The sequence below is a fragment of the Cervus elaphus genome, chromosome 11 (assembly GCF_910594005.1).
Source record: "Cervus elaphus chromosome 11, mCerEla1.1, whole genome shotgun sequence".
In the NCBI taxonomy this organism is placed as follows: Eukaryota; Metazoa; Chordata; class Mammalia; order Artiodactyla; family Cervidae; genus Cervus; species Cervus elaphus.
Genome location: NC_057825.1, coordinates 17,724,315 through 17,868,493, shown reverse-complemented (window position 1 = coordinate 17,868,493; position 144,179 = coordinate 17,724,315). Strand labels below are relative to the sequence as shown.

The 144,179-nt window shown below is 44.5% G+C and overlaps 1 long non-coding RNA gene across 2 annotated transcripts; it reads right to left on the bottom strand.

Annotated features, from left to right (window-relative positions):
• Nucleotides 1-55,481: 55,481 nt before the first annotated feature.
• LOC122703652 lies at nucleotides 55,482-126,536 on the bottom strand. Of its 2 annotated transcripts, none has more exons than XR_006343552.1 (3): nucleotides 126,199-126,536; nucleotides 92,084-92,296; nucleotides 55,482-55,598 (listed from the first exon to the last, which is right to left on the bottom strand). It is a non-coding gene; the product is annotated as an uncharacterized LOC122703652 (long non-coding RNA). The 2 variants fall into 2 exon arrangements; XR_006343551.1 differs by lacking the exon at nucleotides 126,199-126,536 and adding an exon at nucleotides 97,355-97,536.
• Nucleotides 126,537-144,179: the final 17,643 nt, after the last annotated feature.

Genomic DNA, 144,179 nt, shown 5'->3' with positions numbered 1-144,179 from the left:
GCGTGGGGAGCAGCAGTCCCACTGGGAGAGCTGATGAAGCACTTCTGCCCTTTCACCTCCCCACACAGAGGATGGCAACTGTGTGTACAGTGGGGATGAGGAGTGGGGAGGGTGGGGATGGGGGTGGGGATGGAAGAATGGGGTGACTGGGGTGGCAGGGAAGGTGGAGCTATAGACTGAATGTTTGCATCCCCCTCAAATTCATATATCAAAGCTCTAACCCCCCAGTATGGCTATATTTGGGAAAGAGGCCTGTGAGTAAGTAGTTAAGGTTGAGTGAGGTCATGGGATGGGGCCCTGAACAAATAGGGTTAGTGTCCTTATTAGAAGAGGCAGAGACACCAGAGCTCTCTGTGTGTGCATGCACCCAGGCAGGGTCACATGAGGACCCAGTGAGGGGCTCGGAAGAGAGCACCCTCTGGAAATCTACCTGTCCAGACTGTGTTCTTGGACTTCTGACCTCCACACCTGAGAGAAAATAAGTGTCTGTTGTTTGGTGGCAGCTCAAGATGTGAGGCGGTGGAAGAGAAGTGATGCCTCAGAAAACAGACCCTGCCCCGTGGCCCTACCTAAGTCCTCCTGCGACTGTCCACCGGCCCCAGTGCTCTTGTCCCACCAGCTGCGCACACACCACACCCGGGGCCTCTGCACTGGTGTGTTCTCTGTAGGGAACATGGAGCCCTTTCTTCCTTTTCTGGTTCATTCTTTGGATTGTTCCTTTCTGCAGTCACTGAGTACCTGCTAAGTCCCAACTCAGTGCTATACTCTCAGCAGAAAGAGAAACCACCCAGTTCCCATGATGACCTGTCAAAGGGGTGACTACAGGTACCTGGGCCAGTCTGAGTTACCACTTGGGGGCACTTGCTGTGGGTTGGGGGCTGTTTGAAACACACAGTGGATGTATGCAAAATCACTTGAGGTTCATGATCACCTTCCAAGGTAGAGCCTGGAATTGCCCGAATTTATAGGAGAGAAAGAGGCTCTGGAGGTGCAGTGGCTGCTCAGTAGACACAGAGTTGGGGAGCAGCGGAGCCAGGAGTCACAGCCCAATAGTCTGCTCCAGACCTGCTGCCCTCAGCCCTGCTGTAAACCACATCCTACCACCCAGTGCACATGTGCTGCTGAAGTTCAAGCCCAAGACCTGTGGGAGCACAAGGAGGGGCGGCCCTTCTGGGTCTGGTGGGCCATGGAAAGTCTCCCGAAGGAAGTCATGTCCAAGTAGAGATCGAAAGACTGTAGGGGCACAGGCAGTGTTCCCGGCAGCAGGGATGGGGAACAGGGGAGTTGGGGAGGTGTGTACTGTGTTCATGGCAGGTGGGAGGTAGCAATGGTGGGGACCCCAGGGAAGAAGCAGGAGGTTCACATCACAGAGGGAACCAAAAACCGTAAAGAAGTAGCAGTTTTAATCAGGGGGTGACATGACCGCACTGCATTTTACAAAGATTACTGTGGCTACACGGAGGCAGGAGGTCTGGTTAGGAAGGCAGTATAACATCCCCCAGAGACAGGATGGCAGCTTGAACCCAGGTGCATGAAGGGATAAACTAGGGGTGTTCTGGAGAGCTGATTGTTATATTTTCAGCAATTTTGGCAGCCGGTTATTAAACACAGTCACTTGTAAAAATTAGATTATAAGCATTTATAATTAAATGAACTATAATAAAAACAAAGAATAAATACTTACATTCCTCACGTCCTAATTATGTTCCTATTCTCTAGCCTCTTGCAGGTATTTGTGTCCCTTGCACTTGCAAGTGGACAGAACAGGGTGCTACATACCAGGTGTGAATTCCCAACTCTGAGTTCAGTGATGCCACACCGGTGACTCGAAATTTGCTTTATTAATTGGGAGTATTCCCACCAAGGACTCTGGAAAATATTAGAAATCAAGTTTTTCATTTTTGACACACTCTGGCTGGGTCGCCATCTTTTAGAGTTGAAGAACCTCAAAGAGCCACATTTATCCCTGCAGGCTCCACCTGGACCCTTTCCAGTCACCTCTGGGGTCCCTGACCTATTCTGCTGACCTTCCTCATAGGGTTCATCTCTTGTAACTGTTACTTATGTTTTCCTCTCCCTTCATCCTGCAAGCGTCTTGATTCTTCTGTAGACCAGAACTTGGCCCAGACATGGGGCTGGTTCTGCATTCATGAAATAATGGACTTGTGAACCAGTGAGAGTGGCTCCCCATTTCCTTGTGTCTGTTCCACCTTTGGGATGAGCACCCGCCCCCTTCCCCACCCAATGAGCAAAACTCCAAGAGAGAGATAACCCTGCCTTCTTTCAGCCTCAGAAGCAGTCTGATGGATGAAGTGACATTTTATAAACATGTACACAGCTTGATGCCGAAATGTCTGCTGAGGAACTCCTCGAAAGGGTCACTTTTGAAAGCAAAAAATACTTCTGAAATGTCTGGACAGTCGACTGGGCTGAGAAGGACTTGGATAGACATACAAAAGGCCTCCTGCAGGATGATTTGAAAGGAGAGCCGAAAGCCCAGATCACCTTGGGAAAGTTTTCTTTGCAACTGATCTCCAGTGAAGGCTATAGGGCACAAGGACATCAGATCTGTTTGAAGGAAACAGCATTCTGTTTCTCTTGGGAAATGATTACCCCAAGCCACCAGAGCACCGCTTCCTCTTCTCCCCCCGGCCTCCTGCCAAGTAAGATTTCGTCGGCACATCAAAGAGTCTTTGAGCCCCACGTCTGCCTTGCATGTCACCTCAGTTTACCATTTGAGGTCAAATGCTCAGAATGTCAATACGGGGGTTTAGAAAGAGCCCCCGTCCCTCTGCTAAGTCATGGGACCTCAGCTCCACTGCATTCCCTTCTCTGGGATTTACCTATCCCTTGGCTAGCTTTGGTCATTTTTCTAGATCTTGAATCCAGAGAGCTGAGCTCCAGGGCTGATGCCACCAGCTTCCAGGAGGGTCTGAGCAGATCACACCGAGCCATTGCCTCACGTGCACAGTGAGGTCTTGCCCTCAACTCGCCCACCCCAGGAGCTGTTTGGAGGCACCCAGGCAGCATAGAGCTGTGAGCTGCTGGCTGTGGACTCCCTGCTGCCGGTACTGGTGTCTCAGTTCCTCTCAGAGGTGAGAAGGACCTGACCAGGGCTGCTAGGGTCTCACTGGTGGATCCAGGGAGGGACCCAGGTGCCCTGCTTAGAACACGCTCTGTCTCTGGCCTGCCTTTCTTACCAATGCTCACTTATCAGTCTTGTGGTGGTAAGTGATCTAACAGGAAATGACTGCCACCCATTTTTGCTATAAATTCTCATCCTGGGAATGCAGACAGACCTCCTCGTCCCCCACCCATAACCCCTGCTACTTAGATTTAGAACACTTAGAAGTGCACTCCGGGAATGCGGCCAGGAGAGCTGGAGCCCAGGGTCAGCAGCAGGTGGCTCCGAGGGTGCACAGCCAGAGATCTTTTGATGACAGATGATGCTAGTTTCTCCCCAAAACTTCTTGCTTTGGCTTTTGAGTGGCACTCAGACTCTGGGGAAGACCAGAGCTCCTGAATTCAACACCTGACCCTCTTCCCTTCATTCTCCTCTTCCTTCCTTCCTTTCCTTTGTCAGTAAGTAGGCTCAAGAAAGTAAGCCCATAAATCTCTGCCCCTGTGCCCTGGAATCCACTGTCCAAGAACTGTAATTTGCTAGAACATGCTCTGTGTAGAAGTAATTTCACTACCCCGTGGAGTTAAACAATCGCCTGTTCTTCCCAAGGCAAAATACCCTTTAAGTGCAGCTTTCAGACACAGTGCCTTCAGAGAGCAGTTTTCCAGGGGCTTTAGAAGGCAGTGGGTCTCCTGAAGTGGTCTTGGTTCTACATGAAACAGAAGCCATTGAGAAACAGCGATGCCCTCAGCTGATACACAGAGCCAGGGCCAAACACACCCTGAAGAACTGCCCGTTTCTTTACTTCCCTTTTGATGAAAAGAAATACTCAGGAAGGGTGGTCTCAGGCTGGTTCCTTCTGAGGCTGTATTCTTGGTAACAAGCTCACAGAGAAGCAAACAGCAAAATGAGTCTTGCATTTCACACTTGATTCAAACTCTTGATTTTATAGATAAGGAAATTGAGGTCAGGGAAAGTCAAGGAAGAGGCTAAGTTAAAGTAGCCAGTGAGTGGCAGGAGCTGAACCCAGTGTTTTGCGCCTTGGCCAGGATTCTTGCTGTCACAGTTCATTCTTGGCCAAAGAGCAGTAATTTAATTCAATTGATCAAACAGCTATGATCACCTGTGTGACTAATTTTGGACCGGTGTCCTGAGGAGACACCAATAAAGACTGCAGAACCTTGATCCTTACGTGTATTATAGTCTAGTGGAGGACAGACTCGTGTGTGTTAACCTCACCTTCAATGCTGATGATGGTGTTGCTAAATAGAGAGGAACAAAGATCTCTAAGCCCCAACATTTTCCTCTGAAAAATAATATTTGAACAGGACAAACACACCAAACTGAGAGATGGTTGAAGAGATGGCAGGAAATTTCCGGTAAGCTGTGGATTTCTGGAAATATACTTGGAAATAACTCAAAATCACTAGTTCAACTACAATTTTGACAATTATTCTTGCATTTATTTACAAATGAATTAGAAGCTTTGGGTCCCTTTCTCTTTTTCTGTTTTCTTGGAATGGGTGGTGTTTTAAACTGTGAACATGCACACACACACTCACATACACACATTCTTACACATATACTTTCGCATATACACATGCCCACTCACAATGTCACACAAATTAATACTCACACACATATACACACACAGTCACACACACAACAGTCACATTCTCTCACACAAATTCATACACACATACACACACTCACATATACTCACACACTCATACACATGCACATTCTCATGCACACTCACACTTACACAAGTTCACACACACACGTATACACACACACTCTCATACACTCACACAACACTCACACTCACAGAAATTCACACACACACATACACGTTCACACACTCTCATGCACATTCACACTTTCACACTTACACACACACACACACACACACACACACACACACACACAGAGCTGTCCTTGCAGAAGCAGCGGCAGCACCCAGCGTGGAGAATTCCACCCTATAAACTCTTCTGCAGCTAGATTACATGCAGGACAAGCGTTGATTTTCAATTTGCACCTCTGACATGAGTCACTGAGTGCTCTGATTCTCAGTTTATTTGTTCTGCCTGCAGTAAAATGGATTGAATGTAGGGCTATCCAACCATGATGTGGCGCTTTGACGCCTCCAATATGGGACTGATGAACTCAGAGTGCCTGGCACTATCTTACAGGAATATAAAAATTTGATTTGGTCCTTAGCCAACTTCCCTCCTGCTTTGGAACCTGGGCGGAACATCTGGGGAAAACACGCGACTCATTCACTGCAGCCGTGGATATTTGCATAATACCTGATCCGTCAGAGTCTGACTCCGCACTTTCTGTTGGCCTCAGATCCAGCTTTCATAGCGGATCACAGTGATGAATCTTGCTTTAATATCTTGCATCTTTTAAATTTTTATGTATAATACAGAAGTGTGGCTCACTGAAAGCTCAGAATGAGATAACTACATTTATTTCTAAACTAAAATTTCAGATTTCCATACTTGCCCAGCTGCTGTATTTTTTTGCTTCTTTTTCGTAGAGATAGTCTTTCGAGATCTCTTCTTAAAGCCAAAAGTTTTAAGCCTATTCCCCACTGCAGGTCCAGGGGTTCTCTGAATCTCCCTTCATAGTCTGTCCATGAACTGTATGTTTATGAAGCATGAACAAAGACAAGATCTATGTTTTCATCAGATCCTTGTAGCGACCCATGGTCCCAGGGGGTTAAAAACCCATTTTAGAGAGGTTCCCCATGATTTTGAAACTAGGAAGGATCTGAGATGTCATTTAATGGAAACTATGATTTCACAGATAGGGAAACTGAGGCCCAGACAGATCTCCTTATTTTTCCCAAGCCAATGCAAAAACATAGTAACAAAATAGCATGAGAGCCCAGGATCAAAACTTTGATTTTCTTTTAGCTCGTTAAGCCTGAGCACCCATCGAAGGTTCTTCACCTATTCTAAGACAAATTCAGGAGACTTGGCAATCTCTGTTCCTAGGGAGTCAGTATGGAAAATGGTCCATTTTCCACGGTTGCCTCTTTTTGTCATTTATTCTGGCATCGGGTAGGTATTTTATCCCACAGATCTGTCCAGAAAATCCTGTTCACAGTGTTAAACCACTGACCCATGCAAATAGCCAGTGCTATTCTTTTCAGCCATTAGGAACTGTCAAGCCTTAGGCACTACTCCACTTTAATATCTTGTGTATGTGTGTGTCCCCTTGCACACTTGTGTGTGAACAGCAAATGCCCATAATAAGGAATCAAGAGAAAAATCTCAAGCTTCACTTCTGTTAAATACTTGGCTTCTGAGAGGATTGTAAGGAAGGTGTATATTCAAGGGACATCTTCTTAAGTCTGGATGATGCCTTTACAGAGGAGTGTGTGAACTTGACCTCGCCTTTGCTGTGAGATATAAGTCTGGTGAAGTTCAAACACATTGGAAATAACTAATCAGCTGTAATCACAGCAAGGGATGCAAACACTCTGCAAGGGTGGCTTCTACAAGAGGAAGATGCCATGAGTCACTTGGGAGGGCTGGCTTGGGTCTCAGGGAGGCTAACTTCATGCATGTGGAAGCTTGCTCTATCATAGACTGTGTTTTATAACAACACAGTCTCAGAAATTGTTAGAGGGGAAGACAGTTTAAAGAACACAAAACGTGGAGCTTGCATTTTACCAGCTAAGGAAGATGACACCCCGATCCCCAAGATAAGTGATTGACTCAGTGGTGACTGTCCAGGAGGGAAAGTGCACGGGTTGAAAATACATTGAAATCACATTTTTAACCAAAGTGATTAGTTCTTTGAAATACTATAGTATCTCTCCTATTATCAGAGATAATTGTTGGGTTGTGGGTCAAAAGAGTCAAGGAACAGAGTGCATTGGGTGTCCGTGATTATTTCAAAGGGTGAGAGTTTATGCATTTCAAAGGGGAGGATATAAGGTTTAGAAGGGCTAATGGCAGTGCTTTTGACCAAGATATTTTGAGGGTCTGTACAGATTTTGCCAAAATTGAGTTTTAACAATGCTGGTAGTGTGTTTGACTAAACCAGAGGGCTGAGCATGGTAAGCACAGTGAAAATGCTGTCAAACGGGCCGGACAGTGCAGACTTGTTAAGTGCTTGGCCAGTAAAATGGGGTCCTTGTTCACTACAAAGTCTGAGAGGAGTTCCCCAGGTAGGGATAATTTTTTAAAAAAGAACTTTACAGACCAAAGGCAGTAGCTTGCCTGCAAGCGAAGGCTTCAGTCCAGTGCTAAAGCATACAGATCATGAAACATATTTATATCCATGAGACTCATACACTTGCCAGAACTTGGATGGTCCATTAGGCAGTTTAAAATATCCATCAATGTTAGGCAGTCATGAGGAATTTTTCTGGATAACAGAGGGGAGAAAAGTTTCAAGGTTAAGGTTATTATAATGCAAAATGTTATGGGAGGAGCAGTTAACAAAAGGACTTCATAGGAGGTGCGGTGACTGACTGAGAAATGTTGAATGTGATAAGAATTCAGGAGGGCCTCTATGGTGTGAGACACAAAAGTGGTTAAAGGGGATCCCACAACTATGTTCTCAGTGGCCTTAACCAAAAGGGCAGCAGCCATAATGGCTCCTAGGGGAGTGTCCCCATGCTACAGTGTCCCACGGTTGGCTATAATGATCAATGGCAGTACCTGTGTATTGGGGTGAGTACCCCAAGGGCATCCTCTTCCTTTTCATGTACAAAAGGGAAAGGGGGAATCTGACATTTGGGATGTCCAAGGGCAGGTGGGCTCATCAGACTCCCCTATAAAACCTTAAAGGCTTTAAAATTAAAATCAGCATTGTTGTTTAAACAGTCAAACACAGAGGTTTGACTGTAAGAGAGAAATTTGGAATCCAGTTTTGGCACTAACCAATTATCCAAGAAAACCTTGAAATTGGTGCTTTGTTTTGGAGTTTGTGACAATTAGGAAACCAGGAAGCCTGTCTGGATCTGGGGTAGCCCTTGCTCTTAGATCAGATGCCCTAAGTATTGAACATGGGTTTGGGAAAAGCATAATTTTTCTTCAGTGGACTTATATTCCTTTAAGACTAAAAATGTTAGGAAATGGATGCATCTTTCTGTGAGGAAACTTGAGAAGGAGAGCAAAGAAGCAGATCATCCACATACTGCAACAAAGCAGAGCCCCTGGGGACCTTCATATCATCCAGATAAGCCTTCAGGACTTGTGAGGAATAAGGACTTTTAGTAAAACCCTGAGGATTACTGTCCAGAGGAATTGTTTTCTCCCCAAGTGAAAACTAGAAGATATCGGTTAACTTCTCCATTGAAATAGCAAAGAATGTACTGCATAAATCAATTACAGTAAAGAATTTTCTTCCAGTCGGAATGGATGTTAGAAATATATGAGGGTTAGAAATAACGGGGCGTCCAGGGTTAGCAATGTTGTTTTTGCTCAGAAGTCCTGAAAAAGCCTCCACCCTTGGTCCTTAGGTATTACAGGGTCCAGAGCAAAGGATAATGAGGACTTGAGCTTGAGAATCTTCTATTATGGGCTTTATGCCTTGAATGGTTTCTTTATTTAAAGGAGATTGATTAATTCTGGGAAGAAGTTTTGAGGCTCTCCTTTAGTCTCTGATGGGAGGCGCATACTGAATTTTGCCAACATCAGTTGGAGATTTGCCCTTAAGGAGGCAAACCTGTTGTTAGCTGATTCAACAGGGACAAATGATCCATGTTTCCTAAATCAGTCTATTACCCTCAGAGATGAAGCAAATAAGAGATGTCAAAGGGTTGCTTAATTCACCTGGTTGGCTATCACTATCAGTTTCTAGAATGATTTCCCCATTTTAAGAGAAAGAAATTCTGGTGTGATACTTCTTTAAGAAGTCTCAGCCTAATGCATGAATGGTGGGGGAGGAAGTAAAGAGAAAAGGGTGTGTGTCTCTCAAAGGGCCTAAACAAGAGGGGATAGGTTCAGAGACAGAAACGTCTGGAGGTTTATTAGAGCTTCCCGCTAATCTGAACTATTTCAGTACTCCGAGGCAGGGGCTGTTTGGCAGTAGTGAGGTTGAACAAAGAGAGTGGCTCTGCTGTCCATGAGACTCATCCACAATCTGGAGCAATGTATCTCCAAGCAGATCCCCTGCAGTTCCTTGGAGCCCTGGCATTGAGGATTGGCGGAGGGCTGGTGGGAAGGATGGAGAAGCTGGTTAGGAGGCTGAAAGTGCCTGACATGTGTACATTTGTAACTATCTCATCTCTGTTTTTCTGACTCTTTGTAATCATAGCTGAAACTAGAAGAATCTTGATTTTTGTTTAGGGTCTTCATTTGTTAGAATCAATGATTGAGAATTTTAGTGGTTTTAGGTGACATGTCTAGATTACAAGAGAGCTGAATTGCCAGATAACCTTAATCTAGAGTGGACATAGTTTCTCATTCCATCGTGGTCTTTTTTACAAAGGGAAAGGTCCCAGTTCAGGCCATTAATTTTTACTTTTTTGGCCATGCTGCTCGGCATGCGTGGGATCTTCGTTTCCTGACCAGGGATTGAAACTGTACCCTCTTCAGTGGAAGCACAGCGTCTTAACCACTAGATCCTCAGCCCATTAATAAACATAGACTTAGAAGCAACCCAGGTGGAACCAGCATCTGAAGGAAAACCAGGATTTTCTTTAAAAATAATCTGAAGTTAATTGTAATATTCATGAACAGATTTATCAGATTTTTGTATGCAAGCCTGAATTTTGTTTCAATCAACAGCCTTCCAAAAAGCCCTAGAAATTGCCTGATGAAGCTGCCTAGTTCTTGCCTCAGCCTGACCATAGAATATGTTAGTGGGCTAGTCACCCCAAGAGAAAGACCTAATTCTTAAGATCTTCTAGGATTTCCTCAAAAGTTTTCATCCAATCCTGGGCCTAGCCCTCACTGACAAATACATTGAAGTAGTTGATATAAATCAGAGAAACCATGTTGATAAGTTTGAATGACTATGTTAAATTTCTCAGCAAATCTGTGAGAATCTTTGGTTACTTTGGGAATATCTTTGACTATAGCTTGCAACTCAGCTTTAGCCCAGGGCATATAAGAAATGAAGGATTTAGCTTCTGCACCCTTAGAATATAAGCCTCCCTGGTAGCTCAGGTGGTAAAAAATCTGCCTGCAATGAGGGAGACTCAGGTTTGATCCCTGGGTCTGGAACTGGAGATGCAAATGGTAACCCACTCAAGTATTCTTGCCAGGATAATCCCATGGACAGAGGCTACAGTCCAGGGGTCGCAAAGAGTTGGACACAACTGAAAGAATGACACTTTCACTTCACTTTCACTCCTCAGAACACTTGATTTTAAAGAAGCAGGTTCTGATAAGAGCATAGGATAAGGGAGTGGGGAGAATTTCATGGAGAAAGTGAAATTTGGTAAGAGAACTAATATGGGGGAACTGAGGGTATGCAGGAGGTATAGGCAGTATAGAAGGAAAAGAGAAAGAGGGAGAACTTGAAACAAAAAGTCCAAGGAGAAGGAGCATGAAGCTTTGGAAGCCATTTTATCTTTCTTTAATTGTCCGTTTGCCTCAGTTAATTTTAACATTTTGCAGACAGGCAATTTTAGTCTCCTGATCATGTCTGGATGCCTCAAAATACCAATTGGAATAGGTGTTCCATTCAGTTTTAGAAATTTTTGAGCTATAGTAGTCCAATTCATTTTTAAGAAAAGTAAGTTTGAGGATTTCAAAAGTTCCCCACATTGGCCATTGACATTCTAAATTGCCTTTGGTTAGATTGGTCCATTTAGTTAGAAATGACCATGGCTTTTAAATACAAAATTAGTGGGGGTCCCTTTAAGGTAAGCATCATCAGAATATTCAGACATCTGGGATCTCCTTTCTCAGAACTTTTTCTCTTCTAGAGTAAATAAATAGTTTTTGAACAACCTGAACAGTTAAAGTAGCTTACTTGTTGGACTTCTTTCAGCTCAGACAGCCTGCATACCAGCCAGTTCTAAGGGGACAGCTTGGTCTCAGAGAAGCCAGGCCAAAGGCTTCTCAGCTCTGTTCCCATAGGACAGCTTCTGTTCCAAAGGAATGGGCTGAAGAATGAACCAGCAAAGTTCCAATGAAATGGACCCTGTTCCTGAAGAGTATCTTATTCTGTTTGAAACCATCTGATTTCAAATCCAACCAAAGTGCCAAAAAAAAAAAGGCACTCACAAACACAAGGCCTTCATCAGAAAGGATGAGACCTTAAAATAGATCCTGAATAAAGCCCCGAGGGCAGCAAAACACAAAGAGAGCAGAAGCTTGAATCCAGGAGAAAGACCTTCCAAACTCCAGGGCTGGTTAGAAAAGCAGTGGGCAACAGTGCCTTTGAAGCGGGTAAGGCCCTTGTTTGCTCTCCAGCCCCAGAACTGTAGGGGGTCTTCTTTGGATTCCTTTATGGGCACCAAAATGTTGACCTTAAATGAAAAGAATGCCAGATAAATAAAATGCCAGATTTTCTATAGCAAAATGGGTTTATTCAGATCAGTAGAGACTTGCAATTCAGGGTCTGCAACCCTGGGGAGCCCCGTGCAATCCCGTACACAACGAGGGAAGGAGAACCCTTTTACAGAGAGGAGAGGAAATCAGGAGGGAGCTGGGGGAAACAGGGAGTCTCTGGCTTTTCACTGGTTGAGCCCTTGCCAGCGGAGACGAGGACTCCTTCTTCTTCTGTTATCTTTGCAGGGCATGTGAGCTCCCCCTCTGGTTTCCCAACTCTATTAATTGAGGTTTCTGTTTATTAATTTTTTTTTCAGACCAAACACTGGGAGGAACAGAAACCAGAAACTGGGGCTCAGCAGGACCCTCCCTGCTAACCTCAGAACTGCTGGGCATCTTCTTGCTTCCTGTCACTTGCCAAAAGGAGCAGTGTTTGAACTGTCTTCTTGATGGGTCAGATGCAGTGGCCCTTTGGGTGGGTCCGACCTCTGTTGGCTCAGCGGGGACTGTGCCCTGTGTTCGGGCTGCTCTTGTACAAGCCCTAGGGGGCACTCAGAGCAAGAAGGTCAGGGCCACCTGGGAGATCTTGTCCTCCTTGGTGACAGCAGTAACACAGGGCGGTGAGTGCTGGTGGCGGGTGCTCAGCCTTGCAGGGGCGTTGTGCTCCAGGGAGGACGCATCTCACAGTGTGGGCTTCATTGTCAGGGCTGCGAAGATGTCACCTTTCTCACCCCTCCGCCGTGCCTTTGAGGCCTCCAGGTCTAGAGCACAGGTGGGCATGCTGTGGGCAGCTGCTCAGGAAAAGCCTCATGCCTTAGCCCAGGGCCACGGTGGTCTGGGAGGTGCTCACAAAGTGGGAATGGAGGGTGGGGTGAGTAGGTGATTTCAGCCCAAAGTTACTGCCATCTACATTATTCAGTATTTACATTTTTCTCCCTTAAAGATCTCCCTTAAAAATCAAAATACCAGCAAAAGTCAAGCCTTCTTGGTAGGTAATAATAGAGACCATACCTTTTAGTTTAAATATGTCACAGAAAATGACATACTTAAGCTTTGGAGGGAAAAAAAAAAGAAAAAAAATGTGATAATAAAAAAGAGGGATTTCTTGATTCATGGCTAGCATTCTTTGGAAGGATCCCAGAACATTAAAATGACTTCATGATCTCTGTTACTCTGTAGTAATAGATGGTGTATCAATGCTCTATACACATTACACATTTTAGTCCTTATAACAGATTCATGAGCTCGACTGGTCTTAGCACGCTCAGCATCGAGGAGGCAGTTGTAAGGGGGTTTGGTAGAAGGTGCCCCAGTCGGGAATCAGCTGCTGCTCCCACTTTGGTGATGGGTCCTTGTGTACCTGCTCCCAGCTCTCCTCCCCCCGGGGGCCCTTCAGAGCAGCAGCCCCGCAGGGATCTCTCTGCCCTGGAAGGAGGATGGGTGTTAACCACTGTCTTGGGGGCAGCTGCGAGTTTACACCTTGCATATGCACATCATGCACACATCTCTCACGGCACCCACACGAGGTCTCTGGGAGACAGAGCATGTTCCTTTCATGATCCTGCTTTGTACACTTGGATCTGAGCCTCTGAGGGCACAGTAACTGCCTCCCCCTACCCCCAGGCTGGTTCCTGGCTCGTCATTCACTGTCTCCACAGTGGGGAGCCTGCTGGTACCCAGCCGAGGGTGCTGCCCACCCACCCACACTGCCCCGGCTCGGAGGTACCTGCTGACTTGCTGTATTGAGCACACGTGTGGCTGTTTTCATCTTCAATGTTCTGCCCTTGCAGCATGTTTGCCATATTTTCCCTTTTCTTGTTTGAGAAAATACTGGATTGGCCAAAAATTTCCTCTGGGTTTTTCTGTAAGATGTCACGGAGACACCAGAACGAGCTTCTTGGCCAACTCAGTAGTATGGATCTGTGGCTCTTCTCTCCAGCTAAGCACACTGCCTGGTCTCGGGCCCCTTCCCTTGGACATACACTGACTGTAAGACTGACCATAGGACTGACTGCCAGGAATCTGGAGGAATCTGAATGACCTGCTTGATGATTTCAGGTATTCTTTGCACACTTGGTGTGAGGCGTGGTGGGTCCGGGGATGTGCAAGGCAATGAGAGCCCCTGAGACACTGCAGTTCGGTGGGAAAGACAGTGTGTATAAGAAAGAACATTTCCTCGGTGTGCAGACAAGGGGGTGGGTGATCCTTAGCAAACTGTGCGCTTGGTGCGCTGGGCTAGTGTTTTGAAACTGAATTCCTCTTTCACCCTGGATTTCTGTGTTCCTGTTGTGGTCCCTCCTGTTCAAATAGGACCTTTCTCTGCTCCTTATATCAGGTCAGGGGCTGAAAGCAGAAAGAAGTGAACAGAAAGCAGCCCCGTTTAGCTGAAGTGGTGCTGGGGACTCTGGAGGGGGGTAGTCTCTCTTGCTGGGAATGATGGCTTTGGAAAGCTCATGACAGAGCCACTTGTTGGACATCACCCTGGGCTGTGGGAACTGCCCGCCCTTGCAGGGCTGCCCATACTGGTGACTGGCAGGAATACCAAAGCTCCGTCCATGCCCTGCTCTCCCTCTGAGCCGGCTCTGATGGGCCATTTCACCTCCCGCCTCCTGAGACTTGGCTGGAGGTGGCCTCCTCGCCAACCTCACTTTGAGTAAGCTTCTCCCACTGCAAAATCCTGGCTCTCTTCCTACTTCACAAGTGAGTCTCTCAATAGCACTCCTCAGTAAACCTTCTGCCTGCAGTTTTCCATCTCAGACCCTGTTTCCACGGAACCTCAAGGTGGTTGACATGGAACTGTTTTCAGAATTGTCCTCTTAGTGGAAAACTGAAGCTGCAGCCCATGGCTGCTGACAGCGTGGATCCTGTCGCTAGGGGTGAGTGGCCTGTGGCTGGTGCTTGAGAGACATTAAGGAGATGGTGACTAGAAGGTTGGTGGGATGGGGCAGCCATGGTCGATTTGTTGGGGAGTGACAGGCTCAGGCTGAGTCATCACCTGTTGGAGGCAAACTACCTCCTTGGCAGCATTGAAGCAAATCCCAAAGCTCCACCTCTGGAAGACAGGTCAGCTATCTTAATCCCAAGGATAGCAGAGTTTTGGAGAAGGTGAAGTTTTCGGGCCTCCAAGGTCAAGGTCCGATAGGGAAGAGGTGATTGGGGTGGGTCACCTGGACAGTTGAGACCCTTGTTCCCCTGGGTCCTCTAGGCTGCAGAACTGGTGCCCTCCACTTTCACAGAAGATTATCAACTCATTTCTTCACGATCCTACTGAGGCCTCAGACAAGGAAGGCATCTCACAAGACAGTGGTAGCCCACACAAGATCTAGCTCCATCATTCTCGCTGGCAACAAGATGTATGACAAGGGCCAGATCTCTGAACAGCCTAACTAGGCCTTATTTTTGTTCATTTCCTAAGTCATGTCTGACTCTTTATGACCGCATAGACTGTAGCACACAGGGCTTCCCTGTCCTTCACTTATCTCCTGGAGTTTGCTCAAACTCATGTCCATTGAATGGGTGATGTTATGCAACCATCTCATCCTATGTCACCCCCTTCTCCTCCTGCTCTCAATTCTTCCCAGCATCAGGGTCATGATATGGCAAAGGAGCTGTAAGATCAAAGTAGTGTGTTCCGAAAGGACCCAGGAGAATATTCATGGGATCAGGTCAAAAGTAGAGAATCTAAAGTTGAACAAGGCAGAGTTTAGTCATGGAGGGTGGGCACTCTACTTTGGTTCAAGATTATCCCTGGAGACAGTGTTAACACCCTGCTGAGATGGTGCTTGAATGCTAGAGGAAGCAATCACCCACACTCAGCAAAACGGTGGGGGGAGGGACCCAGCGGCTCAGAGAAATGGACATGCTGGAGTGGATGTAGTCCCAAGATGGCCTGCGGGCTTCCCATGTCCAGAGTGATGCACTGGGGAGAGTGGCCCCAGCATCTCCAAGAAGCTCAGGAACAGCCATGCTCCAAGGGTCAAGCTGATGGCAGGTGAGGAAGTTGCAGAGCCAGTTCTTGGGAGCAAAGGGGATGATGATAGGATGCTGAGACAACAGAGGCCAGGTGCTGTGCTCCCCATCCACGCGGAAGCAAGGTGGAGGCAAAGACTATGGTGAGAGGCAGGCTCAGCGGAGCACAGATGGTACCTGCCCTGAAGAGAGCTATTGCCCCTCGACATGAGGGGGATGGACAGTCATGGAGGGTAACGCTTGATTTAAACAATTAGAAGAAATCAAGTATGGATTATTAAGAGGAGGAACAAAACCACCCCAACAACGGTCTAGATACCTTTCCTTGCATCTTGACTTGAGTCAGTTCTAAGATTCAGAACCCATGGCCTGAAGGAGAAGCAGCATTCCTCCCAGGAAGCATCTTGAAACATGATGGCAAGCACATTCATCACTACTTCCTCTGGTTCTTTGGCAAAGGGATGCAGCCCATCTGTTCAGGCGCAGGTGCACTGGGGAGAGAGTGGTACCATGGCTTTCTGAGGATTACTGAATTTACTCTGAGACGTGGGGACCCAAAGTACCACCATGGCACTCCTGTTAAGAGGGGAGACCAGGGAGTCAGGTGATAAGTGGGATTCTAGCTTGGGTCCAGCACTCAGTGAGGCCCTGGGTCCAGGGAGGCACCTGTTGTCACTTCCCTGGACCACAAGTATGCCTGAGAACAGAGGTAATTTTTCTTTGACAGAATCTGCCCATTGGTTCCTTTGCCTGGAAGAAAGAAATGCGGTAGCAGGCAGACCTTCCCCACAAGCTGGTAAATCATGACCACGATCACATCTCATGTTGGGACAGGAATGTAAGGTGAGTGCTTCCTGGAAACACGGAGAATGCAGGGGTCACAGTCCTTGTCAAAGCCCCCACTTAATTCACCACTCAGCCCCACATAAACCAGGTGAACCACAGGGGAGGACAGAGAACTTCCACAAAGTGAGTCAGGTAGCCTCTCCCTTGCAGCTGCTCAGCCAGATATGGGCCAGAGGGGCCGCTCCGGTCCAGGGCTCCCTGCCGGAGACAGAGATCTCCCGTCCAGCCTTGTTAAGCATCATCTCCCTGAACTCAGTTCCACCTTCCTCCCTTCCCTGGAGATGTGTCTTCTGAGAACACTCCCCAGTCAACCTTCTCCATGCAGTTTTGCATCCAGGGCTCTGTTCCCAGTGAATATTTTGAGTTTCAAGGCCTTGAGGATATAGGAAGAGGTCATGGAATACATAAGTTTTTTGGGGAAAAAAGTCATGTGTAAGAGTAGCAATAACTCCCTTCCAGATGGAGACAAAACAAAATAAAAAACCAGGGAACAAAGCTCCCCAGAGAATTTTCTATTATGATGTTATAACCCTTACTATTCCTAATGATGTTTTTGCTTTAAAATCTACTTTTCCCCCTGATATAAATATAACTATACTGGTTTTGTTGGTTTTATTGGTAGCATCTGGAAAAACCAAAAAACTGTTAATGTATGAGTTTTGCTTTTGTTAATATGAGTGGAAAGCTTATTTTTCATTACAAATTCCCAGGTGTCCCCAGCTCCCAGCTTGGTCTTCTTGGCACCAACACCATCTCCTTTGGGCATGAGTGTGAGGTTTGCCCCCCTCTTATCTTTCACAGTGGGGTCTGAGTCAGATTCAAGGTCTGTGCAACGGGACATGGTTTTTTTCATAAAGGCCATGAAAATAAAAGTTCATTACATCTGTCCTCAAGGCAAAGCTGATTTCATTGCTACTCTCATGTCCCTTGCTTCTAACTTTCCCTTAGCTTTTGGCCTGACAATTCCTTGTAATGTCATAAAGATATTTTGAAGAATGAAATAAAATTATTCATAATCTTTAGCTATTTTTGGTGTTTGGTCTGAACATGTAGCCTGTCATGTGAGTGGAAGCGGACCTCCTAGAGATCACTTTTTAAAGAAATAAGTTATTGATGATGGTAAAATTTTACCATCCATTCACTCTGCACAGGCGCAGAACTTGTCTAACTGATGTGATGTAAATATCCACTCTGAATTTGGCAGGACAGACTACAGGATTTTGAAGCTCCATCATGTTCATTTTAATTAATTTTATGAGCGAGAGAGAAAAGGGGCGGGAGAGAGATAGAGAGAGATGGGGGGAGGGAGGGAGGAAGGGAGAGAGAAAGAAAGAGAGGGTAACCCAGACTCTTCACTTTGTTGGATGAATGCAGGCTACCAAACAATTTCAACAATTGATTTGCATTATACAGTTGAGACAATAAAATTGAAAATAAATTAAAGCCACTTAAACAACTGTTTTGTGGAACAAATATGTAAAATTTGAATATTTATGATGGTAAATTAGATTAAGTTGTTGAATGATTTTTTTTTTTTCTAATCTGTCATCAATGATGCAAAGCTCTCAGGAGTAAGTTATCAAGTTTTTGGAGTGTATTTTGATTAAATATGAATAAACTAATCACATTTTCACGGTTATAAAATAGTTCAGCAAATGGGGGAGGCGGTGAAGACAGCCTTCTCCTCCAGAAACATATGGTTAGCCATGTAGACATAGGAAAATTGTGTCTCAGTTCAACATTTCAATTAAATAAAATCTCCAAAGGCTAAGAAACAATAACAGATTTTATATAGCTGATGATAAAGCTGCATATTGGTTTTTTTAGAAAGCTAATAACCAAAACCATGTTTCAAAATTGTTCCAAAAGAACCTTGAGTTTATTGTGCCTCTTAATTTCTCGGTACAGTCCCATCTGCTGTTGGTTATAGAAACATCCTTTCCCTTTGGGGTTCTTTCTTTTTTACCAAAAGGTGAAAGGTAAAATGCTTAGGACAATTTCTAAGTTTTTCTTTTTCTTTTGTTTGCCAGGAAGCATGAAAGAAAATCCACCTTTCCTCTTATTCTCCTTGTGCTTTGGATTATTGATACTTCCATTCCGAAGCGGATTCCGCACTTAGGGCCACACTTAGTTGAAGACGGACAGGGGTGAAGTTGAAGAAACAGACACACGCTGAGTCCTCGACCTGACAGCTGGCTGGTGGCGGGTCACGTTTCTGCTCTGCCGAATGACACTTTCAACAATGTCTTTGTTCCTCAACCTCCATACCCTCCTTCACTAATTTTGGCCATCGTGTCTTTGAAAAATGCCCTATAATATTCCTCATAAATGTTTTATACATATTTTATTAGATTGTTTCCAGTGCCTCACATTTTGTTGTTATTAAAGAAGATAAGGTAGTGCTTTCTTTTAAAAGGTGAAGAAAATTGTTATTTATTGGCCATTGCTGGTATTGATTTTTAAAGTGATTTTGTATTCTAACAGCTTAATTTCTAATTGTTTTAGGTTGTCCAGGATTTTTCTAACATCTTATCTATGGTTTTTCACTTGTTACATTTATTTTCAAAGATATCTCTATAGTAATAGCAATCATTCACATTTATAGAGTTTTATTTATTAGATACTCTTCTGGCATTTTCTAGGTATTCACTCTTCAGCCCCATGGTAACTCTATGGGGTAAATAACATTTTATTCCTATTTTATTGCTGAAAGTTTGATCAAATACCATTCATGTAGTTAAGGAAATTCTTGTAGATTGCTTTGAAGTTTTTTTTTCTTAATTTGGAAGGAATTTTGAATTTTATTTAATAACATGTCTGTGTACACTGAGCTAATCTTATGACTTTTTCCCCTTAAATTTGTTAATGTAAGGAATGACACTGATAGTTTTTCTGATAGTGAACCATCTTTATATACTTAGGATAAACCCTAATGGGTCATAGTAGAAATAAATTTATTATAAATCCTAAATGTCTTAACTTAGATTTGATCTTTGAAACATGGTTCCAGGTTTTGTTTTATTTTGTTTCCCTTCCGTCCAGCACTCAAGCTATTGACCAAGTATTTTTGTCAATGCAAAGCACTAATGTATCCTTATCCCTTGCTTAGAAAGGTAAATCAAGTCATATTGATTACTTAATGTTAGCATAGTATTTAGATTAATCTGTTGATTTTGCATTCAACCTTGATGATTTCAACCATCAAGTTGAGTAAAAAGGCAAAGAACTTGCCTTTTAACCTTTAAAGATTCACTTGATTAAGTCCCGTGTCTGTTGATCCTAATGTGGGTGCTATAGGGTGCTTTTATCATTTTTTCATTTTATGGAAGTCATAGAAGCACTCTTGTGGTTTGTGGTTCTGACAATGTAACAAGGTCTGAAGGGAGCTGTAGCTTCATGTCATTTGTTGGGAAGGTCCCTGTAGCGTGGAAGTCCTGCAGTTTGGGGTTTAGAAGACCTGGATTAGAGGCTTCTCTGCCAAAACAACAAACTGGTGTAATTTTGGACACCCAGCACTGTTGGCTGAAAAGTGAGCATAATAGCAATCACCATCCAGCCCAACATGTGGCACGTGCTAGGATTAAATGAGATTGGCATGCGTGTTAAAATCCCTTGAAACTTGGATTATCCAGGCCACCCTCTCTTTCAGCACTGGGGATAACTGAAAGTTGTCCCTGCCATTGAATTAATACCAACTTTAAGCTTCCACTTTAATTAAACCCGTATTACTTTAGTGTTTCGTGCCAAGCAGTAAATTCCTTCAAGACTAATGAGTCAATACGTCCAAGCCAGGAGTTGCCTTTTGTACCAAGAAAACCAGCCCATAGAGGAGTCACACTAGCAGCCCTGTGCAAAAAGGAAGCGTCCTATATTTACTCTGAAAGCCCTGGACCCAGAATCTGAAAGCAAGATGTGAGATGCCGGCTTCACCTTGGACATGGCCACCAGGAGAAAAAGGTCTTGTCTTTTCCACCTGATGGCTGACAATCAGGAGGACAGACAGGAGCCCTCCCATTCACATTCCCGATGACTGCTCTCTGTAGCTCGCCTCCGGCTGCAGAGTCTCTGCTCTGGGCAGCCAGGGGGTTGAGACACATTTCATTCATTTTGCAAAAAGGGTCCTGAGATTGAAATTGTGGTCGGACTCTGGTTGCCCTTTTGGTTGGATTCAGATCATATGAGTTGAATTGATGACTTTCCATCCCTTGGGACTGTCTTTTCCCGTTCCCCATAGTCTTCCTTTTTTTCTCCTATGGAGCATTTGTGGGGCACACGTGGCCGTGTTCACAGGAAGTTTCACCTTTGAGTTGCCTTCCTCTGGGACCCTGATTTTCTCAGGTCTGATTCCTGTCATCCTGACAACGTTCCATTCTAATTTGGCAGCTTGAATCTTTTTAAAGGGGCTCAACTGCATTAATTCCCACATTCTGGTCTTGTTTGTTCAAAGGAATAAAAAAAATGAAAAGAAACTCACTTGCCAATTGAAAGTCAGGATGAGACGCGGGATCCAGTAACACTTGCAGAGCATACATTCCGTCTCCATTTAGATGTGTGTGGATCAGGCTTCTCTCCATCCACTGCTGTGCTGGTCACTTTCCCAAGGTTGGAATACTCTTCCCAGAAGCTGCAGTGGTGGAGGGCTCCTCGGGATCAGAAGAACGCCTGCCTTGTGAAGTGAAGAACCTCGTGAAGAACCTTGTGAAGTGAAGTGAAAGTCACTCAGTCGTGTCCGACTCTCTGCCACCCCACAGTCCATGGCATTCTCCAGGCCAGAATACTGGAGTGGGTAGCCTTTCCCTTCTCCAGGGGATCTTCCCAACCCAGGGACTGAACTCAGGTCTCCCACATTGCAAGAGGATTCTTTACCAGCTGAGCCACCAGGGAAGCCCAAGAATACTGGAATGGGTAGCCTATCCCTTGTACAGGGGATCCTCCTGACCCAGGAATCGAACCGGGATCTCCTGCATTGCAGGCGGATTCTTTACCAACTGAGCCATCAGGAAAGCCTGCCACCTTGTGAGCCTTCCCCTAACTCTTTTTGATGATTGATGTCCTTACAGCACCCATGTGTTTCCGAGGGGCTGTTTGCCTTCTAGCTGTTTGTCCATATCACCAATCTGAAGGGAAATGACAGAAACAGGAGGGTGAGTGTTTGGAGACAAACAAAGTGGCGCGTTTCTTTTCAGACACTTTCTGATTCTGGGTCCACGACTTTCAGAGTAAATATAGGATGCCTCCCTTTTGCAAATGGCCACTGATGTGACTCCTCCACGGGCTGGTTTTATTGGTACCAGAGGCAACTCCTGGCTTGAATGTATTGACTCATGAGTCTTGAAGGAATTTGCTCCTTGGCACTAAAGACTAAAGTAATGCAGGTTTAATTAAGGTGGAAGCTTAAAGTTGGTGTTAATTTAATGGCATCTTCGACTTTCAGTTATCCTTGGTGCTGAAAGGGGGGGGGGGGTGGCCTGGATAATCCAAAACAGTGAATAGCTTAGCATACATTCTACTTTCCCCTCCAAGTTTATCAGGATTACTGTTCTAGTTTTGCTAGAAAGGGCTAATGTGGAAATGACCATGCAAGTCAATTTTGGAGAAAGCAGGACCCTAGCTGCGGGAGGAGGGTTCCAGGCTGCCAGGGATGCAATAGGTACCCTATCTTGTCAGCTTTTTTTTTTCCCCCTTAATTGGGGTATAGTTGCTCTACAGTGTTGTTAGTTTCTGCTGTACAACAAAATGAATCCGTTATACGTATACAATCTCCCCTCTCTCCCGAGCCTCCCTCCCTCCCCCAGAGCTCCCTCTATGTCATCACCGAGCTGAACTCCCTGTGTTACACAGAAGCTTCCCACCAGCCACCTGTTCCATGCATGGTAGTGTATACATGTCAGTCTCAATGTCCTAGTTCACCCCCCGCCCCATGGCCACATATCTGTTCTCTATGTCTGCATCTCTATTCTTTAGCTTTTTGAAATGTCACGAACACCTATAAGGAAGATACCACTAACCGTAATATACATGAGGAAACTGATGCAGAGGTGAAAGACTGTTCAAGGGTATTTCCCAGAAATTAGCAGAATAAGTGGTTCTATGTTCCTAAGCCCAACCTGTGGGTTGAACAGAGGGGGAAAAATGTTTTAATGGAAACCTGAATTGCAATGTTTTTTACCCTTATGAAAATCATGTAAGTTCTCTGAGTATTACGCTGCTTTCTTTTTAAGCAAAATTCCATGGGATCATAGCACAACTTGGAAGGAAACAGCAAAAAAGAGAGAAAAGTACACTATTTTGAACAACAACCACATCATTGAGGCTTGAGGTGAGGAAGAGAGGTCTGTGCAGGTGAAGATGTACAATAGCTTTTATTACAGGGTCCATAAGACTGCTGAGAACAAGCACATATAAAAATCACATGTTTATGTTACTAGCAATGGAGTTCTCTGGTGTCACAAAGCATCCTTCACCCCAAATCTGCATCAAAGACCTGCTGTCAGTGGACACAATGGATTTGCTCTGTGGCAGAGGAAAGAAAAGCTCTGGGAGGTCAGATGAGGTGAGAGGTGGACCAGGGCTGTGAGTTAGTCAGGGTTCTCTGCAGAAACAGAACCAATAGGGGTTTGGTGTAGTTTCTCATCAAGGATTGACTCACGTGATTACAGAGGCTGAGACGTCCCACCAACTGCCATCTGCAAATGGGAGGCTGAAGAAAGTGGAGAATGTGGTTCAGTCTGAGCCCAAAGCCCGAGAACATGGGAGGAGGGATGGGTAAACCACAGTCTGAGGGCAGAGGAGAGAAGAGGAGACATCTTGGCCAAAGCAGGGAGAAAGGATGACACTAGCCACCCCCTCCCTGCCTCCTCCAACTCCGGTTCTTCTCAGGCCTTAGTGGATTGGAGGATGCCCACCCACTCTGGGCAGGGCTGTCTACATTAGGGAGCCCGACTATTCATGCTCACCTCAATCCTAAAGGAAACCAACCCTGAATATTCATTGGAAGTACTGATGCTGAAGCTCAGCTCCAATACTTTGGCCACCGGATGCAAAGAGTCAACTCATTTGAAAAGACCCTGATGCTGAGAAAGATTGAAGTCAGGAAGAGAAGGGGGCAACAGAGGATGAGATGGCTGGATGGCATCACTGACTCAAAGGACGTGAACTTGAGCAAACTCTGGAAGATGGTGCAGTATAGGGAAGCCCACTATGCTACAGTCCATGGGGTCACAAAAAGTTAAACAGGACTTAGCAGCCCATAGACAATAAACACCCATAGACACCTGAACAAAAGGTCTAACCTGGGTATCTGTGGCCAGGCGAGTTGACACACACAGTGAAGCATCCCGAGCTGCCTGTGAGAATGTGATCCTCGGGGAGTGAGGAGATGCCACAGAGCAGGCTCAGCTACTGTCGGGGCCAGGACGAGAGAGGTCAGGCTTCCTTCCTGTAATCTTCCCGGGAAACCTGCATTCAGTAGTTACGTGGCCTCCCTGGTATACACAGCCTGACAGTGTGAATGGTTACCTGCTAGTTACCAGCTTACTTTCAGCCAGTGGATTTAGAGCGATGTATTAATAGCTACCACCCCACCACACAGCTAAAACCTTGCTACTCAATGTGTGGTCCCTGGGCCAGAGCAGGGGCACCAGTAGCTCTCATTAGCAGTGTAGAAGAACTTGAGTCTTGCAAAGCAATCCCCAGAATATCCCCAGATAATTCATCTGTGCATGGGAGTCTGAGAAAATCTGGCTGGGAACACGCTGGTGTTGGGGTGAAACGTGGAGAGGGGTGAAGGTCATGGAGGGAGACATGAGGTGAATTGGGGCTTTGATATTTATCAGGAATCCCCTCTGATCCTTAGACACCACTCAGAGCTGAGGGTATAAGGTGCAGCCCCTAAGTCCAGTCAAGCACAGTCCTATGGGCTGCAGGTGGCCTGCAGGGAAGCTCACCCTTCCCTCGTCCTGAGTCTCCTGGGTCCAGACTGAAGCCCCCACTCTGGTCTGTCCCCATATGGATTCTATCTCTCCCCCCCTCCTCCAACAGCCCAGCCTGCAAAGGGAATATTTGTTCTCTTTCTTCTTTCTCTTTGGCACCTTTGCATCAAGGTGTGTCTCTGAGGTCACATGTCCTGTTTAGAGCATGGGTCATGTCGGGGTGAAATCGAGGAGCATGAGTGTTACTGGGGACCCTGGACTCTCTGATGTTGGAATAGTGGAGGCGGGTGCTGCCTCTGGACCAAAGTGACCTTTCTCCATCTGGGAGGGGAGTGTTTCCATCAGCATTTCATGTAAGGTGGAGGTACCACTGAAGGCATGGGAGAAGGTTGTGCGTTGTGTGTGTTAGGTGTGTGTATTATGTTGTGTTTCTCTTGTAGCTCAATGATGGGAAGCACTTGGCTAACTTTTGGGGTGCCTCCTTATTTTAGGGGTAGTTTCATGGGGCAGGATTCTTGCCTGGAGAATCCCATGGACAGAAGAGCCTGGCAGGCTACAGTCCACGGGTTTGCAAAGAGCTGGACACGGCTGAGCGACCACGACTTTCACTTTCACCTTTGTGGGACGCTGAGGATAGGCGGGTCCTAGACAGCCCTCTTCTTCTGACCAAGGCCGATCAGCCCTGACACTGTGGTCCTGAAACACACCCATCATGTGAAACAACTTCTGTCTGGTGGTCATCGGAGTGGGAGGACAGTTGAGAAAAATCACAGTTGTCTCTTCGCGTTCCAATGAGCCTGACCTGCATGTTCCATCCGTGACATGGCTCTGGATTGTACACCACAAGCCTGATTCTGTGTGAGAACCAGATCTGACCTTTGCTCTTCAGGAAACTTCCGTCTAGAGAGCAGGATGGATATTAAAAAGCAAAAACCCACTGAAATAAATGTAAAACAATAGGTGCACTAGGTGATATGAAAGGAGGGGTGCACAGAGCGGTGAAGGGTGTAAAAGGGGCATGATCCCCTCGGGGAGACAAGGAAGGATCCCTGGGGAGGTAGCAGCTGAATGGGGTCTGAGGGGTGCGTAGAGAGTCCTGGCCTGGACGTGGGGGCAGGGCATTGGCGGGGGCGCGTGTGTGTATATCCGAGGGCAGGACCAGCATGGCCGGAGTCCAGACTACCCTGGCAGTGAGCAGCATGGCAGGTGGGGCCATGTTCAGTTCAGTTTGGTTTAGTCGCTCAGTCATGTCTGACTTTGTGACCCCACGGACTGCAGCACACCAGGCCTCCCTGGCCATCACCAACTCCCGGAGTCTACCCAAACTCAAGTCCATTGAGTTGGTGATGCCATCCAATTATGTCATCCTCTGTCGTCCCCTTCTCCTCCTGCCCCCAGTCCCTTCCAGCATCAGGGTCTTTTCAAATGAGTCAGCTCTTTGCATGAGGTGGTCAAAGTATTGGAACTTCAGCTTCAACATCAGTCCTTCCAGTGAACACCCAGGACTGATCTCCTTTAGGATGGACTGGTTGGATCTCCTTGCAGTCCAAGGGACTCTCAAGAGTCTTCCCCATCACCACAGCTCAAAAGCATCAATTCTTTGGTGCTCAGCTTTCTTTATAGTCCAACTCTCACACCCATACATGACCACTGGAAAAACCATAGCCTTGACTAGATGAAATTTTTGGCAAAGTAATGTCTCTGCTTTTTAATATGCTGTCTAGGTTGGTCATAAGTTTCCTTCCAAGGAGTAAGAGTCTTTTAATTTCATGGCTGCAATCACCATCTGCAGTAATTTTGGAGCCCCCCAAAATAAAGTCAGCTATTGTTTCCACTGTTTCCCCATCTATTTGCCATGAAGTGATAAGACTGAATGCCATGATCTTAGTTTTCTGAATGTTGAGCTTTAAGGAAAAGGGGCCATGTAAAGGACTTTTTAAAAGCAGCAGGTGGTGGCTAGTGGTGACTGTTCAGATTGTATCAAACTAGGGAGGATTAGGAAGAAATAAGTAACTAAATACATAGCTTGCTTTTGCAATTTGAGGAAAAGAGTAACATAGAAGCAGAATCACAAGCCTTTCAAAGATCATGGCAAAAGTGTGTAGCAACTAAAACAACTGCTCACCTGGGGTGTTCATTCCTCTAAACACACTGTAGAGAGAGGTGGAAAGATGAAATAGTACAAGCTGCCAGGACAGGCTCTGAAAGGTGGGTGAATAGAGTTTTCAGTGAGAGACGGAGTGTTCAGGGTTAGCAAAAATCACAGCTGCGTGAGCCACATTATTTTTTTCAAGTGAAACGGGAAGAAATTTTCTTTTGCCAGGAGATCCACAGCTTCATTTTTCTAAGCAAAAGTCAAGGTTTGATAATCATTTCAAGATGATTATTTATGACTTCACAGACAAGCCTGCAGCGCCCTTGGCCCTGGCATTGCCTCTGCGCTGTCTCTGGCTGTCTCCTGAAGTTCCTGATTTCATTAGAAGATAAGAATGGCCTCGAATACTGGGGAGAAATGTAAAACTGTTAGCGGGTCCTTGTTGAAGTCAGGACATGCCCTGGTAAGCTTCTTAGGAAACCAGTGGCAGCCAGTGATATAGGCTGGCTCTGTGTGTGTGTGTGTCTCTCTGTGTGTGTGTGTGTGTGTCTGTGTGCGTGTGTGTGTCTGTGAGTGTCTGTGTATGTGTCTGTGGGCATGTGTGTGTCTGTGTGTGTCCAGATCACACACATGACCCTCCCTGAAGAACTCGTGTAGGATAAGTCCTGACACAGAAGAGTTGGATCCATGAGTTCCTGACACCAGGACTTTTTCTTTGCTCTTCCTTTCTCTTTCTTCCTGAGTTTGAGTTCCAGTTTTGATGCGTCTGCTGGATATGAGGGTGGTGTTTCTGCAGAGCAGGGAGGGGGCTCTGCCAGCCTGGTGTCTGCTCACCAGCACGGGTGGGAGGGCCTCCTGGGAGGGACCACTGGCTGCTCCTGCCTGGTCCCCCTGGGGGCCCCGGGGGGCAGAGTGGGCTGTGGTGTGGCCTCTGGGAGGTGGCTTCTCAGGCTGTCGCCTCACAGCAGCAACTGGGTCTTCATCTCATGGCTCAGCGGGTAAAGAATCCACCTGCAATGTGGGAGACCTGGGTTCGATCCCAGGGTTGGGAAGACCCCCTGGAGAGGGGAAAGGCTACCCACTCCAGTAGTCTGGCCTGGAGAATTCCATGGACTGTACAGTCCACGGGGTTGCAGAGAGTCGGACACGACTGAGCGACTTTCACTTTTTCTTTCTTTCTGGTGGTAAGGGCAAGAGAGCCCTCTGGGGCCTTTCTATAGGGGCACTGACCCCATCTCTGGGTCTCTCCTGACCTTTCCTCAGGGGACAAGGGTGGGAGGAGCTGGATAACAGGTGAGGAGGGACTGGTCACCATCAAGTGTTGGGAACTGAACACTGTAGAACTGTTAAGAACTGTCAAGCCTTTAAACAAAACAGGAGATTTTTAAAAAACATTGCAATCTTATTTATTTATCTATTTATTTTGGGTTGTGCTGGGTCTTCGTTGCTTTGTGTGGGCTTTTCTCTAGTTATGGGGAGTGGGGGCTTCTCTCTAGGTGCCATGTGAGTGAGGGCTTCTCATTGCGGCGGCCTCTCTCGCTGCAGAACACCGGCTCTAGGCTCGCGCACTTCAGTCATTGTGGCTCATGGGCTCAGGAGTTGTGGCGCTCAGGTTCAGTTGCCCTGCATCTTGTGGAATCTTCCTGGGACAGGCGTCAAACCTGCAACCCCTGCGTTGACAGGTAGATTCCTAACCACTGGGCCACCAAGGGCATCCAAGAACTTTCTTTTTTTTTTTAACCACGGAAGGTTACTAGTGCTTGTGGGCAGGTTGGAGAGCAGGAAGGGGCTTTGCTCAGGCGTCTCTCATTCCTGTTTACTCCTGGGGCTGGTAGTGTGACAGCAGTTAGTACCTCATGCGGACGTTTCAGATCCCAAAGTGGAGGGACTTCAGACAACAGTCTGATGCCAATGTGTGGAGGTGTGATGCTCAGAGGGGAGGGCAGCTGCTTGTATTTCTGAGGATGGGGCAGGAGGAGCAGATTCCAAGGATGATAATCAGAGACAGAGGCCTCCTGGCAGAAGATGGACGATGGGCGTCTGCCTCGGTCGACTCAGGGTGGCCGCGAAGCGATACCAAGTGGTTTAAATGACATTCGTTTCTCACAGTTCTGAGGCTGGGAGTCCAGGACCAAGGCTCCCACAGACTTGATGTCTAGTGAGAGCTTGCTTCCTGGATCACAGATGGCTTCTTCTTGCTGTGTCTTCACCTGGTGGGAAGAACAAGCGTGTTCTCTGGAGCCTCTTTTTGGGGCACTGATCCCATTCATGGGGGCTTCACCCTTCTGTCCTAACCATCCTCAAAAGCCCCACCTTCTCATACCATCCTCTAAAATGCACTGAAAAGTCTCCAGTGCAGTGCCAGGCTGGACAGATAGATAGATTGTTATGCAATCATGAACAACAATTTTCTGGAGGTCTGGAAGGTGCATCTGTCTTTATCTTTTGCACCACAAGTCCTGGTAAGGAAGTGACCCTCACAGGTAAGCTGAACACAAGAGTCAAATCTAATAATTCAAAGGCACTTTCTAGGAATTTGCTCTTAATCACACAAGACAGCTGTAGCCTTGTGAGAGTAATGAAGCCACATAAAATGCAGAAGGTCACTTAAATTTGAGCTTCAGTTAAACAGAGAATAGTGTTTCAGTATAAGTATGTCCCATGTAATACTTGGGATACACATATTAAAAAATAATTTTGCCTGAAATTTGAATGTCGCTGGCATCCTCCATTTGGTAAGTCTGGCCACCCTGTACTGGAGATAACAGATACGCAAGAGTGAAATCCCATTACCAAAGAAAAACTAATTTTTAGTCTTTTTAAAATTATTATTATAAATAGGAATTTCCATGTTAGATAATTTCTTTGACCTTCTCAAAACATGGAGAGAATGGGAGGATGGCGGCTGGGTGGGGTCAGTGGATTTAACGTCCCTGGAGTCTCACCATCTTCCCCATCTTGGTCAATGTCGTATCTTTGGAGCCAGGAACTGTGCAGGGAGCAAAGCAGAAATTCAATCAATGGTGCTGATTGAAAGATTACATGGAACAAACAAAGGGAAATCTCAAGAGTGGCCTGGGGGCAGCACTGAGGACTGTGCTGTCCAGCCCTGCACTGACCTTGGGAGCCGCTGGACAAATTGTGACGCCTTTGAGGCCTGTTTCTCTTTTCCTGAGTGTAGGGCATGGCCTCCCAGTGCTGAAGTCCATTAAAAATGAACTTCTGCTCCTGAGTGAGTCAATGACTTTTCTACTGATGCCGCATGTCCTTACTGGGAACTCCTTTGGAATTGGCTGGTGTTTCAGTGAGTTCTGGATGCTGGGCTGCAGATTGCAGTCATGGTCGCTCACCCAGCAACCAGAGGAGGCTCAGCTGTTCTGAGTCAGGACCCTGAGTCAGTGGCCTTGCAGGGGTGGTAGGTGGGCTAGATTCCCAAGAGTCATTTGTGGGGGTGTAGGTACAAGTGGGGGCTTCCCAGGTGGTGCTAGGGATAAAAAACCTGCCTGCCAATGCAGAAGATGTAAGAGATGTGGGTTCGATCCCTGGGTCGGGAAGATCCCCTGGAGGAGGGCATGGCAACCCACTCCAGTATTCTTGCCTGGAGAATCCCATGGATGGAGGAGCCTGGGAGGCTATCTTCCACGGGGTCACAAAGAGTCAGAAACGAGTGAAGCAACTTAGCGCATACGCATGAAGGTACAAGCAGGGTGGTGTGGGGAGCGATCTGGGGATGCCCCTGGGCAGCCCAGGGGCTCCCTCTGGGTTCTCATTTCAGCTGCTGGGACTCGGGGCTGTGGTCTCCAGCGAGCCCTTTCATCCACCTGCATCTTAGTCTCCTTGGTTGTAAAATGAGGAGTCTGTGTTAACCCTATGAACCGTTTTCAGCTTTCAGTGGCTGTGCTTACATCCTGTGGTCTTGGGTTTACCTTCTTCTCTGTCGTTTTGTTTCTGGGAGAACAGGCCCGATGACCTTGGCCCTGCCCTGTGCCTTCAGAGACGAGAGTGAGAAAGCAGACTGTTCCTCGCTGGGTCCTGAACCTTTTATCCAGAAAGAAGGGAAAGCTGGATGTTTTTTGCCCCCGCTTCTCTTCTTTAACAGATATTTTTAGCTTTTCTAAAAGCTTCTCACTCTGAGCCTTAAAAAGAAATAGGAACCTCTTCCAAAAATGCAAATGCCCTGGCAAGAAGCTGGAGGGGTGTTTTCAATCTTCACTGAACAATTGTTTTCTCTTCCATGGACATTCATGGTGTAATGGGCTGAAGGCTGGGGGTGCAGAGGGGAGGACGGAGGGAGGGTGTGTGACAACCCCAGGGATACTGGGGACAACAGGAGCCTTTCCGGGGTTGCCCCATGGTGTGTGTGCTATGGCTGGCTTTCCTCAATCAGGAGTTTGTTCAAATCGCTCCTGAAAGCTCTGGGCTCGATAGGAAGCTACTGTCTGTGTTCAGAAAGTTGTGAGTCCCGACAGCCCTGAAATGTGGAGGGGGCTTCCTCCCCAGGCAGCCCCCAGCCTGGTGCCGGCTTAGGAAATCAGCAGGAGCTGTTGATGGCACCCAGATAGGGGCAGAGGCCGAGATGAGATGAGATGAGAGCACAGTAGATTCCAGTTGGCTTAGTTAGCATCCTCAGCATTCACTGCTCCCTACTGGAACCCAGAGTGTTCCACTGGCTCTTTGAGGTCTCTCATCTCCCATGGTGCTGCTTCCTTCCCCGATTCCTCATAGCCCCAGGTTCACACCACAAAAGACCACCAGCCGAGGAAGGAGTGATGAGCTGTATTCCATCTATTTCCCTGGACGAGGATGGGAAACAGGGTGAGGCGCTGAACACTCTAACATGGAGAGCACTCTGCTGAGCAGCTTGCCGTCTATGACTTCACTTACTCTTTACGATCATCTCGCAGTTATGCCTAATTCTTATTGTACCATTCCCAGTTGTCACCTAGTTGAGGTGGGCCGGATGCATGTGACACTCTCAGTTGTAGTTCAGCCATGCCATCATTAAATGCCAAGCTTTTTGTCATAGACAGTGGGTTCAGAAATGTTCGCCAGAAGCCAGGTCAGGAGACATCTCCTCCATCTGCTGATGTGATTAGGGTCTGCATCTGGATGGGTGGGTGGTGGAAGTGCCCTTCCAAATGGGTGACCAGACCAACCTGAAGAGAGGAAGGGGTTGAAAACAGGGTTTTAATTTGACAAAAGCCCCTCTGATCTGTTCAGGGTCTGTAGGTGCTGGCTGTTTGGAAGGTGTAGGGGGAGAAATGCAGAAAAGCGTGTCTGCAGCCCTGGGCTCCTTACCTTTAGAAGAGAAAAGAAAACTCTTGGCCAGAGCTCGTCCTCATATTCCCTGAGTCACAGAAACACACTTAAGAACCGTGACCTTAAACTGCCGTGAAGGTGAGTTCTCTAATGGCTGCTCTCATGACAGAGTGGCCATCGTGACTGTCATGGCTATCATGGGATGATAGCAATCATGAAATGAAAGCCACATTTGTCTGCCACTTGGGATTATCTTTCAACCATGAGGAATTTAGAGGAGTCAGAGATCTCATTTTCTTTCTATGATTATCCAGATTCTGAACACTTATTAAAATTCATTTTTATTGGAGTAGAGCTGCTTTACAATGTTGTCCTGGTTTCTACTATATGGCAGAATAAATCAACCAAACGCATACCTGTGTCCCCTCCCTTTCTGGATTTCCCTTGCACTCAGCTCTCTGTAGACCATTAAGTAGAGTTTCCTGTGCCACCCAGTAGGTTCTCATTAGCTATCTGTTTTATACGTAGTAATGTACACATATTGGTCTCAGTCTCCTAATTCATCCCACCCCCTGCTGCCCTCCTTGGTATCCATATATGTGTTCTCTACATCTGTGTCTCTACTTTTATTTTGAAAATAAGATCATCTTTGCCATTTTTCTAGATTCCACATATATGCATTAATATATGGGGCTTCCCTGGTGGCTCAGCTGGTAAGAAAAAATCTGCCTGCAATGCGGGACATCTGGGTTCAATCCCTGGGTTGGGAAGATCCCCTGGAGAAGGGAATAGCTACCCACTCCAGTATTCTGTCCTGGGGAATTCCATCGACTGTGTAGTCACATATATGCATTAATATATGGTATTTGTTTTTCTCTTCCCAACTTGCTTCACTGTAAGACAGTCTCTATCACTTTTAACAGTTGCATATTTTTAAACTGTGTGTTACTATCAGAAAATTATTTTTGAGCAAAGGATCCTAGATATGTATAAATGTTTATTTATAAACTGGATGCTATATTGTGCTAATATATAAACTGGATGCCATATTGTGTTAATATATAATGTTTTTTAAAAGATATACCAGAATAGAAGTCTTAAACTAATGAAATACTTATAAGTCCTGGAACTTTCTTCCTCAACCTCTGGGATTCTCTCCATGCGTATCTTTGGAGAATGTGGGTCTAGACCCTGGGCCCAGGGAGAATGTCTTCTGAAATGGCAAACATGGGTATTCTAGGGCCTGCACAACAAAGGGCTGCCGAATGGGTGGTTTAAAGTACAGACATGTATTGTCTTACAGTCCTGGAGCCTGGAAGTCTGAGATCAGGGTGTTAGTGAGGTTGGCTGCTTCTGAAGGATGTGAGGGAGAATCTGGTCCATGCTGCTCCCCTGCCTTCTGTGATTTGCCAGTGAGTTTGGCAATCCTTGGTTTGCAGAAGCATCATCCCCATCTCGGCCTTCATCTTCCCCTGGGGTTCTCCCTGTGTCTTTTCACATTGTCTTCCCTCCTTGCAGCTCTGTGCCTGTCCAGATTTCCCCTTGTTGTAAAGGCATAGTCATATTGCAATGGAACCTAATGACTTCATTTTAACTTGATGACTTCTGTAAAGATCCTATTTCCAAATAAGTTCATACTCTGAGGCACTAGGGGTTAGGACTCCCACGTAACTTTTGGGGGAACATAAATCAAAGTCTATTACATCTGGGAAACATATACTTTGCTTTAAGCAGTTAACTTGTGCCTGAAAAAGCTATATGCCGATTATATATTCACAGTCACATGGTCATGTAAATTATGAATGTGTTCTTAGGGACATTATTTATAAACTGGTCTCTGTGAAGCCACTCCAATATTTTTTTTTCTAGTGAGAATGAATCCTTTCTTCCTCTACCTGTCTACAGAAAGTGTTTTAAACCTTTCTATAGCTCATATTTATTCTACTTTGTATAATGGTTGCCATGACAGATTCTCACATAAAACTGAAAGCTTATCAGGGAAGAAATGTTTTCATTGACATTTTTGTCCATTTCCCTTTATAACAACTTCCTACCTTCCCACTTGCCAGTCCCAAGCACTTTTTTTTTTTTTAGGAGTTCTCTCAGACACGTAGATGATCAATAAACACATCTTGAATTAAATTGACCTTTTTGTGAAATGTGCAGCCCTTCTATCAAGTTAACAGCAACTTCCTGGGCAGTTATCTTTGTGCAAGTCATTGAAATTCATCAACTGCCTTCCAGTCAAGCAGGGGTGTGAGGGTAGCGTCCAACCCCCATGCCCATCATTCCTTTTCCCACAGTTTTTAAAGGAGAACTGAAAGCACTTGTTGGTACGTGTTCAGGCTCACAGAACTTCACTTAATTAAGCAGAACTTGGCTAACATCTGGGGTGGAGAAACATCTTCCCCACAGAAAATTGCCTTGTTCGCCAGGGATGAGTCATGCCCCTAAGTCTTGGCCCGGGAGCAGGTGTTCATGGGGGTTATGTCCTGGCCTCCAGCGACCGTGAAATGCTCTTTCTGTAAGTGGCAGAGTGTCTGGGAGATGCAGAAGCACCTGCATTTCTTTACCAGCTTCGGAGGAAGTGTCACGGAGACTTTTCATTTAAACCTTCAGAGTTCCTGCTTATCTGCTGACTTGGCTGCAAGGCTAGTGAGAGGAGATTGTTGGTATTATTATTTGTTTTGGCTTTGTTAAATAATGCTGGTTGCCACTCTGGAAAAGTCAATGATTTTCCAGCCTCCTATGGATTAACCGTTTTGCTTGACAACAGCATTCAGTCAACTCTGGCAGATGTCTGTTGCTTGTATGTTACCAAAGGTGAAACCAGTGAAGGTAAGGTTCTTTCAACCTACTTGCTACTCTTATGTCACCCATCAACTGGATTCACCACGTAATTTTGTCACCCCCACATCGTATGGGTCTCTCTGAGAACACCACCAGTCAGTGAGTCCTTCTGATCCTTGGACTTGGGGCAGGGGAATCATCCCTGCCTTTTTTGATTCTGAAATAATTTGTCCTAGAGAATTGACTATTTTTTTATCAACCAAGATAGATTTTCCATGGCAGTGTAGCAGTGTGAGAAAGCTACTCAGACTTTCACTTCTTTTCCAATAAACTGTGCACATAGCATTGCTCTTCTTACCAAAAAGTGACTCTTTGATCATTGGCTGAAGTACTTTTTATCTATGAATATACTTGAGACAACCAAATAAGGATCTAGCAAAGTACCCAACTTTTGTGCCAGACACTACCATTATCTCATTTAATAGTTATCTGACAATGAGCTTTAAAATTTTTCATAAATAAGGAAATTGAGGCACAGAGAAGTTGAGTTATCTTGCTGTAGGTCACACAGTTCTGAGTGGCAGACCCCAGATCAGAAGACAGGGATGATGCAATCCAGAACTCTTTCTCTTTGCTATATTCTAATGCCCACATATTTCAGCAGATTTAGCTCCTCTCTCCCATTTCAAGAGTTTAAGAGTTTGCCTACCATATTGGATATTCAAAATGAACCACATCTGCTGTAATATAAAGATTTCCAGGCTGCCTCATAACACAAGGCTCAACTCTGTAACATACTACCACACACTGGAGGAGTTGCTTCACACGATGACATTATGGGAATATTCCATTTCTCTTCAACAATGACCTTTTATTAGTTTGAAGGAGCAGCTTACATATCAGTGATTCAGGATTGCAAAGCAGAACTATCTGTTTCTGAGAAGGCTCACCACCCACCTGCATGTTCCCTTCCGCTAACCCTCCTCCCTCAGACTTCAAGACAGCAAGTTGCAGGGGATAAAACATACGGCCCTTGTTAATTGCAAATTAATAGTGCCAGGGAACCATGCAGATGGCACCTGAAGTCAGTTGCTGACGGCATCATATTCTGGTTATTTTTTTCTTTCCTGTAAGACAATTGCACCCCCAGCAAAAGCAGAGTGGTCTCAGATTCTTGTTTTGCCCTGTGTTTCTAAAGAATGGAATTGTGTTCTTGGCTAGCCACCTTACAAATTCAGTGGTTTTCTCATTTAATTACTCATTAATTATAGCCAGTTCCAGGATCTGGTGGTCACAGGACACAGGTGTGACTTTGCACAAAGTTTTCTGTACATTTTAGACCACACATACTTAGCTGGTAAATACTGTGCTGTGTTCCTTTGCTGATTCTCGAGCAATCCAGAGGGAAACTCCAGGGTTGTAACAGGTCCACAGGGAACATTTGTGCTTTAGTTGGCAATTAGGTTGAACTCATCAAATAATCTCCCCCCCCGCCCCAAGGCTGTTGCATGCCAACAACCAAAGCCAACTAAGCAAAGGCCAAACTCAAAATTTGTAGGGGAGAATGATCGTTGTAGCAAACTGGATGATGTCATTCTCCTGACTTTCCTAAACTGGATGGGAAGAATAGTTTTAACAGCTGGCTTTGACTTATGTATTTGAACAGTTGCTTAGAAAATAAAGCCCTATCTGGGAGTTTGACATAACCTTGCACTTCACACTGTAGGACAGGAGCACATACCTGGGGTAGGTGGCTGTACCTTAGACCAGCCTGAACTTCTTAAACATCCAGCCATCTCCTCAACGTTTGTGATTAATCCTTCTAGAGAAGAAGAGTGTGTGTGTGTGTGTGTGTCAGGGGCAGGGAGGGGGTTAGACCCAGGTCTGTCTGGCTATAAAATCTTAGATCTGGAGGGACAATTAAAATATCCTGTTATGGGAACCCCCTCCTTTTTAGGGAAGCAGGTGTCCCTGCCTGGCACCCTGATACTTGAGCTTCATGAATATATTCCAGCCCATGAATGGGCACAGGTACTCATCAAGGCCAACCTGGTCCTCAGTTGTGGCTGGAAGCAACAAAACTGGCCAAAGTGATGGGCAGCAGGCTGGAAATCTGAAGACCAGGAAGGCTTGGGTCTCACTTAGTGGTACCTCCTGAACCATCCATGCTCACCTTTCTTGTTTTTCAGTCTCTCGTTTTTAAGTCTGACTCTTTGAAACCCTATGGACTACAACACTCCAGGCTCCTCTGTCCTTCGCTGTCTCCCAGATTTGGCTCAGATTCATGTCCATTGACTAGATGCTGCTAGCTGTCTCATCCTCTGTCACTTCCTTCTTTTGCCTTCTATCTTTCCCAGCATCAGGGTCTTTTCCAGTGAGTCATTTCTTTGCGTCAAGTGGCCAAAGTATTGGAGCTTCAGCTTCAGCATCAGTCCTTCCAATGAATATTCAGGACTAATTTCCTTTAGAATTGACTGGTTGGATCTTCTTGCAGTCCAAGGGACTCTGAAGAGTCTTCTCTGACACCACAGTTCAAAAGCATCAATTCTTCGGCACTCAGCCTTATGGTCCAGCTCACACATCCATACATGATTACTGGAAAAACAACATCTTTGACTGTATGGACCTTTGTCGGCAAAGTGATGTCTCCACTTTTTAACATGCTGTCTAGGTTTGTCATAGCTTTCCTTCTAAAGAGCAAGCATCTTTTAATTTCATGGCTGCAATCACTGTCCGCAGTGATTTTGGAGCCCAAGAAAATAAAGTCTATCACTGTTTCCACCGAAAGGGATGAAAGAGGAGCATGAAAATGCTGGCCTGAAACTCAATATGAAATAAGATCATGGCATCTGGTCACATCACTTCATGGCAAACAGAAGGGGAAAAAGTAGAAGCCCACCGCTCAGGATGTTAAAAATAAAACCAGTCATGCCGCCTCATGGGGGCTCATGGCTTGTTGTGCTGCTGTAATTAAAAGTTCGGCCCAAACTCTGAACAGCAGAAGGAGCATCAGTTCAAGTTCTGGGCTTCCCTCCAGCCAGGCGCTTCCCAAATGCCCTTTTGCGCAAACGTCTTCTCCTCCAGGGCCCCTTTCCAGTGTGGCTGCCATTTTGCTGAGTGGGTGTATCCTGTCCACCCCTCTATGCTCTGCAGGAGCTGATTACAGTGACAGGAACCAGCCCTGGGCTCAGGTCCACGAGAGGCACTTGTGGGCAGGAAGCCTTTGGCCCACTCTGCCTCCTTCTATCTACATAACCACCCACTTGAGCCATGAATAGACACAGAGCTCACCTCGCTGAGCAGCGCTGTGCCCAGAGGGAGAAAGGGAAGCCCAGGGAGATGGTGTGGTCCACGTGGGGCGAAGGTGGCTGCTTGATGAATCAACAGGCTCCCGCTTGTCTTCTTGTTTGAATGACTTGCTCTTGATGCCATGTTACTCTTGTAGGACACTGATCAGAAAGACCTCACGGGATTAAGACACGTGGAAAAGAGAGGATGATAAAGATGGGGCAGAGGGAGAAGTGGACCTGGGTGGGAGCCCAGGGAAGGTTCAATGGACCCCCTGGAGGGTGGTGGAGCTGGGCTGGCCCTTCAGAAAAGTCTGGAGTTGCAGCCACCAGCAGGATCTGATGTTGATTAGAGGTTGGATCCAGGCTGCCCTGAGAAGGAACCGTGGGTGAGGCATGTTTGGCCGGCACCACGCAGACTAAATGTGGAGCTCCGTCTGCAAGCCTCCTCATTCTGGGGCTGAATTGACTTCCATGTATCCTACCAATAAATGAAATTCAATTACCATCAAGTGGACATTTACTATATGTAAGAACTCTGTGCTGAAGGGCATTATTTAAAAATAAGTAGGAAATACAGTCCCCACACCCCACAATTTACAAACCTCTGTGTGTGTGTGTATGTGTGTGTGTGTGTGTGTGTGTGAGTGATTGGTGCTCAGGGAGGTGGAGGAATCTTTCACAGAAAGACATGGTTGAACACAAATGCCATGAGGAGATGGAAACAGTCCTATGGGGTTTTCATAAAGTTGGGATGGATCACTTCTAGCTGGGGGGAGCAGGCCTTATTGGCTCTGGAGTTGGTCTCGCAGGGTGGGTGGGACTTAGATGGGAAAGGGAAGCTCAAGGACATTCCAAACAGAAGGCAGCCAAGGTACACACAAAGGCACCAATACTAGAGAATACGGAACACACCTGAGAGTGTGTGCTTGCCCGCATGTTGGGAGAAAGGATGCCCAATGGCTTGTTCATGGATGCCATGTTGCTTCAGTTACGTCTGATTCTTTGTGACTCTATGGACTGTAGCCCGCCAGGCTTCTCTGTCCATGGGATTCTCCAGGCAAGAATACTTAAGATGGTTGCCATTTCCTCCTCCAGGGGAATCTTCCCAACTCAGGGATCTAACCCAATTCTCTTATGCCACCTGCATAAGAAAGCCCACCTATGGGTAGGTTCTTTACCACTAGTGCCACCTGGGAAGCCCAGCCAAAAGCTTAGTTTGGCCAAATAACAAGATAGGAAATTCATAGGATAGTGGTAGGCAGTTCATCTTCTTCCTCCCATTCATCTCCCTCCCTCACTGGCCCCCAATGCTAAACTGAAATGTCCTCAAAGACTGTCTTATTGGTCCTGCGCCAGACACGAAGGGACAACCACCTGCTGATTCCACTCAATCAATGGGCTTTAACTCCTTTCTCCAAGTCACAGGAAAAGTAGACGGACCTGAAATATCTGTCCCATTGCTTCCCTACTGCCCTTAGATGCTCTTCCTGACCCCACCCTCCTGCAATGGGGCATGTGACAATTTTTTAGAGCAGCCTCTGCTGAACCCTACAGCTATTTGTAAAATGAATCTGAAATAAAGCTCCAGCTTCACATTCTGGGAGAAGACCATATTCTCAGTTTCTTCCAGGCTCTTCAAGGAGAGATTGCCATGGGAGCCTGAGACCTTGGCATGGGGCTGTGTGATCTGGCCCCCCACCCTCTAGGGGCTGGTTTCCTGGGTTATCACAGGTTGCCATTTCCTCCTCCAGGGGATCTTCCTGGCCCAGGTGTGTCTCCTGCATTGGCAGGCAGATTCTTCACCACTAGCACCACCTGGGAAGCCTGGGATTAGTGTCAAATATCACACAAGAAACCTTTAGGAAGGCCCTACACACTCTTCCCATCACCATGCCTGTCAGAGGGATATCAATATTTAACCATTGAATGAGTGGGTTTAGAGTTGGTGGAGTGGAATTTGGACACAAATAATGAGGGAAGGCTCTTTGGAGGAGAAAGGGGTTACACAGAGACGCCAAGAGATGAAGAGAATTTGGGTGAGCGAGTGAGATACATAGCCTTGCTGGACTCCAGAGCTTGGCAGGAGATGGAGTAACAGAAGTTCCTACATTCATTTCAAGCCTTTGGATAATTCACCAGGCAGCCAAGAACTGGGCAGGTCTCTATGAAGATAAGGAAGGAATGGATGCTTAGAGAAGATTGTTCTGTAAATCATGCACTTTATAGACTAGAATCCAAAAAGGTCGAGGACTCTGATGTGAATTTCCAGTCTGTGGAGTTTTCTACCACATGTGAGGTTCTCAAAACATGGAATTGGAAGACCTCAAGAAGTGTGTCCATATGTTACTCATAGTTTTTTCTTATAGACTCTATGACCCATTTGACTCAAGAGTCCCCAAGAGCTCCCCTATCTCGGTATGCTAGAGCTTTTCAAACAGATATGATGTGTTGTTTTCACCTTTGGGGAGGGAGCTACTGCTCAGATCTCCTGGGTCCACTCTTCTCTTCCCTGGAGGGCTTTGTTTGTGCACAGATGACTTGGCTTGGTTATCTTGGTCCCAGCTTACCAAAGACCTTTTTTGAGTGCTGGCAGGTCATTTAACCTCTTCATCTTTAGCTTTTTCTCCATCAATAAAACGTACCTGCCTCCCAGGATTGCTGTAGGGTCAATACAATCATTGGTGTAAAAGTGCTGTTAACCCGCATCCAGAGCAACTTTGCAGGAAGCTAAAAGGATCCTTTCCTTTGAAGACACTTTTGTGATTTGTTTTTTTAAATGCTCTTTGCAATGACTTTGATTTATCCATTCAAGGGGATCTCAAGGTGGCCTGGGATGAACCTTTGAGGGGGGATTCCTTCAGATTCCTGCGTGCAGTTGAAAGTTTGAAGTCAGTCAAGGTAGGAAGAGAACCAGTGGGTTGATTCTGAGGCAGAGATGAGCAGACTATGGAGGAGGAATAGAAGGAGGAGGAGGAGGGAAATCTGTTAGAGTTTGTTGAGTCTCTGGGCACCTGGCTTTCTAGGGAAGGTGTCTTATTTAAAAGTGACTCATTGATCTGAGGGAGACTGGAGAGTTAGTGTCCCCATTTCAAACCATGAACAAATGTTTGCATGCCTGGCATGTCAGGTAAAAGACATTTGGGAACTGCTTTCAAATATATGAAACTATTTTTATTGTTATCACATTTGGATCCTTTCAACAGTCCTTTGGGCGTGTTGTGTGTGCGTGTGCATGCTCAGCCGTTCAGTTGTGTCCGACCCTTTGTGACCTCATGGACTTAGCCTGCCAGGATCCTCTGTCCATGGAATTTTCTAGGCAAGAATACTGGAGTGGGTTGCCGCTTTTCCCTCCAGGGAACTAAACCACTCATACCTCTGAATAAACCTGGACAGCAGACACTATAACAACTCCTATCTTCGATCTAAAACAGAGGATAAGAAATGATTGCATGGAGCCTAATGTCAGTCGCATAATTAGCATCGGCAGCCGGGTTGGATTTGTCTTCCAGGCAATTTGCCCTGGGTGGGGTGCCTCCTACCCCAGTTTTCTTGGAGAGGGCGTCCCATGGCAGGGAAGGGAGACATAACTCCTTCCTGTTTCTGATGCCTCATTAGATTCTGGAGGAAGAGACTGTGGCAGGACTGAAAAGTCTAGAAACGTCTGTCTCCCCCTGCTAGCTCTGCCTGGCTGCTTGAGGGCAGTTTAGTCTTCGCCTTCCTCTCTCAGGACTCCTTGCAGTAGCGCTCAGCATCTGGCTCTTTCCTGGCTGCACAGGGAGGCGCAGACCAGACCTGGGAAGCCCTGCATCCCTGGAGGGAAGCCTCAGAGCGGGCCGCTCGGAGCTGAGAGCAGCGTTTATACCTGGCCTTCAAACACTCGCCGAGAAGCATTCCTCTGCCCTCAATGCCCTGAAATCCTTTTAGAGAGGCAAGTCCTGAATATAATACAAGCGCCCTCCAGAATGTCCCGGAATTTCTCCCAATCCAGTAGAGAATAATTATACTGTTTACGGCTATAATTCAGCTACCGTTAAGGCTGACCCCTGTGCTGGTCAGGTAGTCTTTTTCTCCAGCAGCTATAGAAAATTCAAACAGTCCTGAGAGCACTGTCTGCATGGACTGCTTTAAGCCTGACAAATGGAATGATAAAATCCTTAGTCTGCATAAAGTTTCATTTTGTCCTTTACTGCCTTTCCACAATCAAATTAAACTTGAAAGGGCTTTTCCTCACTGTGGGGAGGAAAAGTGCCATTGGGAAAAAAAAAAAAAAAGAATCATCTCACTGGCAAATTAACAGATAAGAGTCAACCCTGTCGACGCAATGCCAAGCCGAGGTAAAAATTCAATCTCTTTATCACAGAAAGGTCATTTTTACTAAATCGGGTAAATAAGAGTAGGTCAGGATACAGGAACAGTTTCTCCCTCTCGACATTTGAGATATAAAACTAAAATGGAATTGGCACTTATGTATGAATCACAACCCTATTCTCCTTCAGATGACACCACATTTATTAAATTCTTCTATGAGAAATTATAAAGTTGCCCAAGGAATAAAAGTGATGCTCATGATAACAGAGCAGAACTGTGGGCTATTTCTAAACAGCATACTCAGCGTGATAATTGTTGCTTAGATAAAGCCCTATCTCTTCAGGGCCTCTGGGTTTAACAGTAGACTTGGCAAATTAATACAGTCATTATACAGCCAAAAGCTGCATCACTTACCCGTTCATTATTGTTCAAATCAAAATTCATACTTTTCCGGGTCTCCCCAGGGTTAAGAACTAGATAGGGAAGTTTATCATTCTGCAAAATAACCTCTCCTGGTTCTCTCTCCACCATGCTAAGAGAAACAGCCAATCACATTTTTATATTAATTTTAATATTAATGGATCCTGTGCTGATGGACTAGGAGAGGTGACTTATTTTCTGGTTCTATCCAACACCCATTTCTCCAACTCTACCAGCTGCGTGGGGAGGAAGAGTGGGATACCTGATTTCTTGTTGTTGTTGAGTCACTAAGTCATGTCCCACTTTTTGCAACCCCATGGACTGCAGCAAGCCAAGCTTCCCTGTACTTCACTATCTCTCCTAGTTTGCTCAGACTCATGACCATTGAGTTGGTGATGCCATCCAACCATCTCATCCTCTGTCACCTCCTTCTCCTTTTGCTTTCATTCTTTCTCAGCATCAAGGTCTTTTCCAATGAGTTGTCTCTTTGCATCAGGTGGCCAAAGTATTGGAGCTTCAGCTCCAGAATCAATCCTTCCAATGAATATTCAGGGTTGATTTCCTTTAGAATGGACTGGTTTGATCTCCTTGCTGTCCAAGGGACTCTCAAGAGTCTTCTCCAGCACCATAATTTGAAAGCGTCAATTCTTCAGCGATCAGCCTTCTTTGTGGTCCAACTCTCACATCCATACATGACTGCTGGGAAAACCATAGCTTTGACTATATGCAATTTTGTCAGCAAAGTGATGTTTCTGCTTTTTAATATGCTTCATCCAGTGGCTCAGCAGTAAAGAATCTGCCTGCAATGCAGGAGCTCAATTCCTGGGTGGAGATCTTCTCCCTAGGTGGCTATCTTCTCCATGGAGAAGGAAATGGCAACCTACTCCAGTATTTTTGCCTGGGTAATCCCAAGGACAGAGAAGCCTGGTGGGTTATATATAGTCCTAGGTGTCACAAAAGTCTTTTGTGACATGTAGACATGACTCAGATGCTAAACAATCAGATATACTAGATTTGTCATAGCAGGTACACGTCTAAATGGAGCTGACCACACCCTCCAGACAACCTGAGTTTGGAAGATCTGTAGAGAGATGGAGCTTGGGAAGGTATAAAAGATGCTCTAAAAAATTCCATTTTTTTTACAGATGAGGACATTTTCAATTAAGCATAACTTCCCAGATCGTAAAACCGGTTTACTCTTATTCTAACATTTAGCTCTTAATTATTTTGATTAAACATTTCATCTGAACAAATGACATTGCCAACTTGAAGTCAAAATCTGAAAGCTTTTTTATTTATTTAGAATTATGAACTAGGAGAAGGACTTGTTGGTTTCCAAATATTGATAGATTCTACTCTGTCTGAATCCCTCAGCATACCCCTTTCTCTCTCTCTCTCTCTCTTTTTTCATTATTTCTTGTTCTTGCTAGAATTTGCTGTCTCCATTTGGACCTGATGCCCACAGGAAGTTTAGAGAAACATGACTATGAAAGAATAGGGTTGGATCACAAGCAACACTTGATTTAGAAGGAGTATCTTCTCCCCCAGAATTTTTCAGCAACCCGAGAAACAATATGATCATTTCACTCCTACCACCCAGTGAGAGGCAGCCTCAGAAGGTTCCAGGGAAGGTGCTACTGGCTCAATATGTAGGGACCCTAGCTAGTGTGTGTTTTGGGGACAGAATCTTCACACCTTTCTGAAGCCAGCACATAGTTTTCTTAGCTGTGAACACATGATGCTCAGATGCTTCATTTGATCAGGACTTCTCGTTCTGGGACACCACCTACATTTCAGCATATGAGTTACAGAATTGAATCATCCATGTGCTCCCAGGCCTCTCAACATTGCCTTGGTTTCAGAATCCATGTTTCTTATTTCGTCATTCCATGATTTTCTCCATTGCTTTTATAACAAACCTTTTCAAATCAAGCACTTTTCACAAGTTCACTTTCTAGAAAAGCAATGAGTATGAAAACCCTTTCCATGAAATGTATTCCAGGGAACATTGTTGGGAACCATGGGCTTGCCATCCCATGGGGACAAGTTATAAAGACTTACATCAGTCTACTCTGAATCAACTTCAAATTTCTCTAAATGGCAACAAATTCTTTTCAAGATGAAACAGGATCAACTCAACAACCCAAGTTGGCGCCAACATGCTGAGGTTCCATGTGATAATTCTTTGTAAATGAAAGTATTTATAACTTTTCTGAGCTTACTGCCCCCAGTTATAAGAAATTAAATTCCACTTGGGTTTCTCAGCTCTGTGGTCTCTCCTTTTCAGTGTAGAATGGCTGTTGGGCTGAGTGGGGATAATCACTTTGCTGAGGAGTTTATACTGATGCATGCTTCTCCTGCCCACATCAACTCTGGGGCACTGGAGCAAAGCCAGACATATTTTTCCACTATGTGCTTTGTTATGAAGAAGTCTCCTTTTCAGAGATCTGCTCTGATGGGTGCTATTATTTTTATTTACATGTGGAATGAGAATCAACTCAAATGAAGGTCCAGCAAGATGCATATGGGATTGGTAAAAATGGAGATCTGGACTAAATTCGTTTTAAAATTGAATTGAATGTTTTCTTTATGGACTGGCCTGGAATGCACTTGATTGAATCACTTGTTTTCTAAAAATGTTTGTTCTTATTTTAGTGGAGATGGAGGCAGGGGCACCACACAGGATCAGAGGATGGTGCATTTTGTAGTGTTTTGTGCACTTGGAAGGGGCAAACAAAAATTGGCAAGAATGGACACAGAACTTTCTTCTTTGGTGTTGCCAGCGCTGCAGAATCAGATCAGACAAACTGGCATTGTCTTCGCTTCCTCTCTCTTGATAAAAGGGAAGAGGGGCAAGGCAGAAAGTTTTGTGCAAATAGATCCATTAGTGAAAACATTTCACTAGCTTCATTAGCCTGGACTCAGTTCAGGATTCAACAATTCAACCATTAAATGGGCATAAGATAATAATTAGAGTTCATAGGGTTGTTGTAAGGGCTTCCTAGGTGGCTCAGCAGTAAATAATCTGCCTGCCAATGCAGTAGATACAGGTTTGATCTCTGGGTGGGGAAGATGCCCTGGAGGAGGGCATGGATACTCATTCTAGTATTTTTACCTGGGAAATCCCATGGACAGGGAAGCCTGGCAGGCTACAGTCCTTGGGGTCACAAAGAGTCGGACATGACCGAGTAACAGAACAGCAACAAGGGTTGTTGTAAGGTTAGTCGATGAACTAAAAGTCTCGATAAAGACTTGAGAACAATCCCTGGCACGTGGTTAGCATAAGTGAGAGCTGCTGCTGCTAAGTCGCTTCAGTCGTGTCCGACCCTGTGTGACCCCATAGACGGCAGCCCACCAGGCTCCCCCATCCCTGGGATTCTCCAGGCAAGAACAATGGAGTGGGTTGACATTTCCTTCTCCAATGCATGAAAGTGAAAAGTGAAAGTGAAGTCGCTCAGTCGTGTCCGACTCTTCGAGAACCCATGGACTGCAGCCCACCAGGCTCCTCCATCCATGGGATTTTCCAGGGAAGAGTACTGGAGTGGGGTGCCATTGCCTTCTCTGAAGTGCGAGCTAACAGCATGCTATTAGGATGACTGCTTGTCATTATTATTGATCAGACTTAGACCCCTTTCTGGCAGCTAGAGGCAATTTCAACAGAAGCTGCAGAAATTCATGACTCCAAGTGTGCTTAGTCAGTTTCCACTCCTTATTGGCTCTGTGGTTTGGAGCGACTTAAACTCTGTCAAGCTCAGTTTCTTCAGCCATAGGTAGAGATAAGGACAAGAGCTCCCACTTCGTGGGACTGTTGGACTCTCACCTGATTGAACACATCAAATGTCATGTCCACGTGGATTAGCTATGATGGTTCTGGGTGCTCTTCTGTTCACATCAGGACCACTGTCATTCCCCGCCATTCTGTAGCTCCTACTGCGAGTCATTCCGGAGGGAACTCAGGGTCTCATCTTTGGCAGACTCTTTACCTGTCTTGTATCCTGCCAGTTTCTGATTTGGATCTACATCTTGACATTCAGAGTTAGAGTGTTAGTGGCTCAGTCATGTCCAACTCTTTGTGACCCCATGGACTATAGCCTGCCAGTCTCCTCTGTCCAAGGAATTCTCCAGACAAGAATACTAGAATGAGTGGCCATTCCCTTCTCCAGGGGATCTTCTTGATCCAGGAATGGAACCCAGGTCTCTTGCATTGTAGGCGGAGACCACTACCATTGTACCGTCTGAATCACTAGGAAGACACGTCTTAATGTTCACCTGAGATTTTATAAATCGGCATAAAGCTAAGGTAGGATGAAAAATTATCATATCTATGAGGCATTAATTAATGGATAATGAATTTTCTTATGATAGTCTTGTTTATTTTTCTGAATTTAAGAGCGACAACTGGCTTCTTTTGGTTTGTCGTCATGACTGATTATCTCCCCAAATTTAACATGGTGGTATGCTTCTTTTTCTGTGAACATGCCTGGAGTTAAGAGTTGGGATTATAGGAGAAAAGAAGAAGAGATAAGAAGGCTATTCCCAGGGCAGCCTTGGTTGAAATCGACCCATATAGGCCATCTTCTCCACTGAGTGGTAAGTGAGCAATGCCCCTTGGTGTCTATAGACGGCCTTGATTAAAAAGACAGAAAATTAAAATTCTTGGGCTCATTCATATGCCTCCTCCTAGCCCATCACGAATAGCCAACTCATTGGAAAAGATCCTGATGCTGGGAAAGATTGAAGGCAGGAGGAGAAGAGGGTGACAGAGGATGAGACGGTTGCATGGCATCACCGATTCAATGGACATGAGCTTAGGCAAGATAGTGGGGGACAGGGAGACCTGGTATGCCTCAGTCCATGGGGTTGCAAAGAGTCTACATGACTTAGTGACTGAACCGAACAGCAAAAGCCCATAGCTAAAGGAGAGAGACTTAGAAGAAACATAGCTTGGGGTACAGAGTGGTGCTCTTGAGTGTTTGCTGGACAGACATCTCTTAATCTAATCAGTTTTGTTTCTAGAGATTCATTTCAGAAGACATAGCATGACTTTCAGGATAAATTCAAATCCTTGTCATAATAAGCTTGGAAACTGTTGCTTCTTTCTCCTCATTGGCCTCCTTTATTTAAAAATAGGTGCCTTGAGGCTTTGGACTCTCCGACCAAGAAGGCAAATGAACCAGATTCTATTTCTGCCTCTGCTGCCCTTGAACTGCAGCAGGCAGTTCACTTGACCTTCTTCCCTTCCCTTCCCTTAAGGAAGATGCCTGCTGAGTACAGACCCCACGGGGGCGTTGGGAGGGTTTCAAGAGTGAATACAACCATTTTGGGTTATAATATGATGCTGCCAACTACTTTGGGGCCTGGGATGAAAGATACTGCATGAAAGAGCATTGTTATTACATTTTGTTAAAAATATGGATCAAAGGCTGGCTATACAGTAAGTGCTAAATGTTAATTATTGTTATAATATCATAACAAAGCAGATGCCAGAATGCTAGATCCCATGAGAAAACCTATTATAATAAGCCAGTGTGAAATGTACATATTACAAAGATATTTGGCAAGGAGGCAGATTTGGTTTTCAAATCTCAATGAACAGTTAAGCAGAATAAAAAAAATAACTTTTAATGCTATGAAAAATATAAGTGTCTTGACAACCCTTTAACATAAAAATAAGAAGCTGCCTTTTCCCCATAGAAAAGAGGGAGCATTATTGCTTTATTTCTCCCTGAGCAGAAGATATATTTGTAACATCTTTGAATATAGGGAAAAAAAGCAATATTCTTCTTTACAATGACCCCTAAAATAACTCTCTTTATGACAAAGATGAATTGGGAGAAAATTTTCTAAGTTTATAATAAATCAATGAGTAAATCTAATTTTTTTTAGCTGCAAATGAGTTTATGTTCACATATTGCCCATTTCTCTTTTCTCCTCCAAATGCATGTTCTCTTTGGTGACATTAGTGGATAGATTTCTGCAAGCATTCATAAGTGTCACTGGCTTCTCTTAGCTCAAGCTTTGTACATATTTTCAGATCTTAAAAGCAGAGTGAAAAGCATTAGTCACTTGGTTGTATCTGACCCTTTATGACCCCCTGGACTGTAGCCCACCAGGCTCCTCTGTCTATGGGATTTCCCAGGCAAGAATACTGGAGTGGGTTACCATTTCCTTCTCCAGGGGATCTTCCTGACCCAGGGATTGAACCCGGGCACATCATGTAATATCAGCTGGGAAAAGGAGGAGCAGGAAGGAGAAAAGACATAGAAAAATGGGTCTGGAAGGAGAGCCCTGTCTTAGAAATTACCAAGGTCAAGAAAAATTACTCTCTGCATGCTATGCATGGAGCATGTATAAAATCACATAGCATACTCAGCCTTCTTTTCTGAGAACACTGTGAAAGATGAATAACCAATTCTCAGGGGAAAGTGAAAACATATCTTTGTGTTGGGTATGTTTTATCTTTGGGGAAGAAAGGGAGGTTGGAGAAAACCTGTACACCTCAAAACAAACTTACAGTAGACAAGGCACCCTCAGCTGAAAGCATCATGGCCAGACAATGATTTAGTTATCTTGGCCCCACCTCCATGTTTTTCTGCCCTCACTACACCCAGCCACCTGTTGGCTGTTTACCCATTCAACACTAACTTCAGCTTTGCCTTTAAACTTTTCTTCCCCTGTTACTCTAACTTTTTTTTTTTGTTACTCTTACTTTTAGAAAATGCCCCCATTGTTAGAAATAAACAAGAGTCATATCTGTTGGTCCACTATGTGTGTTTGTCTGCAAGGGAGAAGCTGCAGGTAATCAAAGGAACTGATTTGGGTTTGAGGTTGAAATATGAACCAAACTAGGCTTCTTCACTGAAAAATTTCAGGGTGATTTGCCATAGAAAACCACTGTCCCTGTGCCCATGACTTACAAAGGGAACCAGCCTGTAAACCACTCCAGTCTTTGGGAGGAGGTGGCCATGTCCAGCAGATGTGTGCTCCAGCTGCACCTGCATGGGGCTTGGGGAGCAGGTGCCTCTTGCCTTTCTCAGGCCACAGTTGTTGTTTTCCCAGCTCCTGTGATGCCAACGAGTTTTCACGAGAGTGTACTGGCAGCTGCTTGTTAAAAAATAGTATGGAGGCTCCTCAAGAAATTAAAAATAAAATTACCATATCATCAAGCAATCTCACTTCTGGATGTACATTCAAAAGAAATGAAAATAGGACCTCAAAGAGATAACTACACTCCACATTCTTTGCAACATTATTCACAAAGCCAAGATATGGAAACAGCTCAAGTGTCCATCAACAGATGAATGGTTGGAGAAGATGTGGTGTATCTAACAATGGAATATTACTCAGCCATGAGGAAGAAGGAAGTTCTGCCATGTCTGCCAGCATGGATGAACCTGAATGGTGTCATGCTAAGTGAAGTAAGCCAGGCAGAGATAGACAAGTACTGCGTGTTATCACTTATATGTGGAATCTAAAAAAAAAAAAAAATGGAAATTCATAGAAACAGAGAGTAGAAATGTGGTTGCCAGGGTTGATGTGTAGGAAATAGAGAGAGATTGGTCAAAGAGTACCTACTTTCATCTCTACGGTGATTAAGATCTGAGGATCTAATTGAAGACATGGTAACTCTAGATAATAACATTATCGGTAATTGACATTTGCTAAGAGAGCAGAACTTAAGCGCTGAAAAAAAAGTTTATAGAATATGCCCCTCCACCATATTCTACCCCTGTCCCAACAGCATCCATCACAAGAATGGACTGAAGTGAAAGATTTGTACATAGACTCTCTCTGAGAGTCAGTGCAAAGAGAAGCCCCAGAGCCAACAGAGAAAACGCAAATGACAACACTGGAGGAATTTGAAGCCACTGGTACCTCCACCATCCGTACGCATTAGACATGGCCTGACTTCTGGCAGATTAACTAGACGCTGAGATTCTTCTGTTACATGCCAAGAGAGCATGTTCCTCCAGCTATACCAAATCATTTCAACAACTAGGCATCTTTAAGCGATCAAAATAAAGATAAACAAGAGATTTAACCAGCCTCAGGAATTCTATTAGCAGTGATATATTTGATGTTTGGTGAGTGCCACCTATAATCTGGACACACATGGTATCATATTTAATCCTCCTCTGTGTTCATCATTTTTAGTTTGCTGGCAAAAGTCCCAGTTCAGTTCAGGAGAAAGAGATTCAGTTCAGTTCAGGAGAACGAGATTCAGTTCAGTTCAGTCTCTCAGTCCTGGCTTACTCTTTGTGACCCCATGGATTGCAGCATACCAGGCCTTCCTGTCTATCACCAGCTCCTGGAGGTTGCTCAGACTCATGTCCATCGAGTCAGTGATGCCATCCAACCATCTCACTCTCTCTTGTCCCCTTCTCCTCCTGCTTTCAATCTTTCCCAGGATCAGGGTCTTTTCAAATGAGCCAATTCTTCGCATCAGGTGGCCAGGGTGTTGGAGTTTCAGCTTCAACATCAGTCCTCCCAATGAATATTCAAGACTGATTTCCCTTAGGATGGACTGGTTGGATCTCCTTGCAGTCCAAGGGACTCTCAAGAGTCTTCTCCAACACCACAGTTCAAAAGCATCAATTCTCTAGCCCTCAGCTTTCTTTATAGTCCAACTCTCACATCCATACATGACTACTGGAAAAACCATAGCCTTGACTAGATGGACCTTTGCTGGCAAAGTAATGTTTCTGCTTTTTAACATGCTGTCTAGGTTGGTCATAACTTTCCTTCCAAGGAGTAAGCATCTTTTTATTTCACGGCTGCAGTCACCACAGGCAGTGATTTTAGAGCCCCAAAAATAAAGTCTGCCACTCTTTCCACTGTTTCTCCATCTATTTGCCATGAAGTGATGGGACCAGATGCCATGATCTTAGTTTTCTAAATGTTGAATTTTAAGCCAACTTTTTCACTCTCTTCTTTGACTTTCATCAAGAGGCTCTTTAGTTCTTTGCTTTCTGCCATAAGGGTGGTGTCATCTGCATATCTGAGGTTATTGATATTTCTCCCGGCAATCTTAATTCCAGCTTGTGCTTCTTCCAGCCCAGCGTTTCTCATGATATATTCTGCATATAAGTTAAATAAGCAGGGTGACAATATACAGCCTTGATGTACTCCTTTTCCTATTTGGAACCAGTCTGTTATTCCATGTCCAGTTCTAACTGTTGCTTCCTGACCTACATACAGGTTTCTCAAGAGGCAGCTCAGGTGGTCTGGTATTCCCATCTCTTTCAGAATTTTCCACAATTTATTGTGATCCACACAGTCGAAGGCTTTGGCCTAGTCAATAGAGCAGAAATAGATGTTTTTCTGGAACTCTCTTGCTTTTTCGATGATCCAGTGGATGTTGGCAATTTTATCTCTGGTTCCTCTGCCTTTTCTAAAACCAGCTTGAGTATCTGGAAGTTCACGGTTCACATATTGCTGAAGCCTGGCTTGGAGAATTTTAAGCATTACTTTACTAGTGTGTGAGATGAGTGCAATTGTGTGGTAGTTTGAGCTTCCTGTACAATGTCACAAATCTCCATCCATAGTTCTTCAGGCACTCTATCAGATCTAATCCCTTCAGTCTATTTGTCATTTCCACTGTATAATCATAAGGGATTTGATTTAGGTCATACCTGAATTGTCTAATTGTTTCCCCCACTTTCTTCAATTGAAGTCTGAATTTGGCAGTAAGGAGTTCATGATCTGAGCCACAGTCAGCTCCTGGTCTTGTTTTTGCTGACTGTATATAGCTTCTCCATCTTTGGTTGCAAAGAATATAATCAATCTGATTTCTGTATTGACCATCTGGTATGTCCATGTGTAGAGTCTTCTCTTGTGTTGTTGGAAGAGGGTGTTTTCTATGACCAGTGCATTCTCTTAGTAAATCTCTCTTTTTGCCATGCCTCATTTTGTACTCTAAGGCCAATCTCGTTTGTTACTCCAGGTATCTGTTGACTTCCTACTTTGCTTACAGTCACCTATGATGAAAACAACATCTTTTTTCTGATGTTAGTTCAAGAAAGTCTTGTAGGTGTTCATGGCAAAACTCACAGGTAGGGAGCAAATGTTGGAGCTTAACTGGAGACCAGACTTACTGTGTCTGAATTTCCCATAACCCACAGTACCTGCTGCTTTTTGGAGGAGCTTCAGGCTGTAAGAGTCAGGCAGTCCTATTATTTGGTAAGAATTACAGAATTCAGTGATCCATGTTGTCTCTCGAGCACTGTTGTTTAGACAAGGCCACTGACACCTCAATTGCTAAGAGGGACCAAACATGGAACAAAGAAACTGAGGAAAGTGGGATTGTTTTCCCAATAGCTGTTGGCTCCTTGGAAGCCATGGACAGGCTTGTTTTCAAGAGAGAGGTGAGTTTCTCTAGCACTAGTGGCAAGTTGACTCTCTGAGATGCTTCATTAAGAAGAATCAAGTACTTGGTTTTTCCCAGGAGAAGGATCCTTTGCATAGAGTTATTGGGCCCCATGGTCACATAGATGGAAATGGTCCCAAGTCCATGGGCAAAAGTCATTCTCTGTGGCTTTCCTTAGCTTTTAGGATTTTTTTTTTTTTAATTTCCAATTAAAAATGCTCTGAGTGAAAACAACCCATATCATTTTCTGAGCAGTATGGAAGTACTCATCATCCAGGGTATGGGTGATGCTGGAGATTATAGGAAGGATCAAGGGCTTTAGTGTTTTTCTTGCGGAGACTCAGGTGGGAAAGAGAAGATGAAGGTTTCAAGGTTAGATTCTCTCTCCAGAATAACCAGAGGAGAATCTGATAGCTGTAACTTTTACATCGATATTTGAATATGTAAAAGCATATGATACTTTTTCGTTTATCTCTTTGCTTTCCTGGTTTGTCTCCCCCACTGAACGCTTGGCATCATGAGGCCCCTAGGGACCACTGTGGTAGGCTGCCAGCCCTGGGCTGGTAGAGGCCTTGTTGGAAAGGGAATGACGAGGGTGTAGGGAGGCTGAGCCTTAGGCAGGCAGCAGTGGGCCAAGGTCACAGACTCACGGGGAGGCTTATAATGTTGAATCAATGTTCTTGGTCCTGTCTGTTTCTAGCTTTTCTGGGTGTCAAAATTTATTTCACATAGGGATCCAAAATTTCAGACTGGATGAAAATTTTGTCTTTGGATGAATTTATTTTTGGACTCTGCATCCACTATTTCAGTAGCAAAGGAAGTTCAGCTATAAAATATAGTTTTCTACAAACAGGGGTCATATAGTTCTTTTCTTTACAATTCCGATAGGCAGAAATCTATCACAGGCTGGTATTCAGGGATATTTGTTTATAAAATAAGCCTTTGCACTGGTCATAGTAACGTCACAGAGGGTGAAGGCTGGGCGCGCTGTAGGGCAGACTTGGTAGTGTTGGTTTTTATTTAAGGACCAATTAGTGGGGTAAGACCTTTCTGTCTCTGGCAAAACCTAGTGAAGTGTTTTCTTAAGGATGTGAGTCCTTAATGGGATTCAGAGTCGAGCTTAGCAGGGAAGCTGCTCCATCATTACCCGAGAGTTCCGTTTAGTCAGAAGGCAGCTCAAGACAGGAACATGTGACATCACCGCTCAGCCTGGCTTGGCCGGTGACCCAGCACCCTTCTGGCCAGAGGGACGGGTGGCTGGCAGAGACGTGCCCTCCAGCACATCGCCCTCGACCTTTAGAAGAGTCATCTGCTGGATCTTCTATGACACAGCCCGCTGGATGCATGGACCTGAATTCTCAGGGGCGGCTCACCCCCCCAAGTCCGAATTCGACATATGGACACAGTCAAGGGCGTGTTAACTAGGACAGTTAGATTGTATTTGATTAATGGTCGTTGGCACTGCTCCACTCAGAACTGTGGTGCCTGGACAAGGACCTGAAAGGCCAGAGAGGCTCCAAGTTCACTGTTTCCCTCAAAACCATCCCAGGAAATCTAGCACTTTCCCAGCAAGGAGCTGACACTCACCGATGGCTTCAAGCAAGGAACAGGCGTCAACTTTCCGTTTCTAGACCAGACACACTGTTGGCTGACGAGTCCCTTTTCCTTAGAGAAAACGTCATTGATAAATCCTGAAGCTAAATGAAGAAACTCTGGAGAGAGAGAGAAATAATGATCAGATCAGATATGTATTTAAGGCTCGAGAAAATGTACCAGAAAATTCCGAGTCCCTGAAACAAACTTTTGTGAAGCTGGGAACTGCCAAACGAAACATACCTACAAATCCAGACCTCTGCTGAGTAATTCTTCATGAACGGATTTAAGTGTAGGGGTCCAATAAGATCTCACCTCTGCCATGCAAATAAGCTGTGCTTTTATGGGTGACAATAAAAGGAAGTTTATCTAAGAATCTGATATTCTCTGCATGGAAGAAATTTTTTTGTGTGTGTGTCTGGCAGGAAAGCCTCATGATCCAAATAAACGCTGAATAAGAGTGAAGCAACAGTGTCTGCCCTCATGCTTAGGTTCTTTGATAGGAATGTAGACTGGATTGAGAAAGAAAACGTGCAGTGTATTCAGCGAGCTTTGGCTGTCTCTGCTGTGTGATGTGGAGGGAAGGCAGCCGGCAGGGTGCGGGGATGCAAGGCAGACGGATGCAGGAGGCGTTTACAGGGAGGACTGCTGAGGATGAAGACCTGGCTTGCAAGTTGCTGATGTAGAGAACAGACACTTGGGTGAGGCTGGAAGAAAGGGGGGCAGGGAAGGGAAGACCTGACCCTCTGTCTTCCAGGAGCCCCCTGGTTTCCTTGGGCACATTCCTGTGGGTGGTGTGGCCTGGATTCCAGCGGCCACCTCCTCCCGCTGTGTCTGTGCCCGCAGAGCCCCCTTCCCCAGGCCCTGCCCTGCTCACCTGCATGACAACAGCGGATAAACGAGCTCTCAAGCTCTCCCCTCAGGCCAGTGCTCCCTCTCCCCGCCCCCCACCCCTCCTCCCCAGGGAAGACACAGCACACGCAAGCCCCCTTGGGCCACTGCTGTGACTTCTTTATATTTGAAGCACTTCCATCATCCCCTCCGTGTGTGATGCTGGCGATGCTCATCTCACTTGCTTCTCCCTCTTAACTGGCTGCAGCCAGGGTGGGCGATGCTGGAACAGCTGTCGGAGTCCAGGGAAGAACCTGCTGTCAGAAAAAGATGCCAGGCAGCTCCGAGATTCTGGGCCCACAGTCCTGGAGCACCCCAGGAGGCGTGCCCTGACTGTAGCCTCATCTCATATATTTGGGAACAGAGGACCACAGAGACCCTGCCCCAGCCTTCAGTCTTGTCATTTGCTTTTGCGTTGACTCTCCTAGTCAGGAAGAGTGACCGGACTAGGGGATCGGAAGTCACACGCTTATGTGGATCTTAAGACGCTATGGGTTTGCATGAGGGCAGGTGGGATTCTGATGGGCTCAGGCTGGCAGTCAGGGCCCCATCTGGATTCCTGGGTATCTCAGAGGTTGAGGGAGGGAACAACCTTCCTCAGTGTGGGTAGAAGTGCATTGAGGCTGGAAGTCTGATCCCAAACAAGGATGTCCTGGAACAAATTTAGGTAATTATGAGCTTAGAGAGCCTGTATTAAAAAGTTGAAACGTCACTTTGCCGACAAAGTCAAAGCTATGGTTTTTCTAGTAGTCATGTAAGGATATGAGAGTTGGACCATGAAGAAGTCTGAGCACTGAAGAATTGGTGCTTTTGAACTGTGGTGTTGGAGAAGACTCTTGAGAGTTCCTTGGACAGCCAGGAGATCCAACCAGCCCATCCTAAAGGAAATCAGTCCTGAATATTCATTGGAAGGACTGATGCTGAAGCTGAAACTCCAATACTTTGGCTGCCTGATTAGAAGAGCCAACTCATTGGAAAAGACCCGGATGCTGGGAAAGATTGAAGGCAGGAGGAGAAGGGGAGGACAGAGAATGAAAATGGTTGGATGGCATCATTGACTCAATGGCCATGAGTTTGAGCAAACTTTGGGAGAGAGTGATGGACGGGGAAGCCTGGCATGCTGCAGTCCATGGGGTCGCAAAGAGTCGGACATTACTGAGAGACTGAACGACAGAGAGCCTGGTAGGTGCAGGGTCAAGTGCTGGTGGTCTGGGGTGATACCCGAGACAACGCAGGATAACAGAGAAGGGGCGACAAGCCACATTTGGTGTCCTGTGGTCAGCTGTGTAGACAGGCCAGCCAGTTTCTCTTAAGGACTAATATAAAGGGAACATTCTTTCTGGCCCTGTTGGGCTGAGCACAGTGCCGCCCCTTTCCTTAGACGTGGATGATAACCTTTCCAACACACACCTCATCTGATCTCCTGTGTCAATGTTTACAAGGAAAAATCAGCTTGTCATTTCAGCTACAGTATTTATATCCACCCATAAAACCACACATGGAAACCACAAACAAATTTATTTGCCGTTTTTTGAAAACTTGGCCCTTAAAGGGCATTAGCGAGAACATTGTGCCATTAGCACAGATTGTTTTTAAAACACTTGAAAAGATCCAAATTCTGTTGAATTTGGGGGCCAAGTAGACTGAAAATTGTATCCTGTATCCCAGGAGCTAATGCAGTGTATATGTGAGCACAGGAGAGCAGAGAGCCATTTCGCAATGACCCGTGTCCTGCATGGAGGCTATCTGAGCCTGGACACATATCTATCAGTGTAGCTGGCCATCCCTGGGCCAGAGAAGGCCACTCCTGGAGGAAGCCCGAGTGTCTCTTGGCTTGAGCCCTCTGGCAGGGGTTGGGCCCTGGGGACAGTGAGGTGTTTCCAGCCTCAATGCCTCCTGGTGCCTTCAAGGAGCCACCCCACATCCGTGTCTCAGAAACAGGACTCTGTGTTCCCATCTTATCAACACTGCCTTTAGGAGAACATCCAACATCTTTTCCCCTGCCCCCTCCACACAAACCCCAAGCCCCAGTGCTACCACACATCCTAGGTGCTTCCAAAACCATGATCTGTCTGTGCCCTTGTCCGGGACGTCCTGGCAGAGTGTCTCAGCCGAGCCTTGGTCCCCCTGGAGCCTCATCCCTGTGATGACCCCCCATCCCAAGCTGGCCAATCAGAATCTCTCCTGGGAATTGCAAAACTTGACGGAGCCGAGCTTGCAGGTGTCTGGAGCTGAGCCGTCCAAGGGCCGGACCGGGTGGACAGCTGCCCTGGCTCTCTGACTCCTAGCACTGGATTATCAATCTTCCTTCTGCTCTTGGACCTGTCTTTGTAAAGTGCCCCTTTTCTTTAATAATAATGTGAAGTTTTTCAGAGCTTATTACACCCTGTGTGCTAAGGACTTCACATACAGCATTTTGTTTCAAAAGCTTATATTATACCCATATCCCACAGATGAGGAAACTGGGGCTCAGAAATTTTGCATGATTCCTTTAAGCAAATAGATTGTCAGGGTTTTAATGCTGATGCCACATAGTCCCTTGAGTAATTTCAATCATGTTGTCAGTTTCTGGAGCTCCTGATGTCAGACTAGGTTCATTCTACCCTGTGATGTCCTTCTTGACTGATTGGATGATTCCCTCCTCTTGATCCCAATAGGACCAGCTCATCTCTATCTCACATCATTGGCTGGTTTACTTCTCTCTCAAAGTCTATGACTTCATGAGCAGTAGAGTCTTAGGTTATGGATGTCCATCATGAGAGCAAAGTAGGAATTCGGTATTTGTTGGGTGGATGCCTGACTCCCTCTTACCTGGACAGATGGACAGGACAGAAAGAGAAAGGTAAGAGCAGGTGACGACAGCTCAGGCCACAATTTGTATGTTTCCACATACTCTGGGGGCAGGTACGTCAACTGAGGACCAAGAGCTGTTTTGAGAACGAAATTCTATTAAGATCAAATAACTTGATTTGAATCATTTCGTTAAATTAATTCAGGAAATACATGTTGGTGATTTTACCAAATCTCAATAGATACTGGAGCACAGGAAGACCAGAGTGAGGGGGATCTCTGGACTTGGGGGGCGGCAAGCAGGGAGGTCCATGATCTGCACACATGTGTGTGTAGGTCAGTGTCAAAGAGTGTCTGGCAGGGCCCCTGGAGTGGAGAAGAACAGAAGTAGGAGGGTTGGTCTTCCTCAAGAAGTGGCAGGGGTCAAGTTCAAGAGCAAAGGGGCTGAAGGCCCCACAAACAGAGGCCCTGGGAGGATGCATGGAGAGAGGTCATGTATGCTGGGGGAGCAGAGAAGGGGAGGGTAGGTGAGGATGGCTGTCATTGGAAAGGCTGACTTTGCTAAGGGCAGCAGAAGATTTTGTCAGTTTCTCTCCTTTTGCATGCTGATTCCATGTAGAAGGAAGGAAATGCTACTGCTGTCAAGGCTGGTTGCAGTTTGTGCTGGTGGCTTTCAAACTGTGACGCTAGGTCACCAGGATCCTTTTAAGTGTAGGTTCCTCAACTTGTCCTATAGAATTGTAATTCACCAGGTCACCAGGATCCTTTTAAAGTGTAGGTTCTTCAACTTGTCCTATATAATTGTAATTCACCAGGGCAGAACCCAGGAACCTGCACTTTTATCAAGCTCCACAGGTGATTCTTATGCAATGGGTCCTTTCCACCTGATTTGTAAACCATTTCCCAGAGTCTCTGTGATGAGGACACTCTCTGTTGATTTAGGAGACTGTGGGGAAGAAGCTTTTGGTTTACTAATAGGATGGTGGCTGTGGGGAGAGTTTAGGATCGGGAAGCAGAGACCATGGGGGTTCAATTCTTTTTTTTTTTTTTTTTGGATTTTTTTTTTTTTTAATTTTTATTAGTTGGAGGCTAATTACTTTACAATATTGTAGTGGTTAAGAATGCATGATGCCTCTCTGGGGTCTGTTATAAAATAATCAGAGGCTTCTAGGCAAATCCTAGAGATGGGAGTTTCAGCTGGGACTGGCAGTGGGCAGTGGGAGAAGCTTCCCGGGGACACACTGGCCCTGAAGCAAGGTGGCAGCCTGGGACCTGCACCAGGGTTTCCAAATGCTGTGCTGGTTGTAAGCTTTGGCATCAGGCACATGGATATTATTCCTGGTTCTGTGCAGTTATTTTCCTCTTTTATGCGCAGTTCAGTTCAGTCGCTCAGTTGTGCCCGACCCTTTGTGACCCCATGGACTGCAGCACGCCAGGCTTCCCTGTCCATCACCAACTCCCAGAGCTTACTCAAACTCACATCCATTGAGTCAGTGATGCCATCCAACCATCTCATCCTCTGTCCTCCCCTTCTCCTCCTGCCTTCAATCTTTCCCAGGATCAGGATCTTTTCCAATGAGTCAGTTCTTTGCATCAGGTGGCCAAAGTATTGGAGCTTCAGTGTCAGTCCTTCCAAAGAATAGTCCAGACTGATTGCCTTTAGGATTGAGTGGTTGGATCTCCTTTTATGCTCAAACCTTCAGTAAAAGTCTGTTCCACAAAGTAGCACTGGGTTAGGAGTGTTCTGGGGAATTAAAGACCTGCACTCACATTTAAATTTCAGAGCAGAGTATAAAGATATGGCTGAGATGGAAGGCTGTGGTTACATGAAATCTCAAACTGGGTGCCTTAAAACAACAGAAATTTTCCCCTCATGGTTCTGGAGAAGCAAGTTTAAAATGTGGTGGCAGAGCCTTGGTCCTCCTGAAACCCATCGGAAGATCCTGCCTTGTCTTTTCCAGCTTTTGGCGTGACATCCGTGGCTGACAGCCCCAGTCTTAGGATGACACCCAGTCATCCTGTGGTGTCAGCCCTGTGTGTGTCTAAATCCCCCTGTTGTTATAAGGACACCTGTCATACTGGATCAGGATGCACCCTGAGGACCTCATCTTATTATTTTTAAAGTTTTAAAAAAGTATTTTTTATTTATTTGACCTCATTGGATCTGCGTTGGGCTTCCCTGGTGGCTCAGATGGTAAAGAATCTGCCTGCAATGCGGGAGACCTGGGTTCGATCCTTGGGTTGGGAAGTTCTGTTGGAAGAGGGCTTGGCAACTGTCTCCAGTATCCTTGCCTGGAGAATCTTCATGGACAGAGGAGCCTGGCTGGCTACAATCCATGGGGTGGAAAAGAATCAGAAACGACTAAGCGACCAAGCACAGCACAGGGTCTTAGTTGCCTCATGAGGGATCTTTCATGTGGTACAAGGAGCCTCTCGTTGTGACCTTTGACCTTCGGAGTATGTGGGCTTCAGTAGTTGTGGCCTGTGGGTTTAGTTGCTCCAGGGCATGTGGGATCTCCTTCTGGATGAGGGATTGAACCTGCATCTTTTGCATTGTGAGGTAGGTACTTAACCACTGGACCACCAGGTAAGTCCCAGACGACCTCATTTTAACTTGAATAATCTGCAAAATCTCTGTTTCCAAGCAAGGTCACATTTACAAGTACTGGGGGATAGAACTGGAATATATCTCTTTTTAGGGACACGAAACAGCCTGTGACACGCGAGAGTGTGCATGCGTGTTCAGTGACTCACTCTTATTGGACTCTTTGCCACCAACATGGGATTTCCCAGGCAAGAATACTGTAGCAGATTGCCACTTCCTTCTCCAAGGGATCTTCCCGACCCAGGGATCGAACCCATGTCTCTTGCATCTCCTGCATTGGCAGGTGGATTTTTCTTTTTCTTTTTTTTTTTTTTTTTACCACTGTGTCAGCTGGGAAGCCCAGATGTAATACTGGGTCCCTTTCTATCACAATCTTCTCTCAGAATCTTGAGCAATATTCTGGAGGGAGAATGAATTATTGGAAGAAGCATTAGCAATTTGTGAGGCTGGAGTGCGTACTCATTACTTTATTGGGCTACTATGAGACAAGTGACCCCAGACGAACTTGTGCTCGCTCTGGTTACATATGTGTCATGAGTGGTTAGGGCTCAGCGCTGTTTATCAAATGCATTACCTAACTCCACTTGTCCTACAGCCAATTCTGCATCACCATCACAGGATCCGAGTCTGGCTTGTGTCGGGCCAAGCTGAGCTCTCCATGCGGAGAGACACTTACTAAATACTTTCAGTGTTCAGACAATTAAATGAAATATCTGTGGGGCTCAGGTTTTCTGACAAGAAGATTGCTATGCAAAGTCAGAGCCTCACTCCTTTACTAAAGGCTGGAAAAGTAAGCAGGGGCTTGGTTACATGGTCCCTTGGATAGCAGTGTTGTGCTTTGACACGGGTCACATTCTGATGTCTGTTTCTGATCATAAACACCTGGCCTGGAAGCTTCCGCAGTGTGTGTCATTTTTAGAGGCTGGGATGGCAAATTTGAAATTCAAATGCTCATGAACAGCAGAGCGAGCATAGCTATAAAAGTGTTTCAGACTACAGTGTTTTAAATGAAGGTTAATTTTCTGATAAAATAGGAAATGAAGGAAAAATTACCTCCCTGCATGCAAGCATGTTTTGGAATACTATAGCTCAATTAGATGTTCTGATTGTGCAAACAATCAGCTTCATGTCTTGTTAAACGTCTCCTTTTCAAATTATGAAGCTTTCCTATACTAAGGTTAGCAGGGGTATTAAGGGTGCAACAGATAAAAGCTCCATCTGAGACAGAAGGAAAATGATAACTTGAGAGGGTTCAGAACTAAATGAGAACTTCATAAAATCCCATAGTGCATCCCAAGTTATTAAAAATTGTCCAGCATGGAAATTAACTGCTAGCCTCAGAGGAAAGAAAAGTTATTACTCTTTGCCGCCTTCCCCTGAGATACTGAACACTTCGTACTCCATGGAGTTTTGCTTTGTGCGTACGGAAATACACGTCAAGCTTGTTAATCAGACCTACACAATACATTATCTGCAATACATTTTTAGGGACACAGAATGTTTACTGCTTATGGGCCCTGGCTTTTGGGGAGAGGGAAGGAGAAATCTTCGGAACTTTTCCTGCAAATCAAATTTGATACCCAAAGTTTTGTGAGTGCATCATTTTATTTTTTTTTCCTGATTCATTCTCAAGTCTTTTAATTCAGCTCTTACTGGGCTGTATCCAGAACAAAGAGACGTGCGTTCACTTTGTGCTGAGTGTTTTCTATTTCTGGTGCTCATGGTAAAGGCACAGAAGTGCAAACACACACTTTATGGCACTTGGTGGAGTTTGTTCATCGAGTGTAGGGAGGAACCCTCGTCTTGGTAAGATGTTTGATATCAGTCACGCTGTTACGTCTGTCTCCTCATTCCTGTCCTCATTGTCCAGTTTTTGCCAGTGCCTGTGCTACCAGCAACCACTAAAACCCCTTCCTGCCTCTCAGCTCCCCAGTGACACCCTCTTTCCCACGAGAGCTCAGCCTCGTGGCTGGCCGAGTGTCATGGTCCTGCCTTCCTGTGTGCCTCTCTTGAACTTTCTCCTGGGCATCTTCCCAGGCTTTGTGCAGCTCAGGGATTGCATCTTCCAGGAACCTCTCCCTGTCCCCAGGCTCCTCTGATGAGCTCCTTGTATTAATACAATGTCCTGTTGCTCGCTCCTGCTCCATCTTCCCCTGGATCACAAGGTCTAAGGGCAGCATCTGGGTCATGTCCACCTGATATTCTGGCCAGTAGTGTGGTAACTGACACGTCCTGGGAGCTTGACCAATGCTTGTTTGCTCCTCGTGTGAGTGATAATTGTCCAGAGTGTCCAGAACAGACACAGGCTCTTCTTGGAAGATAAGACGCACCTTCACTGAAAACCTAAAACATATGATCCAATAAATTCAGGACTGATGAGGCCATTCTCAGTTTGCTTGGGACAAAGGTTCATCACACTCTGATTCTCAGGTTGGAACAGGGCTATGCCTGATTAAGAGAAGAAGAAGTTTTAGGTGGATAAGTGGCCAGTAGCTTGGCAGACTCTGTCACCTAATGCAATGAATTGCTGGAAGTGGTTGTGGATGAGATAAATTTTATCTCAGAAAAGGGAAGTAAGAAGAATTGTCCTGGATCCCTTATATATTTGAACATCCTTTTCTGAAGGGGATCCAGTTCCTTGAATTGTCTAGTGAAGGGCTTTAGGATAATAGCCAAGTCAAGAATTTTGGAGCCATCCAGCCTATGTATCAATCTCATTATATTAGCTGGAAAATCTAGGAAAGGGGCCAATTTCTGTGTATCTCAGTTTTCTCATGTACAAGATGGGATTAAGAAGTATCATGAAATTGTAGTGATAATGAATAAGACAGTATTTTGTACCTTATGCAAAACAGAGGGGACTTCCTTGGTGGTCCAGTGGTTAAGACTCCACTTTGCAATGCAGGGGACATAGGTTTGATCCCGGCCAGGGAAATAGATCCCACGTGCTGAGGAGCAGCTCAGCCCACAAGCCACAGCTACTGAGGCCCCAGCGCTCTGGAACCTGTGCGCCACAACTAGAGTTCATGTACTCCAACAGAAGTGCCCGCATGAAGTGACGAAGACCCCACATATTGTAACTAGGACCTGACACAGCCAAAAAAATTAATTACTTTTAAAAATAAATACATAAAATAAAACAAAAGTTTGGAGGGTGCAGTCCCTTAGCTAGGGAAGAGTGACTTAGCCAGCTAATCACTTAGCTAGGGAGGATTTTGTATCCTGATTTGTCTTACATAAAATAGGACTTTTCCTGCTCTCCTGGATGGTTTCCCTATAAACCCCCTGTTCTGTGTACCTTCAACATTGGCGTTTTGAGTCTTATGGACTCCTGTAGTTTGCCGCAATGATATCGGGGGTTTTGCCACCCTCAGAGGACTGTTCATGCGTCATCCTGTCGGCTACCCGACACCATAGGCATTATCATGGAAATCCAAGCTATATGTTGTTGTTCCTAAATTTTTAGTTTTCAAAGAACATTCCTGGACCTGCCTGCAAAATCCCATAAATTCAATTGAAATCAGTCATGTTTATGATGGGGTTGTTAAAAAGCTGTAAGTGTTATGAATTTATGACTCTGTGCTCACATTCAGCTGTTCCCTGCTTCTGCTTCTAGGTCTTTCTATCCTGTGTGGGATCAAATTTATATCTGTGGGTGAGATCATTATAAATCTTTTATGCAACACAAGTATAATTTTAAATGTTTGCAAGCATGGAGAACTAGGCCCAGGATGTATCTGCTCTATTTCATAGATTAGGGCTCTTGTATAACCAGTAAACAAACAAACAAAAATCTCTCAAACTCAAACCTAAACATTAAACTTTGTAACCAGCATCCCTCCTTCAATGAAGAGGGGCTGCCTTAAAATGGAGCTAAACTTTGACTCCCTGGATGTTGTTTTAAAATTCTCTTCTTTTTCACATTCAAAAAAAATTGCTGTCGTTGATGACCCTCCTTCCAAGTGTCCCTTACTGACTTCTAACTGAGTTTGGTGAGAAAGGAACAATTTTTCTGCATCAGAATTTCATGTCCCTTTTTGCACAGATCAGTAGGAAAAGCAAGGCCAACACAGGGCAGCAGGTGGCCTGATCTTCATTATCTTTTTCAGTCTTGACTCTGAACTTGTGTGTCGCAGATGTCAAAATGTTAAAGATGATATTAACATCAGAAGTCTTTTTTTTTTCTTTTAAAGGAAAATATTATGAAAATGAAAGCTTATGTCTATCTTCTGTCAAGGGAACAGCTTGGGGGCTGGGTGCCCACCACAACCGGGTGAATCGAGCTCTGTAATAACAGGGCGAGGCCTCAAGACCATCCGAACGAGAAACTTGGAATTAAACTCACTTAAATGATGTGACCAAATTAAAAGGGATAAGGGAATGTGATGAAGTATCATTAAAAGCAAATAATGAGATGGATGTTAATATGCTCAAACGTTTTGTGCTGACTTTGGGCCTTGGAGCACGAGGCTCTCATTTTTGCTGTGTTGTCAGTAGGAAATGATTCTTAAATTAATCCAGGCAACAGAATCATCTGGAGGAACTTTAATAAAACAAAAAAATACCCGTTCAAGATCCCATCTCAGATCTGATTGCTGCAGCGGCAGCACCATCCCTCTTTTTTTTTACCGAGATCTGTGGATGGATTTAGGGGAATGAGAGCGTAGTTTGAGGGTCATGCTTTGTCTACAGCCTTTTGAAAATGTGTGTGAATGCCCTTGGGCTAGTGTCTTGATAGGAATGAATTCTAAGTAATGTGTGATTTTAGGGCCTCACTCTCCTCCCCTTTTACAAATAGAGACTGGAAGCTCAGAGAGGTTTCCTACTTGCCCTAAGGTTGCACAGCTTGTTGGGGGTTGAATCAAGACCTGAACTCAGGTTGCCAGGCCCAGGGATCTTTCACTAGACCTGTGATTCCATCTCTGAGCCCTGAAGTAACCCCAGGCTGCTGCGGTGAACTCACACGGGCCCTTCAGGGTGTTTGCAATTGTCAAGCTTTGTAGGGCTGCAGTCCGTGGGGGTCACAAAGAGTTGGATACGATGGAGTGACTAACACGCACGGGAGCACAATGATGCTCTGATCCATCAGACAACGTCTAGACTAGTAGCTTGAGAAAGCTCGGTTTCCATGTTGAGCCAGGCTGCATTCCTTTTAATGACATATCTTTCTAGAACTGGGATTTTGAAGGCTGCTGAGAATGAAAGTAGCTTTTGCATGAAAATCAGTAGGAAGCAGGACAAGAGGGTAGGCCATGTCTACTCAGAGTCCAAGGATTGAGAACTTGTGCTGAGCCCAAATGGGGCCCACACCCACTAGTAAGTGGCTATTTTTAAATGAAAAACAAATGTTATTTTTTTCTTTCAGTTAGTGTGTGTGTGTGTGTGTGTGTGTGTGTTTAAGTGGCTACTAACTTCCTAGGACAAGTATGCTTATAAATTAACTACTTAACGAGTGGAAACATTAGCTATTTCTTTTGGCGCAGGACCCTGTGTAAAACTACTGGGACATTAAGGACACCAGGAATGAGGAAAGTTAAAGAATTAGATCCCACTTTTGCCTGTTATCACACACTCATTTCTGACTTGGATTTTCCAAAGCTTTGGTTTTCTGAGTTTCAGGAAAAAAAAATTGCTATCTTCTCTTCTTTTGGTGTTGGTGGTCTTGCCATTTATTTTAGACTCTTTGCTTTCAGATGAGTCTATTTATGAAAGAATTTCAAAAGACAGTAATTTTTGTTGCAGCAACAAGACCGTATATTTCTCGTGAAGTGAGGTTACATTCAGGGCTTTATTATGGAGGAGTGGTACGGATGATACAGATGGACACAGGACATTTATCTGTACAAAATATCAACCCTCCTGCATGTCATTCTATGTCACAATCTCATTCCTTTGGGTTCTGTAGACAGTATGGGCTTCTAGAAACTCCTGTGGAAATGTAGGTATTTCTTAACAGACTTGTTTTGGTCAAACTTAATTGTTACTGAAGAGTCAGACTGGAGGAAGAGGATGAGGTTTTTCCCGTTCCTGGAGACAGAAGATAGCGAGATGGAAGCTGAAGTTGGAGGCACATGTTGCTGATGGAGTGACTTCCTGGGACTGGCTGGCTCTTCCTAAGATGCTCTGGAAAACTATCACCAAGGTCCTAGTCGAGGGAGAGCTCCGATTCTTGGGCTATTTCAGATTTTGTCAAGATAATCTATTTCAGTTTTTGGTCATTTTGTTTAATTGGTAAAAACAAGTTCTTCCATCTGCCTTAGTGTTTTACCTTTCTGAAAGTTTTTAAAATTCTTTTTTCCTTTTTTTTTTGCCTAATCTCATTTGGTTCTCCCTATAACCCTCAGAAGTGATGCTTTAGTTGCTAAGTTGTGTCTGACCCTTGCGACCCCATGGACTGTAGCCTGCCATGCTCCTCTGTCCATGGGATTTTCCAGGCAAGAATACTAGACTGGGTTGCCATTTCCTTCTTCAGGGGATCTTCCCGACCCAGGGATCGAACCCGAGTCTCTTGGGTCTCCTGCATTTGGCAGGCAGATTTTTTACCAACTGAACCGACAGAGAAGCCCAACCCTTGGAGGTAGGAAGTCAGAATTCCGAATCTTGGCTTTAAGTGATGAGGATACTGAGGCCAAACAGGAAGAGATGCCTTGAGCAGTGGAGGGAAGAGAAGGAATAGAAGCCAGGCTTCTGGCTCTTGGTTCAGTGCTCTTTGCCTCTGCTACATTTTTACAGGCTTGAGCAAATTTGATGGTGAGTGTCGTCAGCACCATCAGGAAGACTAAAGAGGCTGGTGGCCATCGTGGTTCATCTTTGCTCAGTGTCTCCGCCCAGTGCTGCAGGAGTCCTGATGGTCCTCGGTTTGGCGGTCCGTGGTTCAGTGAGCCTCTCCCCTCTCCCCTCTGCTGCCTGCCCCCTGCTGCAGCTGCTGCTGCTTTCTGCTCATCATCTGCTGTGCTCCCAGCACTCAGGCCCCTCCTTTCAGGTTCCTTAAATGCAATCTTGAAATGAGATCTTAGGCACAGGATACAGTCACCGGGCCACTGTATTTCCCCAAATGTGACTTCAAACCCATGATTCCATGTGATCTCCCGCCATGGCCTGTGAAAGGGACCTGTAGCCTACTGTTGGTCTGAGAGCTCTGGGTTCTTCTTCCAGTTCCGGAAGGCCCCACCCCGTTCATGTACCGCATAGGCATGGTACCAAGCAAGGGTAGGCTTGTTTGGTTGAAGGGGAGATGCGTGCATTATGGAAATGTTTTCACACGTGCAGTGCATGGAGATCAATCTAGACAGTCCCACAGAGAGGAAGCATCCAGGGTGCTTCCAGTTCTCCAATGGAAGAAATCATTTGCAAGGGCCATGGTACCTATTCAGTCTGAGCAAGGCCACTCAGCCGGGACATTTGGTACTTTTGGTTTGGCCTTTCAAGCTTGGGTGAGGCCAGGAAACTGCATTTAATGGACTGAAGGCTGCAGTATAGAAAATGAGAGGACTGCTGTAAAAACAATAGAGACCTCGTTACCACCCCTCCCTCTAAGGAGCCGTGAGTCTCAGCTCTGCAAAGGGGAGCCTGAGACTGGTGTGCTGGCAGTCCCAGGGACATGTGGACCTGGGCTGATCTGCTTGTGGTTAGAGATCTCCCCCAGTGTCCCTGCCCACACCTCACCACGACACACGCCACTGAGTCATCGCCACCAGGCCAGTCATCTCGACACAGGAAGTCAGGCACCTGCGCTTCTTTGCGGTGAAAATAACTCATGGGGGGAAGTTTTCAGCCGGCCTCGTCAGAGTTCAATGGATGAACCTCATATTCAAGGCCGCACCCAAGCCTTGAGCGCCGTGGGTGTATAAATAACCCCAGAAATGACACTGCAAGGCTGGCTTCACCTCTTCACGGTAGGACTGGGGAGTTCATTTCCATGGAAGAGGAGGGAGTGAAAGTCACCCTCTGCTCCCTGGGTCCCCACACCTGTCAGATGGGCACGAAGAAGCGCTTCCTTCCTTCCTTTCATTCTTCCCACTGGAACCAGGTGGCGGGTGGACTTTCCATGTGCCTGTCAGCGTTGGGAGCAGGTGCAGAAGCAGAAGCACAAGAAAACAGCTGATTTGGCTGCAGAGAGGAGAGATTCTCGCTTGCTTCCTATTTCCATATGACTGTATGTCATCAGGCACTGACATTTTTCAGGACAAAATCCCCCTCTTGTGACACAGGCTTGGCACTAAGTTGTTCCACATCATCAGGGTGACAGTTCTGGCTCACGCAGATGTGGTCTGTTCACCGTAGAAGGAATTCTAGGACTTAACTGAGTTCAGTCTTAAGTGATCCTTTGAAAGGGCTACCTGGGTAGCTCAGCGTTAAGAATCCCCATGTAATACAGGAGATGCGGATTTGATTCCTGGGCTGGGAATAACCCTGGAGAAGGAAGTGGCAACTTACTACAGTATTCATGCCTGGAAAACCCTATGAACAGAGGAGCCTAGCAGGCTACGGTCCAAAGATTTGGACACAAAGTGACTAAACAACAACAGTATTGTGGATAGATTTAGGGAATGGGAGATAGCATTCATACTATTTATATTCTGATTTTGAGGAGGGCATGCCAACCCACTTTAGTATTCTTGCTTAGAGAATCCCATGGACAGAGGAAACTGGTGGGCTACGGTTCATAGGGTCGCACAGAGTCAGACATGATAGAGGTGGCTTAGCAGGCACGCATGCGATCCTTTGAAACCCAAGGAAGCAAGTATCAATCAATCTCCTAACATTCAGATGGGAGCACTGAATCTTAGAGCCTCAGAAAGCAGGTCAGTGAAAGGTGGATCTGGAGCTGAAGGCAATACACTCATAACTGGCACTGAGGCGAAGTTGCATGGTCAAGGTCTTCAAGTGGTACATGACACCAGAAGCAGTGCCCAGTAGGCTGGCTGGAAGAAAGTGTGTTAGTTTCTCAGTCTTGTCCAACACTCTGCGACCCCAGGGACTGTAGCCCTCCAGGCTCCTCTGTCCATGGGATTCTCCAGGCAAGAATACTGGAGTAGGTTGCCATTCCGTTCTCCAGGGGATCTTCCCACCCCAGGAATCGAACCCAGGTCTCCTGCATTATAAGCAGGTTCTTTACCATCTAAGTCACCAAGGAAGCCCAACCACTGGTTATGAGAATTGTTGATGTTCTTTTTGCCTAGAATAGTCAAGAGTAGAGACTTTAGATAAAAGCTAGAGTCCTTGGAACAATTTTTATGGTGTTTTTCTTTCAGGGGTCTAATTCCAATGGCTTGTTTTCAAGTATCCTCTGTGGTTACTTACATTTTTAAATGAAAACATGCTTGATTATTCTCTTAGCCTCGTCATTTACTCTTCTTTATAAAATTATTTGGCAGATAGCTGATAGTAAAGAAGTCACAAATCTAATCCCTTTCAGTTTTTCTGTTGAAGGTCTCTTTCCTTTTCACGTGCGGGGCTAGACCTGCTCAGGACAGAGGCAATGGGATATTTACTGTTTGCCAGTGCTATTTTACTTTGTCAGCAAAGGTCCATCTAGTCAAAGCTACGGTTTTTCCAGTAGTCATGTATGGATGTGAGAGTTGGACTGTAAAGAAAACTGAGCACCAAAGAATTGTTGCTTTTGAACTGTGGTGTTGGAGAAGACTCTTGAGAGTCCCTTGGACTGCAAGGAGATCCAACCAGTCCATCCTAAAGGAAATCAATCCTGAATATTCATTGGAAGGACTGATGTTGAAGCTGAAACTCCAATGCTTTGGCTACCTGATGTGAAGAACTGATTCCTTGGAAAAAACCCTGATGCTGGGAAAGACTGAAGGCAGGAGAAGGGGGTGACAGAGGATGATATGGTTGGATGGCATCACCGACTCGATGGACATGAGTTTGAGTAAACTCCAGGGGTTGGTGATGGACAGGGAAGCCTGGAGTGCTGCAGTCCTTGGGGTCCCATAGAGTTGGACATGACTGAGTGACTGAACTGAACTGAATGCTATTTTAGAGTGCTGGGAAAACTGCACGGAGCTTTTCACCTTCATCATACTCTAGGGGCTTATACTGGACAAAAAATGAACAGCTACTTTAAAGATACTATTGCAAGTACTGAAAGTGATTCAGTAGCCCATGAGGCACCTGGTACTTTCTACAGAACCAATATGGAAATGACTTCTGTATGAAAAAATATTGAACTGATGAACTCATTTCCTCTTCCTGAGCATAGACTTCTGCTTCAGCATCCGTTAAGGCATCACCAGCTGCTGTTACAGGTAAACCCCCTGTGTCTCAGTGGCTTAATGCACTAAGGGGGTTTCTTCATGTCCAGGCAGACTGGCTGGTCTTGCTGCTCACTGACTCCCACCTGCTCTTTCAATGATAAAGGATGTTTCCTGATTATACCTCCATTCCATCCTCCTTGTCATTGAGTTGGTGTTTGTATTTCCTTGGCCAGAACTCAATCACATGGTCATACCTAATTGCACATGAGGGCATTTGAGCCAGCATTTATGTTTAGATTTATGTATTAAATCATTTAGTTTAGCCTAACTAATATAGGAGAATAATCTTAAAAGGAGGGGAAAAAAGTAGTTACTTTCTAAAGGCAACTTGTGAAAAGAGATACACTATTATTAGGTTGGCATTTTATTCTTGTTGATTGATGGCTGATTATTTTTGCCAGTGAGCTTTCATCCTTTGCTTTGAAGACCGGTCAGTGCTCCCATCATTCCTGAGTTCCTTCCAATCTCCTCCAGGCAGGGGGAGGATATCTCATCTTCCATTCCCATCTTCATCGCTCTCCAATTATTACATTGTATTGAATCTGCTCATTTACATATGTTGGGAGAATATCAGTTTCCTGGCAGGGATCATGTCCTATGAACTCTTAAATCGCATAAACAACTCTTAAAATTTTTTTTTGCTGAATAAATGATGCATGAATGGTAGGTTTTAGATTAGCCCCAAGGGCATGAGTTTAGGTATGAGAAGAGGTCTGCTAAGGCCAGGAGTGGCCACACAGGGTCCAAGATGGTCCTGATATTCCCTTCTGCCAAGGGTTCTACAGGAATCTGAGTGAAGCCAAGGGTGGGGCTGCTCCCTTTGGTTGACTCAAGCTCACAAATAGGGCCTAGAATCAAATTTTGTGTGCATGCTAAGTTACTTCTGTCGTGTCCAGCTCTTTGCAATCCCTTGGACTATAGCTCACCAGGCTCCTCTGTCTATGGTATTCTCCAGGCAAGAATTGCCATGCCTTCCTCCAGGGGATCTTCCTGATCCAGGGATTGAACCCTAGTCTTTTATGTCTTCTGCAATGGCATGTGGATTTTTTTTACTACTAGTGCCACCTGGGAAGACCTAAGAATTAAATCAGTCTCTTTTTATGAGATGACAGCTCATTTGGGAAAGAAATTTTTCAGGAGACTTTCCCACTATTTATCAATTTTAGGGTCTATGAATAGCTTTGAATACCAAATTGCATGTGAAAATGATTGTGTCTGCTATTGAATAATTGACTGACCTGTGACTCACAGCTTTTGAAAGAGGGGGTCCTGGCTAATTGCACCTGCAAGCTACTGATTGCACCTGCAATTAGGCAATTTTGGGGGCAGTTTTTCTCTTTCCATTTAATTGCCCGGACGACAGTGGGGAGTCCCCTTTACAAATCAGGCCTATTATCTCATCGGGAGCCTTTGCAAATATAAGATGACCCCAGAAACAGATGGAGAAAATAAATAGTTTTATTTCCTGCACACCAATTAATGCCAGTAGTGTAGCCAACATTCCTGCACTTTTTCTTCCAGTAAGACATTTAACTTTATTGAATCAGTCAATAATCCGTGATGTAATTTAGCACTTCAACATCTAGTTTTGCTATTTTATTAAAACATATATATCCATAATGGTTATAATTCTTAAAAACATTTGCACATTTGTACTGTACTTGTTAAGAGAGTCTTCTGAAAGTGATTACTGTCATTCTGTTGCTTTTGGAGAGGGATATAAGAAGCCACTAAGATCTGGCCCTTTCAGTAACTGACTACATACTGGTTATTGGTCCTGACTCTGAGATGTAGAAATCGACCCCATCTATGCAAGGAGATCAAACCAGTCAGTCCTAAAGGAAATCAACTCTGAATATTCATTCAAAGAACTGTTGCTAAAGCTGAAGCTGCAAAACGTTGGCCACCTGATGTGAAAAGCCAACTCATTGGAAAAGACCTTGATGCTGGGAGAGATTGAAGGCAAAAGGAGAAGGGGATGGCAGAGGATGAGATAGTTAGATAGCATCATTGACTCAATGGACCTAAATTTGAGCACACTCCAGAACATAGTGGAGGACGGAGGAGCCTGGTGTGTTACAGGCTATGAGGTCAGACAGTCAGACACCACTTAGCGACTGAACAGCAACAGCACAACTCCATCTATTATGTAGATTACTCCTTTTAACAAGTTCAGTTCAGTTCAGTTGCTTAGTCGTGTCTGACTCTTTGTGATCCCGTGAACCGCAGCACGCCAGGGCTCCCTGTCCATCACCAACTCCCAGGGTCCACCCAAACCCATGTTCATTGTGTCGGTGATGCCATCCAACCATCTCATCCTCTGCCGTCCCCTTCTCCTCCTGCCCGCAATCTTTCCCATCATCAGGATTTTTTCAAATGAGTCAGCTCTTTGCATCAGGTGACCAAAATATTGGAGTTGTAGCTTCAAAATCAGTCCTACCAATGAACACCCAGGACTGATCTCCTTTAGGATGGACTGGTTGGATTACCTTGCAGTCCAAGGGACTCTCAAGAGTCTTCTCCAACACCACAGTTCAAAAGCATCAATTCTTCTGCACTCTGCTTTCTTTATAGTCCAACTCTCACACCCATACATGACCACTGGATAAACCACAGCCTTGACTAGGCGGACCTTTGTGGACAAAGTAATGTCTCTGCTTTTTAATATGCTATCTAGGTTGGTCATAACTTTCCTTTCAAGGAGTAAGTGTTTTAACAAGGGCGCTATGTTAAAATTCAATGGGACTTTAAGGAGATCTTGCTTATACTTACTGAGTTTTTTGAGTTTGGGGTCATATTTGCTATGTAGTTGATACAGAGATGTGCTGCCAAATGCTCTTTTGAGAACAAGAATGCTTCCCACTGCAGTGAGTGTAGCTGGCTGACCGTTAGTTTTCCTGGAGATATGCCTCAGTTTTCCAACCATGGGTCTGTTGATGCCCATGTGAAGGGGTGGAGGAAGGGTCTGTTCATGTTTGCTCCACTGGGACTTCCTGAAGGTGATCTTTGCCCTGTAGCTCCCTGGGAAGACGTGGCCTTGCCCTTTGTCACTGCAGCCTGCCAGCTCCTCTGCCCAATCCTGCTTCCTCCCATTTCTTTCTTGATAGATATTTCACTCCCCATAAACCTCTTGAGCTTTCAACTCCATCCCAGAACCTGCTTCCTGGAGAGTCCAGTCACAACCACCATTAAGTAAAGATGAATTAGGAATAGCTCAGAGGATGTTTATTTTATGGGACCCAAGGTTTTGCTCCAGTTTTGAAGGAAATCTATCTTTCTGTGTGGTTGTATAAGAATTTCTTCTTTTCTATTTCTTTCTTTTCTTTCTACTCTCCACCAGTATCAAGACATTAGGTGTATAAGGACAAAAGAATAGAATGCCTTTTGTAAGTTTAGAACCCACATTTTAAAAGATTGATTTTTATTTAAATAATAATTATAAATATTTACTAATTGATTATTAATAATAATATTATTTAAGGAAACCAACTCTGTCAAATGTTTCTAAGTGAAATACACATTAACTCTAAACAGGTACTAAAAATTAGAAGAGATGTTTTACCTTTGGATCACGTTACCAAAGCAACATGGCTTTTATTTTACACAATTTATTCATCTTCCAGTAAACTTTGGTATACCTTTTCATGTTAACTTTTATTACAGTGGATAGCATTATTTGACAGAAGTCTACTCCCTGCCTTACAAAATCTACATTATAAAGTGTGTCTTCTTACTACCTTAACCATTGGGTATAGTGTTTTCAAACTCCCAACAAATCTTTAATGAATATTAATATTTGGGATCTGAGAATGAGAAATCAGAATTCTTGGGAATTCTAAGGAATCTCTGAAAGTCTGAGAGAGGCTTATTTTTCCTGCTTTGTATAAGTATTTTTAATTATGAATTATTTTTATTATAATAGGGTTGCAATAATAACTGGATAAATAATGAATGATTATTATAACAGGGTTATACTCAATTAGCAATGAATAACTTTTATTGCAATAGGATTATACTAAAACTTTGAGTGGCTTTCTGCAAGCAAAATTTATCATAATAAATGTGTGGTTTATTGTTTTTATAAACTGATGCATTATGATAGGATTACATCTTTTGATAACATGTAAAAGGGATATTTTCCTGATAGAAATATTTGATAATAGAAAAGATTCAAAGAAGGTAACATTAAGACAAAATACTTACCTAACAAAAATCATTTCAGAATGGAAAGATATCCCAAATGTGTTTAGTCTCTCAGTCATGTCCAACTCTTTGTGACCCCATACACTATAGCCTTCCAGGCTCCTTTGTCCATGGGATTTTCTAGGCAAGAGTACCGAAGCGGGTAGCCATTCCCTCTCCAGGGGATCTTCCCAACCCAGGGATCGAACCCAGATCTCCTGCATTGCAGACAGACTCTTTACCATCTGAGCCACCGGGGAAGCCCCACTATCCCAAATATCTGATATTTAAAAGATTCCATGTAAAAAATCACACCTAAAGTGTCAATTTCCCCATGTGACACTCTTGATCTTTGTTTTGCAACAAATATTCCAGATGTAGACACTTTTCTTGCATTTTGTCTTGAGTTGATCTAATCATTATTTGTTCAAAAGCACCTTCATTTGAGCACGAAGGCATACGTCACTGGTTTTCTTTTTTAACAATTAAAATGTTTTGTCTACTTGCCCTGATTTTGGTGTTGCTGTTGAAATCACTATCAGTTATGCTAATTAAATTTTTTGTTTTGCTAATTCAAATTTCACATGTAGTCATCCACAGCACTGCACTGACATTTTCTCTTTGCATTTCTTCTGTTTAAATGTTTAGAAAGAACTGTAGTCTATAGCAAATACTCAAACACTAGAGAACACTAGAGAATGTTGAGTATATTTGAATAATGTAACATTTAGCTCTCCTGGTGTGGTTCACAGCACCAAAGAAACACATGTCAATATTGCCAATTTAAGTATTTATTTTTCATTTCAAACTTGCTATTTCTGGGAACACTCATAAGATTTGTATAAAGTATATCCTGTTCTATTTATATATTAATATTTATTTTCTTTGCAATAACTGTACTATTAGGAGCACATAGGACCAGAATACAGTCTTATAACATGGCAATGGTCACAGGCAACAGGGACTGATTAAATCACAACACTCTTCTGCTCCTTGCTCTGATCCCAGTTTCCCGAAACTTATTAATAGATCTTAACCTTGGACTCCCCACGTAACACTTCCTGCTATTGCTTTTTACTTGAATTAGAGACTTCAATTGAACTAATAGTGTCTTACCTGTTAACTCTATTCCTTGCAGGAAAATCAGAATTATTCTGGTTTTCCTGAGTTCACAATTGATTTTTCTTAGAATTTCAGATTTAGAACAACATAAATTTCCTGAGAAAAGCAGGGAAGAAATTCTCACGTAAAAACACTGGTTATCATCTCTGGTTAAACAATGGAATTTGTTGGGTATTTCACTAGAGGAAGACTGAAGTTTTCTCCCTCTGGGATCTTCTCTGGTTCAGGGACGGAGGTATGGTGAACACTGGAGATATTTATGAACACATATAATGTTCTTCATGGCAATCACAATTAAAACTATGTTAGGGATGCCTAAGCACCTAAGTGTGAAATTCTTGTTCAGATATATTTTTACATACTTTGGGTCCTGATCTTTTTTAATCATCATTCTCAAGCTGAATGTTATGGAAATTTATGATAGATAAGTGTAATTTTACACATCTAGATAGCATCTCACTCTCATAAATTGATAAACATATATAGAGGAGATGAGGTTAGTATTTAAAGCATTTTGTTCGCTCATTAATATGAAGTCATTTTTGTAAATATGCTGTAATTATGTCACATACATGAGTTGGTAGAATATATATGTCAGTTGATTAAATTACCCCCAATATAATAAGCTGATTTGCCATGTATTTTATTATAGTGATGTAGTATTTGGAGGTGATGATATGTTTGTGAACATGTAGAAAGGACATTTTTTTTTTTGCTTGAAACTGGTAATTTACTGCTCACTCAAATGCCATAAATACTGGTTTTGGCCAGAGGGAAATCATGGAATTTATCTCTGAGCTAAACTGTGAGTCAAATTTTAGACCAGCAGGCATTTTTGTACAGTTGCAAACTATAGCATAACTGGTTACCTTTTACTAGTCCTCCCCACCTATAACCTCTCTCAGTGATGGCAAACCACAGTGGTCCATAGTCTCTGGACCAAGAGGAGCCGACCCACTTGATTTGGGTCCCAGAATTACTCAGCTTTGTGACTCTGAGCACGTCATCTAGCACCCGGGGCCTGCTTCCGGGGTTTGGATGTCTTACTTCATTCCAGTTCAGAAATCTTGTAATTTTCTAATCTGAATTATATCCTATATACAGTTCTCTGTACCACAAACTTTGGTAATCCCAAGCCTTATCCCATATGATGGGTTAGATGTTACAAGAGGAAGACAGAGACAGACTACACCAGTGCTGGATCAGGTTGGCTTGGGGTCACATTTAATTTGAAGCACATTGGTTGAATTATTGATCAGACATTTCCTGGGCTGTCCAAAAATTTGTTCAAGTTTTTTTTTTTTTCCGTAACATCTTGTAGAAAATGCTGAATGAACTTTTTTGTCCAAGTTCAATACAAATATGTTTGCTAAGCAACTTGTAAACACTGGCTAGGCCATCAGTGCCTTGTTTTCCTAAATCCTGGGGATTCGCATAAACGTGGGAGCCCCTGGAACAGACACCTGCAGCAGCTTCCTCTCTGCCTCGGCTGTTTCCTGAGGCAGAGGGGCTGTGGCTAGCTTCTTGGCAGGAGTTAACCCTCCCGCCCTTTCCCATTCTGCCCTCCAGACAGTGATGTTCTTTGTAATGGGGTGTGAGCCAGGGCAGGGAGGGCTGGTCTGCTGGACCGTAGATGCTGTCAGCCTCTGGGGTCCACAGGGGAAGACTCAAAATAGAACAGCAAATGCTTTTTTTTTCCCCCCCCTCTTCCCCATAAGTCCATTTGTTTCATGCCAAAACCAGACATGGATGATTTTTTCTTTTGAAAAGAAAAAATGAAAAAAAGAAGCTTATGTCAAATACAATAGCTTCTAAGGGATTATACAGAATCACTAACCTATCCAACCATTCACATGCTAAGTGTTCACTGAGCACCTGCTAAGTACCAGAGTCTCTGTAGAGAGATGGAAAAAGAGGTTCACAAGAGAAGTCTGGCCTTGCGGTGGTACATGATTTTGTATGTCATCATGAGTGGACCATCTGGCCTAGATATTGGGCAAAGATGAGTCTAGAGGTGGCTGAGAAGGTTTCTTTAGATGAGGTTAGCATTTAAATCGGTAAACTTTGGAGAAAGCAGATGGCAGGTTACCCTCCATTATATGCGAGGGCCTCACCCAATCAGTTGAAGGTCTTAAGAGAAAAAGCATGATCTCCAAGGAAGAAGAGGGAATTCTGCCTCCAGACTGCAATGTCATCTCCAGGGTCTCTAGCCAGGATGTCTATATCAGCCTGAAGCTTCTGAGTGATATCAGTAACTGGTCCTCCTCAATAATAAGAAAAATAGCAGTCATAATAAACAACTCATGTTAATTGAAGACTTATGCTCTACCAATCATGCCTTGGGAGCTTCACAGGTATTGGTTCATGCAATTCTATGAAGTGTAGGGATTGTATTCATCACCTTTTAATGGATGAAGAAAACTGAGGTATCAAGGGATGAAGTAGCCTCTGCTGGTAGCTGGTGTCTATGTGGGGTTAAAACGCAGGCAGTGTCTTCTGCTGCAGAGCTGGTGCCTGGATCAGTGTATCATGTCCCCCTCTCCTGCTCATCCTGCTAACTCATGCAGCCCCTCAGGTCCTATCCCTGTCACATCCCTGTCCTCGTGTGATTCCTGCAAGGGTCCCATGTGGTAGGAAGGCCTGCTGGTTCATTCCCCAGCTCACGAGTGAAGAGAGGGAAAGTCAGAGAATTTGTATAGCCTGTGTCTTAGTCTTGGGGCCAATGGTCACTGCAGTTCCTTTGTCTCCTAATGAAGATGGTGCCATTTTTAACTGCCCTGTGTCTTTCCCTCCAAGGCTGGCTGTTTACCCTGAGGTTGGCAAATGGGTAATTTTCTCAGCAACTCAGACTCTTCAGGCCCTGGGGCTGTGTTAAGGAGGTAAAATTGCAGCCAATGGAGTGGACATACTTTTAAAAGTCTTCCTGTTCTTCGTGTCCTCTGAGGTTGTACCTGCCAGGTGTCCTTTTTGGAGAGTCTCATTTCTTCTCTCCACCTGCACTGTTTTGTTTCCCTTGGTTTGTGGGTTGAGCTTAAATCCATCCTTCCAGAATCTTCCTAGACAGCTCCTCTGTCTTTTCTTTCTTTCTGCATCAGAATTTCTTGGCCACGTGTCCCATTCGATAATTAGCCATTGGCACAGTCCTCATGTGCTTTGATTCATTCAAAACCTCAGGTGTTGGGAGTCCCTTCTCTCTCCAGGAAACCTCTCCAGGTTTTTCACTCCCTGGTCATGCCCAGAGCCTGGCACGTGGGAGGCACAGAGTTTGTGTTTGTTGATTTGATGTGATTTAATATAATTGAAAATGCAGGTCAATCACATTTGGAAATGACCCAGTCAGCTCAGAATGCTACAAAGGGAGGCTGGTCAGAAAGCCCTTCCGGGGCTAGGGAACCTCCCCTGGGAACCCCTCCAGGCCCCTGCTGTGAAGTCCTGGAATTCTTGTCTAAAGCACAATAGGAGTTTTAATGGGTGTAATAATGACCCAGTGATTCAGAGGTACAGCTTGAACACAAGCAATTTCCTCAATTCAGTTCCTCACCAGGGAGCATTTCCTGGGGAGAGTTCAGAGCTAGTTTTATTACACCTCCTTTAATTTGGGCACTTTTCAAGTCAACCCCGCAGGGAACACCTCTCTCTGTCCAGGCTGTTTAAAGATTCCCCTGAATTTCTTTTGCAGTAACTGTAGAAAAGGGCAAAATCAAGGTTATTGCTATGTAACTTAGGAAGTAGCTTGGGGAGGAAGGGTTGAATGGTGTATATCGATGGCAGGGCATATGAGAAAATGACATGCAGGGGACAGTCCCTAACTGAGGGTTCTGGGAAAGTTGCATGGGACTTGTAAAACCACAGAGGAGAAACAAGGGGAAAAGGAGCCATGATGTCACAGGACCACATGCAGCAGGGCTGCCCAGGGACCCCAGTGCCCTCATCCAAGAGATGTTTGAGCTCATATCAGTGAGTTCTTAGCCTGACAATGGTCCTGGATACTGTCAGAGCCAGGCCTTTACTGGACAAATGGAATGAAAGCACAAAGAATGGATGGGTCTTTTCCCAATGAAACCGCACAGGACTCCTTCCCCTCCAGGAGTGAGTAGCTGGAGATAGTCGGAAGTTCCAGTGTAAACTTTGATTTTGGCATCTTACCCATTCTGGATTCAAGATGAGTTTCAAGGCAGCAGGAGAGGAAGAAGCAGTTTGGGTGAGTGAACAAAAGGAAGCAGAGCACCTCTGACACTGGCATTATACAGAACAGAGTGCAAAGTCTGGCCCTTTAACTGATGAAAGCTGAGTCTGTGGGGAATTTACTAATTTCTCCGAATTTCCTGCCTCAGGGAATTCCTGGCTGCAAAGCGCCGGCCAATAGCTCCATGAACAGGTCTCTTCCCACTCGGACGGGCTCGTGTCAGACTGCGCCTGCAGCATCATGACGTCTTATTTTTGGGTGCTTCCAGACTGTGACCTCAGTCAGCATGGGTACCGGGCTTGAAGCTCTGTGAGAAGGTCTTGGAGCCTCTGTGGCTGGGGTGTCGGCTGTTGGCCAAGTGTGACAATGTTAAATATAACAGCTGATGATGTTGTCAGAGCCCGGTGAGGAGGGCGTCTGCCAGCATCGCAGCCACTGGCGCCTCGTCTGCCCAATGTCTCGTCTGCCCTGCCGCTGTGGCCAGACGGCCAGTTGGCCGGAGTCTTCGCCCCTGGGAAGCAAGGGGCTGGGGAGGGGGGCCTCCAAGGGGGTTTCTGGCTCCAGAATGCTGTGATTCCCTCGCACACTAGCAGGAGGGCAGTGATCCAGTCTCCGCCGGCCACACCTTCTGCCATCTCCTCTTGGATGCCTTGTTGAAGCACGCACGTGGTGGCTCCGGGTGGCTGTGTGGCCTTGACCAGGGTGAGGGTGACAGCTGTCAGGTTCAGGGTAGCCCCATGGCCTGGAGATGGCGTTGGTGGCTGAGCGAGAAGCAGACCAGGTCCCCAGTCTCCTGTCTGGTGCTCATCAGAGGCACCCAGGCACTCCCCCACGCTGCTGGCCCCTGTCTCAACACATCCATGCGCCGAGCCAGCACACGCAGGGCCCCCAACTCCAGATCTGGATTCTGGGAGGGGTACAGGGCAGGCTTACCCAGCGGCAGCTTACCTCCCTGTGACAGACATAGCTTTTTTTTTTTTAACGTGGACCATTTTAAAGTCTTTATTGAATCTGTTGCAATATTGCTTCTGTTTGATGTTTTTTGTCCTTGAGGCATGTGGGAGCTTAGTGCCCTGACTATGGATCGAATCCGCATCCCCTGCATTTGAAGGCCAAGTCCTAACCACTGGACCACCAGGGAAGTCCTTGGGGACACAGTTTTGGTCAAGCTCAGGTGACAGGAAGAGGCTCCTGTATGGTATTCAGAGCCAACATCAGTGAAATGATACTCGCCACCAGACCCGGGAAAAACAGGTTAAGTGTGCTTTCTTTCTGAATCCCAAACTTTTTTTTTTTTTTTTTCTGAAAAGGATGCTTCTGCTTATTGCTTTTCATGCAGCCACTTGCTCAACACTCAGGACCCGCTGGACACCCCTGCCCCCGTCATTTACTCATTTGCTCATATGTTGCAAAGCCCGAGTATCCAAGTGCCCTGTGCTGGGTGAGGAGGTTGATGAAATGAACCCCAAATGCTTTCTTCTGGTCCTGGCCATGCACCATGTCCTCACTGTCCTCTTGTACATTGTCTCTGCCTTCACTCAACTCAATACACAAGCGTTTAGCAATCATTTCTCACAGGCAAGGCGCTTACTCCGCACCCTGGCTTTTGATGTGGATCACCTGTGTCACTGAGTCACCCTAGACTTGATTCTGCTGCGAGAGTCAGGTTCCCTGAGGGCAAGCACTTTCCTCTGTGTCCATATCCCAAAGAACCAGCCACTAGGGGCTTTGTTAAAGATTTATTTTAGTGTTTGAAACAATAGCAATGCAACAAGTGCTGAACTTAAAAAAAAAACAAAACAAAACAGTAGTGATGTAGAAGTGATGAGAAATCTTACCCAAGGACCTGTAAACTTTATTTCTAGTGGGTGAAAGACAGCTAGCTACAGCTGCTGTTGTCTGGGTCACCCGGTCATTATCTCTGATGATCTAAACAGTTACCTTCTAGATCAAAATTATGCTCCCATTTTAAAGATGAGGCACCAAGGACTTTAGGATTTTGCCTTCCAATGCTGGGTGGGTGCGTTTGGGGAGCTAGGATTCCATGCCTTTCAGCCATAAAAACAAAACATAGAACAGAAGCAATATTGTAACAAATTCAATAAAGACTTTACAAAATCATCTATGCCAAAAAAATAAATAAATAAATAAAATAAATAAAGATGAGGAACCTGAATCCTGCTCATAATAACAAATGTGGTAAATGATGGTGTGAGTTACACTGAGAGCTGCAGGTCTTTTAGACTCTGGAGCTGAGATCTTGCTGTGAAGTTGTGCTCCTTACTCTCATTCACTGTGTTCATCTATAGGTCAGATTTAATGTAAAAGGTCACCGTAGACATGGCTCCTGCTTTGAGAGGACATAAAGAAGCCCAAGAGAGCTTAGATAGATCTTATTCTCACAGGTAGGATATGTCCTCATGGAGGACGTGAAAGAGGCACAGAGGATGTGTGTGAGCTATCTCAAGTAGTTTTGTTGAACACTTGTGTTTCTTTATAAAGCTAGTGGCACAGATAAAAACGGGCCAGAAAATATTTTGAGAACCAGATTTTAGTCCCCCCTGTCTTATTGGCAATTTTGACCTCAATCCTAGTCATTTATCTCTGAAATATGAACATTGTAACTTGCCCACCCCAACTTGGTCTGATTATTTGAATGTTAGCTAATAGAACCAGCTGTTCTTGCAGGAGCTCATCCAAATGGCTCCTGCTTTGAGAGTGGAAAGATGTTGAAGCTTTAGGTATCGTCAGGGTAAAGCTGATTGGGGGTGTTGGAAAGACAGGATTCCATTTGATTTTCAGTTTTTCCTTAACTTTAATAGAAAGGCAGGAGAAGATTAATGATTAAGGCACCCCTTTTAGTAGATGAAATACCTTCCTCTAAGACCTCCACATCTAGTCAAGGCTATGGTTTTTCCAGTGGTCATGTATGGATGTGAGAGTTGGACTATAAAGAAGGTTGAGCGCTGAAGAATTGATGCTTTTGAACTGTGGTATTGGAGAAGACTCTTGAGAGTCCCTTGGACTGCAAGGAGATCCAACCAGTCCTTCCTAAGGGAGATCAGTCCTGGGTGTTCATTGGAAGGACTGATTTTGAAGCTGCAACTCCAATACTTTGGCCACCTTATGTGAAGAGCTGACTCATTGGAAAAGACCCTGATGCTGGGAAAGACTGAGGGCAGGAGAAGAAGGGGACGGCAGAGGATGAGATGGTTGGATGGCATCACCAACTCGATGGACATGGGTTTGGGTGGACTCCACGAGTTGGTGACGGGCAGGGAGGCCTGGCGTGCTGCGGTTCATGGGGTCGCAAAGAGTCGGACACGACTGAGCGACTGAACTGAAGACTGCCATACAACAAACCTTGGAAGTTGGAGGTCATACATCTGCACAGGCTAGTGAGAGTCATAATCAGCAGGAAACCAGTGAGGTTTGCAAAGGAACATCATGGTGGCTCTTCTTTTCTTTGACAAATGAGCCTCCATTGTCACTAGGCCTTCCTTCTGCCTGTGTCTATCAATAAAATAGAGTGGGGGCAGGACTGGGGAGAGGAACCCTTCCACTAACTGCTTCCTGGAACTCAAAGAGGCTCAGCTGTTGCATGCACAGAAATGAATTTGGCACATGGCATATAGCTGGATGCATATTCTTCTCCTCTGGGAGAAACTGCTGATCCAGTCAGTTTCTGAATCCTTCTAGATTCAGGATGGTGGCGTCTGTCTTGACAGCATGTGCTTTCTTAATAGAAAGACTGCATGTGGGTCTTTGAAAAGTATAGTGCATGGTCCCTATAGCTGGTGTGAGGAGGTGGCTCTGAAATACACTCTTTTATAGATGTTCTTCCTTTAAGCGTGACTTCCTACGTGCTCCTTCATTAGGATGAAGGTGATGGATGGGGGCCTGTGATTGGGGTGGTGTACTTGCTGGCTTAGCATGAGAATTTAGCACCTTTAACATGTTGCAAAGAATGTAAGCCATTGAAAACAAGCTGAGCTTCTCAAGTTAGGACTGGTGGTTTTTGTCTTCTGTGAGGCCGGGACGTGACACTTCCATCTATTTGGCATTGTTAGAGGGTGTCTAGCCAAGGCCATTGATCCCACTTTTGTAGTTCTGATAGCATTTGCCAAGCTAATATAGACATTTTTCTTAGCCATCATGTATGATGTTCTTATCATTTAAAAATATTAAAGATTTCTCAGTTGGGGAGATGGAGGTGTTGAGGAGAAAATGGACAGATGCTGAGACTCAAACCTTTTGTTTAAAATGTGTTCAGGAAGCTATTAGTCTTCTGGTTGCTGCTACTTTTCCTTTTATTTATTTTTTTGTAATAAAAGTATTTTAAAAGTAGTATATGCTCATGACAGGAAGTGTGAAAAGTTCTAAAAAGTATAAAGAATCTAAGAAAAAGATGGTCTGTGTTTTTGCCACCAAGGGGCAACCATCAATATTTTGGCTTATTCATCTTTCCTCTTTTCAGAGGGAGATTACTAAGGGGTGTGTGTGTGTGTGTGTTTGTGTGTGTGTATAAAACATTTTTGCTAAAACTGTACTGTCTATTTAACTTGAATCTTGTCCTTTGAACTCAGTATTACAGAGTAAGTCCTTCCTATGTTGTTAAAATCTTTGCCAACATATTTTTTTTTTTTTTTCTGGCTTAAAAATTGCTTTCAGTACCACATGTTTTTTGAGATTAAAAAGCAAACCCCCTTGATGGGGCTTTAGTTTGAGTATTTATTTATTTATTTTGGCCATGCTGGGTCTTCATTGCTGCTCTGGCTTTTCTCTGGTTGTGGCGAGTAGTGGCTACTGTCTGGTTGTGGTGCGTGTGCTTCTCACAGCAATGCCTTTTCTTGTTGTGTATCACAGGCTCTAGTGCAGAGGCTTCAGTAGTTTTAGCTCCAAGGTTCCAGAGCACAGGCGCAATAGTTATGGCACATGGGCTTAGCTGCTCCGAGGCATGTGGACTCTTCCCAAACCAGGGATCGAACCAGTGTCTCCTGCATTGGCAGGCAGACCCTTCACCACTGAGCCACCAGGGTAGTCCAAGTCCAGGTGTCTTAAAGCAGCTTTTCTACCCTAAGGAGAGATATTCCATTTATTCCATTCACAAGTTACAAAATGTGTCATTCATTTGTGACTTTTGGTAGGAGTAGGGGCAAGATTGGGAAGTGACGTCAGTTGTTTCATTGGCCAACACTCATGGATAAAATCTGGTTGTCTATATCCTTTCCAGCAAAGGCATTGCTCTGCCCCAAATTTAATCTCCATTGAGATTTTTCAATGAAATTCTCCCCACTGTATTTGGTATTCTTCACCAAACTGGTTTTTAAAATTATTTTCGTGGACCATAAATTCCGTTCATCATATAAAAACTCTGAAACCCAGGTCAGGCCCGTTGCACAACCCCCGAGGGAAGGTCCACCTGCTTCTTTATACTTCACATGTTGCTTGGCAGTCCTCTCCTCTCTTCTCTCCCTCACACACTTTGGCTGGAACAGAATGTTTCCAAGCAGGTGTGTCCTAACCCAGAAGCCTGGGTTTAAGGATGCTTTCGTGAAAACAAATGAGCAATGAACATATTCAGTGCTGTACAATTAGATCTCAAAATAGCAACTCTAGAGTTTTTAAAATAAAAGATACCATCCCCAATGGAGATGACATGATTTCAAAAACACCTACAGTGTAACATTTCTACATGAGTCAAAAAATAGAGATACAATTAAAGAGATATAGGCAAAGAGAAAAAGAAAGGGGTGTGATTTAGGCAGAAGCTAGCTCACATAGAAAAAAAAAAATTGACCAAAAATGAAAATAGTGGACCAGAGAAAAATTTTCTCTTCCTTAAAAACACATGCACAAGGAATGCCAAGGAATGAGGGAGAAAATGGAATAAGCTGCAGAAGTCATCAGCTTTTATCTCTTTATTATAAAATACTGCATGCACTGAAACAGAGTTTTGGCAACAGGAAGCTTGAGTCAGCACGGCCATACAGCCTGGTTTGCTCAGGACAGTCTCTGCTCTTGCCTCTAATCCTCTCACATTCAAATCCTCTCATTCACAGTGTCGCAGTTCTTCCTCAAACTTGCAGCAGTTTGGACATTAAGTTATATGGTCTCTTGCAAGAAGATCCAACCAGTCCATCCTGAAGGAAACCAGTCCTGAATATTCATTGGAAGGACTGATGCTGAAGCTGAAACTTCAATCCTTTGGCCACTTGATGTGAAGAACTGACTCATTTGAAAAGACCCTGATGCTGGGAGGGATTGAAGGCAGGAGGAGAAGGGAACGACAGAGGGTGAGATGGTTGGATGGCATCACCGACTCAATGGACATGAGTTTGAGTAAATTATGGGAGCTGGCGATGGACAGGGAGGCCTGGCGAGCTGCAGTCCCTGGGGTGGCAAAGAGCGACTGAGCTGAACTGAACTGTAACAGCAAAACTCAAATATTTGTGAAATGGAAAATAATTAGTAAAGACGTTGGTTTCCTTCAAGGTTTTTGAAATGTAGGGTTGAAATGACAAGATAAAATTCCACTTGCTTATATCACCAGCCCAGATCTACAGTGACACTGGAGTGACTGAGGATTTCAGAAGATCATATAGAATGGAGTGTGGAAGAATTAAGTTGTCTTCACGGCTATGGTCAGGATATATTACATTTGTAGGGCAAGCAGTTTTTTAGAGACCTCCCATATGTGTAGAATCCTGAGTACTTCTATGGCTTTGAGTGGCCTGGTGACAGGAGGTAGTGTTAACAGTGATGGAGGAGATGCCAGTCCATTTCCCTCTCGGGGTGGGCGCCACCCCTATTGATTCTGGAGGGAAAGGAGTGGAAACAGACCGGAACACATTCAAAAGATAGGGGCCCCAAAGGCAGGAATCTACTGGGAAAATCATGGGAAATGAAATCTGCATATCAACATAGAATCACGACTAATGGATCCCAGTAGTTCCAATTTTGGAAGAACACATTAGCGGTTGCTTTTAGTGGAGATGAGGAACAGAAGCTCCTTAGGAGAATATTTTGAGGTGACAGGGTTGATCATCTGGAAAAAAGTGCTTTGGTACCCAAACTCTTTAAATGTGTCCTTGGAAAGTTAAATAGATTATACAGAGGTTTTTTTTTTGTCTTATTTTTCCTCTTTTTTATCCACTGTGAATACAGAATAGCATTATCTATTACTATCATCTAAAAAAAGTAGCACCCCCTTCCCCACCAGGAGTAATTGAAAAGAAATGAATATTCAAATGCAAAGGACTTGCCATTCAAAAGTCTATGAAAAGTGAAAGTGAAAGTCACTCAATCGTGTCCAACTCTGTGTGACCCCACGGACTGTAGCACACCAGGCTTCCTTGTCCTTCACTATATTTGGGGAGGTTATCAATTGCCAGTGATTGCCTAAGTGACTGGAGTGTCAGTGACTATGCACTTCCCATTGGCAGAAAGGTAGGTTGAAGGATTCAAATCTAATCCCTTTGGGGATAACTTTGTGCAGGTAACCCAGTGATGTCTGCATTCATTCCAGGGGAGAGTGTGTCCTGGACAGCTGGCTTCTTGCTCCTCAATCAAGACACTCTGAAACTGTGACATGCAGGGGGATCCCCCACCCCTTTCTGAGTCATCCAGGAAGTAAATGGGATATATCAGAAAAGTCTGACCTAGGTTTGATTTCCAGGGTCAGTTTACCAAAGGTGAGGTTGTGGGTCTCTTTCTTAATCAGCATGAGGTGGTGGGGGTAGTGGAGGGCAGTCCTGGGAAGATCTGATGAAATTCTAACTAGCTATTATATTGATATTTGAAGTACCTAGGCTTCTGCAAGGAGGCTGTTCAGCACATGTGGTCCCCTGGATCTCCTGGTACCTATTCTGTTGGGCAGAACTCTGGGGAACAGGCCCCGAGGGAATTACATCGCTGGGCCAGACAACTCCATGGCTTCTATGATGTCCTTCTTATTAATCACTATATCAAAGTAGATCTTAGTGAAGTAGCAAGGTGGTCTTTCATTTAAAAGCTTTAGAAGAAAGCTAAATGAACTGCAATAGTGACACAATATTTTAACTTAAATCTTTTTGTCATTATAAATAAATAGAACCAGTTTTCTTAAGATGTGTATCAAATTTACTCCTTTAATTCACTCATTAATAGACATATTTGCCTGTGGCTTACAATTTGAAATCTCTGTAATATTACCAGATTGCAGCAAGCTTCTGACTTTTCTTGGCAACTCTTAGAAAGTGGGGCTTTTACTAAGGGTTCTGTGGAAGACCCAGGAAACGGTCATCCTTGTAGCCACATGACGACACCTTGGGCATCCTCCCTGAAAGTCCCTGTTATTTTTCCTGCTGTTCTCTCTAAAGTGGAGCCATCCTTTTTGTTTCCAAATCTGTTCTTGTCCACCTCTCAGGCAGCTTCTCTATCTCCTGAGTTCCAGCCACCTACTTCCAGGTCATTTCCTGGTAACAATTAAGCTCTGTCTTTTCTTCTCCAGTTTATTTCCTCCAGGTCCTCTCCCTTTTATTCCCTCCTCAGAAAACAAAGGAGCTTCCTAAGAACCCACTGTCTTTATTCTCAGGGTGGGTATTCTAAATGAAGGGAAATTTTTGAAAATTCCCATGACAATAAAATGACTCATTGACATTTCTGGCTGCCAGGACTGATTAGCCAGTTGTACCAAATGTCATAGCATATAAAATTCTATAGGATAAAAACATTTTGATTTGTATCGCAGTTTTAAAAACATTTTACTTACAAACATAAAGTAGGGAAGGGTTTATGACTGTCTTTACTTTTTTGGCCTGGACATTCTTTTTCTAGTTTCTTCTGGTGGTTTACTGAATTGGTATTGGCATTTTTGTATGCTCTGAATTAACAATTGACTATTAACTGATGGGTGCATGCCTGCTAGGTTGTTTCAGTTGCGTCCAACTCTTTGTGATCCTGTGGACTGTAGCCTGCCAGGCTTCTCTGTCCATGCGATTCTCCAGGCAAGAATACTGGAGTGGGTTGCCATGCCCTCCTCCAGGGCATCTTTCTGACCCAGGGATCAAATCTGTGTCTCTCTTACAGCTCCTGAATTGACAGGCAGGTTCTTTACGTCTAGTGCCATCTGGGAAGCCCTAAATATACGTATATCCACTGGTTTAAAGGGCTCAAAAGTCAGACTCAGGGTTTTGTAGTGTGATGATAAAATATACTTCTGGTGACTATATGACAATTAAATGAGATAGTGCAAGGTCTGATACTCAATGCATGTTACCTGTTACCTCCTGAAGATCTTTATCCTTCATAGCACCTAACCCACTGTATGGGAATTACTAGTGCTTAGTAGTAAAGCACTAGTTGAAAAGCACTTGGTTGAAAAAAACCTAGAGCCCAGCTGATTGACGCAGGGCCCTTGTCAGGGAACTTTCAGAATGTCTCTTAACTTTTAGTAGTCATGCTATTTTCTTTTTTTTTTTTTTTTTTAATATATAAACCTATGGGACTTCCCCAGTGATCCAGTCATTTAGAATCCATCTTCCAACATACTGTTCATGGGGCTCTCAACAGACTGGTTCCAAATCAGGAAAGGAGTATGTCAAGGCTGTATGTTGTCACTGTGCTTATTTAACTTATATGCAGAGTACATCATGAGAAACACTGGGCTGCATGAAGCACAAACTGGAATCAAGATTGCCAGAGAAATACCAATAACCTCAGATATGCAGATGATACCACACTTACGGCAGAAAACAAATAAGAAATAAAGAGCCTCTTGATGAAAGTGAAAGAGGAGAATGAAAAAGTTGGCTTAAAACTCAACATTCAGAAAACTAAGATCATGGCATCTGGTCCCATCACTTCATGGCAAGTAGATGGGGAAATAGTGGAAACAGTGGCAGACTTTATTTTTGGGGTTCCAAAATCACTGCAGATGGTGACTGCAGCCATGAAATTAAAAGACGCTTGCTCCTTGGAAGAAGAGTTATGATCAACCTAGACAGCATATTAAAAAGCAGAGACATTACTTTGCCAACAAAGGACCTCTAGTCAAAGCTATGGTTTTTCCAGTAGTCATGTATGGATGTGAGAGTTGGATTATAAAGAAAGCTGAGCACTGAAGAATTGATGCTTTTGAACTGTGGTGTTAAGAAGGCTCTTGAGAGTCCCTTGGACTGCAAGGAAATCAAACCAGTCCATCCTAAAGGAGATAAGTCCTAGGTGTTCATTGGAAGAACTGATGCGGAAGCTGAAACTCCAGTCCTTTGGCCACCTGATGCGAAGAACTGACTCATTTGAAAAGACCCTGATGCTGGGAAAGACTGAAGGCAGGAGGAGAAGGGGATGACAGAGAATGAAATGGTTGGATGGTATCACCGACTTGATGGACGTGAGTTTGAGTAAACTCTGGGAGTTGGTGATGGACAGGGAGGCCTGTCATGCTGTAGTCCATGGGGTAGAAAAGAGTTGGACACGCCTGAGCGACTGAGCTGAACTGAACTGAGCTTCCAACACAGGGGTCTTGGGTTCAATCCTTGGTCATGGAACTAAGATCTCACATGTCCTAAGTTTGCATGCCACAGATACAGAAGCCCATGTATCACAAGAGAGATCCTGCATGCTGCAGCTAAGACCCAAACCAGCCTAATAAATATTAAAATATAATAAAAATGGCTCTTTAAAAAAGATAAACCTATAATTATTATCTTAAGACACTTTAAATAAAGGAGGCATGCTTTTTTTTTTTTTTTTTTTTGTATAACTGTACCAGTAGTCATGTACAGATGTGAAAGTTGGACCATAAAGAAGGTTGAGTGCTGAAGAATTTATGCTTTCAAACTGTGGTGCTGGAGAAGACTCTTGAGAGTCCCTTGGACAACAAGGAGATCAAACCAGTCAATCTTAAAGGAAATCAACCCTGACTACTCATTGGAAGGACTGATTCTGAAGGTGAAGCCCCGATACTTGGCCACCTGATGAGAAGAGAAGATTCACTGGAAAGGACCCTGAAATACAGAGGGTGGGAGAAGAGGGCAACGGAGGATGAGATGGTTGGATGGCATCACCAACTCAATGGAGATGAGTTTGAGTAAACTCCAGGAGATAGTGAAGGACAAGGAAGCCTGGCATGCTGCAGCTTAAGGGGTTGAAAAGAGCCGGACATGACTTAGTGACTGAAGGACAATAACAAAATCTCTAAAGAACAGATTCTTAAAGCTAGAAAGGGTCTTTGTCTTTTCCTTGAAACCATCTCTCACTTGAGGCAGAAAGGAAATTGATGGTATTTCAGGCATAGCTTCTATACACCATTCATTCATTCATTCAACAAGCATTTACTGTGTATATACTACATTTGTTAGGCACTGGGTAAAATGGTTCTTAAGACATTTAAAATCCAGTGGAAGAAACTTGCAAAGCAGTCGGTCAAGTGTAGGTTAAATATGCAATATATACTGTGTACTTTGTATATGCCAGGAGTTGTTCTGAGTGTTGTCCATGGATGACATTTGATCCTTACAAGTCATTGTGACATAACACTCAGAGTCTGAACTCTCAGCACTCAGGCCTAACAGCCCAGGACGCATGCAATCTACTACTCACAGAAAACAAAGGGAGGACTCCAACCCAGGCAGTCTGATCCGGAGTCTGGGCTCTTAATGATGGTGCCATAGAAGATGCTGGAACATGCAGAAGAAGCCCTGGTCCAGCCTGGAGACTGGGAATGGTTGAGGCTTGCTTCCTATAAATAGGTACCCAGGGACTCACCATCTGTAGAGACAGGTCACCAGCTTTGGATAGCTCATGAATGTACTCCTGAAAAAGAAGAGAAAACACAAAACTGAACACTATGAAACATTAGGAAAGGAGGGAGGAAGGGAGTGGGAGTGAGTAACCCGGGGAACAGTAAGTAGGTGTGGGGAGATAAGGGAGCAGTCGGTGAGAAATGGTGAGTTCTTTTTCTCTTTTCATGACTGTATCACTGAGACATATGCTCCCGCCTCCTGGTCTTGGAACTTGCCAAGATCCACCTCCTCTACCCACCAGCCTCCGCCTGAGACACCCGCCCCACCGTGGCCACGCCGCTCTCACCCTCACCGTCACTTCCTGGGGTGGCTGGCCAGCCCCCTGGATGGTCTTCCTGCCACCATTATACGTTTTCACAGAACCCTTCAGAGACCTCATCACAACTGGAATTATTTGGGTAATTATTTAAGCGCTGGTTCTACATCCATCTTTTTGCCCTAATACTAAGCTCCTCATGGACAAAAACAGTCTCTCTTTTGTTCATCATTATCCACCTGGTACCCAATAGTGTGGGCTTTCCAAGTGGCTCAGAGGTAAAGAATCCACCTGTCAATGCAAGAGATGCAGGGGACTCAGGTTCGATCCTTGGGTCGGGAAGTTCTCCTGGAGGAGGAAATGGCAAACCCGCTCCAGTATTCTTGCCTGAATAATCCCACAGATCAGGTGGCAGTCCTTGGGGTCCCAAAGTATTGGACACGACTTTGATACTGAGCACACACACATGTACCCAATGTAGTGCCCAGGTCAGCACCAGTGCCTGCTATGGGTTGAATTGTGTTTCCCTCTACCCCCCAAAAAAGATATGCTGGAGTACTAAACTCCGGTGCCTTAGAACGTGACTTTATTGGGAGATGAGTCTTTACAGAGGGAATCAAGTTAAGATGAGGTCGTAGGGGTGGGCCCAGATCCAATATGACTGGTGTCCTTATACAAAGGGGAAATTGGATTACAGACACTCACACAGTGAGGACACTCAGTGAAGATGAAGGCAGAAATGTGTGAGTCAAGGAACCCCTCAAATTGTCAGCAAACCACCAGGAGCTGGTGGAGAGGCCTGAAAAGACTCCCTAACATTTTCGGGAGGAGTCAACCCCGATGACAGACACCTCAATCTTAGGCTTCCAGCCTGCAGAGGAATAAGTTGCTCGTTCAAGTCACCCAGTTTGTGGTCCTTTTTACTGTCCTTGTCAAAGGAGGGATTTCGGATACACACACACACACAAACACAATGTGAAAATGAAGGCAGCGATCTATAAGCTTAGCAGATAGCTAACACAGTACCCAACAGTGAAAGTGTTAGTCACTCAGAAAGTTGTGTCTGACTCTTGTGACCCCATGGACGGAGGAGACTGGCAGGCTACAGTCCCACCAGGCTCCTCCGTCCATGGGATTCTCCAGGTAAGAATACTGGAGTGAGCAGCCACTGCCTTCTAGAGGGTCTTCCTGACCCAGGGATTGAACCCAGGTCTCCTGCATTGCAGGCAGATTCTTCACCATTTTAGCCACCTAGGAAGCCTACAGTGCCCAGTGAATATCTGTTAAATATGAAAAAGAAGAAGTCACGCAGAGATTGACGCAGTCCTTTCCCTCACGTGGAATAAGGGCTCAGTCACTGTCTATTGCTAAAAGGATGTTTAACGTGTCACCTTTTGTTTGTTGTTTGCATATTTGAATTTAATTTTTCATTGTTAATTTCAAAGCCAGATGAGTTTAACTCTTTCCATTACTCTCAAGAAAAATGATGGTTTAACTTCCTCAATTCTTTATTATTCTTCATGTCCCGGATCTTGGACTAGAGAGGAAGAAGGAACAGCACAAGAGAGTGGCTGGTGTCACCTGAGACCCTGTGTGATGCCAGCAATAAGCATGAAATCTTGAAAATCACACACCGCAGAGCTAGCTTTACATTGTGAGGGGACATGTGACTCATCCATGCATTCGTGATGATGTTGCCATGCACGGATTGGTACCTGGCAGGCTGCGTTTTCTCTAGGATTTCTGCCACCAACTGTCACTACATACTTTCCAATTTGCACAATCTCATCACTGCCAAGAATGAAATCCTCCCTGTGACTTGTAATTACAGGACTGCTCCTGTTGCCCCCCTCCCCACATCCCTGGAGATTAAATTTGCACATTCTGACAAAGTCATTTCTTGATTTTGTTTTCTGTACGAGTCATGGAAGATTTCCTGAACAAGCTCCATTGTAAACAGGGAGTAGGTGTCAACTCCCAAAAGTACTTTCTCCTCTGACAATTCAATTGTTTTCTTGGTCTCCAGGCTTTTCACCTTTTATGAAACATGATGTTTTCTCTATATCTTGTCTAAATACAGATATGAAAGCACTGCACATGTTTATAAGCTAAACAGCTAAAGTCTAATTAGAAGACAAATGGGATTTTTTTTGCAAATATGTACAGAGTGTCTTGAAAGATCACTTGGGTTTCTCAGGTGCCCTTGACGGCTTGAGACTGATGTCCCAGGAAGCAGAACAGAAGGAAAGGCAGGGATTGTCTGGAATGCCACTCAGGTTGTTCAGCTGCTCACTTATGTCTGACTCTTTGAGACCCCATGGACTGCAGCATAGGATTTTCCAGGCAAGAATACTGGAGTGGGTTGCTATTTCCTACTCCAGGGGATCTTCCCAGACCAGGGATCAAAGCTGTGTCTCCTGCATTGGCAAGTGGGTTCTTTACCACTGAGCCACCAGGGAAGCCCCGCCATTCAGGTACCTTGGCACTAATTGCCACTTTGGATCAATGCATTGTTTGCCAAAGGGATGTGAGTACCTTGGCTCCCCTGGGGATGGCCTCGCCAGCCCGTGACTTGCTTTATGGTTCATAATGAGCCTTGGTGCCTGGGCTCCGTGCAGCCACAGGTAACCCTTGTTCCAGGTGAGTTCCCCACCTGCCCTGTTCACCCCACTCCTCCTTCCTCCTCTTAAGTTCTTACTCTGACATCTTCTCTGTCTCCCCTGACTCTTCCCGCCTGCTTCTCTGTAACTCCTTCCTCTCAGCCTATGTGCATATTAAGTATATACCATATTTCAATGAAATGGAATAAAACAAAATCCTATTAATGAGCTTCCTCCTCAAGGTGGAACCCTCCACTCTCATTTCTTTCTTTTTTTTTTTTTTTTGCAAAAACCTGGAGAATCTTTCTAAACTGAACATCTTCCCTTTTTCATCTTCCACTCACCTCAGCTCACTCTGTGGCTACTTCACCCTCCCTGCTTTTATTAAGGTGTCTAAATATTCCCCAAATTGGGAGACTTTCAGTCCTTATCTCACTTGACTGTTGGTGTGACATCATCTTCCCCAGCTTCAAGTGCTGTCTCTATGCCTTGACTCCCAAAGCTTCACTTTTACCAAGGACCTGAGTACTGAGCTCTAAACTTATCTTCCAAGTGCTCGTTGGACACGACCCAGCAAATTGTCTAGGAACTTCAAGTTGAGATGCCACAAGGGGAATTTGATAATGTCTTCAAAACTGCTCCTCGTTGTGTTCCCTATTTCAGCAAATGGCAGGACCACCCACCTCCTCCTCTAAGCTAGAATCATGGGTATTTCCTTGTTCTTTCTTTGTTACATTTCTCACATCCAGTGTTATCAACTTTGTTTAGTCTTGCCTTGTATATAACTCTCAAACTTGTTGTTGTTGTTTTAATTTGCATTGCCTTAAGTTTGGTTCTGCCCTTAGCATCTCTAAGACCTGTTAACTAAGAGGTAGCCAATGAGATATTTTTCCCCTTAAGGTGCAATCTCGTTAAAGTTTGGACCCTGATTTTGAAATTCCGTGATGGCGTTTGAGACTCTGCATTGCTAGCCTGCTCCTTGGTGCTGCTGCAGTGGGTTCCAGGCCCACGTCTCAAGGAGCAATGATCCCAACAAGCAACTCGTTGTCTCACATCCTCCACCTTCCTCTTACACTTCCTGATCTCTGCCCTGCATAACACCTCCACCAGCCTTTGCAGGTCATTCTCTTCAATGTGGATGACCTTCTAATCTCTTAAAGTAAAAATATGATAATGCCACTTCCCCATTTAAAAAGTTTTAATTAGGCTCTCACTGCTTTCTGGGCAAAACGCAAGCTTCTCGGTAAAATCTATAGGATGATTTTAGTGATCAGAAAACCACCTGCCTCTTATTCCCTGATCTCTCAATCCATAGGAGATTTATATTTCTTTTTTTCAGGGGAAGGAAATGAAGACTCTGTTGGATTCTCAAACTAGTCTTTAGCTGAAGAAAGGGGAATACCTACTGTCCTTTCTTAATGAGGGAAATGTTATATAGATCGAGAAACAGGGACTCACATGGATGGGGAAATTTCTCTGAGCTCATCAAGCCCAGGGAGTTGCAGATACTGCACTAGACCTTCAGTCCTTGGGGTCCTAGCCCAGCACTGATTTCATAGAGCAATTAACATTGCCCTTCATTAGTGAGTGAGATTGAGATCAAAATGAGATGTGGAAGTGTCATGACTTCAGGTCACAACAGCAAAGCAACTTGCTTTAGTTTCTTTCCAAGTCTTGAGTTCCTCCTCCTTTGTTGAGCCCACACTGGGGGAAGGCTCGACTATACTTATATGACAATGGAAAATAAACAGAAGAAAGAGAGACGCTCTGGCAATGCAGGAAAGGGGACTCGGACTGTGGCTGGAAAAAGTGAGCAGTGTCAAGAGGTGTGTCATGTCAAGATGGTGATCAGTGAGCCACAGAGGGAGGAGCTTGGTTCCTCAGCCTGGAGGAGGGAGGCCATGGGGCTGGGGGGCCTTTCCAGGAAGTCGAGCTGTCGGTTTTCCAATATCTGCCAAGTTACTATGAGGGTGGAAGTGGGCTTTAGGGGAAGCCTTGTAAATAGGTAGAATTGTCCAGGGATGGGATGGGACGCACTGCGGTGTGGCAGGTGTTGCTCTAGCAGAAATTCCATGATGACATCACATGGCTTCTGTGGATGCGACTCCTTTATACATGCAAGTTTAGATCAGACGACTTCTGCTGCTGTCTTTACCCCCAGGTCCAAGATTGTACATGCTTTAGCGAGAAAGACTGAGTGATGGATGCTCACCTTGTGAACAATTTGATGGTCCCAGAGATAGGTAAGTAGATGCCATGGATGACAGCCAGTCAGAAAAGGCAAAAAGTGAAAGTGAAGTCACTCAGTTGTGTCCGATTCTTTGCGACTCCATGGACTGTAGCCTATCAGGCTCCTCTGTCCATAGGATTTTGCAGGCAAGAGTACTGGAGTGGGTTGCCATTTCCTTCTCCAGGAGATCTTCCCAACCCAGAGACTGAACCTCAGTCTCCTTCGTTGTATGCAGACGCTTTACTGTCTGAGCCACCTCTGACTTTTCATCAAGTCACATGTGCATCTATTTTGAATGGGTGACTATTTGTTCTCTTCTTATAATTTTCTAGGGTGTTCTATGGCCAACTTATTTCGTAGAGTAAACCAAGGATTGTCAAAATGTTTCTGCAGTAGTGAGTCAGATAATAAATTTTCAGCTTCGTGGGGTGTAGGGTCTCTGTCCTGACTACTTAACTCTGCTGTTGTAGCATGAAGGCTGTCCATAGACAGTCTATACATAAATGGATGTGGCTGGGTGCCAATAAAACGTTACTTACAAAAACACAGAAATCCCAGTTTGTCCCAATAAATTAGATAGTCTCACAGTGCAAACACTTTGTGTTTAATTTGAAACACTGATGAAAAACAGAAAATGCATTCAGCATGTATTGATTTTCTATGATGTTTATGTGATCACGAGTATTTGTTTGAATGAAAGTGGAAGTGGTAGTCGCTCAGTTGTGTCCAGCTCTTTTTGACCCCACCAACTATAGCCAGGGAGGCTTCTCTGTCTGTGGGATTCTCCAGGCAAGAATATTGGAATGGGTTGCCATGCCCTTCTCCAGGGGATCTTCCTGGCCCAGGGATCGAGCCCAGGTCTCCTGCATCACGGGCAGATTCTTTATCCTCTGAGCCACTGAGGAAGCCCTATATTGTATTTGTATGAATACCTAGAGTAAACAGGGTTTCTATGGGATCGTTAGTTAAACTTTTGGTTAGTGTACTGAAACATCATCTCAGAAGACCAATGTCTTCTTATTTCTGCAGGAGACTTCCAAACCCACCAGCAGAGCAGAGGGAGAAATATATGTTGACTTTAAAGCTGTAAATTTTGCTATCAGGATTTTCATCTTTAAAGATACTGTTTTGACTCTCAGAAGACATTTTTAAAAAAATGTCGAAATAAATAACATTTGACATTTTAAAACACAATTAGTGTTGAGCATTCAGTAGGGGGTGGGTAGGAGAAGCAGCTGGGCTTGTGGAGGAGGAGTGGTTTCTGGTCATTCCTATTTATTACACTTTTGGAATAATGGCAAAAGGTGGTGACTGCTACATCTTGGGGTCTGTTTAATCTCCAGCTGTGAACATGTGATCAATCATCTCGTGGACAACAAAAGACTTTTTCCCAGACCAGCAATGATTTCCATGTGCTCACAGGAGGTTTATGTATGTGCTGTCCTGCCAGCTGACCGGCCCCAACGATGCATTCTCTGTGCTCCATGACTCAGGGGAGATGAAAAAGAGGACTTAGGGCTGATTGCTTCTGCTAGCGACTTTGCAGCTAGCTTACTACCTTGGGGGATTGTCTCTGTTTTGCTCCTAAGAAAGATAAGGGAAACAATACTTGTAAGTTTACAATTTCAAATGCAAATATTTTCAAACCATTTTGCAAATGACTGTCATTGTCACTGTGTCTCAGTTGCTGCCTTTTCTTTACAAACAGCTGAGGCTCTTTCTCTCACTTCTGGATGAGACATTGGAAGGGCACCGAAACCATCCTCAAAGGTCCTAAAGGAAATGGATGTTGTCGAGACATGAAGCATTGGTAGTGCTACTTTCAGAGGCTAAGAAAATGTGAGCTACATCTGCTCCTGAAGTGTCAGGCTATTTGGCTAAAATTCCTCCATGTGTAGGGATGTATAGGGTGAATAAGTAAGTGTTAGTCGCTCAGTCATACCTGACCCTTTGTGACCCCATGGACTGCAGCCCACCAGGCTCCTCTGTCCTTGAGATTTTCCAGGCAAGGATCCTGGAGTGGGTTGCCGTTTCCTTCTCCAAGGGATCTTCCCAACCCAGGGATCAAACCCAGGTCTCCTGCATTTCAGGCAGATTCTTTACCGACTGAGTTACAAGGGAAGCCTGTACAGGGTGAATATAACTCAGCAAATAGACACTTAATTCAAATTTAAACCTAAAGAACTATCTGAGACAAAAACCATTTTCCAGTATCTTCATTCTCTACAATTTTGGGGAACTGAAATTGCTTAAAAGAATTTTATGTTTTATTTGTGACCATTTAAGAACGTATCATAGTAAGGCTGTGTAATCGACCATTGGAATTCCCATTTCCACCATGTGCAAAATGGGTAGGGCTCATTGAGGGCTTGATGTGCCACCAGTGGGGGTTTTCTAAGTTGTTTTCCATCACATGCTTGGTGAAATATGGTAAGGCAGATGGAAAGCGGGTGATTCATGTCCATAAGAAGATTTCCTAGGGAAGGTTGAGAGGCAGTGGGTATGCAGAATTCCCCCCACTGTACCCCACTAAAGCTTTTGCCTAAATGAAACAGACGCGTTTTCTCTCTTTCAGATTTTCAACTTAATGATCCCAGAAATGTAATGTAAATGAATGCTTTCATCTTTTTTTTTTCTCTTTGTGTGGTCCCACCTCCTTTTTCCAGTCTTATTCACAAAGGTCCCACTGTTTCCAGGTAACTGAGGTATGGGTATTTGAACTTACCTGTTCAGTGGTGCTGGCAGGGGTCAGAGAACACAGCCAGTAAGCCTGTAGCAGTGGGGTGTCCCCAGGGGAAGACACTATTATGAATCAGGAAGACTATTTCAACAAATAGATGGCAACGTGTATATTAGCAATGATGGCAGGTAGATGTTTAGGCAGGACAAGCTGTTGATTACAAAAACTAATTTTGTGGGAGATCAGGGTGAAGTGTACATACTAACAGTCCTTGATTTATCAGCATTATTCAAAAATTGAGCTGAATATAAAAATTCTAAGTGAACATGTGTGCTATTTCATTGGAGGCTGATGAGTACATCTTGAAGTTAACCTTAAAGTTTCAATGATGTGACTGGAAGAAACTTGAGCTATGGATGCTTTTCAAAACAATATTAAAATGCAGAAAAAGTTAATAGTTTGCTACGACTATCCATTCATCTTCTATCTATAAAATGGAAAGTGTTGAGCTACTGGAAATTATTATGCTCAGTTCGTTTACTTTTAAACTGTTAAAATGTTGAATGTCAGAAAAAGGAGAGTGTGCTTCACAATTAAATTTTAAAAATCAGGATATAAATAGCATGAATGCTACACTCCCATTCCTTAAATCTATCCTTAGTACTGTAGTTGTTGTTTAGTCACTAAGTCGGGTCTGACTCTTTGCGACCCCGTGGACCGTAACCCACCAGGATCCTCTGTCAATGGGATTTCCCAGGCAAAAATATTGGAATGGGTAGCCATTTCCTTCTCCAGGGAATCTTTCCCAACCAGGGAGCAAACCCGCATTTCCTGCATTACAGGTGAATTCTTAACTGCTGAGCCACTCAGGAAGCCTTATCCTCAGTACTAGGTTGAGCCATATCACATTGCCATTTTGCATGTCAAATTGTTTGACATCAGCAATTTCAAACAACTTGGGGTATAAGTGAAAACACACATATACACATGCACATGAAAGATAATTGCCAAAAGTTCTGGATGGTTAGCATCAGCATTTGATTTTTTTTTTTCTTATTCATACTTTCTATGAAGAATGTGAATGAGAAAGAGAGATAGAAAGTTTCTCTAGCTGCTCCAGGCTCCTTCATTGTGAAGAGGTACTGGGTCTGGAACTGATCTACATGGTTTGCCAGTAGATTTGAAAATTCTGCGTCTCTGGTTTCCAGAATTCTTTATAAGTGACCAGATTTGGTAAAAATACTTACCCTTTTCTTCCCTTCCCCAAATAGATACCCACAACTAGATCCTTTATGTGCAAACCTCTGGCATTTAGTAGATGCCAAATAAATCTTTGTGAGTGGCTGAATGAGTGAATACACAAATACATGAGGGAGACAGTGATTAAATAATAAATGTGTAATGCATTCTGAAATTTTGCTTTTTTCCTCCTGATTACTAAATGACTTGAATTGCCTTAAGAGAGAATGTGGCAGAATTGTAAGTCCATACATATACACATAGCACTAAGAGGAAAATCTAGTTTGTCAAAAAAGATAACAAGGAAAATTTTGAATGGATTCTGCTGAATGAGTCTAGAAGTATCTTCCCAATTCTCCTGGATAGAATAAAAAATAATGTCTGGGTAAAAATCTCAGTTCATTATCTGGAAGATGTTAGAATTTCTGGACTTTTTACCATACAGATATTTCTAAAGCAGTTTCACTTGTAAGGACAGATGAGCAGTGCCCAGCCTGGCTCTGGTCTCTGTTCTAGGTCACAGAGTTCATTTAATTCTGTGTGTGATCAGAAATGTTCCTTTCAGTGGCTATCCATTTCTACTTTGGAATAAAAGGAGGATGAGGAAGAAAGGGAGAAAGAGGGGAGGGAGGAGGAAAGGAAGAAAGAGAAGAAGGGAAATAAGAGAGGGAAGAGAGACAGAGAGATATTTAGCTACGTGGGATCTTCATTCAGTTGTATTTTTAGCAAATGGTTATAAAAAAGCTCCAAAGGGTAGATGTTGATCGTTTACCAGCTGACACAGTCAGTGGAGCACTCTTTTCATCCTGCGATTACCTCTAAGGGACTCAAGCCAGCTCAGATGGGCTCTAAGCCCCTGAGTAGACCCCGTCCTAAAATTAACTTGAATAACCTAATTTCTACCTTCCCAGAATCTCTCCTTACACACTGCACACAGGGCAAAACAGGAGTGAAACAAGAAAGATTAACAAGGTCTGTGCCAGCTATTGGAGGAGAAGGCATTGTTTGTCTGCATTTAAGGAGAAAAGGACACTATTTGGCCGTGTGGGGTGCCTCGGCATTGGCTGGCACTAATGATCGTCCGAGGTGGAGCTGTAACATGAGCTGCCCGTGGACCGCTCTGCTGACAGGTGTTAATGGGAGGGGGCAGGACACAGCTGCCTGAACAGGAATCCCATTATCCTTTGCTGGGTATTGATGCGCCCTGTGGGATGCTTTCTCCCTGGCTGTGTTAATGTTCAGCGCGCACGCTTGCCTTGTTCGTGGCACAGAGATAGAGAGACAGAGGTGCCCGGGGCAGACGTAATGGGCTCTGCCTTCCAGTCTGCAGAGGTAGCGTCTGTGGGGACGGAAGGCTTCCTTAATTATAGTGCCAGCTAGGGGACAGGTCTCGAGGAATAGCTCTGCCACGAATAGAATTGCCTGAGGTGCATGGTAAATTAATCCAATGACATGAGGTGCCTGTTGAAAGTCTTTTTTTTTTCTTGCTATCCATAAACAGTAGTTCTCGTTTTAAAACTTAATGTTTTGCACAGAAGTTCCAGGAAGTGATCCAACAGTGGAAATCTTGGCCATCCATGGTCCTCTAAACATTTTCAGACTCCTCGTTGTTTCCAGTGAGGGATTCTGAAAAATCTCTAGAGATAATGTAGAGATAATCCTTGCCTTTGGCTATGCTCTGTGATTTGGTGGCTGAGTTGAAGGGCAATATGTGATGGGGTTGGGTTTGTTGGAGTTAAAAATTACTGAATATAACTTGTAAAGAGATCTTATCACACAGATGAGTCAAGGCAGAATTTACTGTGAAGATTTACACAGCACTGACTCAACTCTGAGCAGTAAATTTACCTGTAGGTGCACTCATTTGACATTCTCCATCATCAGCCAGCCACACTGTTCACCAGTAGAATCTCTATGTGTTAAAGTATTCCTTGTATTAAGAAAAAACCTGGATTTCTGTAAATGGCATGCACATGCATGTAAGTATATATCTGGTATCAAGACTGTGGCATGTTCGGGCATTTAAAATATTTCAACATTCAATTTAGTTCGAATTGCCCAGTTTCTGCCAGCTGCTGTGTTTTTATTTTCTCTTGGCCTTTGGGCTAAGATCAGGCGTAGCAAGCGGGCTTCCCAGGTGGCACAGTGATAAAGAATCTGCCTGCCAATGCAGGAGACACAAGACATGCGGGTTTGATCCCTGGGTTAGGAAGATCCTCTGGAGGAGGAAACAACAACCCCTCCATTATTCTTGCTTGAAAAATTCCATGGACAGAGGAGTCAGATAGGCTACTGTCCAAGGGGTCACAAAGAGTTGGACACAGCTGAGCGACTAAGCTGAGCTGACCCCTTACTTTTGAAGTGCCTCTTATCTCAGCCTCTGTCTCTGTCAGCTATTCCAGTCTCAGCCTCTTGTTCCTGTTTCTGAGTAGTGAGGGTCGTACTCTTTGGCTTGCATTTCCCCTGAGAAAGGTAACATAGACAAGGAAGGATCTAGGCTCAAAGCCTTGAGCAAAGGCTGTTGTGAGGTCCACTCCCTAGAAGGAGATTTCTACATCCATTTGCACTGCTTCTGTCAACAAAGAAAATTCATCTCAGAGGTTTAGCTAAGCAAAAAGCAGAGGATAAGCTGGGGATGAGCAGTTTATCTAAGATGGTTGGAAATGGCTCTCATAATGATGATAGCATCTTGACCCTTCAGCAAGCTCAAGGCATTTCCTCTTCTCTCTTTCATGGCTTGTGGGAGAGCTCCTTGCTAACCTTGTTTAGCCTCATGCCTATTCAGTAGATTAGGGATGGAGGGTGAGGGGCATGTCTGCTCAGGAGCTGGAGAGGAACATACGCCTGGATTTGGTAAAAATATACATGTGAATTTGGTAAAAATATGTAGAACTGGCTTCAGCCAAGAGGCTGCACTTCTTTTCAATGCATTATATTTTTCTGGTTATGCAAGTAATTATGTAGCTTCTGTAGGAAATTCAAAACTACAAAAAATGACAATCATTCTTGATTCTGCTATTCAGAAATAATAACTGTCATTACTATTTTGATAATTTCTGTCCATTTATAATTAAGAGATTTTTTTTTTTGCATCCTTTTAAATAATTTGCTGTTTTGCCCCCAAACATTCCCCCACAGCATTAAAAACTCTTTAGGGAGGTAAGTACCAATGACAGAGTCATATTCAGGACAAGGGAGGACCCGGGGGGTGGGGGTGGTCCATCTCCACCTACCTGGAGCTCTGGGGGCAGAGGAATGAAGTCTTCCTGCAAGTTGCTCGGGTTTCTCAGGTGCCCTTGACGGCTTAAGACTGATGTCCCAGGAAGTAGAACAGAAGGAAAGGCAGGGATTGTCTGGGATGCCATTCAGGTAGTTTAGTTGCTCAATCATGTCTGATCTTTGGGATTCCCTGGGCTGTAGCCCACCAGGCTCTTGTCTTGTGGGTTGCCCTTCCCTTCTCCATGGGATCTTCCTGACCCAGAGATCAAACCCAGGTCTCCTGCATTTCAAGCAGAGTCTTTTCCATTTGAGCCACTTGGGAAGCCCCGGAAGAACAGCTTAGGGCTACCTTTACTGGAGATGAATAGTTTACTGAGGTGAATAGAAAGAGAACCAAATGAGGAACAGTAGCTCCTTTACCATCTGAGCTGTCAAGGAAGCCCTGAATTCTCCACAGCAGGTAGAAAATGCTCAAGGACAAGATTTACATGCCTTGGCCTTTGGGAGACTTCTATCTCCCTGTTTGATGAAAGCGGAGCAGAATTAGAAGTGAGCGGGGAACTTCACAGTGATCGCACCTTGGACAGAAACAGGTGACTGGTGTAGAAAGGTAGATAGGAAATGCTGCCCTCTGGTCTGGGAGGGCTTGGAAGAATAAAGCTGAAATCGCCTTACAGTTCAGACCCTCAGCTACTGAAACTTAATTCTCTGCTGCCTCCAACACTATCCTGCAAATAGGTGACTCATTGAAAAACTGTCCTGAAATAAGGTACAATCTTTGCAGATTGACTCCAAGCAGAAATGCAGAGTTAAAACATGAAAAGTAAAAGGTTCATATAGAATATTTACCAGAAAAAAACAATGTCACGGAGCTTAAAAAAATTATAAGCAACTATTTCTTCATGAAGGCAAAGATGTTAATGAAAGGGTGACCTTTCTGAGAGTAAAACTCCAAGGAGACCTATAGCGCCTCTGAGTAGAAAAGTGAGAAAATCAAAGCCATTATGGAAATGAGACTCTTATTACAAGAAAAAAAAAACCTGTATGTGGCTAAAAGCTCACTCAGGGATGTAAAAAGTAAGGCTGAGAAAATAAGCAAGATGAAATGGAAAAGAAACACATTACAAAATTTTCTAGAAGAAATTGGTAGTGAAGATAGGTCATGTAATAGCCCCTGGGGGAAAAAAAAAGAAGGGAGAATATAAGACAAATATTTTAAGTGAGTTTTAAGATTTCCAAAAATTAAAAAAAAAAGAGGTTGAAATGCAGAGACTGAGAGACTACAGTATGTCCCAGGAAAAACAAGTTCAGAATAAAACTATTCTAGTATGATTTAATGAAGTGAATGGAGATGATTCTGTGGCATAGAGGAAAAATCAAGTTATTTCTAAGGGGAAAAGGGTAAGGTGACCCTCGGGCTTTCTCACAGCATTTAAATGTGAAAGTCAGCAGAATATGCTAAGTTCTTAGAGATGAAAGTATGACTCAAGATGTTTATATGCATGTTGTTTTTGTTGTTGTCACTCAGTTATGTCCAACTCTTTGGGACCCTATGGACTGCAGCATGCCAGCCTTCCCAGTCCTTCAAAAATTCCTGGAGCCTGCTCAAACTCATGTCCATTGAGTCGATGATGCCACCCAGTCATCTCATCTTCTGTCATCCCCTTCTCCTCCTGCCTTCAATCTTTCCCAGCATCAGGGTTTTTTTCCAGTGAGTTGGCTCTTCTCAACAGGTGGCCAAAGTATTCGAGCTTCAGCTTCAGCATCAGTCCTTCCAATGAACACCCAGGACTGATCTCCTTCAGGATGAACTGGTTGGATCTCCTTGCAGTCCAAGGGACTCTCAGCTAAGAAGAGTCTTCTTAGCACCACAGTTCAAAAGTATCAACTCTTCAGTGCTCAGCCTTCTTTATGGTCCAACTCATATCTGTACATAACTACTGGAAAAATCATAGCTTTGACTATACAGACCTTTGTGCACAAAGTGGTATCTCTGTTTTTTAATAAGCTCTCTATGTTGGTCATAGCTTTTCTTCCAAAGAGTATCTTTTAATTTCATTGCCTCAGACACTGTCTACAGTGATTTTAGAGCCCAAGAAAATAAAATCTGCCACTGTTTCCACTGTTTCCCCATCTATTTGCCATGAAGTGATAGGACTGGATGCCATGATCTTAGTTTTTTGAATGTTTAATTTTAAGCCAGGTTTTTCACTCTCTTACCCTCATCAAGAAGCTCTTTAGTTCCTCTTTACTTTCTGCCATTAAAGTGGTATCATCTGCATAACGGAGATTGTTGATATTTCTCCTAGCAATCTTGATTCCAGCTTGTGATTCATTCAGTCGGGCATTTCTCATGATGTACTCTGCATATTAGTTAAATAAACAGGGTGACAATACTTGACATACTTCTTTCCCAAATTTGAACCAGTCCATTGTTCCATGTCCAGTTCTAACTGTTATTTCTTGACCCGAGTACAGGTTTCTCAGGAGGCAGGGAAGGTGATCTGGTATTCCCATCTCTTTAAGAATTTTCCAGTTTGCTGTGATCCACACAATCAAAGGCTTTAGCGTAGTCAATGAAATGGAAGAAGTTTTTTCAATTCCCATGATTTTTCTAAGACCCAGTGGATGTTGGTAATTTGATATCTGGTTCCTCTGCCTTTTTTAAACCGAACTTGAACATCTGAAAACTCTTGGTTCATGTATTGTTGAAGCCTAGCTTGAAGGATTTTGAGCATTACCTTGCTAGCATGTGAAATGAACACAACTATATGGTAGTCTGAACACTCTTTGGCATTGCCTTTCTTTGGAATTGGGATGAAAACTGACCTTTTTCAGCCCTGTGGCCACTGCTGAGATTTCCAAATTTACTGGCATATTGAGGGCAGAACTCTAACATCATCATCTTTTAAGATTTGGAGTAGCTCAGCTGGAATTCCATCACCTCCACTAGTTTTGTTTGTAGTAATGCTTCCTGAGGCCTACTTGACTTCACACTTCAGGATAGGTGAGTGACCACAAGTGACCACACCATTGTGGTTACCCAGGTCATTAAGACCTTTCTTACAAAGTTCTTCTATGTGTTCTTGTTACCTCTTAATTTCTTCTGCTTCTGTTATGTCTTTCCTGTTTCTGTCCTTTTTTGTGCCCATCTTTGCATGAAATGTTCCTATGTTATCTCCAATTTTCTTGAAGAAATCTCTAGTCTTTTCCATTCTATTGTTTTCTTCTATTTTTTTGCATTGTTCCCTTAAAAAAGACTTCTTATCTCCCCTTGTTATTCTCTGCTGTTATCTCCTTCTTTTTAAAGAAACACCACCTTTTTTGAAAAAAAACTTTAAAAATATCCTATAGAGTAGTTATGATGGTAGTTAATTTCTCATATTCTGTCTCAAAATGTCTTCATTTTTGAAATGAAAAAACCTGGCTTTATACTGGATAAAGAATTTTAAGGTGACAACTTTTCAATATTTTAAATGGGTTTCTCTGTAGCCTTCTGGCTTGCATAGTCTGCTATATTTAGTATCTTTGCACCTTTTTATTTACTGTATCTTTTTTACCTTTTTTTTTTTTTTTTTTAAGATATCTCTCATGGCTTATTTCCAGAAATTTTTGACTTTGAATGTTATCCCTTTTCATTTATTTTGCTTGAGTTTGTTAAGATTTTAGGATCTGTAAATTTATAATTCCCATGCAATTTGATGAAAAGAAGTCTTTATATTTCTACAAAAATATTTTTTGTTCTTTTTCTTTCCTCTCCTTCAATAGCTCACTTACATTGTCCTTTATTGTGGATAGTTTCCACTGCTATTTTTAAAAATTCAGTTATCTTTTCTTATGTAGCATCTGATCTGCTTTTAATATTGTGCTTTTATTTTTAATTTACAATTTTTATCTCTAAAAGTCTTATTTAGGTCCATTTTTTTGCATCTTAGATAATTTCCCTTCTCATCATGGTCATGCTTTCCTCCACCTTTGTAAGCCCTTGGAATAAAATTATATTAGCTTTTTAACTTGTGAGTCTGTTAGTTCCTTCATATCTGTCATGTCTGAATCTGTCTATTTTTTTCTTCTGGTTATAGAAAAACTATACTCTTTTACAAGACTGGTAAATTTTTAATAGATACCATATATTGTGAATGTCTTGTTGTTTGCTGTATTTTGGTGTTTGAATGTGTGCTTATAGTGATCTGTTTTTGCTTTTGTGTGCCATTAATTTAGTTGGTGGACTTCCTTAGTAGTTCAGCTGGTAAAGAATCTGCCTGCAATGCAGGAGACCCTGCTTCCATTCCTGCATCAGGAAGATTCCCTGGAGAAGGGATAGGTTCCACTCCAGTATTTTTGGGTTTCCCTGGTAGCTCAGACAGTAAAGAATCCACCTGCAATGTGGGAGACCTGGGTTCAGTCCCTGGGTTAGGAAGATCCCCTAGAGGAGGGCATGGCAACCCACTCCAGTATTCTTGCCTAGAGAATCCCCATGGACAGAGGAGTCTGGCAGGCTACCAACAGTCCATGGTGTCACGAAGAGTCAGACATGACGGAGTGACTAAACACACATAGAAGTTAGTTGGTATCAGGTGGTATCATTTTGAGACTTGCTGTTTCTCTTTTCTACTGGAATCATATATTATATTTTTGGGGTTATATATTTTATATATACCCCAATTATATATATTGGAATATTCAGTCACTCATACATATCTGACTCTTGAGATTCCATGAACTGCAGCACACCAGGCTCCTCTGTCCATGGGATTTTTTTTCAGGCAAGAATACAGTAGTGGGTTGCCATTTCCTCCTTCAAGGGATCTTCCTGACCCAGGGATTGAACCCAAGTCTCCAGTGTCTCCTGCACTGCAGGTGTATTCTTAACCACCAAGCCACCTGAAAACCTGCTATATTTTATTTTGTGACTTATTATAAGTTCATGTATATTTTTTTGTGTATTCGGATGTATACTGCAACTAGTTCTATATTTTCTTTAATCTTTCATTTAAATTTATCTCAAATGTTCCTTAAATTGTATTTCCAGTTTGTTTTCTAATTAAACTGTTTCATTTTGAAATAATTGTAGCTTGACTTGCAACAAGAAACAGCGCAAAGGGATTTCATGTGGTCTCTACCCAGTTTCTCCCAAAGACAACACTTTGCAAAACCACAAGACAGTATCACAATCATAATATTAATACTGGTACAGCAGGATATAGATGGTTGCACCACCAAGCTGTGTGACCCTTCACAGGACACCCATTTCGCTCCCAACCATGCCCCTTTCTTACCCCATACAATAGGAATCTGCCCTTCATTTGTATAATGTCAGCATTTCAAAATGTTATGTAAATGGAATCATACAGTAAATACCTTCTTGGAATTTTCTCCTTTCACTCAACATAATTTTCTAGTGATGTATCTAGGTTGAGACATCTATCAATAATTTGTCCTTTTTTACTGTTGAGTAGTATTTCCTGGTATGGATGTTTCACAGTTTATTTAACCCATTGAAGAGCATCTGGGTTGTTTCCAGATTTGGGCTCTATGAATAAAACTGCTATGAACATTTGTGTACGGGTTTCAAGTGAACTTAAATTTTCGTATTTTTCTGGGATTAATGCCTGGGAATGCAACTGCTGGTTATATGGTAGTTGAATGTTTAGTTTTTTGAGAAACTTCCAGACTTTTCTAAAGTGGCTATACCATTTTCCATTGCCACCAGTGACATATGAATAATCCAGTTTGTCCACATCTGTGCCAATATTGATGCTGTCATTTTAAAAAAGATCTAGTCATTCTGATGAATGCTTTTATCCTGCATTTCATGAGCAGATAATAACATTGAATAGCTTTGCATGTCTTTATTTGCCATCTGTATATCTTCTACAGTGAGATGTCTTTTTATGTCTCTTATACATCTTCTAATTAGACTGTTTATTTCTTTACTGTTGAATTTTGAGAGTTGTTTATACATTCTAGAAAGCAGTCCTTTGGTGACTATGTGATTTTCAAATATTTTATCCCTATCTGTAGCCTGTCTTTTCATTTTTTAACAGAGTCTTTTGCAGGGCAAAAGTTTTTAATTATGATCAAGTCAAAATCATCAGTTTCTTCTTTTATGGATTTTATTTTTGGAGACAAGTCTAAGAACTCTTTACCTATCTTGAGAGTCTAAATATCTCCCCTATTTTTTCTTAAAATTTTAGTGTTTTACATTTAATTCTATTATCTGCTTTGAGTTATCTTTGAGGTTTCCCAGGTGGTGTTAGTGGTAAAGAATTTACCTACCAATGCAGGAGACACAGGAGATGCGGGTTCAATCCCTGGGTTGGAAAGATCTCCTAGAATAGGAAATGGCAACCACTTCAGTATTCTCACCTGGAAAATCCCATGGACAGAGGAGCCTGGTGCACTACCGTCCATGGGGGTTGCAAAGAGTCAGACACGATTGAGCACAAACACAGCCTCCAAGATGTGAAGTTAAGTTCTCAGTTCTTTTTTCTTTTGATATATGTTTGTTAAATTTTTTGGTACCATTTGCTGAAAATACTATCCCTCCTTCATTGACTTGCTTTTGCATCTTTCTCAAAAACCAGTTGTGTGGTTGTTTTTGGAGTCTATATTATGTTTCTTTTGCCTATGAGTCTCTATCTCTCCACAAATACCACACAGTCTTGATCACTGTAGCTACAGAAAATCTTGAAGTTAAGTAGACTGACACCTCTCATTTCATTTGCTTAAAAGACTGTTTTGGGAGTAGTTTTAGATTCATAACAAAGTTGAGAGGAAGGTGCAGAAATTGCCCATATAGTCACTGTCCCCACACATGTATGCTGCTGCTGCTGCTGCTAAGTCATTTTTTCAGGTGTGTCCGACTCTGTGCGACCCCATAGACGGCAGCCACCAGGCTCCACCACCCCTGAGATTCTCCAGGCAAGAACACTGGAGTGGGTTGCCATTTCCTTCTCCAATGCATGCAAGTGAAGTCACTTAGTCGAGTCCAACTCTTCTCGACCCCACGGACTGCAGCCTACCAGGCTCCTCCGTCCATGGGATTTTCCAGGCAAGAATACTGGAGTGGGCTGCCATTGCCTTCTCCCCACACATGTATAGCCCCCCTGTTATCAACAACACTCACCAGACTAGTACGTTTTTTACCAAGGATGAACCTACATTGATACATCATGATTACCCAAAGTCCCTAGTTTACTTGAGCATTCCTTTTTGATGTTGTGTGTTCTATGGTTAGACAAATGCACAATGAAATCAATAGATCATTTTGGTATCATACAGAGTATTTTCACTTCCCTAAAAATATCCTGAGCTGTGCCTATGCCCTCTCCCATACCCTTACCAACAGCTACCAGTCTTCTTGTCTACACAGTTTTGCCTTTTCCAGAATGTCATATACAGCTGACCCTTGAACAACGTGGATTTGAACTGTATAGATCCACATACAGGCTGGCTTTTTCAATAAATACTACAACAATACATGGCTCAGATGGTAAAGAATGCATATTACCAGTGGAAAAGGCCTCTGTCACCTACAATGCAGGAGACAGAGCTCAATTTCTGGTTTGGGAAGATCCCCTGGAGAAGGGAATGGCAACTCACTTCGGAATTCTGGAGAATCCCAGGGACAAAGGATCCTGGCAGGCTATAGTCCACGGGATTGCAAAGAGTTGGACACAAGTGAGCGACTAACACTCACTTTCATGACAGTACTACACACTCCAAAGTTGGTTGAATCAGCAGATACAGAGACTCAGATAAAAAGGGATGACTATAAGGTTATCCATGGATTGCCAGCAGGATCAGTATCCCTACCACCCACATTGTTCAAGGGTCAATTGCATTATAGTTGGAATCATATCGTATATACCTTGTCAGATAGGCCTTTTCCACTGGTAATATGCATTAAGTATCCTCTTTATGTTTTCATGGCTTGATAGCTCGTTTCACTTTAGTGATTAATGACATTCCATTGTCACGTGCCAGAGTTGGTGTATCTTCTTACCAAGTCATTCTGGTTGCTTCAGTTCAGTTCAGTTCAGTTCAGTTCAGTTGTTCAGTCATGTCCGACTCTTTGCGACCCCATGAATCTCAGCATGCCAGGCCTCCCTGTCCATCACCAACTCCCGCAGTTTACTCAAACTCATGTCCATCGAGTCAGTGATGCCATCCAGCCATCTCATCCTCTGTCGTCCCCTTCTCCTCCTGCCCCCAATCCCTCCCAGCGTCAGGGTCTTTTCCAATGAGTCAACTCTTTGCATGAGGTGGCCAAAGTATTGGAGTTTCAGCAGCATCAGTCCTTCCAATGAACACCCAGGACTGATCTCCTTTAGGATGGACAGGTTGGATCTCCTTGCAGTCCAAGGGACTCTCAAGAGTCTTCTCCAACACCATAGTTCAAAAGCATCAATTTTTCAGGGTTCAGCTTTCTTCACAGTCCAACTTTCACATCCATACATGACCACTGGAAAAACCATAGTCTTGACCAGATAGACCTTTGTTGGCAAAGTAATGTCTCTGGTTGCTTCAGTTCAGTTCAATTCAGTCACTCAGTCCTGTCCAACCCTTTGTGACCCCATGGACTGCAGCACGCCAGGCTTCCCTGTCCATCACTAACTCCTGGAGTTTACTCAAACTCATGTCCATTGGGTCAGTGATGTCATTCAACCATCTCATCCTCTGTCATCCCCTTCTCCTCCTGCCTTCAATCTTTTCTAGCATCAGGGTCTTTTCAAATGAGTAAATTCTTTGCATCAGGTGGCCAAAGTATTGGCGTTTCAGCTTCAGCATCAGTCATTCCAATGAATGTTCAGGCTGATTTCCTTTAGGATGGACTGGTTGGATCTCCTTGCAGTCCAAGGGACTCTCAAGAGTCTTTTCCAATACCATGGTTCTAAAGCATCAATTCTTTGGTGCTCAGCTTTCTTTATAGTCCAACTCTCACATCCATACATGACTACTGGAAAGTTTTGGCAATTATGAATAGAGCTTCTATAAACATCTGTGTGCAGGTTTTTTTGGTGAATATGTTTTTAGCTCCTTTGAGTAAACATTAAGGAGCACAATGGCTGGATCAGATGGTAAGAGGACATCTAATTTTGTGCAGCCCATTTGGAAGACAGTTTGCTTCGCATTCTTCCCAGCATTCTGTGTTGTCAGTGCTCTGGATTTTGGCCATGCTAACAGGTAGGTGGGGATAGCTCATTGTTGTATGATTTATATTCTTCATGCCATATGATGTGGAGCATCTTTTCATAGATTTATATACCATCTGTGCATCTTCTTTGGTGAAGTATCTGTTAGGTCTTTGGTCAATTTTTTAATGATGCCATGAATTTTGAATGCTGTTATATGGTCATGTAGCCATTCTCCCATGTTACTCACCCCTCTCTCCTCAACCTCATCATCCCTCCTTCCTTCAATCCTGTCTCTGAAATTCCTAGTCACTTCTCATGCACAGCACACTGGCTCCATCCCCTCATGACAGCCTGTTCAGACCTTGTCTAAAGAACAGTCTCATTTTTCTCTCTGAACTTTTATTTGTTTTGTTTTCAGAGTTATTCATTGAAACACTGCAGGGGCTACGTCTCACACAGAATATGCTGTGAACAAGTCCTGGATCTTAGGCCTGGGTGTGGTACAGACTTCAGCTCTTTGACTGGTAACATATGTCTTCAACACACTCTTTCTCATCTCCCATTTGTCTTACAATGTTTGTTGTTTTATCCTGCTGTATAAACATATTTATTTGCATAAAACCTGTATTTGAAGTTGAATATACAGCTTTCCCTTTAGGTGTATTTACTTTTCAGGCTTATGTAAAAAATCCTTCTCTGCCTAAAAGTTACAAAATATTATTCACATTTGTTGTGTGTGCATTTCTTTCACAGTAAGAAATTCCTTTCATTTTCTTTACATCTGAGTGAGTTCCATTCCAGGAGCATGTTCATAAGTCCAATTTGTTCTTAAGTCCCACAAAGTCAGCCCAGGTGTTCAACTAACACAATCAGTATATAGAACTGTACAATAATAGGTTTATAATACTTTTCACACAAATAATACATAAAAACAAACACAAAAAATAAAGAAAACAGTTTTTAATCTTTGGTCCAGTTCCTTGAAAAGTACAGTAGTAAGTACAGTGCACCAGCTGGCACACAGAGGCTGGCATCAAGCGAAAAGGCAAGAAGGGTTACTGACTCCTCTCGACTGGAGGAGTTACAGACTGGAGGAGGGAGAGGAGGGGGAGATGGTAGAGCTGAAGGGCCGTCAGCAACAGGAGACGGAGGACGAGCTGCAGGTTCACTCACGCCTGACGCTGAGGGGACTCACGACCCCATCTCTGAAAGTCTGAAACCTGAAGGTTTGGCTGTAAGGGACTTACTGTATTGCCTTATTTCTGTGTGTGTGTTTTTTTTTTTTAATATTTGATTCTATTGGAAACAATACATGTAAATCCATGGCTGATTCATATCAATGTATGACAAAACCCACTGGAAAAAAAAAATAAAAAAATAAATAAATAAAATAAAAAAAAAAAAAAAGAAAAAAAAAAAAAAGAAAGGAGCTGAAGACCCTGCCTTCTTCTCCCACTTGCCAAAGAATTTGTCTGACATCATTTACATGTTAAAGAATTATTCTCTGCTGAATTGAGATGGCATCTTTCTTTCACATACTCAGTCTCTATTTATGCTTGAGTCTTTCTCTGGATTCAAGCATACACACTACTGTATATAATATAGTGAAGAAGGACCTACTGAACAGCACAGGGAACTCTTCTCAGTTCTCTGTACTGACGTACATTTGAAAAGAATCTAAATAAGAGTGGATATATGTATTTGGATAACTGGTTCACTTTGCAGTGCAGAAGAAACTGACACAATATTGTGCACAACTATACTTCAATAATTTTTTTTTAAATAAAAGAAAATTTCTAGACAAAGAAGATTAAATTCTTATCTGGGTCTCTACTCTTCCCTGGCCTTGGTGTTTTATATGTTGCTAGTTGTGTCCTTCATAGCATCATTGTTAAAAAATGAGATTATCTCTACTCTCCACTCCCAATCATGACTTTATCTCAGTGATTCTAAAGATATTATATTGGGGTTCAAGGTCCTAGACTGTCAGAGTTATGTGGGTGGGATCAAAGTCATCTGAGGCCAGCCCCAGCAAGGCATGGATGGGGAAACCAAAGACATAAAAACAGAGCAATGTGACTGTTGATGGATAGAGAGTCATCACCAGGCCCAGGATTTAAGTCATGTTTACACACTTTGCTTCTACCCTTCACCTTTGTTCCTACCACGTCGCACGTCCTTGTAATCTACCTCTGCTCACTGTGCTGGTCCCCTTCTCCCCACCCCAGTGCATGCTACCCAGACCTCCTAATGTGATCTTGGAAAAGCAGAAGCTGAGAAGGAGAGAAGCGAGGTTGGTGTGTTCTCTGTGTGGAAAATGCTATCATGTTATACCCTGTGGGGCTTGTCCTGAGCTATCTGTGAGGTAAGAAGACCCTGAAGTCAGGGCTGCTTGACTCTGGAAGCTCTCTGATCACGTGGGACTTGAGGTGGACATGGCTGTCCTACCACCCCTGGTGTGGGACATCAGGGATGCCAGCTGGCCCAGAGCCTAGAGGCAGCGGGGGCAGCCCTAGGCCAGGTGCCCAGTGATGAGTGTGATGGAAATGCAGCAGAAGCCCAACAGACCCACAGCAGGGAGGTTTCTGAAAGACAAGCACCTGGCTTCTCTGTGAGTTGAACACAACCAGGGCACGAGTGTGAGGCTGGGAGAGTGTGTGTGTTCTGGGGGTCTGTGACTGAGATCAGCGATGTGAACCAGGTGGCAAGAAGCGGGTGTCTGTGAATGCTGGGAGGATGGTGTTTAAAGAGGAAAATATGGGATGGAAAATGTGGACCTTCTCCTGGCTGTAGCGGGAGTGATGCCTGCTTCTCCTGGGTCAATGCTGGATCCAGACACAGCACTTGAGGGGTTTCTGAACCCACCCCCTTCTGAGGCTATCATGTGGTACCCGACACCTGGGCCTTGGCTGGGAGGGACTGTGGGACCTGGTGACCCCAGGGCAGTTTCCTGGGCAGCCCTCAGCAGGTTTATCATCAAGGCCGCTTAGTGCCAGAGAGGAAGATGAGGATAACTAATGGCCGTGGCCCATGGGATTTATTTCAAATGTCATAGAGGGCATTCTCAGGCCTTCCAGAAATAACAGAGAACATTTTTCCAAGGGGTATAATTTCTGCTTCACGGAGGAGGAGCAACACAAATTTTGCAGCCCAAAAGTCCCCCCATTTTTCTTCTTTTTGACCTCATTTTTTCATACCGAGTCGAGGTGGCCCAGGAACCCTGGGGTTACGTGTGTTTTCCCACGTTGCCTTGGACACCCAGTATGTTGGTGGAGCTCTGACTGTTCCGAGATTAGCACTATTCAAAATATGCTACCTTTGCCCCCAAGCATGAGGCCTGCAGTTTTTCAAGGCTGAGACCTGTCAGAAGAGGAAGCAGAAGCGAGTTGTGGGAAAGCTTGATAATAACGTGGGCAAGAGGAGAGTATTCTTCTCAACAGGCCTCGGAAGCAAGATTCCTGGGGAAGTCAGGCTCAGCTGGTAACAAAAACAAGGAGCAGGTACTTAGAATGCTCATAATTCTAAAACGAATTCTAAAATACAAAATCTCTGCAGTTCTGTTTTAAGAGTACATCACTATGTAAATATTAACAGATGGGGATACTGACTCAGAATAGTTACTCCTCATAGTAAGTGGCTCCCCTGGAGGAACCTTAGCATCTTCCCTGGGGACGGAGGAAGCAGAAGCTTGTGCCTCCCCAGGCGGTTAGAGGGATGAGATGCTCGGCTGCTGTCACTAGTTGCCAGTTTTCTTCGTGGATTTCCACCATGTGCACCATCAATCAGGGAGGCAGGCAGGAAGTCACCCGTTAGGGTAGGTTCTCATGCAGTGTTTTGGGGGAAGCACTAGATGTTTGTCTACCCTGGGGTTGGGGAGGCCCCACAGGAACAGGTTGTTGTGGGCTGAATGGCTGTTTCCCCCAAAATTCGTGTGTTGAAGCCCTGACACCTAATGTGAGGGTATTGTGTTGTCATTGTTGTGTAGTTGCTCAGTCGTGTCCGACTCTTTGTGACCCTATGGACTGTAGCCCACCAGACTCCTCTGTGCATGGGATTCTCCAGGCAAGAATACTGGAGGGGGTTGCCAGGCCCTTCTCCAGGGCATCTTCCTGAGCCAGGGATTGAACCCAGGCCTCTTGTGTTTCCTGCATTGGCAGGCAGGTTCTTTACCACTGGGTCACCTGGGAAGAGCAATGTGAGGGTATTAGGAGATGCGTATGTTTAAATGAGGCCATGAGGTAGAGCACTGTGTTGGGATCAGTACCTGTAGGAGGACAGGGAAAGCACCAAAACTTCTCCACTCAGGCGAGGAAGCAGCAAGAAGGCCACTATCTGGTGCCAAGAAGAAGGCCCTCGGCAGACCCTGGATCTGCCAGCACCTGGTCCTGGGCTCCTCCATCTGCAGAATTTCTAGGAAGACCTCAGCTGTAAGTCCCCCAGGTCGGGGCATTTCACTCTGCCAGCCCGAGTAGACTAAGGCGAAATAGGCAGTTCCATGTCAGAGATGGCCGGGCCCCAGACTCACCTCCACCGTCCCTGTAACTGAATGACCTTGCACGGCTCTGAACTCAGTGACCCAACAATCCCACTTCTGGGCATACACACTGAGGAAACCAGATCTGAAAGAGACAAGTGCACCCCAGTGTTCATCGCAGCACTGTTTATAATAGCCAGGACATGGAAGCAACCTAGATGCCCATCAGCAGATGAATGGATAAGGAAGCTGTGGTACATATACACCATGGAATATTACTCAGCCATTAAAAAGAATTCATTTGAACCAGTTCTAATGAGATGGATGAAACTGGAGCCCCTTATACAGAGTGAAGTAAGCCAGAAAGATAAAGAACATTACAGCATACTAACACATATATATGGAATTTAGAAAGATGGTAACGACAACCCTATATGCAAAACAGAAAAAGAGACACAGAAGTACAGAACAGACTTTTGAACTCTGTGGGAGAAGGCGAGGGTGGGATGTTTCAAGAGAACAGCATGTATATTTTCTATAGTGAAACAGATCACCAGCCCAGGTGGGATGCATGAGACAGGTGCTCGGGCCTGGTGCACTGGGAAGACCCAGAGGAATCGGGTGGAGAGGGAGGTGGGAGGGGGGATCGGGATGGGGAATACGTGTAAATCTATGGCTGATTCATATCAATGTATGACAAAACCCACTGAAAAAAAAATAAATAAATAAAGGAAAAAAAAAATGAACTCAGTACTTCTAAAACAGAGATAATGTCTTCCTTTTAGGACTACTGTTCCATCTAGAACACACACACCCAACCCTTGACTCCTGCTTCCCCCTCTATGTGTCTATAATGCATCCGGCCCTATACACTTGGTACATGGTTGCACCTCAATATATTATTCTTATTGTCTGCGTGCATGCATGTTAAGTTGCTTCAGTTATGTCTGACTCTTTGAGACCCCAAGGACTGTAGCCCACCTGGCTCCTCTGTCCATGGGATGCTCCAGGCAAGAATACTGGAATGGGTTGCCACGCCCTCCTCCAGGGCATCTTCCCCACCCAGGGATCCACCCAGGGTCTCCAGGAAGATTCTTTACTATGGAGCCACAAGGGAAGCCCAATTCTTATTGTCTACTGGTTTATACAAATAGAAGCTCTTTTAGAGCTGCCATCTATATGGTGACGGTGACGCGCTAAAGGAGACATTTAGAAACTGGACTTTAAAGTGGAGGAACCAACTGGATGTGGAAGTCCTAAATCTGGAGGGACTCAGATTTGACTTATTTTTAGTATACTTTAATGTGGAAACTAAAAAGGTAGCATGCATTCTACTCTAGAGGTAAGCACCCAATAATAAGCCCCTATGAATAGTGAAGAAAAATTGCTATACACAGCTTTTCCGTTTTTGATGAATAGGCTCCGATGCCACAGTAATGGTATTTAGTAAATTATAATGCTTCCATTAAATTATAGTCCTGTGGCAAGTAGTTGTGAATTCAATTACACTGCTTGGCTTCTAGCTATCCTGCATATTTCATCAAAAGTTGATTTGCCACTGATGGCAATAGCTCCACATTTCTATGAGGAAAAGAATGCATTTGGCAAAATTTGGGTTGAAAGTCAACCAGCGAATGAGAGGCTTATTGGAGTCCTCCATCAGCTGGGAACTTTTGTGGTCACCCTCCACTGACATGGGGATGCCCTGAGACCCTGTGCTAGGGAGGTAGTCTTTTGTGCTGCTCCTTCTATTCAAGCCTACTGTCCAGCAGTCCCAAGAGAGGGGAAAATGTGGTTCTCCTCAATTTTCAGGTGAAACCAAAGGCGGATCCCACCTGGAAAAGGAAGACTCCAGCGCATAAGTCTGCCAGGAAACCTCAAGTTCAAGTTAGCCCTTCTAGAACATGAACTCCAGTTAGTGACAGGAGACCTGAGAGTCAGCTTTCAGGGGTTCAAGTTTCTTTAGTGGATAGGATCTGAATTAACTAGTCCTCCTGAGCAGTGCTAAAACTTCACTGGAGACTGAGAAATCTTCAAAGAGAGGTCAAAGGCAGGAAGACATTGGCATGACCCAAAGAATGGGGCAAACAGCATTACTTACCTCAAGTGTTGATGTGAAGAGTAAATGAATAATGCATGTAATATACGTGAAACAGCACCTGGACTTTAAGAATGTTACATGTAAGTATTATTATTGTTATTAAGCATATTATATATTATTATCACACCTTGAGGAACTCTGTGGTCCACAGAGAATATTGGGAATCATAGCCAAAAAGGAATTCTTGAGAGTGAACCAGTCATTGTTGTTTAATCCCTCAGTCATGTCCAACTCTTTACCACCACATGGACTGCAGCACGCCAGGCTTCCCTGTCCATTACCATCTCCAGGAGTCTGCTCAAATTCATGCCAACTGAGTCGGTGATGCCATCCAACCATCTCACCGTCTGTCACCCTCTTCTCCACCTGCCTTCAATCTTTCCCAGCATCAGAGTCTTTCCAGTGAGTGGGCTCTTGGCATCAGGTGGCCAAAGTATTGGAGCTTCAGCTTCAGCATCAGTCCTTCCAATGAATATTCAGGGAGTCAATAGTTGTCTCCACTTTGAGGTGTAAGATGACCTTGGTTCCATGTCTACTTGGTAGAGGAACACACTTTCCAAGCCTATGACCTGATTGTGATGCAGGACTAGGATTTGGATCCTATCATACTATGGTACCTCCTCCTAGACCCCCATTGCCACACAACCAAGATATCACAGAACTGAACTGATTAACAAGCTCCCTGTTTCTAGGACTTCATTTATTAACTTATTAATTGAGGTTCACACTATAATACTGTAAAGTCTGATTTGGGCCACATTTGGGAGTATTTGGGCAGCTGCGTAGCTGAGAGCTTGGTTTCCCTGATGGCTCAGTGGGTATAGAATCCTCCTGCAATGCAGGAGACACAGGAGGCTTGGGTTCAGTCCAGTATTCTTGCCTGGAGAATCTCATGGACAGGGGAGCCTGGTGAGCTACATACATTGAGTCACAAAGAGTCAGACAAGACTCTCTGAGTGACTAAGCACACACACACACACACACACACACAGAGCTGAGAACACGCCAAGGCAGAGGACCTGTGTATCAAGAGGAAAAAGGAAATCCCCTATAGACATTGAGAGGTGATGTTGATTCCTGCAAGGTTCTAGAATGTCCCCAAGTTCGGCATGAGAAGCTTTCAGTGATGTCTGGTTCTCCCAACAGCTGGTCAGAGGATTGAACTCTGCTTCCCAGAAGTTGAGGGTGGGTGTGCAGAAAGAGGTGATACAGATCAGTTCTTATTACTGGGGCATGGCTCTGAGCCTGCTCCTCTCTGCTCCCCATGGCAGAAGTACATGTTGGCATGAGACTACCTAGAGGGCAAAGTACTCTGGTATTCTCAGCTAACTCCAGGAGGACAGCTATCTTGGAGAGGAACTAAACTTGTCTTTGTCATCCACTGTTATTTTGGTCTTTTTTTTTTTTTTTTGTATTTGTTTCTTTTTTAAATTGAAGCATAATCATCTGTCTTTCTTTTTTACTAATATATGGAAGCATAGTCTACCTTGATTGATATTATATGGTTTGTAAAGGAATAGGTCTAACTAAAGAGACAAGAGGAACTATACACAATTCCATCATGTGATGAATATATTGTAGTTTGTTTGTTTTTATTATGCTGTTAGACTAGCAAACTGGGGCAATAATGCTCATTTCATTACTTAGTTTCCATTACACTTTTTGAAAAAATATTTATTAAAGTCTCTTGAGCAAGAAGAAAAAGTATGAGCTCAGTGCTATAAGAGTCAGATTGAATTTTAACACATTAATTAATGTATTAAAATGAATCTGAGCAAACCCTCTGGTGAACTATCATGGGGTTGGTTCATTCTTTGAACTATGGGTATGCATTCAGTCAGTTAGTAGTGTACAACTCTTCAGGACCCCATGGGCTGTAGCCCACCAGGCTCCTCTGTCCATGGCATTTTCCAGGCAAGAATACTGGAGCAGGTTTCCATTTCCTTCTTCAAGGGATCTTTCCCACCCAGGGATTGAACCTGCATCTCTTATGTCTCCTAGGTTGGCAGGCAAGTTCTTTACCAACTGAACCACTGGGGAAGTCCTTCATTCTTTGCTCTGTACCCTCCATAAAAGAAGGAATGGTTGGAACCAGGATTTATTATATTCTTGCTAAACATCCAAAATAAACTAGATTAAATTCAAATTAAATTATGTTCAGTTATATGTTATATTAATTTAATAGCATAATATAAAATTTCTATGATCACTTAATGCAATGTTATTTATTTTCTCAAAAGGTTGGTAAACACCTGTCCAAGACTAGGAGAGCTATCCAAGACTAGGAAAATCTTGCCAGGCTCCTTTGTCCATAGAATTCTCCGGATAAGAATACTGGAGTGAGTTGCCATTTCCTTCTCCAGGGAATCTTCCCAACCAAGTGATGGAACATGAGTCTCTTTCTTTGCAGGCAGATGTTTTGCCATCTGAGCCACCAGGGAAGCCCAGCAGGAGAATAGTTAAATATATTGCAACTTGTGTCCTTGAAGAACATTGAATGTCACTGGGTTTGTTAAAGATATAATGTTAAATTAAAAGATGGAGTAATTACAACATTATAGACAGTGTCGCCCAGTGTGGTTTTGAAAGGAAAGGACCATGGTAGGGAGGCTCAAGAGGAAGGGGATATATGGACACATTATAGCACTGTACAAACTAACACAACATCATGTGTGTGTGCTCAGTCACTGGGTCATGTCTGTCTCTTCACAACCCCAAGGATTGTAGCCTGCTAGGCTCCTCTGTTCATGGAATTTTCCAGGCAAGAATACTGGAATAGATTGCCATTTTCCTTCTCCAGGGGGTCTTCCCAACCCAGGGATCAAAATTGGCATCTCTTGTGTCTCCTGAATTGGCAGGCAGATTCCTTACCACTAGTGCCACTTGGGAAGCCCAACAAACATTATACACCAATTAAAAAAAAAAGAAGAAAAAAGGACCAGAGTACCCAAAGATGATTCTTCTTCTTTCTTTCTCTTTTTACATTTCCAGTAACTTTTTACATGTACTTTTTATAATGAAAGTAACATACTTTTAAAAAGAGGGAAAACTTTATATATAATGATTTCAATACTCTATAGCTGTCTTGTTTTCAGTGGTCCATTTGAGGTTACTTTATGGCCCATGGTTTGAAATAAAAGACATTTGATTAAAAAAAAAAATAAAAAGCTTCCCAACAGATATATAAAGAACTTTGTCAAAAAATGTATGAGAAAAAAAATCCCCTGGATTTTTCTCAAATACTATCTGCTCTCATTCATTCACACATTTTTCTTCTATTTGCTTGTCCATTCAACACATCAGTATTGAGAACCCAGGTTGCTCAAGGTCATGGGTGCACTAAGTTGACTATTTGCCAGCTCTTTAAGTACAGGTCAGGGGCTTTCCTGATAGCTCAGTTGGTAGAGACTCAGCCTGTAATGCAGGAGACCCCGGTTCGATTCCTGGGTTGGGAAGATCTCCTGGAGAAAGGATAGGCTATCCACTCCAGTATTCTTGGGCTTCCCTTGTGGCTCAGCTGGTAAAGAATCCACCTGTAATGCAGGAGACCTGGGTTCGATCCCTGGATTGCTAAGATCCCCTGGAGAAGGGAAAGACTACCCACTCCAGTATTCTGGCCTAGAGAATTCTATGGATTGTATAGTCCATGGGATCACACAGAGATGGACACGACTGAGTGACTTTCACTTTCACTTCACTTTTCACTAAGTACAGGTCTTGTTCTTCACTGTACTTGAGCGTTCAGAACCACTGAATTCCACTGTTGAGCTGTATGTTACAATATTACTGCTGGTGTATTGTGAAAATTGCAGTGTGTACTCATTGTTCCTTCTCCCTGTCCCAATTTCTTTCCTTCCAGTTGATGGTGAATTACAACAGATGCAGAGAGAAGAGGCCAGAGTGGCAACCTAAGTCATCACAGCTGGGGACCAAGTGGACAGTGGGTCAGATTCTACAGGTGCCGCTATGCTGCACTTTGTATCTGGGACACTTCCCTAAGAATGAAAAGCAAAATGAAAGAAAGCACGCAGGTCAAAGATTTGAGGCTGTTATCCAGAAACCAGGGAAAACAAGCAAGAGGAGCTGGGGTTGTTAAGCCAAGATATGCACATTTGATGCAACTAGTTAATTTGTTCAGATCCTTAGGGAACATCTACCTTCTAAAGTAAAGTAATGTCATTGCTGTTCAGTCGTTGTCATGTCCAACTCTCTACGACTGCATGGATTACAGCATGCCAGGCTCCTCTGTCCACAATCTCCCAGAGTTTGCGCAAACTCATGTCTATTCAGTCAGTGATGCTATCTAACCATCTCATCCTCTGTCGTTCCCTTCTCCTTTTGCCTTCACTTTGTCAGCATCAGGATCTTTTCCAATGAGTTGGCTCTTTGCGTCAGGTGGCCAAAGTATTGGAGCTTCAGCTTCAGCATCAGTCCCAATAGTCAGGGTTGATTTCCTTTAGGGTTGACTGGTTTGATCTCCTTACTGTCCAAGGGACTCTCAAGAGTCTTCTCCAGCTTCAATATGATTTTAAAAAAATCAAGAGCAAAAATGATGTATTGTAGCAAACAGGCCCTTAGAAGTGGGTGCCCACTTCTGCACACTTACACCTTCACTCTCCCAGGTGAGAGCTCCTGAGAGACACCTATCAGTATTGGTTTTATGTTGAATTCGCTGAGCCTTCACTTTTCAACATCAATTAATTTATAGTAGGTGCTTTTAATATGCTAAAATAGAGTAGAATGTGGAGAAGGAAAATTTTAACAGCCATGGAAGCTTCCATTGCCCCTGCCTCCAGGCACTATATCTTGTACTGTAATTTTAAAAATCATAAGTCATGGGGAAGAAAGCATTTCACAAGCCTCTTGGGAAATAGCTCTCTCTTCTGTTCCCTGTGGATTGTTATTTGGAAAAAAAAAAAATCCTCAGAATTAGAGGACTGGGCAATTTTGCTTTGTTTCTTTACTGATAATGAGATAGCAGAGGTAAATATATTTTATTTGAACTGTGATTATTTTTGTTTAAAAACTAAGATATCCTTATAAAAATTCAGAAACTATAAGAACATATTTTTATACATATAACTTTACTTTTAAACATATTTAAAAGTAAAAGTAACCCTGATTTTCCTCATAGACATAGTCATTGTTTATATGTATAGTTAGACAGTTAGAAATACACACATATAATTTCACTTAAAAATTATACAGTTCTTTATATATAAAATAATCTCAAGTGTGTATATTTATAGAATATTTTGCATTTTCCTACTGCTTTATATATACAATTTTTTCTTAGCATTTAAAATATAAATTGACATACCTCTTTTTATAAACCTCATTTTATTGGCTGCATAATATTCCGTTGTATATTCACAATGGTGATTTTTTTTTTTTTAAGGTAAAAATTCCCCTTGGGTGTAAAATCATAGATTGGTACTCTTCCTACCTGCAGAAGTATCGTGCAACTCTAAGAAGATAATTCTTAGATCAACTGCTAAAAAGAATCCACAGACTCTGGCCAGCAGTAAGTACAAGTTCACCTACTCTCATCTAAAACTGGAAAGAGTTAACATATGTGCTGTCAAGCACAAGTGTGGGCAGGAAAGCCGTTCTCCTTAACCATTTTTAAATCACACCCAGGATGCATCTGGAAATGATGTCAGGCCAAGACAGAAGTATTCCTAAGTTCTAATGAAATCAGCAACAGGATCACGCGTGGGGCACCTCGGGACACCGACCTCCAAAAGTAGACCCCTTTCTCTCCATGTCTGTTCCATGACAAAATGTTGTCACTTGCTAATTAAACGCATAGAATCTCTTCTCGCTTTGTAAGATAGATTTCATTCGTATACATTATATAAAACCCCGTAACTTAAAAGGAGAAATTATAGGACTATTTCTGGCTGGGATTTTTTAATTCTGATTTTACTGAATGACTAAGCAGTCTTGAATTCATAAATATATCTCACTTACTCAGTTGTGTCCACAATAGATGGGTCTGCCATCTTCCCATTCGCTGGCTTAGCCGATCGCCTGCACTTCCAGAATTAGAAGGGCCGCTGTCTAGACCTCCTGACGTGTGAGCGGCCCGGGCTGTGGTCCTCACAGGCTGCAGAACCGCTCCATCCCCACTCCGGAGCCGCCTTTAATCTTGGTGCTGTTTGCAGACAGACTTTAAAAAGCTGCCCCGAGAATACATCCCTGCCAGTAGTTTAGTGTGTCGAGCTGAGGACGAGAATTTTGTTCTATTCTTGAGATGCAGCTATTTGTGTGGGGGGAGCTTTGGCCAATGGGAAAGAAAGCCGAAGGTCAGGAAAAGAACTCTGTGGGATCCCGCACCCTGTGGGGTTCTGGAAGGGTCTTTCCTGGGAAGGGGGGAGATCTGGAAGGGTCAGCACACCCCAGGGGGCTGGCTGTTTTGTGGCTTCATGAGATATTAACCCCCAGCACTCCAGGGTGCAGATGAGAGATGTCGGAGTTAGACGAATTCTCTGTTTGCTTAAAAATTGTTTGCATTCTTTTCTTTCAAAAAATAATAAAATCCTCTAAAGGACTGTTTGTGGGCACTTGTCCAGAGGCAGAGATATAAAGGTAAATAGCTCTTTGTAGAGAACTGGACCCAGGGAGATTGGAGGGAAATGCAAAATGTGATATCCTGGAAACTAAATATGCTTTTCTTTTTTAAAAAGCGTTTGGGATCCACGTGCCATTCACCTCACTAGTGGAGGAGGTTGCAGAGCGCTGGCAAGCCCCAGGCTGGGCGAGTGGCCGTCCCACCCCCGTCTGTGTATCAGCGCTGCCACTGGCCACGGCCAGGGTTGGCTCAGGACTCCTTGTGTGAGTAAGAAACCGAGGAGAGGATAATTTATGGCGTGTGCTTTGAGATTCCCTTAAATAGAAAAGACCAGCCGCTCAAGTTTTCTCAGCATGTTTGCTGCTCCCAGGCCGCTCGCCGAGCACATGACAAACACAGAGCCCCAGAAATGTCTGCAAAAAGGTTCAGGAGTGAGCCCAGCCTCCAGACTGCAAGGTCCCGAGCGACTTCCTAGTGACACGCAGCCCTGCAGAATGATGGCAAGGTCAAGGTGGAAAGGGTAGGGACGCGCCTTGCCAGGGTCTGGCCCCCAAGCCGGCCCTCCGTCCCCATCCATCAAGCCTCATTTCCTTTCCCAGAGTGCAAATGTGAGCAAAGAAATAGCTTATTAAAGAATAATTCATTGTAGAATGCATTACAAATTGTGATTTATAGTCTTCACTGCAAACTGAACATTGCTTTAAATTTTAACTTTGAGTAAAAGGGAAATTCATTAAATGTCTACCTAGGAAAGAATGGACTTCCCTGGTGATTCAGATGGTAAAGCATCTGCCTATGTGCAGGAGACCTGGGTTCAATCCCTGGGTCAGGAAGATCCCCTGGAGAAGGAAATGGCAACCCACTCTAGTACTCTTGCCTGGAAAATCCCATGAATGGAGGAGCCTGGTGGGCTACAGTCCATGGGGTGGCAAAGAGTCAGACACGACTGTGTGACTTCACTGGGAAGGAATATTTCATGATTATTTAGAATCCTTAGGAAGTCATCGGGTTAGCGTTCATATCCCCTACAATCAGTATTTTGTGGACATCTCCTATTTTTTAGATCTTGGGCTCAGCAACTTTAAATAGGTGACTGCTTATGTCAGGGGGATTCAGGGGGTTTTCTGGAACCCCAGTGTTCTCATACCCATCCCCAGGTTCCCACTGAAGACTCAGTTGGGTGTTTGTGATTCAGAATTCAAGGAAAAAGAATAAGCGGGTGTGACGTGTGAGGAATTCTTAGGAGGAGGGCAAAGTGATGAATCTTATCCTGACTGTAAAGAGAGGGTGCCCACCAGAAACAAGTCCAAGGGGCTAGGGGAGAGGGGCACACAGAGGTGGCAATGGTCAGCTGGGGTGAGGGAGCTTGAGGGAAAGCATCTCAGAGATGTGGCAACCGGGGAGAGTCCTGTGACAGGAGTTAGGCAGGGTTGTCCAGAGACGAGAAAGGGGGCGTCAAGGTCAGGTGAAGGCAGGGCCAGGACACGGCGTGTCTGGGCTGCAGGATGAAGCCTGCTGGGGTGAGAGCTGGGGCTGGGGTGTGAACTGCGCTCAGAAGTGTCCTGGGTCCTCCTGTAACTTCACTCTGATGTGATGCAACAGATGCCGCTGGCTGGGAGGGCCTGGAGAGTCAGTTACCCGGTTCCCAACACTTGCTCAGAAAGGGACTCAGGGAAGACTCCACAAGCATCCTTGGACTTTGTGCACGACAGAGCCCTGAGTTCCAGGTTGCCAAGGAGAGGGACAGCTGCATTTCGTGGTGGGAGGTGCTTTATAGAGCAGATTATGTCCCATCTATAGTCTTCATCATGCAGATGAATTATTTTAAAGCATTTACTGAGCACTTAATGACTTCCTACTTAGTGCTATTTAACATATTGAAGCACCAGTGTTTTGGTCATCTGGTGTGAACAGCTGACTCATTGGAAAAGTCCCTGATGCAGGGGAAGATGGAGGATAGATGGAGAAGAGGGTGACAGAGGATGAGATGGCTGGACAGCATTATCAGTGCACTGAACTTGGACATAGGCAAACTCCAGGAGGTGACAAGGGACAGGGAGGCCTGGCGTGCTGCAGTCCATGGGGTTGCAAAGAAGTCGGGCACGACTGGGCGAGTGAAGAGCAGCAACATACACCAAGAGATCAGAGGCAGCCAGAAGTTTCCTCTTGCATTAGATCAACTAAGCCTGTCCCAGGCTACGGGGAGCTGATTTGGGCAAACTGGTATGGACCAGATGACAGAGAGGGGTTCGAGAGAGGGACAGAGACTTGATTGGGATGGCAAAGTGATCATGTCTAGATGGATGGAGGCAGGAATAAAAGCCTCCCTTGCAAGCAGAAGCCTGGAAACATGCTTTTGTGTCAGAGGTTGTGAAAAGGAAATAGCAGCCTTGGAGATCAGTGGAAAGGAATCAAGCAAGTGTAGCACGGCTGATAGGGAGGCGGGATGAGGGGAGGGTGCTGGTGTTCAGCTGACTGAAGGGCCAGGTAGGTGGGTTAAAATGCACTGTCTTCAGGAGGAGCAGCTGAGAAGCAGCCCGAGAAGCTGTCAGGCGACAGGGAACGGTGGGGCCTGCAGCAAACAGAGAATGCAGGGAGGTCTCCTGACATCAGCTCTGGTTTTAACCTGGTGCAGGACAAACCAAACTGGTAGCTGCGATTGATGCTAAGTCTGTCAACTCTCGGGAGGGTTAAGACTTTACCTTACGATGCGGGGGGTGTGCCTTTGATTCCTGGTTGGGGAACTAGGACCCCAGAGACCTCAAGGTCAAAAAAAGCAACATAAAAACAGAAGCAATAATGTAACAAATTCAATAAAGACTTTAAAAAAATGGTCCATATAAAAAATCTTTAAAAAGAGATTTTAAAAGTTTCTTTCTTTTTATTTTGCAGATGAGGGGATATAATTTTAATGTTGTAAACTCTCTCTCAAGGGCTTCCTGGTGTCTCAGCAGTAAGAATGCTTCTACCAATGCAGGAGACTCAGGTTCGATCCCTGGGTTGGGAAGATTCCCCTGGAGGAGGAAATGGCAATCCACTCCAGGATTCTTACCTGGAGAATCCCATGCACAGAGGAGCCTGGCGGGCTACAGTGCATGGGGTTGCAAAGAGTCGGACACGACTGAGAGACCAAGCATGCGCACACACACAGTTTGATATCAATATAGCTTCAGGAACTGTGGTGAAGTAAATGAGAAAAAAAAAAAAAAAAGAGAAGGAAAACATGGAACGCCAAAGAGAAAACCGAAGTGTCTCCAACTTAAAAACAAACAAAACACGGCCTTGATTATTAAAAATAGAAACCTGACATCCAAGAACGTTACAAATCCATGCACTTCTCATTAATTCCTCATGGAAAAACTCCTGCAAGCTCACAGAAGCTCTCTGGAATCCTGGGGATGGGGGCAGGGTATAAATAGATGTGCGGGAGACATGGATTCAGAGACGGTTCTATACGCTGACAGGATGGTAAACAAGCGAGCAGTTGCCTCCGTGGCACAAACATTGGGACTCGGCTAGTTCCGACTCCTAGCTCTGAGTCTCTGCGACAGTGCCACCAAAATTAAGATTTCTCACTTTACATCTCACCATTCTTGACGGGGCCAGAGCTGGTACAACATGAAATTCCGTCTAGAGTGATTTCACCCTCGAAGCAAAACTGCAACGTCTCATATGGCAACGCAGCGCTGTATTCATGACTGCCTTTTCTTCCTTCCTTTCTTTCCTTTTTTTTTTTTCCCTCATTTTTCTTTATATTTATTTATTTATTTTTTTTCTGTAAGCAGAAAAAATAATGTGGTTTGATGCAATGGTCCAACACAATAGGAGCTAATGAATAGAGTGTGTTGCACTTGAGAGACTGCAGTTCAATTACTGGTGGTGCCAATCAAGTCAGAAATATTAACCATGGTAACCGCAGATTTCCAGCTTTATAGAGGCATCGGGGAGGCAGTTGCTCTTTGCGGATCACTGGGGTCCTGGGAGGGCCAAGAGCTCTGAGCGACAAAGCACCACTGAGCCTGTGAAATCCGGCTTCACAAAGATGGGCATTCATGGACTTCTGCTCCAAAAAGTCCTGCTGAGGAGGCCCAGGGCTTTATTCCCAGAGAACTTGCAGGAGTCCAGGAGGGAAGGCACAATGGTGGAGAAATATGTATTTAGAGGAAGCTGAATAGAGAGAGAAGAAAGGAAGTTATGCGCAATGGGTCATTCTTTGTTACAGTGATCTGGATTCATTAGAAATTGGGGGCTGTGAGTTATGTACAGGATAAGGTAGTTCTTATGGGAGAAGGGGACAACAGGGGATGAGATGGTTGGATGGCATGATTGACTCAATGGACGTGAGTTTAAGCAAGCTCTGGGAGATAGTGAAGGACAGGGAAGCCTGGCGTGCTGCAGTCCATGGTGTGGCAAAGAGTCTGACATGACTTAGCAACTGAAAAACAAGTGGGTTGAACTGTGTCTGTTTAAAACTCATATGTTGGGGCCCTAAGTCCCAGGATGTGACCTTCTCTGGAAATAGGGTCACAGCAGGTGTAACTGGTTAAGAAGAGATCATCCTGGATGATCAGTGAATTGGGTGAATACAACATGGCTGGTGTCCTTATAAAAAGGGGACGTTTAGACACAAAAATGCAGACAGGATGAATGCCATGTGAACTTGAAGACAGAGTGGGTGGGTGTATCGTTAAGACACAGAACATCAGAGGTGTCAGCAAAGCCCAGTAGCTGGGGGAGGGGCATGCAACAGTTTCTCCGGGGCCCCTCAACACTGCAAACCCTTGATGTCGGGTTTCTGGCGTCTGAGGGATGAATAAATTCTGTTGCTGAAAGCCATTCCACTTGTGGTGCCTGTTATGGAGTACCACCCAGATCCATGGAATCAGGAACTTTGAAAGTCGGGAAAGTTACCAGAAGATTTTGATGCACACTCAAGTTTGAGAACCACCCCTGCCAATTTTAGTTCTTAGTAAAAACAATCCAGGCATGTTTAAAACAAACAAACAAACAAAAACAAACAAAAAACCCCCAGACTTTTGGCCTTTCTTCCTAGCAGTTATCATATTCTGTTTTCCCCATGTACACACCCCAGTTATTGAATTAGAATCTCACAGATATTTTTTGGAATAAGTTCTGAATCTTAGGGGCCAGGTTTTCCTGGGAAGGGCCTAGTGATTTTTCTATTTAGAAAGTAATTGATTTTCCAATAAGGAGTCTCCACTTTGGCACTGTGTTTCCCAGTTATAACACAACTTATGAATTGGTTCACTGCGTAATTGTAGGTCCCGACCCACCCATGTGGAAGACTAAAAAGGAGACACTTTCACTTGTTTGGTGGCCCCTCGGTGAGCCAGCATGGGTCTGAGGCCTGAGCAAGTCTGTGTTCCCCAGTGCCGGGGGAGACCCAAGGACCTCCAGAGGATCCAGACAATCACACAAGTTTGGTTTGCAGAGACTCTAGCAACACTTGCTCATGTAATGCTTGATCATTAGTTTGGTGTCTTTATTTGTAAAAGATCCTTGAAATCTGATCTTGACCATGGCTTCACTCCTAGCCCTCCAGAGCTCCATCTGTGTCTCTGGGACCTTTAGGATGGCACCCAGTTTCCCAGGGTAGGGCCCGTCACAGTTTACCGCCACTTACTTCATCAGGCTCGTTGCCCTGGCCCCTCCCACCTCACTCATGTTCCATGTCATCAGCTCCAACGAGAATAGAGACATCAGCTAGCAGTGCCCTACCACGCCTCACTCTGTTCCTATGTGAACTAAGTCCTTCAGTCGTGTCCAACTCTTTGTGGCCCTGTGGGGTATAGCCGACCAGGCTCCTCTGTCCATGGGGTTCTCCAGGCAAGAGTACTGGAGTGGGTTGCCACGCCCTCCTCCAGGGGATCTTCTGGACCCAAGGACCAACCCATGTCTCTTACATCTTCTGCATTGACAGGTGGGTTCTTTACCACTAGCACCACCTGGGAAACCCCTGCACCACTCCGAGCTTTCTTCAATGTGCAGAAACATTCCCTAGGATCAGGCTCAAATCTGGGGTCTAAGGTGACCCCAGAATTCTAACAAGTTCTCAGGTGTCACTGGGAGGGCAGTAGTGATGGTGGGCAGATTGCACTTGAAGAAGCAGGCACTTAGCACATATTCATGTGTTTAATCCTCACGACCACGTGTGATGTTGGTGCTATTGTTGTCCCTGTTATTCAGATGGGAAAACTGAGGCACAGGATGTAAAGTGACTTGCTTGAGGTCATGCAGAAAGGAAGTGTCAGAGTTGGGGTTTGAACCCAGAAAGTCTGGCTCTAAAGTCCACTTTTCTGGTCACTTGCCTGTGCTGTTTTTCAAACAGGTCTGGTAAACCGTTTGCGGTATCCAAAGACCCCATCTTCTTTCTCTCCTCAATGTTCTCATCTGTGAAATGGGGCTTTGACAATACCTACCTCATAGGGTTTTCATGGGGATCAAAAGAGACGATATGTGAAGTTTCCTTCTGCTTCTCCTCCTCCTTTTCCTTATTATTTATATTACTGTGTGGTTATTAACATGGATTAAACCCCACTGACTCTTGAGGCTGCATCCTTAGGACTCCTTAGCTGACAAGTTACTGAAATTCTCTGTAAGTCAGTTTCCTCTTCCAAAAGAGGCATAATAATCATTCCTTCCTCATAAAGTTATTTTGTGAAGGATGAATTACATAAAAGCTTTTTGTGCAAGCTGGGTACATAGAGAAGTATAAAAATGTTAATTATTATTTAATTAAATAAAAACACTTCTTTTAGCCACATCCACACTTTTATCCATACACACCAAGGCTTCCATGGTGGTTCAGATGGTAAAGAATCTATCTGTAATGCAAGAAACCCAGGTTCGATCCCTGGGTCAGGAAGATTCCCTGGAGAAGGAATGACTACCCACTCCAGTATTCTTGCCTGGAGAATCCCAGGGACAGAGGCTCCTGGCGGGCTACAGTCCATGGGGTCACAAAGAGTCGGATACTACTGAGGGACTAACACTTTGGTTTGAACTTTGGTCTGTTCACATTTATAGCCAGTTAATATTTTAGGCACTTTCACAGGTATCTTCTTATTTAATCCTTACAAAAATCTTATGCAACACTTATACCCCCTGTGTGGGTGAGAAGATGGAATCATAGAACCAGTATGGCTTGCTCAGGGCAAGTGCAACCACGCTTGTAGTTCATTGTTGGTGGAGCAGAGTAGAAACCCCCAAAGATGCCCATTGGTTCCTCTTTCCAAAATGGCCAGTGCAGCTCTCGCAATGAAAGACCCCTTGCATGCATGGCAAGATCACTTGCACATGTGAACTTCATGGAGTTTCTTTGCAACCCAATACATTTCTGCTCACTTAGCTTTGGTGAAGGAAATGGCAACCCACTCCAGTGTTCTTGCCTGGAGAATCCCAGGGATGGCAGAGCCTGGTGGGCTGCTGTCTATGGGGTTGCACAGAGTTGGACATGACTGAAGCTACTTAGCAGCAGCAGCTTTAGTATTTTTGTGGTTTCCTTAAATCTTTCTTTTAATTATGTGTTTATGTTGCTTTTTTTCCCTCTCTGACTGTGACCCTGTTTGTGATAACTCTGAGCAAGTTGTCGTGTCCAGCTTCTCCGGTGATCAGTCTGTCTTTGATGTTTCAGCATCATCCCTGTAGCTGGTCCCTGAGAGCCAAGTTTCCAGAGAGAGGGTGTTGAGGTCAGAGAGGCAAATGATTTTGCACCCCCTGCTCCTGGAAGCATTCACTTCCCCCTTCATCATTTTTGAAGCTGGGGCAGGAGCCATTTATATAAAATAGAAAACTGAGTCCAGCTTGATCTCATAGCTCAGTTGGTAAAGAATCCACCTGCAATACAGGAGACCCAGGTTCTATTCCTGGGTCAGGAAGCTCTTCTGGAGAAGGGATAGGCTACCTACTCCAGTATTCTTGGGCTTCCCTTGTGGCTCAGCTGGTAAAGAATCCGCCTGCAAAGTGGGAGACCTGGGTTCGATCCCTGAGTTAGAAAGATCCCCTGGAGAAAGGAATGGCTACCCACTCCAGTTTTCTGGCCTGGAGAATTCCATGGACTCTATAGTCCATGGGGTCACATGGCAGAACGACTTTCACTTTCACTGATTTCAGTACTGTGTGCAGCCCTGTCCCATATGGCAGTCTGAGATGAACTGAGCACTGTCTAGGGTGGAGACCAGTAATTTCCCTAGGTAAATAAGAACCTTTCCTGAGGTTGGTGGTGAGCTTACAGATATTCATTCATTTTGGTTTTCTTAGAATTCATATCTATTTATTAGTATTATTATGGCTTCCCAAGTGGAGCTAGTGGCAAAGAACCTGCCTGCCAATGCCAAAGACCCAGGAAACCCTGGGTCCAGAAGATCCCCTGGAAGAGGGCATGGCAACCCACCCTAGTTTTCTTGCCTGAAGAATCCCATGGACAGAGGATCCTTGCAGGCTACAGGCCATAGGGTCACACAGAGTTGGACATGACTGAAACAACTTAGCACTCACACATTATTATTATTATTTTAGGCTGTGTCACGTGGCATATGGGATCTTAGTTCCCTGACTAGGGATCAAACCTGGGCCCCCTGCAGTGGAAGCGTGGAGTCTTAACCACTGGACCACCAGGGAAGTCCCTATTGATTCATTTTGGATTCAAATTTGGATAGTTAGTTCTCTCCAAAGTGTTACATGACCTAAACAAGTGTTATTTGTAAAATGTAAGTGAATTTATGTGAATTTTATTTTCATGTCAGCAAGCATTTATCATAGGCCTGTGATGTGCTCAGGAATAGGACAGATCTTTTCAGGATTAAGAGCATCAGAACACACACACTCACCCACGTGCACGCACACACACAATGTCTTACAATGAACTTAGGGAGATTTGCCTCTAGCTTGGAGACCTTACAAAGAAAATAATTGGAAAATATTCGCATGTTTTCCAATTAAGAACCCAATGGAATGTGTAGGCTGCTTTAATGCTGAACGCTGTGTGTCAGGCAAAAGCGCTGCTTTTTGTGAATAATTGGGGCCACTTCATCTTGCTGCATGAGGGAGACAAAATTTTCACCTTATTGGGGAGCAGGTGAGATGGAAATGTGGAGGACTGCTTTTCTAGAATGGAAGTGGTAATATCTTGGGAAGAGCATTGGGCTTGGAGGCCAAAGATTGCAGTCCAATTTTCGTTCTGATATTTGCTCACAGTGGGATTTTTAAACAAGTTAATTAACCTCTCTGAACCCAATTTGCTGATCTGTAAGATGCAGTTAACAACGTCTCCTTTAAGGAGTGCTGAGTGGAGAAGATATGCTGTGATAGAAGGGAGCATGTCCTGTAAACACCAAGGCACTGTATTCATTCAGATGCTGTGATGCTAAGAGGGCTCTCAACGTGACTAGGGTGAATGTCCACAAGTGGGGGTTATGTCAGGCAAGGAAAGAGGAGATCTGCTCGGTGTCCCCATTTCTGCCCCCAGTGAGTGGCGAGGCCTGAACTAGGGGACTGAGAGTCGGTGTGCCTGAAACATTGTTGGTGAAGCCCCAGGGAAAACTGGTCCTGAAGGTGGGGAAGTGTGGAGTTTAGTTGTATCACTATACAAAATGTTGTACAGCCATAGCCATTTCTGGTTCCAGAATTTTCTATCACCACTCTTGTTAAGTGTGGAAAACTCATACCTGCTTTGGAGATACTCTGCAAGCCTCCCTCTCCCCTGGTCCTGGCAACTGTCTCCATGGATTTGCCCATGCTGAATATTTCCTGCAGGTGGAATCACCACCGTCTGTAGCCTTTTGTGTCTGGCGCCTTTCACGGAGCGTAGCGATCCTGACCTTCATCCACATTGCAGCATGTACCCCCACGCCACTCCTTTTTGACGTCTGAGTAATATTCCTTCGTGTGGGTGTGACTGCCACATATCATCTCTCTGTTCATCAGTCGATGGACACATGGGTTTTTCCTACCTTTGGGCAGTCTTGTATAGTGCTGTGGCCATGAAGCTTTTTGTTTAAATCTGGTCTGATCGTGCCTGCCCCTATTCCATTCTCCATTTGGCCAAAATAATCTTCTGGAAGATAAATCTGACCTTCTCACCCCTTTCGTAAACCTCGGTGGCCTCCCTGCCTTGAAGGATAGTCTTGAAGACTGTGTATATGACCTGCAGGCCGACGTGTGCTCTGGTGTTTGCCCACTGCCTTGGCATGCCGGCCACCTAGCACTTCTCCCAGTTCCTGGAATCCAGCAGGCTTCTACCCGCTCCCCTCGGTCCCGTGGTTTTCCAGCTCAGCCTATAAAGCTCTCCCGCGCGTTTCTTTACCAAGCTCCCTCCTAATCACCCTTCAGAGTGTGACTAAATCTCACTATCTAGGGCAGCTTCTAACAACCTGCCAGGCTGCATCCAGCCACCCCCAAACGGCCCCGTATTTTGTATTCTCTCACACTCTGCCCTTCTCCTTGGCAGCGTGCAGCCCCCTTGCTATGTCCGTGGTGAGCTGCCTCTCCCTGAGAGGGCTAAGACCCCCCAAGGTATGGTACTGGGTGTCTCGGGCACAGCTCTAAATCCAGCACATAGCACGTTTCCTGCCACCGAGTAAGAGCTCAGCTTTAATTTGTCAAATGTCCAGGGTGTCTGACCCCCAGCAACTCCAACCCATTTAACAGCCTCTGCTCCCCTCACCCCCGGCTGTTGCACACTTCCTGTGTTTGCACAGCCTGTGGCAGAAACAGGGAGGCCTCTTTGTCCGGTGAAGAATTCAGGGAATGGGCATCATTCCCTGTGAGGCCCGAGTAGACAGCCCGGTTCCCCTGGTTCTGCTGGAGATGTGAAGGTGAGAGGTGCGGACTTTTTCTCGAGACTGGGAAAAGATGAGGAAAGTGCTGTCCGGGAAGATTGCTTTCATCTGGTCCGTGACTGTTTTCTGTTAAGCAGAGGATCTGCAGCCCCAGCAAAGCTGAGAATGTAGGATGGCTGAAATACATTAAGCTTTGGGCCAGACGTTCATACATTTGACATGACATCAGAGCCTTGGAGGCCCAGTCACTTAATCTCCTGCAGAGACTGAGCAAAGCCAGTGCCCATGAAAGATCACTCACAGCATTTTCCTCCTGGGACACATCGGGGGCAACTGGGGTACAGGTGCCTCAACCAGGAAAACAGCCATGGGGACCACACTCTGCAGGGTCCCTGTAGGGCTGCAGGTGGTGGCAACAGCTGGGACGCCCTCTCCTATTGCAAGAATGAGTCCCTGCAGGTGGATGACCGCACGCCGGGAGAGGCTGTGGAGGGCTGTGCCCAGACCAGTGGCCTGGAGTGATCGGTCACCGAAAGCTGGCGGTGGGAAGGGTGATGGGGGCCAGCTGGACAGGTTCTTGGCTAGAGCAACCTTCGGATCATTCTGAGTATTTCGCTGCCCACGAGGCATATGGAAAGACTTAATCAAGAGTTTGCTTTGGTTAGGCATTCTTTCTATTAAAAAGATTTTTAATGAGGAAAAATTGACAATAAAGCATTAATTACCCTTCAAAATGATGGCTCACACCCATTTAAACATGCCTCCATGCCGGGCACCGGGCTGTGTGCCTTACTTGCATCATTATTGCTAAGTCCCCACAATGACCTCCCAAGAGGGAGTCCTGATTAGCCCGTGGTACCTAAGGAACAAGAACTTGGGAGATTGATTAAACAATGTCTCCAAGAGTATTTAGCTAAGAAGGGCTGAAGCGGCATTGTGACCAGTTTACTTTGAATTCACAGCCAGTACTTTTAAATTTTACAGCAAGTTGACATCATGTTGGAGGTTTGGGACGAGGGCAGGACCCACTTAGGATTCAGTCCTACGCAGCAGGGAGTAGTTATAGGTGATGAAATAGGGAAATTCATCAGCAGTGTCTCCAAGGAACTCCAGACTCATGCACAGGTCCACACACACAAAAAACAAAGACAAGCAGACGGCCCAGGAGCCTCCAAGGGTAAGCACCTCCCTGTCAGCCCTACTGTGGGATTGAGTGAGTTGGTTCAGGTTGATGGTGGATTTGGAATCATGTGCTGCCGCTGCTGCTGCTAAGTCGCTTCGGTTGTGCCTGACTCTGTGCGACCCCATAGACGGCAGCCCACTAGGCTCCTCTGTCCCTGGGATTCTCCAGGCAAGAATACTGGAGTGGGTTGCCATTGAGCAGACTTAATATGCAATCACCCTCTTGGCTGATGCATTTCCGGCTCAGTGCTACCCTGGACTTATGGCATTACCGCTTTGACAATGATCAGAAGGGGGTGGTTCCTTTTCAACTCCTCCCCTTGTAATAAATGTCATGACAAAGTATGGAACACAGTGCTGTGATTCACAGGGAGGCGGATTGGCTCAGGACTTAAGAACCCAAGCTCTTGGGACAACTGTCCTGTTCAAATCCCAGTTGTGCTACTTGTCACCATGTGACTTGGACTAGTTGTCTCAATAATCTCAACAATCTCAACAATCCTCTTCTGTGGAATGAGGGTGATGAGAACATCTTCCCATGATGGTTAATTGTCAGTGTTGTCTTGAGTAGATCACAATACCCGGATATTTGGTCAAATATCAGTCTGGATGTTGCTGGGAAGGTATTTTGCCAGGTGAGATTAACAAGTAACTCAGTAGACTTTGAATGAGACAGATCATATGCTTCATAATGTGGGTGGGCCTCTTCTAAGCAGGGGAAGACCTTGACAGACTAATTTCCTTCAGGAAGAGGGGCCTCTGCCAGCAGAGGGCCTTCAGGCTCAATCTGCAGTGTCAAATATTCCCTGGGTCTCTAGCCTGTGGGCTTACCCTGCAGAAATTGGCCTTGCCAGTCCCCACCATTGTGGGGCCAGTTCCTTTCTCTCTGTCTCCCTCAATAGGATGTATAATATTCTATTGGTTCTGTTTCTCTGGAGTAGCCTGATAACCACACTGCTACACTTACTCACTGGGTCATTCTGAGGATTAACTGAGTCATTACACACGAAGCTCAGAGACTAGTGCCTGGCATGGAGTAAGAGGCCAGTGTGTGAGCAGTTATGCTGAAAGGGAAAAAGTGAAGTCACTCAGTTGTGTTCGTCTCTCTGCGACCCCAGAGACTGTAGCCTACCAAGCTCCTCCGTCCATGGGATTTTCCAGGCAAGAATACTGGAGTGGGTTGCCATTTCCTTCTCGATCCAGGGATCAAGCCCGGGTCTCCCTCATTGTCGGCAGACGCTTTACTCTCTGAGCCACCAGGGAAGTCAGAGTTAAGCTGAATCCAGTGCTAATTTGATCCGCGCACAAACACGTGTAGGTAGAGGGGTGACGGGTGGGGTGAGGGGTGGAAGCGACCAGGACAGGCAGGTAAAACACGCTGTGGAGAAAGACGGAGGAAAGCAGAGGTCCTGACAACAGGCTGACTACCCCAAGTTCTGTTGGACTGCTTGTCCTGCCGCTCAAGGTCTCTGCCTTGATCTGGGTCCTTCCATTGTCACAAGAAGGGGTGAGTTTCAAGTGATGTCATCCACCCAAATGCAAGACTGGCGTTTTGCACAGGGATGCTGCTTCTCATTCAGGAACAAGGTTGCAAAGGTCAAAGCTACAAATGAATCTGCAACCCTTGGCCACGCGGCAGGTAAAGAACTCATGTTTTCAGGGCCATCTGTACGCTCATCTATGGTAAGGTGAGCCCAGGAACAGGTGAACTAGACAGGCAGCTCCTGTCCTTGGGGAAACCCAGAGCCTGGGAGGGAAATACTCGCCTGAAACCAAATCCTGGCCATGACCTTGCAGTAGTGGAGGTCAGGGCCAGGGTGCTGGGAGCACCAAGGTTGGAGCACCAGGGCCAGTGGGGAGTGAGGAAGGCAATGGAGAGTCTATGGTTAAAGAGTGTCCTGTGAGAAGCAGGGGAAGGACGTCCCTCAGAAAAAAGGTGCAGCCTGAGCAGAGGAGGAAGCACAGGGGGGTCTCTGTGTCCTTGGTGGAGAGGAGGAGGGGACTGAGACCCGACCAGCCTCAGGGACAAACTTGCTTGCGATTGTGTATCATTCATGTTAATTATGAGAAAGAGGTTTGTTGCTAAAAACTGTGTTTACTCTAGTCTATTTCTGTTGGGTGCCACATGCTGAGTCTCTTAAGTCATGTGTGACTCTTTGTGACCCCACGGACTGTAGCCCACCAGGCTCCTCTGTCCATGGGATTCTCCAGTCAAGAGTACTGGAGTGGGTTGCCATTTCCTCCTCACTTCTTTTACTTGAAGCTAATTCTATGACACCGCCAAGAGAAGGAACACCAAGTCCTTGGAGACAGAAGTATTGTCATGCTCTGTCTGAGAGCTCCTCTAGCAGCCAGCTCAGTGACTTACAGAAAATGTACTTGAAAACATGTTTACAGAAAGGAATCAAATGGTAAACCTTCGCTTTTCAGCTCATTTGATCAATTCAGTGTTTAGTGATTGTTGACGGAAATATAAGAAAATATTTGCAGATCAAAAAGGACCCTTTGATATCGGCTATTCACTCATCTCACTATAGAGATGGAGGTGTTGAGGGCTCAAGATAAGTCATTTGCCCCAATGCACCAAGTAGCGTGACTTGTCAGATAGAAGCTTTATAGCCTAAGAATCAGAGTGATGATGCAAATCCCCTGAAATGGCACAAATCTTCAGATATGGTTTACTCATTTGTTCATTTATTTGTGACCAGTCATTTCTGTTATTAAGAGAGAGGCACTAATAACACAGGGCTTCGCTGGTGGCTCAGTGGTAAATAATCCGCATGCAATGCGGGAGACCTGGGTCTGATTCCTGGGTTGGGAAGGTCCCTGGAGAAGGGAATGACAACCCACTCCAGTAGAGATGGTTCGTGCAGTTCCACTACAGGTGAGTTGGCCACATCTGTCCTTGGTGAAGGACGGCACTGCTCACCAGCTCATAACCCACCAGATAGATGGTGGGAAGGCAATGGGATTTGTGCAGGGTCACCTCGCAGGTACTTAGTGACATTCAAGTATTCCAGTGACTGCCGTGTATGATTGTGAAAAAACATACAGGTCATGGATTGTAACAAATGTGCCCACTAGTGGGGGTGTTGGTAATGGGGGAGGCCATGCATGTATGGTGGCAGAATGTTCATGTGAAATCTCTGTACTCGCCTCTTAATTTTTCCATGAAACTAAAACTGCTCTGAAAAAGCAAAGTCTTTATTTTAAAAAAATACCTAGAATGAATGAATAAGTGACCTGCCCAAGGTGACTCGTCTGGCATGTGATAGGACAGACAAAACTTGCTTTCTGGATTTGAAAGTGAAAGTGAAGTCGCTCAGTCATATCCAACTCTTTGTGACCCCATGGACTGTAGCCTATCAGGCTCCCTCTGTCCTTGGGGTTTTCCAGGCAAGGGTACTGAAGTGGGTTGCCATTTCCTTCTCCAGATTTAGTGCCCTGATTTAAGGTCACTCCTGACTTAAGACTAAACAGGAATGCATCTGTGATCAATACGCTGCCTCTCTGGGCTCTGATTATGGAATCTGCAGATGAAGGCTATCACGCAATGTGCGTGTGCTCTTGTTCATCCTCATTCCCCAGGCATTCCCCCACAAGGACACGTCACTGTCCCCCAGAGGACATGCGTGTCTAGAAGGTAAGGCAAGTCACCTTCCCCTTCCTCTGTTCGCCCTTCTTGCTCTGAACTTGCCTCTCTCCTTCCTGCATCCTGAGCAGGCCTTGGTGTCTGCATCTCTTGTAGTTATTAGGATCTCAAAGACGGAGGCTGTGTTGGAACCAACTTTCTATACCCTCTCTCAGCTCTGTGCTCTGTGCATAATAGGTGCTCAAAAACTGCTTACTGTGGAGGAACTCTGACCATTGCACTGCCTTTGTCTGTCCCATAGAAAATAGATTCCAATTAAAGGCCTTTTGTTGGTGGTAACAACAACAAATAATAATGCCAAAAATTCTTGTGTTACTGCCACGCTTTCAAACAAAAGATTACATAATTGTAGGAAAGAAGCTGTTCCTTCGGAAACTACAAAGAAGTCTTCCCTTCTGTCATAAAATATTTCGGACCCTAGTACGGCTTAATCACTGAGAATAGGACAATGACAGTGTATGGTTTGATGGATGGAATAAGTGAGGTTAATAACTCACATGTCTTGCATGTATTTGTAGGCGTGAGTCCCTTTGATGTTCACCTGAAACGATTACAGTGCTGTTAATCAGACATACCCCAATACAAAAGAAAAAGTTTAAAGTTGGAAAAAAAAAATAATTCACATCCCAGTTGACAAGTGTTCCCATGTGGATTCAGACTTTTGCTCACAAAAGCATGTTCTTTTGCTCACTGTTTTGGACTACACACTTCTGAAAGACTAAACCCCAGTTTTTGGGTTGGTGGTTCTTGAGTCCTAGCTGGTCAGCAGGACGTGTCTGAAGTTGGTGGCATTATTTACTGCCTAATATTAGAGAAAGGGGACAATGAGAGGAAAAGTAAGCTCAGGGTGTTGCTTAGAAAGCAAGTTTGTATGTACGTATGCTCAGTCGTGTCCGGCTCTTTGTGACCCTGTGGACTGTAGTCTGCCAGGCTCCTCTGTTTGTGGGAATTTCCAGACAAGAAAATGCATGTACCCCAGTGTTCACTGAAGCACTATTTACAATAGCTAGGACATGGAAGAAACCTAGATGTCCATCAATGGATGAATGGATAAAGAAGTTGTGGTACATATGTGCAATAGACTATTTCTCAGCTAGAAAAAGGAAGGCATATGAGTCAGTTCTAATGAGGTGGATGAACCTACAGCCTATTATACAGAGTGAAGTAAGTCAGAAAAAGAAAGACAAATATCATATATTAACACATATATATGGAATCTAGAAAGATGGTACTGAAGAACCCATTTGCAGGACAGCAAAGGAGACACAGACATAAAGAAGAGCCTTTTGGTCACAGTGGGGGAAGGAGAGGGTGGGATGACTTGAGAGACTAGTGTTGAAACATATATATTACCATATGTAAAACAGATCAGTTCAGTTCAGTTCTGTCACTCAGTTGTGTCCAACTCTTTGTGGCTCCATGAACTGCAGCATGCCAGGCTCCCATTCCATCACCAACTCCTTGAGTTGCTCAAACTCATGTCCATTGAGTTGGTGGTGTCCAACCATCTTATCCTCTCTCATCCCCTTCTCCTCCTGCTTTCAATCTTTCCCAGCATCAGGGTCTTTTCCAACGAGTCAGTTCTTCGCATCAGGTGGCCAAAGTTTTGGAGATTCAGCTTCAGCATCAGTCCTTCCAATGAATAGACTGATTTCCTTTAGGATGGACTGGTTGCATCTCCTTGCAGTTCAAGGGACTCTCAAGAGTCTTCTCCAATACCACAGTTCAAAAGCATCAATTTCAGTGC